Below are 144,179 nucleotides of genomic sequence, written 5' to 3'. Positions count from 1 at the left end.
AGGACATCTGATTAGAGGTCTTCGATGTTCTCTCCATTTTTTCCCCCTCTTATTGTTGTGGTTTTCTTGAAACCCATTCTCTCATAGATTTGAACCACTTATTTATCATCATAAAGACCAAACATAGGTTGATAGATCATAGGAGTACTTACAAAGTATGCCCAAGGAAAGCTAGCCAACTTTTTTTTTTTTTTTTGAAAAAGTGTGGGTTTGGTATTGCTTAAAGAAGTGCTTTTGTGGCTTTTAGAAGTAAGAAAAAGCCTTTTCCCAAAGGAATGTGTCTAGTAATATCATCTCAGAGTGCTTTTACAAGAACAAAGTGTCATAAAAGAGCTTCTAGGAGAAGCTAGAAAACTGAGCTTCTAGCTTCTCAGCTTTTTCTAAAGCTGCAGAAATACCAAACATTCCCTAAAAGGTTGTGTGGACCATGATCTGGCAATGTCATGGCACTATGGCATATCCAATGTATCACATAGATCTCTTGTTACAGTTTGTAATAAGAAAATGACAATGCATATAACATGGTTGCTTTTGCTAATACGAATCATCCTACTTCTTAAGTTTGTTTAATTGAAAAGCACAAGCACCATTAGTATTTTATATAAGAAATAGAATTGGGTTTGTTTGATGAAGGATCCATACTAATTAAATATTTTAATACACAACAATGGCATTTGTAGGGGTGTATGATGGCATCCTGTATTGAAGAAACAGTCGAAAAGGTCAAATTGCAGAGTCCATCTCATGGAGCAGGTTTTCCATTAATCTCCAAGCATGGATTAGATTTGCGGCATCAAGGTGACATTCTACCTTTATCTCTCATCCACAAGACAATAAGTTAAAGAGTCATATACTTCCATATTGATCTTAATTGCTTGCTTGCTAATTGGAAATCCTTTGACTAAGATTTCTTTGGTAAAGACAAGAAACTTTGTCAAGTCCCATAATGGATTCACACAATCAATGGTTTTTCTCCTCTTTCACTTGTTTTCATGAAAGCAAAAGTCTAATGCTTTGTGTTATCAATACATTAGGTTGTGCTGTCAGAGCTGTTGAATTTACAAGACATGTCACTTTTTTTTTTTTTTTGTTGCACAAGTTGTCATGTCCTTAAACATCATTCAGATCAGAACAAATTTAGCAATCAAATTTACTGGTCTTACGGAACCCGATGATCATTGCTCTTAGTTGTCTTACATTTAGATCACCACGCAAAAAAGTAAGTCCAGCATTTAAAGAGCGAGTTCTCACCCATGAAAATGACATCAATCTGATTCTGTTCTGATATTGAATCAAATTTAGCTTGATAATTGGTCTTCAGCTTCAAATTTCTTCACATACTTCCATTTGCAATTTGCCATCCCATAAAAATCATTCCTAAAGAACAAGATCAATCAAAACAACATAAAAACACAATTTTTTTCATTCAGAAACGATAGCCACGGAATTTCAACATTATTTAAAAAACAAAGAATATAAAGGAGTAAAAAGCATTTACCTGGAGAACTTGAACGAACGGTTGGCGTGCAGAATGCATGAGATGTCCTTCGAGCAACCTGACAAGGAGTAAGTTCGAATTCCTGTGACAAGGAATGAGTTTGTGTTTGCTAAATTCACTACAGCACTCCTCCAGTCATTGCATATTTTGAAAGTGGTTGCCTTCTGGATTCGCCCCCTTTTTTTGTCTCGTGCCACTGGACCCATTTGGTTTCTACCAAGCAGACTCACGAAGGGAGCAACAGAGCTCCTTGCCTTTCCTTTTCTCGGAGAAATCCTCTGCCTGCAGTGACCCTATCCAGGCCGGCTGAGAATAAATATATGCTTCCGTCTCAAGAATAATCTTGATGTTTTAACCAAAAATATATTTGTAAGTTGCAACCTGACCTAAATTATAATAGAATTATCCTCTTACCCTGTTTTTTCGCTTTTTCTTTTTGTCACTTTACCCCCCATCAGATACCATCAGAACGTGGAATGTTTTACTTCATTAGCGAATTAAATAATGATTTATTTTTACAAGTGAAGAAGAACCAAGGCTCGATGATAACGGCTATCATAAATTTGAATGATAGGTAGGATTGAATTCGAAGAAAAAGAGAGAAGGTTTAATATGGTTCAATTACCTTTTTGGCTCATATGAAACATGTAGCTGGATGAATTATTTTACGCATAGAAGAGAAAAGAACGTAGTAATTAAACTAGTTGGATTAAAATCCCAACAAATCAAACCGAACTTGTGAAAACCAATTCGGCAAATCGGCTAGCTTTTCCTTTGAAATAAGTGAGATTCTCAATCTGCGTCCAGGATTAGCCAAACGACCAACTCCATGTCTGCAAACATGGACCGGCTTGTAATTGATGCACGGCCCATTCAAGAGAAGCACTTGTGTCGAATTAGGAACAGCTGAATGGAAAAATATGTAAAGATGCTCTCATTTTATAATACACCAGCACCATATTTGTTGGGGTAAACTAATCAACCTTCAATTTTGGTCGTCACGACTCCGACTGTATATCGACTGAACACATAGTTCCGACTCTTCATCGACCGATTGAGCAAATCGCACCGATTTATGGTCGGCTGACTGACGAATGTTCGATTACTATCGATCAACAGCGGACGATTTGAATCATCGGTATAACTGAACTACTAGTCGACGATTGTTCATAGATTCTATCGACATATGGTCGATTCTACTAGCATATGATTGGTTAATCTGCTCAACATACCATAATAATTATGAACGGTTATTGACTACGTGTCACGGCTAATCAGGAGAATTAACGATCTACTAATTTCACATTTATGGTCTGATAATTCAACACTATAAAATGGGACCACGTGCTCGACAGTTACATCAGAATTATTTATAAAAAGGAGGGGTAAATGAATCAGAGAGTAAGACACTTTTGAGTCAGAGCTCTGCTATTTTTAACTTTCAAATCTACTGTTTATCAATTTCTTTTCTGACTTTAGCATCGAAGGGTCTCTGTCGGACACAACTCCGATCTATGAGGACGTTGTTTTTGCAGGTGCTCATCACCGACAACAGACGATAGGGAGTTGACCGTAATAATATTTATTAAAAATAATAGCATTTGCTTTGCAACACTACGATGCAGCTGCATTATTCTATGCATATTTAAACAATGGAGTTCATACAAAACGCTGGAAAACTCGACATCACCTGATAGAACTCTTGGAGCATTCCTTTTTATATTTTTTTTGGTAAAATGGATAAATTGGGAACATGTATCTTAGAATTCTACAATATTAGTCTTGTGTGATGGCCATATAAGATGCCATTCACCATTGGCTTCGGTGAAGCGTTCCCTCTTCACCACCCAACGATGAAGACCAAAACCTGAAGTAAGGGGCTTTCTGATTAACTATTGGTAAAGCCTCTGTCTCGCGTACTCCGCATAATCGAAGCCAATTCTATTCACACGTTCCTGCAGATAAAAGGCCGATAAAGTATTTACATGGCCGGCCCAGATGTTGAGCACAAGTGATGGAAAAGGCGAGCAGAAAAGTAACACCACAGACATAGCCATACATTTTCGGACCGGCCACGTGACATAGCCATACATTTTCTATGGCAAGATAGGAAAAAAATACGCCGGCCTACAACTTGAACACACAACCTCAACGTTATTGGATATCGACGATCCTCACAAGATAAAATAATTCACTATTACCAAGTAGTAAAAGTTGTGTAATTACAAATATTAGTTATTAGACCGATGATACAACTATTTATTCACCAGTGATCTTGAACCATAGTCAAATACCAAACATCCTGCAACTCCAAAAAAAAAAAAAAAAAAAAAAAATACTGTGGTGTAAGCTAATAGGTCAAAAAAGATCCTCCTCCATACAAACCAACAAAAATGACTGATAGATAGAAAAAAAAAGAAAACAACCAATATCGAGATAGATACAAATATGATGAAATTATATATCAAAATCAAATAAATCGATATACATATATATACATCATATATCATTGAACAATATTTCTATGTAAAATGATATATATCATATATTATCAAATAAGATTTACTATTCAATAGTGATTTCAAAAATCTTATCTTTCATTTTTCATTAACATGATCCAGAGTCAATAATTAACTTTTTAATTTTAGACTAATAACATGATGCCCTCGTCCATGGCTAACAAATGATGCTAGTCATGCATCAATCAGTAGAGGCAATTCATAATACCTATGTGTCAATTCGTGGTAGCCATCCGTAATACTCTCATGTCAGCCCGTGCAACTGTCCATATAACGAGGTCAGTCTAAATTCCTCTTACGTAACCATCTGGTTAATCAATTTTATTCTTGCTGGACAAAACATAATCTATTCTTTTCCAAATGTCGAAGAAACCAGTAATATATTCCATGTAATCAAAATTATCAATGCATATATACATAAAGAAAGGATTATCACATTCTACACAAAACCAAAATTATCAATACATTATAAAGAAATATTTAAACATACATGCACAAACATATATACATATATATGTATGAATACATAGATGATTGTATACAGGAACTCTTAGCTCCACGAGGAGCAAAAATCTGGATACAATGTTTATCAGTTCACATGTACTTCTAGTATGTTCGATTAAATTAACATGAATATAAAACCGATTGCCCTTGATCAACTACCAACAATATTAATTAATTAAATATTTGGTAGTTTTCTAATTTGAAATTTTAATGTTTCCCAATCATCCTTAACTGTAAATTTTTTTATCCCACAGTAATGCAAGATTAAAATAAATAAAGGATTAGAGTTTTGCCTCAAATTAAGGACTAGAGTGTAAAATTCTTTGATGAACTTCTCCTTGTCCAAATGACTGCACCACTGCAAAAAATTAAAGCATACCATTAGAAGAGATTTGCATGGGAAATAACGGCAACAGTAGAAGATATAGAAAAAGAGTGGAAGAAGGATAAGATTCATCGGATGGCGGCATTCAACGGCTTTATTATGGTGGTTATCATAAATATCTCGAATCAGCACGATAATCATAGGACATCTCAGATCTTCAAGCTATCATCAGGACTGCTTGCTTAAGAGCAGAGCCATATACAGTGCAGAACTACTTACGTCTGATCTGCTGCGTGGTCTGTTTGGCACACTCTATTGCCTCGACGGATCAATACCTTAGCATGTGGGTTGATTCTGTTATCATAGTCGACTCATTCCATGATATGCATGAGAACTGTCCACCTCGAATGGATGGACTCAAGCATAACTGACTCTCCTAATTTCGTGGGAGCGATTGAAGGTTGAATTATCTCACCTGTAGTGATATGTTTAACGGTCCTGCAATCTTGAGATCGCACGATCTTACAACTATTCGACCAGTTATTCGACAGTCTTTTATATAAGCAACTAAAGCTCCGAAGACAAAGATAAGTCAATCAATCTCTCTCAGAAAATTGGTTACTGTTCTTATTGTTCTCTCAATCTGACTTGAGTGTTGGAAGATCTTCATCGGAGTAAAAATCTCCGATTTGAATTTATTTTGTAGGATACTCCAGCACCATTATCTCTACGTGAGGCTCAATCATCTTCTCTCCAATCTCAACCAAATCGAACAACAACAGGTCTGAATCAATCATTACAGTATAATCCAATTTGTTCGATCCAAAAACAGGCATCCAAGCAGGGGACGGGTAACACTTCAGGGGTTGTTAATAATGGGGTCTACGGATCGCAATGAAGGCCGGTTGAAAGCCAGCACAATGGACGATCACAACAGTGTTGGCCCGCAACTGGGATTGACCTGAGATCCATGGAGAGAAGAGTTGGGACCCTTTTGTTGAGCCCCACAAACATGTAGAGAAAGAACGAGAGAGGAAGAGCAAGAGTGTGTATAAGAGAGAGAAATAGACAAAGGGAAAGTTGGAGAAGAGGGGTGACAGAACTTTTATCCATTTATTTTTAATGAATATCAGTTACATATAAAAAGATAAGCAAAACTTTTAATTTTTTAATGTATGCTAGACATGTGAATCTTTAAGATACACCAACTCAAGAATGGAACTCATCTTGATCGACAGTTCAGTTAGCAATCATATCAGTTACCCATCAATACAATACAGAAAACAGGGTCAAATTATCTTGATGATACAAGTTAATCTATCACAAGTATTGACATTGGTCGAGATTTTATCATTATTTTATTAGACTAACAAAGTGACGATAGTGAAGAAGATTAGAGATCTCCAGTTACATTCCAAGTAAATGGGATGATAGTGAAGAGGCTAGGGTAGGTTCCCTCTATTTTCTCTCTCCTCTTTGATCATTGGATAAGGTTACTTCTCTTATACCTTCGGTTGCCTTCTTCCCCTCTTCTGTCATCGTAAACGAATTCCCTTAATTATAACACAAGTGTCTTTATTAAAGGGTAAGATCGATGAATTTAGAATCAGCTTTTATTTTTTATTTTATTGTCTGATATTGTGAGATATAAGAAGTATAAATTGATCGAGATACCATATACCCCAACGGTTTTAAAATATTTTCACCTCACGGCCAACTATGATTCAGATGATATTAGCCCTCGCTGCAAATCGAGAGGAAAAGATGACAATTTTGGGTGGTGGCGAGGCGACTCTCACTATTTTTGAACCCCATTATTCCTTTCCTCGATAAATATTCCTGGTTCGACCAGCTTGACTCGGTCTGCTCGCAAAACTACTTCCCATGTTCAAGTTGGATGGAATGAGTTAAGAGTGGGGTGCATTGAGGGGTTGGGGCAGGGTGATCGGACCATCCTCTATCTAAAGAACAAAGAAAGACAGACAAACAATAAATAAAATTTGTTGCACTTTTTTCCAAGCATTTTTCATCGCGGTGGAGATAAACTGACACCTTGATTCATCTCAATATCAGCAACCTACCCAGATGAACAAGATATCAACATCAAGAACTTTCGACACAAATGGAACCATGGAATCCCCTCTCCCGTGACGTGCACGGCCCATATTTGCTTGGCACCGTCTCAAGATTTCGGTCTACCCTTTGGCCATGTAAGCATTTCAGGCCACCTCCATCAAATCAACAAGTTCCCTACGCAACTGAGAGCTTATGGCACCAACTACAGACCCAGACTGAGGTCCGATTCCCCTTTCACCATGGGCGACAGCGCCAGTTGCTCCCCTTGCGTCTGAATTCAGCCTCTGGAAACAACGACAACAAATTAGTCATCACTGTCAGCAGAGAATAATAAGACGTCATCCCTGGGCTGCCAAAAAAGATGCTACAGCCACCAAGGTCTCCCTCCAATTGTATGTATACCCTCTAAAAGAGATGCCTCCCCTAATGATTTCTGATGATGCGCACAACGGCATCATTTGCAATCTCTTTCTATTCTATTAAAAGCTCCAACCATAGTCAATTTGGAACCTCCAATATTTAGCCAAGTGGCTTTGGCCACTAAAATTCTTCTAGCACTAGTTGCCACGTGTCGGGTCAGAAGCTACGTGTCAAAATCTCACAGCCACCAAAGTGACGAATTGCAGGGTTTCCAAAAGTGTATTACGATATTTTGCGGACTGAAACATGGCAATGAAACGATAGCAACCGTGTGAAACTAAACATTAACACTCCAGAGGAAGTAATTATAACTGCCAGTGCTATGAACTTACCTAAGGCGGCTTCGTTACCCTTCAACGGGGTCGCTATTAGTTTATAGAGTAGAGCCTCGTCAACCTAATCATTGCTTATAAGAGACGGCAAAATGTCGCACCTTCTAATTACACATGTTAAAAGTAAATGTCGAAAGACAAACAATAGTAGGCCCCGCTAAAGAGCTATCCTGCAAGCTCCCTTAAGAAAGTTAAAATTCCGTGCAGAATACTATCTTGAACAGGCAGCGGCTATGCATTAGATAGGTTCGGTAGCAATTCTTCATACGCAACATATCAGCATTTAAATTGAGTCTAATAGAAAAACCTAGCTGTGGCTGTGGATATAGTGCCTAAAGTTGAGAATCCACATATATATATATATAACAGCAAATGAGAACAAAAACGGGGCATTAAGATTTCCTACCGTGCGGAACAAGCATGCCGGGGACTAATTTCAGACTGTGTTGATGATATCAATGACTCCATAACAAACATAATTCAAATCCACAATCTCATAAGATTTTTGCTAACGCAACCCTGAAAAATATTCATTTTCCCCACATTGAAAATAGACTGTCAAGATGTTTCTGTTCAACCTTCAATAAATCCAAAATTCTTAAAAATCAGAACATTCACGCTTCAGTCTACCAGTCATGCCTTGATGGTAATAAGTTCCTCCAAATTAATAAAAGTTATCAAGTCCCTAATACCTACAGCATCCTCATTGCCGCATGAAGATCAAAACCAAATATGAACTGCAACCTTTATCCATGATTTATCGATCTTCAGGATTCTCAATAAACAACGAAAACAAATTCATTTTGGTCTACCGACAAAACCTTCTGCGTTGATGTTAAAGATCCAAAACAAAAGCCTAAGCGATCAGATTTAAGGATCCACCTCTGTATTATAAAAAACCTGCAAAATTCTCTGCTCCACCTACTTCTATTTTTAATTGGTGGGTTTGGGGTGGAGGGGTCTCAGTTCACCATAGTCTAATAAGTGGTTCAAGAGAAAGGATTCCCCATGGAAGAAAATATCTTTGCAAGTTTTGATACCAATGAAGCCTTCTAAAATATCTTTACAAGTTTTGGCACCAATGGAGCCTTCTTTTTGATTGAATGGTTACAGTAACTAAAGAAAGATTTGGAAACCTTCCCTTACAATATCTCAGGAAGATATAAGTTTTTTCCAAAGAAAAAGATAAAATCAAATAAAAATATCGAAAGCCGCCTTAGCAGGTGATACAAATTGCACGACAAGGCATTATGATTTAAAGCATTTATGAGACATACTACATTTCCACAAACAGAAACTGAAAATTCAAATATTCATAACATATATAAGTTACAAAGATAGTTCAAAAACTTATCACAAAAGACCATGTATTGCATGGCTGGTTTGCTTTGAATCCAATCAGTACACCCATGTGAGGTGTTTTGGAAATGTCTTTGTGTTTGCAAGGTCCAACTGAAGTATGATAAAGTAATCACTCATTCCATATCCATCTCATAGAAAAGTGGAGAACAACACAAGTGTCTGTTTTCCATGAAAATGTGCAGATAAAATATGTTGTCATAACCAATGTGCATGGTGATTGCAGATAATATGTGGCAAGCCACATAATATTCATTGCTACAGTATCCAACAATCAGGCCCATTAACCTTTTCTTCTTCTTAAGGGGAAGAAAAAATATTGAGGCTTTAATAGAATTAAGACTATTTAAAGAGATGTTTGACATTCTTAGCTACCTAAACAACTTCTTGCTCAAGGATTTCTTTCTTGGAACCCCTATTCAATTAGTATGTATTTTTTCCGACATTTCGAACCATGCATCGGATTGCTCTTTCATATCTTTTCTTTAGCAAATGATGGTACTAAGTGTCAAAGCACACAAAGATCCAGTATCTAAAAACAACCCTAAGTCACTTACCCATGAGATAAGACTTTCCAATCCATGTAGGCAGCAACAGTGTACACTTATAAAACACAACATTGCATGCCTAATCTTTTCCTATGAAAACATACTGTAATGCAATTGCTCGCACATCCAATTCTAATGATTATTACCAGGTAAGGCCGCCAGGATGCATGACACTCCTTGAAGTTTTCTCCTTTTTCTCCGCATATGCATTAGGGTTTTAACATGACTCACATCCTGGTTTTACCATTGGACTTCTCTCATATGGATAAGCATTTTATGTTACCTAACAGGTTGCTTTTCCTGGATTGGATTCCTGTCTTCTGTTTGGTTCTGGTTGTTTCATCTGAGTTGCCTTTTTCATCTGATAATTTTGTGTTCTTCCTCTTCTTAGATCGATTCTACGTGATTATGGAAGGGAAAAATGTTCAATTGTAACCTACAAAACATATGCATCCACACAACCAAATCCTCAAGACCATGGCATAAGCAGGAACACCTAAAGATATATATGGCCAAGTTGAGTACATATAGCTTTAAATTATGTAACCAAAAGCTCCCAATCCAACTCCTAGATAGAACCCTACTATACAAACCCCAGCGACAAATGGAATCAACTAGAGAGAGGACCTAAACATTTATTCTCCAGAGATATCACCATAATTTTTCCAGGGACATACCGATGTTCCACATCCGGGTGCTCTCCCGTCAGATCTTCTCGACCTTGTCGGCCTTCACAACCGGGTTCGCCTTAGCAATCGCATCCTGCCCAGCTCCCCTGTAATCAAAGGCGCAGTCGTGCTTATCAGAGTATCGGTGAACCGAGCAGAACACCTCCCCACAGCGGCACTTGAACCCCATCAACCCGACCTTCTTGTTGCAGAAGCTGCACCGATTCGGGGGCTTCTTCACCGGAGCTCCTCCCGACGGAGCCCCCTCCTCAGTAAAGCTCCCATCTTTGGCCTCTCCATCGCCTCCCGCGGACTTCTTCTCGACCTTCTTGGCCTCCACCGGCGGCGGAACCAGCAAGGTCTCGATCGAAGCCTTGGACTTGCTCAGGAAGTAGTCTTTGTAGCATTTGGAGCAGAGATTGTTGGTCGCCGGGCTTCCAAAGAAGCCGCAGTTGTTGGCGCAGAGGGTTGGGATGTTGGGGGTTTGGAACTCGGTCTCCTCAGCCTCCCTCTTCTGGCTTTCCTGCTCCATCTCCGGCGAAGAAATCCTAGCTCGGGAGAGATCGATCGATCAATCGGCGCTCTTCCAATCAATTCCTGCTCAGGAATCAATCATCAGAGTCAAAACCTAGTCGATTCGAATCGAACAACCGGCAGCCGGAGCCGATCATTTCGAGACGTCAATCCAATCGAGAATCCTCGTTCTCGCACAGATCGGAATAGAAATCGAGAAAGTTCCAGGAAGAGCTAACCGATCGGGATGGCCCGATAGAATTCGGGAAACCCTAGGGTTCGAGAAGAGGGGGAGAGGCGAGAGGGGGCTCGGAGTGGAGAGATCTCCCTGGGCTGGGAGAAAGAGAGAAGATTTAATCGACCCTTATCGTGGGATTCTTTTATATATTTTTTGTTGGGAGGAAAGGCTTTGGCATCGGACGGTAGGCAATGGTTGAAAGATCGATATCGGACGGCAGGAATCGTAGAGATGGATGATGACGCTCTGGATTGCGTCTTCTCGTGGTCCCGGTCAGCAGCCCACTGCCCGGCGCCAGTGGAAGCTTTCTTCACCGTGCGGTGGTTAGAGACCGTCACGCAAGGCGGCGGAAAGTATTGGAAACGGTCGGTGCGTGTCGACCCTGGGACCGTAAGGAACTATTCAGCCGCCAGTCGCCACTTTACCATACGATAACATTATTCTTTTAAATATATCTAATAACATTTATGTGATATCATTTTTATTAATAGTATCCTCTTATAATCAAAATTTAAAGTATTATTTTTATTCTTCCCCCTTAAACATGCATCGTGCATGAAAGTATATCCATATATATCACTTTCCTATCCCGTTATACTCTAATTTCCATTGTGCAATGTAATTAGATTAACTACAATTTACTTGGGTTAAAACATAAACCCATCCTACAAAATTACCACCATGTCCCACTCTGGAGTTGGTAACTATGCAATTCATGACAGACCCTGTGCAGATGCAGAAGGGTATCATATGCTTTCGCACATGAAAAGTCTTTTTCTTTTTTTTTTAATGAAAATAGAAGAAGCCTCTGGCTTCCATCAGAATTTATTATGAATTTAACTAATTACAAAAGAAGCAGGGTGTCTACGAAAGCAAGTTCAGAACCCCCAACTCAATTTGTATAATCAAAAATATAGAAACATAAAATAATATTTCTGTTTACAATTAAGAGAGAGAAAAAAAGTGTTCTACTTAGTTCCAAATGATCTTCTTCATAAGTTCACCTATATAGAACCTTGATATTCTGTAACGAAATTGAAACATTTCTTATATTATCTTAAATCTTTTCAAAAAGACGTAGTAGTTTATGATTACATAAGATAGACTATTCATTGAACAAAGTGAGTCCTTTCGTAGCAGCGGAGTAGATCGAAGAATTTTTGTTAAAAAAAATCCTTTGGTTCTTTTCATTCCAGCTAACCCAAATAAAGGCAGAGTAGAGTATCAAAATATATAATTGGCTGCAAAGATATTGAAAAGGTCCTTCTTCTCCATGAAAGACATACATCCTCAAAGGTAGACTGTGGGTGAAGTATCCCAAACAAAGAATAAGTAGCTTTCCAGATTGATGAGAAGAAAATATAGATTGAGAATAAATGATCAACTGACTATTCTCCATGGCCACAAAATATACAACCACCCAGATTTTTTTCAGCTTGAGTATTTAACTTTTTCTTCTAGTACAGCTAAAGAAAGCACTTAACTTTTATTGGCGCACAAACATCCCAAAAGGGATTAGCAAACTTACATTTGATGCCTCTTGTATTAATGAAGTTATATAAAGAAGCAATAGTGAAGGATCCTTTTGATTCCAACTTCCATACCATTTCATCTCTGCATTGAAGAGTCGAAATTTGAGCAAGTATTCAATGTGAGTTGTCAAATTCCTCTAGAGCATCTTGATTCCTAGCTCTTGACCTTTCAATTCTCTATATTGAAGAATTTGAGTTATGAAATTCAGCAACAGTCGCATTCTTTCTCCGACTTCTTACATAGAGTAAGGGGAAGATTATTTGTAGTAGTACATCACAGATCTAATTCTTCTTCCAAAAAAGAGTATTTCGACCATCACCTAACTGAATTTTAATTTTGTTCCAAAAATTCAGCAGTGAATTAACAATATCCTTCTACAACTTTTAGCACCTTCTATTTGGCTTCATAATGTTTACTAATATAAGATCAACCAAAAAGGCATACATGTTGAAAAATACAATTGACGAAAATATACATATGCAAATTGTAATTCCTGAATTTAGGAAAGAATAGGTATCCAAAAACATGTTTGAAAATGTATGTATATGCAAAAGATTCTCTCCCTTTTCAACCCTTCAATCCAAAGCAACCATGCTTAAATCCTTCAAGTTCCTTTATACTTTTCTTTGTCTCCCTTTACCAGCTCCACATGTATTCCTATATCCACCAGAGAATTATAGATTATTGAGAACATGATGCACGTTTGAAGCAATTCCATGGTTCCTCGCAAAATCAGGATTCACTTCAAGGTGTGGTAAAACTAAATTTAGATAAGTTTCTAAGTTTATGCAACCCAACCGCATCTAGGTTCCTTCCTCGAATTTTTCTTCCTCATCAAGTCAAAGAGCTTCCTAGATTACTTTATCTTATCCATTCTACCACAGATATTTGCCAATCCAAAGCAGCTCCCGGCGTCATATGGCTCCAATGTCAAGAGCTCTTCTTCAACAGCTCCTCCCTTAGCAGCATCACCATGCATCAAACATGCATTAAGAAGAGCATCCGATGCAACAACGTTAGCTGCAATAGGCTTGCCACGAAGCAAATTATGAGCTTCTTGTAGCCTACCAGCTCTTCCATGCATATTGACAACCCGAATGTAATGATGTAAGCTTGAGTCAGTGCCATATTTGTTGCTCATGGAGTGGAAATAATCCAAGCCTTCATTTACTAGACCACCGTGGCCGCAACTACTCGGCGTACCAATGAATATATTGTGATTGAAATTCTATGAATCGAAAGCTTTCCCTGCTATCCTCAAAGCTTTTTCTTTGGCATCTCATTGAACACCTGCTTCAATTCTGGGGCTGTCCACAACTCGCGTCCATGGTAATCAAGCAGTTGCAAACTACATGTTGCACTGATAAAGGCCAATCTTTACCGTAATTGCATGTGCTGTCCTCCAATACAAGCATTGTTCAAGTAGCAGAAGCACTTAGAAATGATCGCGAATGTAGATCAGCTGGGCTCCATGCTTTGTTCCAATCCAAAAAGGGAATGAGCCTTGGAGCCTTCTCTCCTCTATGGCTTTCCCATAAACATGACATCACTATGTTCCATGACGGCGTATCCTTCTATTTCATAGAGCAAAGATCTCGAGAGCTTTGTCGATCGATCAGCAAATTGCTGGGTATACTTGTCCATCATTGCATTCCATCATCCCAAATCCTTCCATTTCATTCCATTAAAACTCTCTTCGGCATTGACCAGGTTGCGCAATTTGGCATTCACATGAACCAAAGAGTTCTGAACAAAGATAGAATCTTCATCCAAAAGTTTTACTACCAAAGACTGTATTTGATGCCACCACAAGTGATTGGGTGCAACCGCAGCACTCATGCAAAGCACTCGGAAACTATGAAAATTCGGTTACACTTTTAGCTTGGAGAGATGACGACAGAGGCCCGAGAAAAGCTGTAGGGCCTGAAGAGGCTCATTGTTTTGTGCGCAAAAAGACACCATCGGAGTCCCCGAGAACACATTCTGCTCCATAGAGGAAACGGAATAAAAAGAAGAGCTGGTGTGATTTAGACCAAAGCCGACCTCGAGAGGCTAGCAATCAACGATGTGTAAGATGTTGAGTTCTTTTTGGACGGTGGAGTCCACGTGACCAGAGTCGATGAGTGCAGATAGCATCGAGTTCCAAGGAAGTTGGTTCTTTGGGGGCATTTGCTCGAATAACTCCACGGCCTTGTCCACCTCTCCACTCCTCCCGCACTCCATGATAACCTTCGTGTGGGATATGCGTCCTTCTGAAGCTATGGAGTTGAAATCCCGCGCAAAAATGGGCCTGCGAGCCTATTTGAGAATGGGCCGGGCTGAGAGAACGAAGCCTGGATTAGTCCGGTGTTTTATGGGTCCACTTTTTTTAAACGTAAACCAGGCATAGGCCTTAGTGATTTGGCAGTTGATGATCGATCCGGTTGTATTTTTCAGAAAGTAGTGTGCAATTAAGTGGTGATCATCTTTTTCTGCAAAAAAAAAAAGGGGTGGGGGCATGCATGGTCGTATTGGCCCTTGTGAAGGATATAGTGTGCATATGATCTAAGTTACTCTATTGTGATTTGATGGTCACGAGTTCAAAATTCCAAAAAAATAGCCATGCGGAGATAAGATTGCATAAATTTGATACCTTTTCACACTGTCCAACATCCTTGTTTACTAGGCCATCTTTTTTCTCTATAAGATAGCAAGTCCTCAAATGCCAGAGAATCATTACCTAGATATACATGAATTGATCAGGTTCTTACATGACAAATGACATGGAGTTTTTGGTAATATCCTTGTTCACTAGGCCATCTTTTTTCTCTATAAGATAGCAAGTCCTCAAATGCCAAAGAATCATTACCTAGATATACATGGATTGATCAGGCTCTTACATGACAAATGACATGGAGTTTTTGGTAATATCCTTGTTTACTAGGCCATCTTTTTTCTCTATAAGATAGCAAGTCCTCACATGCCAAAAAATCATTACCTAGATATACATGGATTGATCAGGCTCTTACATGGCAAATGACATGGAGTTTTTGGTAATATCCTTGTTTACTAGGCCATCTTTTTTTCTCCATAAGATAGCAAGTCCTCAAATGCCAAAGAATCATTACCTAAATATACATGGATTTATCAGGCTCTTACATGACAAATGACATGGAGTTTTTCGTATTTTATTGAAATTAAATATGACACCTTATCAGACCACTATTTATAAATCAATCTAGTGACCATTAATTTTGCACGGAACGCCCTGGATTGTGTTTAAGCAATGCCATCGTGGCCCATCTCATGGACATCCCTGACACACCATTGGCTTTATGGCTTTCTGGATCTTGCCACTTACCGTAGGTGCTCATCAACGTGCCACCTACACTATGGTAGCGGAGGACGAAGAGGATAGGAAAGGGAAGAAGACAGAAGGTTCCAAGGAGAATGACGGCATTCTCCATTCTCTGAATTTAAGTTCACATTCTACATGCAATTTCCTTGGAGGCCTAACTATGTGAGGGATTTATTTCTTATATTTCACTATTTTTCACTAAGTTCCATATTTTTTGAATTTATGAGTTATTATCAAAAAAAAGTATAGGTTTTGGTGTTGATCCATGTTGTTCTTTTTGAACTGAGAGAAATACATTGGTTTCTTCTTCTTGATGGATCATTATTTTCAGCCATTTATAGATTTTCTTAATTTTAGTAAAGTCTGTGGACTCAAAATGCATGTAGTTCATATGACTCAAAGGAGTAGTTCTGATTTTTTTTTTTTAATAGTATTTTTTTTTTTTTTATCCTTTTTCTTCGACCTGTCCCTTTTTTTTTTTTTTTTTTCAAAGGTTGTAGAGATGAATTTGGTTTAAAAAGTAAGCAGTCATAGGCTACAATGGAGTTTCCATCTACATATCTAATGGTATTTTCCGGGAGTCTTTATTTTAGGAACCATGATGAAGTTGAGATCAGAAAGCCTCATTAATCACAGGGGTCTTTTTATGGCCGGATAGAGATTATAACCTTCACGCAAAAATTCACCTTCCTTTGTACGAATCCGCACCATTAGAACACCACTATATAGATCTCAACATGCTCCGAGATCATTTTCATCGATCTGCATGGACCTCAAAGCGACCAACGAGTCATCCATCCAGCGGTGGACTCATGCAAGAAAGGTGAATCCTTCTTTTGCACGGTTTCTAAAAAAATTATAGAGGAAGCCTCCTATCTGTTTTAATAAAAAAGAGAGTAAAAAAATTTTTCTCATAAAAAATTACTTCTCATATTTTATAGGAAGTAAAAATCGATATATAGAAAAGATAGATTTTGGTACTTCTTATGGGATGGAAAATGATAGTATTTTTTTTTTCAAAATACACGACTAAAGATTTTAAAAAATATCAATGGATGGTTACAATAAAATACTGAATAGTGATATAATATTATATTAATATCTTAATATATATATATATTTTTATGAATATGAATATAAATATCAATATTATAATATTTATTATATTTTAATATTATTTTAGTATTTATCTTAATATAATATTTTATTAATATTTATATTAATATAGTATTATATTTATATTAAATAAATATAATATTAATATTTATATAAAATTTAAGAGCAAAAAGGTATGGCCTTATATCTACTAAGGACATGTTGCGGTCAATCCCCTATTGCGCCCGTTACAGAAGAAGAGCACCTGCAAAAGAAGTCCGCACTGACCGGAGTTATGTCCGACGGAGACCCTTCGATACTTAAGTCAGTGGGGAGTGGTGAACAGCGGATGAAATTTTTAGAAAGATAGAGTATCAGCCCAGAAGTGTTTTACCCATGCTGCTCATTTATTTTTCTTTTTATAGGTGATTCTGATGTAATCTCGAGCACGTGGTTCTACTTTTTATGACACTAAATTATCGAGCCATAATTATGGAGTTAGTGGGTCGTTTATTCTCATTAATGATCATAACACGTAGTTGATAACCGTTCATAATAGTTAGGGTATGCTGAGTAGACTGGCCAACTATATGTCGGTAATACTGATAAGTCGGTAGTAGATCCGAATGAGCATCGACTGGTAACTTTGATATACCGATTGTCTTCGATCTGGAGTTAACCAAATTGTTAGTTGATGGTTGATAGTAGCCAACTATCGATCAGTCAATCGATTGTGAGTCAGCGTAATGTGTTCATGCGGTCGATGTAGAGTCAAAGTCGGGGATCAATTGACTTGTCCCAATAGTTGCCCCTCACTCTCAAGTCCAAAGTGGTCTGACGTATATATTATTATGTGGTTTATTACATTGGACCAAGGGAGTCGTCACGTGCTGCCTCGAACCCCGATATGACTACTAGTCGAGAGTTTTCTGGCTATTTTATCGTTTCGGTAGCTGCAAAATCATTATTGGGCTCTCATTTTCATCATGATAACTGAATTTTTGTCATGATGATTGGATTTTCTGTCCCTATCTGGTGCGCCAATCTGTTGCGGCCAATTTTCTGTTGCGTCCGTTGCTAGAGAAGAGCACCTGCAAAAGAAGTCCGCACTGACCTGAGTTGCGTCTGGTGGGAACCCTTCGATGCTTAAGTCAGTAGAGAGTGGTGAATAACAGATAAATTTTTAAAAAGACAAAATATCAGTTCAGAAGTGTCTTACCCGTGCTGCTCATTTTTCTCTCTTTTTATAAATGATTCTGATGTAACCGTCGAGCATGTGGTTCCGTTTTTTATGGCGCTAAATTATCGAGCCATAATCATGAAGTTAGTGGACCGTTTATTTTCATTAATGGCCGTAACACGTAGTCGATAACCGTTCGTAATGGTTAGGATATGTTGAACAGACAGACCGACTATATGTCGGTAATACTGATAAGTCGGTAATAAATCCGAATGAGCATCGGCTGGTAACTCTGATATGCCGATGATTTTTGATCGGGAGTTAATCAAATTGTTAGTTGATGGTTGATAGTAGCCGACTATCGGTCGGTCAATCGATCATGAGTCAGCGTAATGTATTCATGCGGCCGATGTGGAGTCAGAGTCGGAGGTCGGTTGACTTATCCCAACAGAATATAATAGATATTTTACATAATTTTCTCAAAAAAATGAATGCTTAATCAAATATAAGCTATTCTGCAGTTGATCATTTTTTTTATAAAATATATTAAAATTTTATTTTAAAAAAATAATTTTTTTAAAAATAATTTATTAGAAAAAAAGTTTCTCACGAAACAAAAAAAATTCTTTATGCCAAGGGTGTTGTTAAGGATCTTGAGGTGCCTTGCACTTTGGCGTCTCTTGCTTAGGAAGGAGAGGACGAAAAGGTGGTAGCATGGCTCTCCTTGACAATGGCACACATTCTTGTGCATCGTGCCGGATGTGAAGAAGGTAGCTGGTGATGGTTGAGACAGATGTTGGTGATGTGATACTTGGAGCTATCGAAAAATGCTTATGGAAGGGGAGTTCAGGATCCCACTAGCTAGCCATTAGCATGGTGAGTAACCTGGGAAGGCGGCACCAACAACAATAGCGAGGGCAATCGGGTGGAAAGGTGATGGTAAACCCTTGATTCTTGCATAAAAAACGGGAAGGTTTTAATGTTTGTGGACCTCGGGTGGAGAATAACCAAAGGTACATATGATCATCATTTATTATTCCCTGTCAACTTAGCCCGAGATTGTGGTGGACATGGTTTGTATTTATCTTTTGCGTGAAAGAAGAATCACCTTCCGGCACACCGATCCAACGGTGGATTCGCGCCAAGGAAAGTGATCCTTCTTTCCCACGAAGGATACAACCCCGTCCCGACTGTGGTTCCTTGAAACCATGGGCATCTAATACAAGAGCCTATTTGCAATTTAGATACATATTTTATAAATTATTTATATAATAATAAAATAAGTTATTATATGTAATTTCGGTGAGATGATATTGAGTGGACCTCATCATTATTTTATTTTTTATTCTTAACCTCTTCCCGTTAGACGGAACCTGCGATAGCAAACGTGGACAGGTCAGATTCCTCCCTGCCCAAAGAGTGATGCCATGCATACGTAAGGCTTACGTGATACTAGAGTATGAGTCTTGTACATCGAGAAACTTTGTGATGACCATAATCCCACGATTTCAGATAACAGGGTTGTTTTGTAGGTTATCTCTGACCGCGGCCGGAAAAGTGATGGCGTTTGGAAGCAAATCAGTTCCTAATTACATGCATCAACGAGGACCAGCTAGGATTTTCCGTTTACATGGTTTTAGGAGACAGAGTCCTATCAGCTCTTCTCATGCAGTCATCACCGTCTATTGCAGTGAAGGTACATCAACAAATAACAGAGAAATATTTGCTTTATATATGGGATTTGTTTCGAGAAAATTAAAAATAAACAAGATATTTTTAATACTCATCTAGACAACTAGCTATGGGCTAGCTCAACTATTAATCTCTTATGGGAAATTAGTAAAACAGTATTATGGCCAACTTAATTAGTTGAGGATAAAAATTGAAAATGCCCGCTCATGCTACCAATGTATAAACAAAACTCAATTTGGATGGCAATGTGCCTAAGCGAGTTCATACCTCCCGGTCTTCCAACTAAGTCAGCCACATTTGATTATACATCATTTGATATCTGTTCTCGAGTCAAGTGGCGAATTTATTTTAGAATATAAACCCAAAATAAAAGTCAAAGATCAATTTTTCATGGTCACACAAACAATATTTTATTTGGTTAGATTTTTGGCACTCTTCTTCTCAATCCATGCACAGGGAGAAGATATTCGGAGTTTGCAATAAAATAGCGGCATTGCCACCATTTGTGGGGGAAAAAAAATTTTCATTAATGGAGTTGATACATGTTAAAAATTCATCTCATATTGCTAATTTTTTCTATTAATTATAAGAATATATAATGATTTATGTCTCATTAGGGTGTTTCTATCTTCTTTGAATCTCTAACCCTAGCGCACTTGGTGGTTGCCCTATCTTATAAGTGCCTCTACAAATTAAGGAATGGCTAATCTATATTGATTTTAGCGTCATTTTATTATATGGACTGATGGCTAAAACTTTTCAGTTATTCTAAACTTCTTTTAATCAGAGGAATGCTACAAAGTTCTATTATGTACCTATGCGCAATTCAATTCTCTTGCCACGTGGCAAAATGGATTTGTTGTGAGGGACAATTTGTTATCAAAGACGGATTGGTTAGCCATGGACCTGCTCTTTTTGTGTTGTTTTTTTTTTAATAAAGGGATGGAGATCGCCATCCTAATGTATTCAACTTAATGAGAAATAGGACAATACAAAATTAAGTTGAGACTTTACTGTTTTTAAAAAGTTACTAGAGTTGTACAGGGTAAATCTATTAGCAGTTCCAGTATTAGAAGGTATCTGATCAAAGAACAACTGAACACAATGGTACAAGACTGTTATTGGGCTTTGATCTGCGACCAAAAAAAGAAAAAGAAAAAGGAAAAAACACACAATTGTCTCTCTTCCCAAATCATTCACTAGAAGGCAATGACCAAATAATGATCAGATAATCTAATCTAATTATGGGACTGTAAAATTAGTAATTGTAAATTTGATGAACTTTTCATGTACACATTGCAGGCAGACACCTCTCGAAGTATTTTATTTTTGTAACACTCGGAACATAACGAACAACGTACCTGTCATAGCTGTCATCCTTCTGCGGACTGGCTGGAGCTTCGGAAGGAGTGAATCAACTCATGCACACGTGCCGTGAGCTTGCACACGTGTGCATGGTGGTAGGTCGAGGGGGGAAGGGCCGGTGAAGATCCGGAGGGAGGGAGGTCGGTGGATAATTTGAGAGTGGAAAGGTGAAGGGCTTTTTGGCACTTCTGATGAGGGGAGTCAACACGCGCGCCCAGTCAAAATGATGTCCATCAGTGCCGACCGTGATGGGGGAGTAAGATTTCCACCCAAGATACTCTCCATCATTGCTTGGAGCTCAAAGGCAGCCCTAGTAACATGTACAGGCTCCCTCCTTTTCATATCATGTACAGTACCCTTCTGGAATTTTTTAAATCATTAAAAATGGATAATCATTCGGTGTGACTGCATGGTTACAATAATATATATCTATTCGCAATAAGCATGGCATTATGATTGTAATCATAATAATATCAATTGTATATTAGTGATGGTTTTCATCTTGTTTGAGATATTAATTAGATGCGCCAGTTATACAACATATATAAATACAATATCCTAACTTTTAATATCTCGATCAAAGCAATTTGATATCTTTTGAGATATGTTAGAGTTGATCAATATATGAAATCAATGTTTGGAAGTAGTTATAATTAGTTATTGTTTTACATCATTACTTGAGTTTTCAAGATATGGTCTTATTATTTCAACCATCTCCGATCAGTTTCCCTAATCTAATCTGTCTTGGAAATGATGAAACTAGATCTCAATTCATCGACATTAGGAACACCAATCAAGACAACCAATATCTCACTTAATAAAAGCCTGGACTGTAGCTCCCTCATGTGATCCACTTTGTTTGTTCATTTTTGTTTTTCGCATGAAACATTATTCTCAGAAAAATACTAAACTGAAATAGTAAGTTAGAGTACCTGTTTTAAATTTTAACTACTGATCTATTTGACCTAAATGTTGAGGAGAATAACTTAAAAGTAGAACTTTAAGAACGAAAGATGTTTTTGATAATATATTTGTGTATTTTTTTTTTTGGCACAAACGGACGATCATACTAGTCTAGGATGAATACAATCCATAAAATCAGAATAAAAAAATATTATGAACTGCCCGTGAGCGGTCGTCATCTTGACGCCAAATCCAATCATCAATGTACTCGAAGACAAAGGATGCTATTCAATCTACGGTCCTATTCGCTTTTCGAAAGATGTACTGAACAGATGTCACGGTAGGGATACGAAGAGATCTCCAAATATCATACTTGTGTGGTTCTTTAAAAGCATCCCTCTATGTATCTCTTTTATCAAAGGGTACACACTTGTACCAAACAAAAAAAATAATAAAAAAGATTAAAAAGGCTCAGATGCATCTTTTTTTAATAAAATAACTAGTACATTTCAAAAAAAATATCAAAAAAATATATTTCTTTTGGACATCCCAAAATAAAATCAATATAAAATATAAAATACAAAATTTCGAACATAATAAAATAAAAAAAATTAGAAATTTAAATATAAAAATAGATAATAAGAAAAATAGAACAAGCGAGGCTATGATTGTGGAAATAGTTGTGCCATAAGCTATTCCTACTCTGCCTGGCTATAATTAGTAGATTATGTTTTGAATGAGTTTTTCACAAAAGTAAGGAGCTTCGCATGATGATTACTTTATGCCAAGAATAACTCAAGGCAGCTTTCCCAAGCTCTACTCCCATAATCAAATATAAATCATCCATTTACTTGAGCTGTAATTTCCTAAAGGTCTGGATGTTCGATTTCTTTTACCATAGCATGAGTTGTTGAGTGTTTTATGAATTGAATTTAGACAAACTATGCGCAAGAAAAAAAAAAAAAAACTAAAATTATGGTGATCTACCTTATAGTTACATGCAAAGTTTCAATCATGTAATCGATGATGTAGTGCTTTCCTATTTATTTATGTACCTTTTCCTATTCCTCAACCAGCTATCTAGCTAAATTTTATAGCATATGTTTCCTTCTTACCAACAACTATAATAACTAGGAATATTACATCAACTCACAAATAGTTGATATTGATCGATATAGTATCTTAAAAATCTACCCGATCATTTCACGCTGTCCTCTCTGACTCTGAGTTGGGCTAGCTCTACAGGACACCCCACTTCGAAAAGAGAGGGGATGATCCGAATCCAGATCAGTGATTATTAGCGTTGGTAAAGCTGAACCGTGTCCAAGAGCTAAAGTGGGACTCTCATTTTAATCCTTTACCTGTCTGGGGAATGCCAAATATAATATGTTAAAGTGATGGAGGCATCATAACATGATCACAGTCCAAGAGTTTCACAGAAGATACTAACGCTGTCATTCTTCGAATTGGTAGAGGACAGTTTGGCCATTAAACTGAGTGTGGGTGGGAGCATTAGGCTTCCTGTACATGTCCTCTTTTATTGAAAGTTCTCTACCACATTCCCTACAGAAGAAAAACTGGAAGAGGGTGGAAAAAAGGGAGATGTTTCCTTCCAAAGTCAGTGCTGTCCTCAACCAAGGGTTGGTGGAGGATCACATGAGCTTTGCTCAGATCTCACTTCTCTCTAATCCAAGCTTTCCTCCACATGGGATTCAGCAAGCTACTGGAGGCCCAGACATGGGTAGAGGATTGTCCTCTCACTTAAGGGAAGGCCTTCCTTCCATGCTACCCGGATATAGGGCTGCTCCCTCTGATGATGATGGTTTAGGTCAATTTGGAGCTTCTTCAGAGCAAAGATCAAGGAATAATTTATGGTAAGAACCCCTATAGCATCCCAAAACAAAATAAGGTGAAAGAGGATATCTATAATCCTTAACTCCTACGCGATCTACTTCATCAGTTATTCCACAAAATCTTTCTTGAATAAATCTTTAGGTTGCTGTCTCTTCTCCATGCTGCAACTTCCTTTCTGAGGGTTCCAAGATTGTTTGTTGTTCTTCTCAGAATGACTACTGTTTGAGAATTTCATCAGAAACCTCTCCCCTATTTTCAATCTAACAAACCTTTGCATCGAAACAATTCTCTCTCTCTCTCTCTCTCTCTCTCTTTCTCTCATGAGTTTTGTTTGTTTATGTGGTTTCCAGGTCATGGAGTGAACAGGAGGGGGATCTAGGTAACAAGAGATCATCAGCCCGAGAGGATTATCACAACAAGAAAAATTCTAACGGTAGTAGTAATAATAACATCCATAGACTATCAGTTGGTAATATAACAATGAAGAAGGTGAAGACGAGGAAGAACGTGAGGGAGCCAAGATTTTGCTTCAAAACCTTGAGCGAAGTGGATGTGTTGGATGATGGCTACAAGTGGCGTAAGTACGGCCAGAAGGTTGTAAAGAACACTCAACACCCGAGGTAGACCTTAAAACAAAGGCCAGACTGCACTCTCTTCGGGCTGGCCTTTTCCTCTTTCCTTTTTCTATATATTTTAATCCTTCTACTTAATGGTCTGCATGGTAACGGTGGTAGGTGCATGACTGGATTTACCGTGCATTGTCCATGAATTATTTTGCTTTGGAGAGGCCACTTCCCGTCCTCAGTTTCTAGGTCTTCTCAAAGACAAACAAGGATCCCATGCAGGCATAAAAAGCTTTCGTAGCACACTTTGAGTAGCCGCATGCATGCATCGATTTTAACAATCTTGACATTAGAAATGATCTTCTTTATACATATTTCTGTGATTCTTGGTGGATTACATATGTTATGCTTTATTGATTTGCGAGTCTTGACATGACCTTCACTTTGCAAATGAAACAACCGAAACAAACAAAACATACTGCGGCTATATATCTTTTTTAAAGGAAAATAGGTTTCTGTATCTTAAACTTTGCATTAGACCCTTTTGATTAAGCTATGATACAAATATGCATCCCAATAAGGCACATATTAGCTCAAGAAACCATGTTAAATCAAGGAGATCTATATATAGGAAGGGTATGACATCTTTTCGCCACGAGATTGTCATAAATATAACATGAATTGTTTGTGTTTAGCTTTTGACTTGGATAGAACAAGTCCTCTTGAAGTCAAAGAAATATATTTGTTGATAGATCAGAAGACTGCTACTATATTTATATCCAATTTTGAGAGTATATATATCATACTTAATAGGAGAATTAGATGCATAATTACCATTATACAATTGATATTATGTTTGATGCTGCATGAGGATTTGGGTTCTAAAACATAAATCTTTTAGCAAACATTGCTTTATGGTCAAATTTTCCATTTTTCCCATCTAAAAATACTTTGTTTTATGAAGTTTAGTGTTAGCATTCATCATTTACATCCATTAATCTATTTGTTTGAATTTCAGTAAAATAAGAAAATATTATGGACTCGTCTCCGTGAATAAGATTTAATGCCTACATTTACTGTCATTATCTAGGCTTACAACTAAATGGTCACATACACAGAAGAACTGCTGCATAAATCATGATATGTCTCAGGACATTCATCAGAGGCTAATGTCTTAAACTAATGTTTATAAGATCATTTGTATCAACTGTTTAAAACTGTGAATAGCTGCAGCATAAAGACACGAGCAAATTTTTATCAGGCTCGCAGTTTCGTTTATGCTGCTTTCAATAAAATCCAAACCAATTATGTTACAAGAAAATCCAAATGAATGAGAGGAAAATGCAGAAATCAATAAAACAATAGCTGTAAAACAAAAAACTATTTCAGCCTTCTCCGTTTTCATATATAGTCATAATGAACTGGTGGAAGGCTTCCCATCTCTTCTCGTAACCATTTAACTATATATATATAATAAAATCTTCACCTTCTAGATCTTCTCCTAATGTAACAACCTAGGACCACATCTAAAAAGACTAACCAAAGATATTATTTGGGTTATTTGATCCTGTATATATATTCCAGATCTTTCTAGCAAATAATCAATGTGAGATTAAATATACATCCGCACGGTCCTCACATACTTCCTTCATTTAAGCCTTAATAACCTTGCTCGACTAAATATCCAAATTCATATACCCATTCATAAACACCACAATTGGCCCATAGTTAGCTCCATTGAACCCATACAGCAATATTCTCTGGTCTACATAGACTATGAGTTAGATCGATTTTGATACTATTTATAATAATCCAGGACTTCATCTGAAAAAGTTAATTAGAAAGTATTATTTAGATTCCTTAGTCCTATATAAATATTCAAAATCTTTCTAATAAATAATCAATGTGAAACTAAATACATGTCCGCATGAATCCTCACACCTAATTATGCTCAAATTTCAAAGTGAGATTGAACTCCTAGATAGCCTTTTCCATGAAACATATGTATGTTTCTTGAATACTCATAGCTAGGGATAACTTTTTGAGAAATGACCTTTGACTCAAGAAAAAACTCATTTCAAGAGGAACTGCTGCTTGCAGCTGAATTATGTTTAGCAGCTTACAGCAGGCGTTTGACATAATAGTTATTATGTCAAACCACACCATGTGAATGATCCCAGTTCTTAAGTCTGATATTCTTTGGGGAGGAAAGACATCTGAATTATAGAAAAACAGCATCTGCTTCATATTTCTAATTTTATAACGTGAGATCGAGGAGGGTAATGCAGCACACTCTTGCTTTTTTCCTCTTTTTTTTTTTTTTTCTTTTTGGTGTGTTTTACGGTGGCTTTTTGAGCTTATATGGTACTCTGAAGCTAGTGTTTTTACCTCTTTGATATGAAAACCGGAATTAACAATTATGATTTGTCCGTTACAAAATCATGCTGCCATTATTCTACTACCAGTATGTCTGTATTGAATATTGGGATTTGATAATCTCAAGAAAAATATAATTCAAGGAAGAACAACCTATCATGCAAAGAAAGAATTGGTACTCTCTTCCAGGCTCCCCAACCATGAAAGAACTGTTTTATTTTGGTCCAATAATCTATATCAATATGCATAAGGAGCTATAAAATGGTTTATCTGCAACTAATTTACATGTTGTTAGTCTTGGTCAGCATTTGGATTATCATTTTCTTTGTGCAATAGGAAAATCTTGAATTAGATGATGATCGCAACAAAATAGCTACTTTGGAGAATAATGTTTTTTAAAGCAGCCTTCACTTTGATATATTATTTGATACATATCTTATCCCTACAGAATAAGGAAGAGGTAGAAAAGAAAGTAAATATTTTTATCTTTGCTAACTCATGCAGAAAAGAGTACATGGACAAAGCCTCTCATTCGAAACCTCCCTCGTTCTACTTCATGGCCCATCATTCTTCTATTGAGTTGCAGATCCTATCTAACCATGAGCAATGATGATCTATACTTTGAGATACCACATATTTAAAAGTCAAAAAAAAAAAAAAAAAAAAAGAAGCTCAATCCGATCTCACCTGTCTCAGCTTCACATTTTTTTTTCTTTGACAAATTCTCAGCTCTCAAATTTGGAAATCTTCATTATATTTTCTGTGTTTAAACTACCCTAATTCATGAAGACAAATATAATAACAAGATGCCTTATCAATGCCGAAATCATCACTGCTAGGGCAACGCATAGGCCTCCTTTCATGTCAAGTGGCGTGTCACTGTACACTCTTTGCCCCGGCTGGCCATTATGCTACTCATTGTGGCATGAACATAACGTGGCATTGGATCCCAACAGGATCGCGTGGTTTTAGCCATGATGGCAGCTCATCACCCAACGTCCGAATGTGGTATGTCCTGTTCAGCGATCTGTGTGTTCATGTTTCCCTTGTGGCGTTGGGGCTCACCACAGGAGTGAAAACACTGATGGGAATGGCACGTATGCTTGAGATATTGGTGGGCCATCCGATTGTCATTTGAAAATAAATATGTCCATCTCCAAGCGTGGAAACTGGCCTGTTTGATGAGGTGATAATTCGTCAAATTGTTGACAGGAAACACAATTTAACATCCCATAACCATATTCCATGTGACTCTCATTACTACTATCATCGTCATTATTACTATTCTGTCAACTTCTTTCATCAATAGTAACTTTTAAAGAAATGATGCAGTACTCTTCGAGTATATACTTTAACTACTAGTTATGAATATTACTGACAACTCAGATTATTCACAAAGCATTCCATAAAATCAACTTCATGAATCTTTAATGAATTCAGGCTTGGCTCATTTTCTCTCAAGAATAAAGTACTCCATGAACCATTTATGGCTTCTTGACGTAGGGAACTAATAGCAAACATTAATGTTGTTAAACAGATATAATAAATTTTATGCTCCTTTATTTTGAGAAGGGGGTTGTATCTTTTGCAGTACCTTCTGTTTTCTTTTTTCTTAGTATTGCATCAATGTCTTCTCTCTGATTAATGCTGACTGTGGTAAAAGCTTATGCTGCTGTCTGAAGATGACTACATTGTGAATAGGAGCTACTATCGATGCACAGGTGACAACTGTCGAGTGAAGAAGAAGGTTGAGAGATTGGCAGAGGATCCACGGATGGTCATCACAACTTATGAGGGTAGACACACACATTCTCCTTCACATGACGAGGATGACTCGCGGGCTTCAGATCATATCAACTTCTGGTAGTCTCTTTAGATTGCAATGCGGCCTTCGTGAGTTCCCTTTCGGTCTTATGGGATTGTTAGGTGTAATGATGACTTCATTCAAATGATAACTATTACATGTGCTTGTTTTGTGGATATATGTGAAGTACTTCCCCAGTTATACTTAATTTCTAACTAGTAGAACTACTGAAATTGGGTTGGACCCGGTCGGAAGTCAGAGGGATCCATGCACGATTCATTTTGGAAATGAGTCCTCTAAAATTGATGTGCAATTTTTATTTTGGTTGGTTGTGGTGCATATGAGTTGAACCTGTCCATCGCTCCAAGAAACTGAACCGGTGTTTGGTCATGGATTTGGAAACTTATTTTACTTCTACAGTTACATGTAGAGTTAATATGATTGCTATGATGAACATATGCCTCTCTTTTTTTTTTGGTAGAAGGGCATTACTTTATTTACAGATAGAAGAAGCATACAAACTAAAAGCAAAAGTAGGATGCCATTTAAACATAATTGCAGCCCATTACAGAAAAGAAAACTGAAGAACTTCCAATAGTACACACTATGGATATAAACCAGAACATCTGGAAGTGAGCAGCTTTAAAAACTTACAAGAAACTAGCAGCAGGAGTAGACAAGAACACAGCAAAAGTGCTCCTCCAAAATTTTACTATTGAAAATTACCAATAAATACCAAGTACACATGCATTCTCAATCGAAGCACTGAACTGCAAATTAAATATCACTTTGTAACACGAGGGGAGACCTAGAATAAAAGGAAAATTATTGATTTGACTTGAATGTGCTATCCTTCATCATTTGCTTGTAAATAACTTGGGATAATATATAAATTGATAGCGATATAGATGGATGATGTTGAGGAGTTTTCAACTTACAGCATCTGGACAAAGTATGTTCAAGTTGAGCCATTTTTCCACCCCAGCTAATTAGAGGAAAACGAAGTAAGTTGCATTTGAAATGGCATATTGGAGAGGCTGCTAAGTGGTCTTCATCATGAGTGATTATGTTGATTCGCACCTAAAATTAGATAAAAAGCAATGCGAAAAAGGTACAAAGTCCAGAAGATCCTTTTACCAAAAAAAAAAAAAAAAAGTCCAGAAGATCCCAACTCATGAAAGGAAGGAAAGAGAGATTCTGAAGGCAAACAAGATTGTATTCCAACAACATTGTAACCAGAACCAAACCATGACACAAAGCGCTTGAACAAGCTCTGAGAATTTTATTGTTTTGGACTCATTTTACCAACTTATGTTTGTATCACTGGTAGCTATAAAGATTTATATAAAGATATATAAATACTAGTTATGACGCACGCATATAAGCATGTGCATCTAGTAACTGAATCTATATTCTTTTTTTTTCTTTTGAAATTAAGGAAGGCTAGAAAACAGCCACCCAATTTTTATTAGAAGAAAAAATATGTACAGATGATAACAATTTCAGAAAGAAGCCATCAAAGAACAAATAAATACAGCTATTTAGTGCTACAGAAAGGAGTCAAAGCATATTTAGAAACCAGAAGTAAGAAAGAAGATGTCAACTACAAACAAATTGAACATCATACCAGAAAAGTTCTATAAGGAACAAAAGACTTCAAGCACCAAATTAAGATTGAGCTATCCGTTGAAGAGCTGCACAGAAATAAGGACAAAATAGTATCTTCACTTAGAGAGCTGCCCAGCTCAAGCCAAATTGAAGCAGTCTTATGAATGATGAGCCAAGGAATAAAGCCGCTACTACAAGGATTCATGGCACAGTCGAGTCTTGGATGAGCAATGGATGTGATCCCAATTCTGAAATGATTGTAGAATTTTTTGAACCACAACATACAAGAGGCTGAATATTTTTAGAAAAATTTTTGAATTATGCTCTCGCCAAATTTCCCAACAAATTGTTGTCATCAGCTGATCCACCGCAAGCCTAACTGAAGAATCAAATTTTTCCTTTTTAAATGCAGTCCATATATCATACAAGTTCCTAGGCCATCCAGTGATCTGCAACTGTATTTTCAAGGTCTTCCAAATACTGCAAGCAAATGGACAAGAAATAAATAAGTGTCCCATCGATTCATTATTTCCCCCGCGAAGATCACACCCCAAGCTGACATTCCACCCTTGCTTGGCAAGATTCTTCCCAATATGGATTTTATTTCTAAGAACAAACACTACAGCAGGATATTAATAATATAAAAAATTTATCATTAATAATTTATTTTTATCGATAATAATTATTAGGGATGAAATTATCGCCGTTAATATTTAGTCGTAAATAATGACGTCGTTGATGACTTTTTACGATGAAAAGAAAATTTTATCATCAATAATCGATATTAATGATAAAAAAATTTTATCGTTAAAAATTTTTTTTTTGAAACTTATTCGTGATGAAAAATTTTTATCGTAAAAAATTATAATTTATGACAAATAATTACATCACTAATAAAAAAATTATTTATGATGAAATACTTTCGTCGCTATTAATTTAATTAAAATTTTTATAAAATTTAGATTTATAAAAAAATATTAGCGACGTAAAATTTTTGTTGCAAATATGATAATTTTAGATGAAAATTTTCGTCGCTACTAAATTAGCAATTATTTACGATGAAAATATTTTCGTCATTAATAATTTAATATAAAATTTTAATATTTTTAAATTTATTTAAAAAATTATTTATGATCAATTATTTTCATCGCTAATAGATTTTTTGGTGATCAATATTTTATAGGAAATAATTCCGTCGCTAAAAATTTTCACAAATTTTTTTAAATAATTATGAATATATATTTTTAATTTATATTTATAATATTTTTTATTTATAATCTATAAAATTAAAATAAAAATTAACACAATAAATTTATAAATAAATTTTATTATTTTATTATATAAATTAAAATTACAAGAGATCTGAAATAAAAATAAAAAGTAACATAAATAGGCCGTCAAGTGTCGACATCTGTAGAAGGAGAACGGGCTAGAGAAGGGGAGCACTCGGAAGAGTTTGGACCGGCCTGCTGCTGCCTCATCAGCTACATCATCTGCTCCATCATCTGGATCTGAAGCAGCTGGTACTCGTCGATGCGTGCAGTCAATTCATCAGCTCACAGTCGATCCTCAACAGTCTGCCTATGCATCTCCGTCAGTCGAGCATCGCAGGCAGTATGGATGTCAACCTTGGATGAGCGTGAGGATGAGAGAGTAGTATCCCATGTCACGCCCCAAATCCGGGATATAACACGGCCATGCTACCGAGGGATGGAGCCCACGATAACACAAAGCCAATCCATCATAATCATCTAAAAGCCATCAAATAAAAAGATTCAATTCTATTATTCATCAAATAATCGAACCAATATTGGTTCAGAGCATCTAAATCCAAAAGCAAGTACTAACTCGAATCTCAACATTCATAAATAACTACAAATCCATGATTATAAAATAAATTAAACTTTTGCTTCTAAATTTTCAAGCTTGCTATGCCGATCTTCATGCTTGGATTCTTTTTGCCGATTCTAACCTTATTTCTCTGTTTAAATAAAAAAAAATAAAAAGAATATGAGCTACATTAGCCCAGTAAGTAGAACTTGCGCTTACTTATAGGATCAAGCATAAGTTTTTCATGATAATGCAATATTTAGAAAATAACAAGTAATACAAAATAAAGCATTTCATAGAGCATATAACAAAACAAGTTATAAATTCATTATGCATGCATAAATCATGTATATTTCACAATCATGAATCGTAAATTATTTTCATCATGTATTCATGTCATGTTTCAAAATATTGCTCACAGATATTCATACTAAGGTCACTATTATACCCGTGACAGGGCCATATTTCTTAATCGACAGAGTTCTTAATTCATGTGCCAACTTTATACCCGTTGGCAGGGCCATGTTTCGTGTGGATGCTAGCTCCGGATGTCGACCTTCCCGAATGGATTCATTCATAGCCATCTGAGAGCCTTTGAAATCATTATATCTTTTTCGTAAAGCATACATATACATAGATGGAAAAACAATGAAATTCATGCTTCATAATCATGCTATTTTCATAAGACATATTCATGAAATCAATGCTCATAATAAAATATGCTTTTTCATATCACATATGCCGATCCTTATTTTATGAAAAATCATGATTTCATCAATAGTAATTTTTTGCATAAAAATATGATCATTTAAAAATAAATAAGGAGCATAAGATCTACTTACCTCATTCATCTTAGATCTTCAGACTTCGTTAGAAGAATCAGCTAATCTTATTTAAAATATCAAATCATCATCAATTTCTATTCCATAAATATAATAAGATTAAATCATAAGAAAAGAGGACTGTTGATCGGATGTGTCGGACCATCCAGATATTAGGGTAATTCAGGATCTCTGATCTGAGGGTCAGATTCAAGTGACTTGATCAAGAAATTGTGAAGCACAGATTAGATCAAGATCAATCAATAGAGTTCATTAATAATGAATTTGAAAGATCCTTGATATGATCAAATGAGGTTGACATACAGCACGGATATCAAAGCAACTTTGGATCATCTTGTTAGAGTCAATATGAGCCTCTAAAAGATGAAGGCATGACTCGATACAGGATTCATAGATCTTCTTAAAGAGAGAAAGTCAATCATGAGAGAGAAAGTAGAGAGAGAATCTTCGTATCCTTCAAAAGTGGCAATCATGATTGAGATTATCAGAGGTTATATCAGGATGACTTAATATGGATTAACTATGATTGTTGTTATCAATTTCGAATAGGATCGGATAGAGATCCGATCTACTGCACGAATTTCGAAGCAGTCTCAAATTATCATATTTTCATCTCAAATTTATCCTAGAGTCTGTGATACAATCAGAGAGAGAGAATGACCCTAGAGAGACAAAATCCATAATGAGAGAGAAAGGTCTAGAGAGAGAAAATAGAGAGAATCTAGAGAGAGAAAATATAGAGAGAAGATAGAGAGAGAAAGTCCAATTCTAGAGAGAGAAAGATTTAAGAGAGAGATGAGAGAAACTTTCTCTCACATATATATTTTATTATTATTATATTTTTTTTCCTTTTTCTTTTTTTTTCTTTTTTTTCTCTTTATTATTATTATTATTATTATCATTATTATATATATATTTTTTTTCTTTTTCTTTTTTTTCCTTTTTCTTTTCTTTTTCTTTTTTCTTTTTTTTTTCTTTTTCTTTTTCTTTTCTTTTCCTTCTTCTTTTTTTTTCCTTTTCTTTTCTTTTTCCCGTGGCCTTCTTTGGCCGAAACAGGGGACCCAGAGGTCCCCGTGCCTTGACCGGCCGATCATGGCCATTCCCCGCCCGACGGTGGCCGGCGGCAAGGGACGACCCTCCTGTGCTCGGAGGCCGAAGCCGGCGGTCGGCGGTGACCGTCGGTGCCATAAAAAATCGAAAAAAGGAAGAGAAGAACAGGGCTTTCTTCTCCGACGAAATCCGACGGCTCCTGTCGCCGGCGGTCGTGTCCACAGGCATGGGAAAGAAGGGAGAGAAGAGAGGAAGAGGAAGAAGGACTTACCACGGCCTCCGATGACCCCCGCCGGCGTGAAATCGCGACGAGCATGAGTCGAGGGGCCGCGGCTTCAATCGAAAAAATCGAAGAAGAACTCCGACGATCGTCGGTGATTGATGTGTCTACCCTTAGAGAAGAGGAGGGGGGTTCTTATAGAGCTCGTCCTAGGATCTTTTAATGGCCCTAGGACTTCGATTCCTGATCGAAACCGGGGAAGAAGAAGACTCCGATCGGGAGTCTTCCTCCCTGTTTTTTTTTTTTTTAATGGGCTTAGTGGCTTTTGGCCCATCGGGCTGGGTTATCACATCTCATGCCCTAGATCTCTAACATAATAGGGTCTCATACCAAGCATTTGATCACAGATCTCATCATCTGTGGGTGTGGTCGAGCCCTCAAAGATAGGTTGGGATCTAATGCCTATCATACGATCTTAAAAATTAAAGTTATAGCTATTTTAATTTTGTACTAAAAAATAAACTGCGAATGAAAAAAATAATTAAAAAAACTTACAAAAAGCTCATGGCTCCCCATCGTCCACTTTTCTGACCGTCGCTGGTAGGTCCGTTGGTAAATATCGATCCTATCAGGAAGCTCGCCACTCTCTGCATCTTTCTGTAATTTAAGAATAATTAATTAAAAAAAATTTAAATAGTTAGAGTTAAAATATACTAATTAGAAATTACTTACCATCTGCTCCAAATGACGAGTGAACGATCTCGAACCCCCACAATATAGTTTGTCTTGCTCGATTCTTGATGTTCTGGGCACATCGTCTCTATACAGTCAGCAATCAAATTAATAGGTAATAAACTGAATTTAAGAATAAATGATTCAATTATTAAACTCTAAAAAAAATAAGTTTGGATGTGTAACCTAATATGCCGGATCTTTGTAATGTCGATATACGAGAGCCCAATCATCCATAGTGATACTGTCATATGGCTGCTGCCGTGCTACCTCCACCCCATGGTCCTGCATCACAGGTACCATTGCTGATGAATGTGGTGGTGATACTTCTTGAAATGCAAGCATAAATGAACGTCCATAGCTCACCACATACGATCCTCTTCAAAATCAACTATATTAAATACACCCTGTCAATAACAAATATTAGAAGAATACCATGCTAATTAAATATTCACAGTATAATTTATTTTATCTATAACTGGATGTAGAAAATCTCTCTCTGAGCCCGTATAACGTGATGCCAATCGAAAAATATCACGGAAGTATAGCTGTGGCATATGAAGCCAAGCTCGATCTGCCACGACTCGTACCATCTCCTAATGGGCCTGGTGTAGTCGGGTGGTATCTCAATATGGAGATGCTATCCCGACTGCTCGCGTCTCCAATGCTCTAGAGCGAGGTTCTTCGATGGACCTCGCCCTCAACTCACCATCGATGGAGACTGACCTGAAGCAACAATAAATAAATCATTAGTATGATAGCTATCCAAATAAAAAATTAAATTTTATTATATAACAAGTATAATAATACCACTCGAATCTGTTTCATTCGGACCTGCCTCACTGGGACCTATCAGTGCGGGACCTTCTAGCGACTCTGCTGGTGCGACAATGGAAATGGATGAAGGCTCCTCAGCCTTAAGGGTAAGCTGCGAATGCGAACGTCGTCGTCTATCTCCTGGTACTATACCTGCAATTCTTGATATATAAATGAATATAATATTAAACAATAATAGTAAAAAATAAATTACATTCTAATGAATAGAATTATATCACATACCATTATTGCAAGAGAAGATTCAACAAAGAATATAGATCTAGTCATCAATATTCATATCTTCCTCGATGTATAGGTCATCTTCCAAATCATAATAATCGACTAATGTATCATCTTCTATCTCATCGTCATTTATGAACTGATCATCGCCCTTTGTCTCATCAAGATTAAATACAAAATCAGCTTCAACTTCGTTGGACGGCAGATTAGCTCCATTCAAAGGAGCTGCTACAAGTTTTTCATCAACAAGAAACTCGGTTAATGTTTGTTCTTCCTCTTGAAAAGCTTTCTCTTCATGTAAATCTGAATTTTCATTCATCTCTAGTCAGGTTGGTATGTTATATATGCCTCTAAGTGTTATTCTTTGTACAACATACTAATTACATCGATACTTTAAATTCTTCAAATATATTACTTGTTTCGCTTGAGTTGCTAATATATATGGCTCATTCTGGTACCATGTTCATGCAAAGTTTGCACTGATAAAATATGAATCGATATGAATACCGATCTTTTTATTGCTAATATCCCGCCATTCATATTAAAATAAGAATATAGAATTACTGGATCCATACTTCAGTTCTATGATATCTATCAGTATACTATAATATTCAATTTCTTCTACTCCTTTATATCCTATCATAGCAATCCTACTATTCTGGATCCGTTGTTGTATCTCAAACTTCCTTGTGTGAAATCTCATTCCTCCAATGATACAGGATGCGAAGTGGTTAGCCCTTCGATCGGAGCTACATGCTAAATCGTACAACTCATCGGTCGCACCCTCTTCTTTATTGAAATACTTATATTTCATCTACATCATAACATAAAAAATTATGTTGGTTCAAATAATTATTTCTATAATTATTAAAAATAATGTATTACTAGTATAACTTACAAGGTCTCCAAACTACTTTACAAATTTTCTTCTATGTCGATCATCAGCATCTATATTATTCTCTCGGAATAATATACTCTTGTGCTCAGTGCAACAAGTCATGATTTTTACATTTACATCGACATAAAAAAAATTGCTTAGAACATTAAACAGTATGCTAAGATGGTACTTACTCAAAGAAATCTTTAATTTCTTCACAATTATTTAGAACATAAAAGTATACCTTGGATAATTTATTCACGTCCATAAATTTATATCTTCTTCCACTAATGGGTCGAACCATTTGTTTAAATATAGACAGTGTCGAGTGTCGATCAGTTCATTATCACTCCATTCACGATCTGCGTTACGATCTGTACGATTGAATCTTATTTTGATATCGTTAAGATACATCGAGTAGAACGTGATACACTCCGTAGCTACGCATACTTCCACTATAGACCTTTCAGATCATATAATTTTTTAAGATACATAAAATTTTATAAATAAAAATAAATTTAAATTTTAAAAATATATTTATATTTTATAAATAAAATTTATATAATTTTTTTATCTTTCAGTGCGAGATGATACGCCGAACCGAACAAAAAAAAAAAAAAAACTTCTTTTGCGAGATGACTGCGAAGGTTTCTAGTTGCCCTGCCACCGCCTTGCACTCTCGGACTTTAATTCCTTTTCTCCTTCATCCGGTGCTCGATCTCAATATATCTATCTACCCCGATCTCTTGATCCCTATTGCCTCTCTTCGCGGCCCTGCATTTGTGTCTCCGCGAATCCAAAGATTTGTTTCTTTCTTTTATTCCCTTTTAAAGAATTCAAGATCGCTCCAATAGACCCTAGATTTGGTGTTCTTTTGATTCTTTTCAAACAATGGGCATCTCTACTCTCTATTCTTGTTCGATCGGATCGAAAGATGGGATTTTACGGTCACACCTTCATCAAGGGCATTGGCAGGCGTTTCGCCAACATCGTCTGCAAGAACGCCGATGTTGATATGAATAAAATGTTTCTTTTTTTTACTCTCTCTCTCTCTCTATATATATATATACTTTTTGATTAACTTTTGGTTTCTTGAAACCATCTATGCTCTGATTTAATCTTGCATCATCACGTCACCATACTTTCTTTGTAAAACTTCGTTATATGCGCATTGGGATCGTTTGATTTATAGGTTTGTTTAAATTGATAATCTCTTAGAAAGCCTCTGGGTTTTTTTTTTTCTGCTTCTGATTTACATATAAAAGACTCTTTTATGTCGTAAATTTGGTAGCATTAATTAATTTAAAAATCTACAACTGTTTTTTAGCGGTGAACTTGTTCAGGATTATGGTCAAGATTATGCTTCATCTGTGATGCATTTTAAGTAAACTTTGTAATGGAATTATGGTGTGGAATTGTCGGTGCTGGTGAGCTTTCTGCTGAAGAACTGGAGAATCTAATCGTGGTCGTAGTGAACCCGAGGCTATTCAACATCCCAGACCGGTTCTTAAACAGGAAGAAGGACGGGAGGTATTCTCCAGTCGTTCCAAATGCTCTCGACATGAAGCTGAGAGATGACTTAGAGATATTGAAAAGGGCCAGGTACCGGATCATTCTTTTTTTTCATTAATGCTATGTTGTCTGCTATTTTTGTTTTGCCTAGCTTCTGTGTTAAAAACTTGGTTTTGAGCAAGATTTGAAATAAATTTTTTAAGACTTATAAGGAGGGGCAGATTTGGTGGTCAAGAACTACAAAGAGGAAAAAGGTGGTGGTTCTGAAGAAATAGAAGGTTATTCTTTGGTTTGTAAAAGAGAAAAAAATAATAGGACGGAGGCAACTAAAAGGAGATTTAATTTAGTAATCAAAGAGAAGCGAATTGTAAGATGAAAAAGCGACACCAACTTTGAAAACCCTACAACGTTAATTTCCTTACTTTCAAATCATATATCCATGGACTGTAGGGTCTATCCAACAAGCTTAGAGGAAAGTTTAGGTCATAATTTTCAACCAAAATTTAAATATGCAAACAGTTCATAACGGGCTTTGATTAGATTGTGTTACAGGACAGCCTTTGGTTTCTACTGGATCAAGCAAACAGAGTTATTCTGTCTGATGGCATCATATACTGAAAGCTTGCATTCTGCATCTCGCTACTCCAACACCATGATTTGAATACTTTGCCTTGGAAGATATCATTTAGTTAGAAGACCAAAATTTCATGGATTATCAAACTTGAGCGTTGTGTCAGATTTTGGTCATTAGTTTTTGGTATCACTTTTGCATTTTAGGTACGCTCCTAATGGATGCATTAGTTAATAGGGTTGTAGTTATCTTTTCGGTTCTTTAGGTAACCTATGGTCATCATGATGAATTATTAGGTTTTCTGATATATATATAAACACTGCCAAGAGAAGGTTTTTGTTAACTTTGATAAAGAATAATTGATGGGAGTACGTTTTTTGGAGATGAGGGATGTAATCTTAAATATTACCAATGGCTCATTATCTCATTCCCGGTATCAAGAACGTGAATGAAACTTCTTCCCTTCTATCAAGCTAAAGGATAACGGACACATGATTCTGTGGTTTGACGTTTCATTATAGTCACCCAACAGCAGTAGCCTTAATGGATGTGAGGATTAATTAAATCTGTAGCTTTCTGTAAGGTTAATTTGAATCTACAAATTTTGAATTTTCTGGTGAACTCTCTCTCTATATATCTCATGCGTCCATCTTTGTGTGTGCTTGCAAGTTAGTAATAAGTATTTGCTTGGATGTGTTAGGAGTGAAACACGAGTTTTTACATGCTTCTTATGGTTGGACTGAGTTCATAGATTGCTGGACTTTTTCAGCAGACTTGTATTCAGGTTGACATGAACTGTGAGTGGCTTAACACTATGAAATCTCAGTTCTAGAGACAAGAGTCCGAGGATCTAAAGTGAGATCAAGTTTCCCAGTGTTCTGCTAAAGGTTTTCAGAGAAACATGCTAATTACCATGCTTCCAACTTTAAAGAATTTTGTCCTTCTTCGGTATCCTCTTATAATTCTCCATTCAAGAAAATGTTAGCATGTTTTCTTTGCCCTCCGTCATGTTTTCGCTGCTAAGAAACACGCCCTTCCCTTATTAATCAATGATCATATCATGCAACTTTATCTAATTATTTGCTATAGCGCGAAAGTAGATTTGGCATATGCTGTTTCAAGAAATTAAACATACTTCAAGGCTGCCGTAAAGTCTACCACATCAGAAGCTGTTCCCTTCATTTTTGATGCATTCAGAGCTTGCTCTATGCATTTGCTCGTACAACAATCTGCATTTCTACTAGAAACTAGAACAGCACCGTCTCAGGTTTGACATCTGAACATATAATTTTTACTCAAAAAAAGGACATATGAACATATCACTGTGTCGACAGATGATGTTCTTCACTGCTGCTTCTCCTTATGCAAACATCAGCAATCCATAATATCGACACCACTGCTTGAGATCTTGTGAGTGGTTCTATTGCATAACTAGTATGGTTTATTTACTTTAAAAAAGGGAGAAGAAAAAAGGAATAGGCATGGTCTGCGCCTGCATGATGGTTCAACAACTATTTTCTAGGACTATATGTTCAAAAGATTGCTGTTTACGTAAACAAAATATCCATTTGCTGTCATTTCCATAAAAAATATTTAGTATCCTTTTGTTTAAGTTGCTCTCTAATTGTCACAACAAGTTCTTTTGATTTCATCAAGCGTTCCTTGATTCACCTTTGAAAGAATTCCAAAATCAAATGGTTTTGAGTTTTATTATTTAGTTTGAGTGAGCTTAAAAGAGCTAGTACAACTAAGAACAGAGAATCTGCTCGAGAGATCAGCCTAAATACGGGCACACGATCCAGCCATCACCAGACATCTTCAACTGACGCCTATTCTGAAGGAATAAGTTTTACTCCACCTCAACCGGAGAGTCAAACAAATACTCTACACCAACATTGGATCAAACTATTTTAAAGAAAGCTTCAACATTCTCAATGTTATCTCCACATCTATGGTTAGCCTTCTTCGTTTCAACGCGCATCCACTGTGGCAGCTTTGTTCAATTATTTGATTCTTGTACGTGGACTGGAGAGTGGTATTTGTCACAAAATCTTTTCGACGAGGATTCGAGCAGTAAATAGTGAGCTCTTGTACAGTCATCGGCACTTCCATCCATTTTCCCTTTGTTGGTTTTGGGTTGGGGAGACTTGTTTCGCTGTTAATGAACAGACAAGCGTCCCATGGAATCAAAAAGAAATAATCATTAGGATGGATATTCTCTTGGATCTAAGTAATGAGTAATGAGAAAGCCTCACCTTTTTCTATTACTTAGCATTTAAAACCGATCAGTTTTACCCGAGGGCCGCCCATCGGAACATCTGTGGGATGGGAAGCATTGAATTCTTGTTGTGAAAAGGCTATCCCGGCCAGAGAGAGAGAGAGAGAGAGACGTTCCCCCATGGTAGCATATTTGTGCTTGGTGATGTAACGTAACAGTGAGCAGCTTGTGATTATTTTAGCCGCTGGATGGTAGACTTTTGGGCACTGAACATACGGAAGATTCGGTATCGCAGAGAGGACCTTTTGTCAGGCAAGCATCTTCTGCTAATCTGATCTCTGTTCTTCCGTTAATTAATATATTTTGTTGCCTCTCTCCTCACGTGAGGTACGACGACAGACGCCCCAGTTACACCGCAATTTACCTATCAGTTGTAGTGTCCCAGTAAGAATGCAGGCACTAGTTCAGTGCAAAAATTAAATCAAATCAACATTTACATGTGACTTTGGCCAAGACTGGCAAGCAATTTAGGCTTGCACAAAAATGTCTTTCATTCTGATCATTTCTTAGATTGACGAAAGTCCTACCTTTATAGCCAACAGGAGCTCAAAATTTCATTGACAGAACATTGTGATGGCATGTCTTCTTGAGACAGGAAGTCTCTCCCTTTTTTTTTCTTTTTTCTTTTTTTTTTGTTAAAAACTGAAAGTCTATTTTGAAACACAATAATTAAATTGGGATAATAAATTTGGGAAGATGCGAAAAAGATTTACATGTCCTTTAACGAAACAATGGCATGCCAACTCTCTCTCTCTCCCAGAGATGGAAAAATTCTGTTCTGAGCTATAGAGGCTCATTCGAGTGCTTTATTGTCCGATCCTTCAGCTTCCTATTGATCTACTCCATCTGTGAAATTATATGTCCGGATAAGATCAGTCATCGAGTCTTTTTTTAAGTAATATAAAAAAAATTTAATTATAAAAATAATTTAATTTTAACTTATTTATCAATTTGATGTAAAAATGATAAAATGTCATTCAAAATTATGTTTTATCTTCCACGTCACCCACCTCCCATTTTTCACGTAGACCATGCGAAAAAAAAAATTTAAAAATATCATTTGGTATGATATTTTTAAAAACGCCATTCCAAACGGCATTTTTAAAAACACCATATCATTTCGTACTTTTAAATATTCTCAAAAAAAATAAAAAAAATGATCAAAAAATAAAAATTATAATTTTAAATTTTTAAAAAATAAAAATTATAATTTTGATAAAAATAAAAATTATCTTTTTATTTTAAATTATCTTTTTATTTCAATTATCTTTTAAAATTATCTTTTTAAAAAAATATATGAAAAAAATTATTGTAAAAAAAAATTGAAAATATCATAAAAAAAGAATTGAAAAGAAATAAAAATTATAATTCAAAATTTTAAGAAAATAAAAATTTTTAATTTAATTCAAATAAAAATCATCATTTCATATTACAATCTCCTTTTCGAATTAATTTAAAAAAAAAAATCATAAAAGAAGAAAAAATTAAAAAAATTAAAAAATTTTAAAAAATATGTAAAAAAATAAAAAATAAAAAATAGCATAAAAAAGTAAAATATTTTAAAAAATAGAAAAAATAAAAATTATAATTTTAAATTTAAAAAAATTAATTTTTTAATTTTAATTAAATTAAAAAATACCATTTCAAATTACTTTCTCCATTTTAAATTATTTTTTTAAAAAAAACATTCCAAACAAAAAAGTAAAAAATGAGAAAAAAATGAGAAAAAATATAAATTTAAAATTTAAAAAATAAAAATTTTATATTTAATTCAAATAAAAAAATAATATTAAATTATTTTCTCCATTTAAAATTAAATTTTTTAAAAAATATTTTAAAAAATTTTAAAAAATTTAAAAAAATATATACCATAAAAAAAGATAAGATGAGAAAGAAATGAGAGAAAAATATAAGTTATAATTTTAAATTTTTTAAAAAAAATAAAAATTTTAATTTTAATTCAAATAAAAAATATCATTTCAAATTACTTTCTCCATTTAAAATTAAATTAAAAAAATTAAAAAAATTAAAAATAAAAAATAAAAAGTACCATAAAGGAGCAAAAAAATTAAAAAAATAGAAAAAAAATAAAAATTATAAATTTAAATTTAGAAAAAATTAAATTTTTAATTTTAATTAAAATAAAAAATATCATTTCAAATTATTTTCTCCATTTCAAATTATTTTTTTAAAAATATTCCAAACAAAGAAGAAAAAAATGAGAAAAAATAAAAAGTATAAATTTAAATTTTGAAAAATAAAAATTCTACTTTTAATTCAAATAAAAAAATAATTTTAAAATATTTTTTCATTTAAAATTAAATATATCATTAAATTAAAAAATTAAAAAAGATAATTATTTTTAAGAAATATCCCAAAAAAATCTTAAAAAATTAAAAAAATAAAATCTATCATAAAAAAAAAAGATAAGAAAGAAATGAGAAAAAAATATAATTCAAATAAGAAACATCATTTCAAATTACTTTCTCTATTTTAAATTAATTAATTTTTTTTCATACCGCACCATATGTAACTGTTCGTATCCGTACCAAATCGAGATATACCAGTACGGTCCGACTCATCTCATAATTAAATTATTCGATATATGATAAATATTTAGGTTATAATTTCTATAGCCCTTTTAGCATTACTTTTTCTCTCCTAATGTTCTGAGACACATTCGAGGATGTGTATCCATATCCACAAAGCATAATATCCGATCACTTAAAATTAAATAATATAAAATAAAATTAATATTTAATAATATTAAATAGAAAAAATATCAAACGTACAAAAAATAATATAATAAATATTACAAAAATATTAAGTACAAATCTAAAAAAGGCTAAGTTCCACAAGGACGTTGTGGTGCCCGTGGTCGCTTGGACCTTCTCAGGAAAGTCCAAGCCGGCTGCTCCTGCTCTTGTTGTGACGGCTCCTCCCCTATATTAGTGGAGGAGGTCTGCTTGTCATGCTGCTCAGGAATAACTGATACTGTCGGATCATCTACAGACTGAACGACCCGCTCAACCCTCTCATCTGGATACACGGATGGGCCTGAAAAGAAAGTATTATACTCATGTGGCTAACTGGTACCCGGTGATATCATCTGAGGGATGTAGGAAGAAGAAGGCGCTGTCATCTATGGATCAAAAGGTGGTGGCATCTGTGCAGCATCTAATGATGACATTTGCGGAATATGCGGAGATGGCATATGTGGAACATATGGTGACAGCGTATATCTCATATCTGGTGTATCGGCTGCTCTATACCAAGGCGCACAGCTATATGGATCAACACCAATCACCACCAATATTTCGGAACTTGCTCTCTCTATTTCATGCAGTATCCGAATCCATTCATCCTCATCAGTCGTAGATAAAGCACGACGAGTGTCCAACACAATATCCGACATAGAATCAATCTACAAAATAAAAATAAAACAGTCAATATACTATAAAATATAAAATAAAAATATAACACAAACAACATAAAAAAAATCATCGATATACTGAAAAGACGCACAGCAAAACTCTCGCCCTCGTATCCGAAAACTGCATACCGAGATTGTCCAATGACTCGTACTGTAATACTAAAAAATCAAGTCCTGTAGTCATCGGTATATGAACGGCCTCTCAAAATAGGATCACCATGAACAATGTGATCTTGACATGCATCCCAAATATCGATATACTCTGCATTTCTGATACGTCAGTCAATACGAGCTCTCCCTCGTCGATCAATACGATGAAGCGCCTGGCTGGTATCAAACTGCTCTGGGATGCCCTGAATCTGACCAGCACTAACACAACCACCATCATCTATATTTATATAGTTAAAAAATTATGGAGGTTCGTGCAAACGAGGTTGAGGCTTTCCTATATTAATATTAGCCTGAACATCTTCATAATCATTCTCATCTTCACCATCATCATTATTACTGCTACTGTCCTCATCCATCCAACAATCTTCATCTCCACTTTCATCCGACTCAAAGCCTCGACTATCAGAATTTATTCCACCGACTACCCAATCATCATTCCCTGTATGAGTATCGTCTCCCGCACTTACCACTACTTCTACCAAAGGAGAAGTCACCATAGCAGAAGACACAGAAGAAGTCACCATAGGACTCTGAATAATTGGACAACTAGGGCCCGTAGTAGTGGAATATTGTTCTGCAAATACGACCTCAACATTATCGGTTTGCACCATAGAAGTTACGAAAGGTGAGGAAGGCCCAATATTATTGTCCGCTTGAGTTAAAAGCCGACTATAGTATCCAAAGCTCGGTACATCTTCTTTTTCAATATATAACTCTAAAAATCGATATTCTGAATATTTCAAAGGAAAGATCAGCATTTCTTCGACATCTTCATCATCATCAATTGAAACTAAGATATAACTGCTCTGTATTAACTGTCCCGACAGATTAGGAGATTTTCATTTCAATTTTATTTCATATTTTTTTTGTCTACAGGAATCATGCTGTATAAATGGTTCAATAATTCTTGACGTGATAATGATGAAGATACTCTAATCATTCGATTTGCAGGATGACTGTATTGCACACCAGTTTCATCATTCTGTATTATGTCATCATAATACAATAGTACACGAACTCAAGTACTGGCCATTTTCTCAGAGAAACCTATGACAAAATCAAAATTAAAATATTTAGTATTACGAATTATTTAATCATTTCAAAAGATTTACATGATAAATGCATCATATCATCAACAAATAGGTACAGATATATTCTATCCCATTCGAAAATTACATTAATTCTATAGGTTAATTACATTAATCAAATGATATGCAAAAAGGACCGAAAGAAATTTCGACAGCATTTCTCCTTAGTTCTCCCTACACGACTCAAAATGTGTGAGGAGAACTAAAGAAAAATACTGTCCGAAATCTCTCTCGAATCCTATGCATATCGTTCGAATAATGTAATTACCTATAGAATTAAATATAATTCTCAAACTGTCCAAACTGGAGAATCAATTGACCAATGTATATACTTTACGGGATCCATATAAAAATATATAATCAAATATATATTTTATACGGATATCATAGAATATTCTATATTGATCAACTGACGGGTCTACGTTTTCATCAAATGCAATATATTTTATAATTTTTAAATTATGACTGAATTAAATTTTAAAATAAATCTAAATCTAATGAGATAAAAATAAAAAATAAAAAAATTGAAATAGACGGTCCGCCGTCGGGGCCCGATGGGGCCCGCTGCCGTCGGGGGGCCGCCGCAGGGGCCCACCACGGCCCATCGCCAGGGGCCCACCGTATCCCACCGCCAAGGCCCGCCGTCAGGGCCCATCGCCTGGGAAGGGGAGGGTCAGGGCCCACCGCGGGGGCCGCCGCCGGGGCCCGGTGGGGACCGCCGTCGTCGCGGCCCCCTGGCGGGGCCCACCGCAGTCGATCACTGGGGGCCCGCCGTATCCCATCGCGGGGGCCCGTCGTGGGAAGGGGACGGTCAGGGCCCGCCGCCGGCGAGCGTGGGCCACCGCCGGCAGTCGCCGGCGGCCAAGGAAAAAGAGGGAGATAGAGAGAGAGGGAGAGAGAGAGAGAGGAAGAGGGAGAGGAGGGGGCCGGCCAAGGGAATGGGAGGGCCACCGCCAGGGGGCCGCCGTCAGGGCGCGTGGACCGCCGCCGGCCGTCTGTCGCCGGCGGCCAAGGAAAAAGAGGGAGAGAGAGGAAGAGAGAGAGGAAGAGGGAGAGGAGGAGACCGGCCAAGGGAAGGGGAGGGCCACCACCACGGGGGGACACCGCCGGGGCTGCTGCCGGGGCGTGTGGGCTGCCGCCGGCCGTCTGTCGCCGGCAGCCAAGGAAAAAGAGGGAGAGAGAGAGGAAGAGAGAGAGAGAGAAAGAGGGAGAGGAGGGGGCCGGCCAAGGGAAGGGGAGGGCCACCGACGTGGGGGGCCACCGTCGGGGCGCACGGCCCACCGCCGGTCCTCTGACGCCGGCAGCCAAGGAAAAAGAGGGAGAGAGAGAGAGGAAGAGGGAGAGAAGATGGAGAGAGAGAGGAAGAGGGAGAGAGAGAAGAGGTAGCTCACCACCGTCGGGAGCTCGCCGTCGTGCCGCCGGAGAGAAAAAAACGTCGAAGATCATCGGAGAAGAGGGAGAAGGGTTTTTTTTTGGATTATATCTTTGAAAAATGCCAAGGGGGGATGGCGTTTTCAAAAATATCATTTCCTTTGGTATTTTTTTATTTTTTTTCTTTTCTGCTTATTTTTAATAGTTTTTTTAAATTTTTTCAATTTCTTTAGTTATTTTTATGTAATTTTTTAATAAATAAAAATAATTTTAAATAACAATAGTAATTTGAATGATAATTTTTTATTTAAATTAAGTTAATATTTTTTATTTATATTTATAATTATATTTTTTTACCATTTTTTTCTTTTATTCACTTCTTTTATGGCATTTTTTTTAATTTTTTAGAATTCAAATTAAAATTTTTATAATTTAAAAATATAATTTTAATTTTCTCCCATTTTTATTTTTTTGGCATTTTTTTAAGTATTTTTTCCTTTGTTTAGAATATTTTTTAAAAATTTAAATTTAAATTAATTTAGTTATTTGAAATGATATTTCTAATTTGAATTATAATTAGAATTTTTATTTCTTAAAATTTAAAATTTTATTTTTGAATTAGAATTACAATTCCTATTTTTTTCAATTCTATTCTTTTCCCTTTTTTCTTTTTTTATGGTGCTTTTTATTTTTTTTACATCCATTTTTTTCTTTCCTTCAGATTTTTTTAAAAAATAATTTAAAATGGTAAAAAATTTTATTTTTTAAATTAAAAAATAATTAAAAAATTTTTAATTAAAGTTAAATTTTTTATTTTTATTAATTTTTAATTTTTAATTTTAATTTTTTCTCTCATTTTTCCCCTTTTTCCACTTTTTTTATGGCATTTTTTTCTTTTATCAAAATTTAATTCAAATTAAAATTTTAATTTTTTTTCTATAATTTAAAATTATAATTATAATTTTTTTCCATTTTCACCATTTATTTCTATTTTTATGAAATTTTTTTAGGATATTTTTTTCATTTGTTTGGAATGTTTTTTAAAATAAAAATTGAAATGAAGAAAGTAATTTGAAATGATATTTTTTATTTTAATTAAAATTAAAAAATTAATTTTTTAAATTTAAAATTATAATTTTTATTTTTTTCTATTTTTAAAATATTTTACTTTTTTATGCTATTTTTTATTTTTTTATATATTTTTTTAAAAAAATTAATTTGAAATCAGGAAAGTAATTTTAAATGATGGTTTTTATTTGAATTAAAATTAAAATTTTATTTATTTTTATTCAAAATTATAATTTTTATTTTTTTTCATTTCTTTCTCATTTTTTGGGTATTTTTTATTTTTTAAATTTTTTAAAAAAGATTTTTTTTAGATATTTTTTTTAGTTTACATATTTTTTTAAAAAAATTAAATTTGAATGAAGAAAATAATTTAAAATTATTTTTTTATTTTAATTAAAATTTGAAATTTAATTTTTAAAAATTCATTCCAAATTATAATTTTTGATTTCTTTTTATTTTTTTTCAATTTTTTTCTTCTTTTATGATATTTTTTTAAAAAAAATAATTCGAAAAGAAGATTGTAATATGAAATGATGATTTTTATTTGAATTAAATTTAAAATTTTTATTTTATTAAAATTTTAAATTATAATTTTTATTTCTTTTCAATCCATTTTTTATGATATTTTTAATTTTTTTTTACAATAATTTTTTTCATATATTTTTTTGAAAAGATAATTTGAAAAGATAATTTGAAATAAAAAGATAATTTTTATTTTTATCAAAATTATAATTTTTATTTTTTAAAAAATTTAAAATTGTAATTTTTATTTTTTGATCATTTTTTATTTTTTTCTTTTTTTTTAGGAATATTTAAAAGCGCCAAATGATATGGCGTTTTTTTTTTTTTCGCATGGTCTACGTGGAAAATGGGGGATGGGTGATGTGAAAGATAAAACATCATTTTGAATGACGTTTTATCATTTTTGCATCAAATCGATAAATAAGTTAAAGATTGAATTATTTTTATAATTAAATTTTTTTATATTATTTAGAAAAAAGATCCATCATTCACCCCTGAAACTTAACCTTCAGTGTCTGGGTGAAGGCACTCACCAACTCACTTGCTCAATTGATTTTTGTTTCCAAAAGAAGGATGAGGACATCTTCAATCAATATTCGTCGTCTCTTTTAAGATTCATTTAGTTATATTTTTTAATTTTTTTTTAAAAAAATATTTTTTATTTTTTTTATTTTTATTATTAAATAAAAATTAATAAAAAATAAAAAATATGTTCGATAACTATGTTGCTATAAAGTAAAAAATAATATTTGGAGATGATAAATGAAGAGCTCGACGAGAAAAAAAATTTCAGAAAGAAAGAAAAAAAAAAAAAAAAAAAAAAAAGGAGATGGGGGAGGTGAAGAGTTCGGAGAGAGAAAAAGATCCGAGCTCTTTTTTTTTTTATTTAACATTTTAGACATGCAAAAGTTAAAAAAATAGAAAAATAAATTTTAGAAGGTTAAAAATATTTTGCTTTGCATATAAAATAATAATTTTAATTTTTATTTTTTTTTAATTTTTAATTTTTTATAATATTATTGGATATTATTTTTTGATTTTTATTTTTTAAAAATTAAAAAATAAAAAATATTTTTTAAATATTTTTTTAATAACTAACAAAACGCACCCTTAAGAAATTCACTTCGAATCAGCCGCTACAACAGGCATCAGAGATGTTATTTAAGGATTCAGTCCTTGTGGAAGCAGAGAGCCATAGCACACACGACAAATGCTAGCACAAGAATCAAGCCATATAGGATACATCAAAGTATTCTCTATAATCGCGCGTACAGCACATTGACCGATTCAACATCCAGCTGCAAGTTCCCAAGGCATGCAACTTCCTCAGCAGCTTAATTTAGACATCACGGATTCCTTCTTAAGCATTCACAGATGAGCATTTACCCCAAACAAACCATAGGTGCACGCTGAGCAGCTCGCCTCTGGGGTTGTCAGTGGTTGTCGTTCCATGTACAGCATCTCATGCAAGACACGTTAATCTTTCTTTTAATTCTTTTTTGTTCGTTTGGGTAGCTACATGGCTGTCTATTAGCCTCTACACAAATTGTAGGATTAAACTGTATTGAGAGGGACGCAGACTTATGTTAACGTACTAATTGTCTGTTGAGTTGAATGCAGTGAGATTTCAAGGAAGCCGCAATATTGATCCCTTGAGTTGGGTCAACCAAAGGGATTTTATTATGGATAGTAAACGAAGTGCTAATAAAACCCAAAGCAGTTTAGCTGAATATTTGAAAAGGCCAAAGCAAGAATCATGCCACTAGACTATAGAATATTCGAAAGGAAAAAAAGCAAGCAGTTGTTCTCCCCTCAAAACGAAAAATCTGTGGGAGAGGTTCCTCCATATATAGATACATTGCCTTCTTCTCCTGTTTGTAGAATGATTTTTTTTTTTTTTGATAAAATAAAATATTCATATAAGTCGAATATCAATATAATCAAAAAAATAAAAAAAATCTCAAAATGGCTGCGATACATCAACCATCTTAGTCCAAATAACTCCTCCAATATATTCTACTATAAAAGAGGCCTTCCAATCTATCGTACTATTGATCTCATGATATACGTGCCTATTGTCGATCAAGAAACAGCCTCCGGATAGAACAAAAATTTTTTTTTCAATTTTTGTGCAGCATCATATGTTAGGATTTGACGTCTCAAGATTCGATCCACATTGAATCCACAACGAGGATCGCGAAGAAAAACGAAATCCAACGAGATCAAGATCACCTCAAACGAAGCTCGAACGGAGAAGATACGTACTTTTGAAGTTGGCACGCAATCCGAGATGGCGGAGGACCACCGGCGGCAGCGGGACGCCGCCTAGTGCGCAGCAGCGCGTGGCCCGATGCAGAGCGCGTGGCCCAGGTGCGAGCGTGCGGCCCGGCCCAGGCGCGAGGTGCGCGGCCCGGCCCAGGCGCACAGCCCGGGCCCAGGCACCCAGTGCAGGCGCGGCCCAGGCCCGCGTGCGCGGGCTGGCCCAGGCCCAGGCACCGCGCCTGGGGCCTGTACCCCGGTCTACCGTGGACCAAATGATCCACGATTGGGTCTGTGGACCGCGTGGGCGTTTCCCACTATTTCGTACGGTCCACGGCACTGTTCCATGGACCGATGCGTGATCGGAGGGTGTGGGTAGCCTGCAATCTTGATCCAACGACTTGGGAGTTATTTGGTTGATCTTAGGACTCCTAATCGTGATCTAATCGGGGTTTTAGCCTATAAATAGGCCTGATGCTCAACAGAGAAGTGATTGTGGTGGTCTTTTGGCTTCGTACGGCCATGAAAAATCCAGAGAATACTTGTGAAGGAGAGAGATAGCTGTCGTACACTGGGAGACAAGGAGCAGGGCTCCTGAACAGTGGACAGCAGTTGCTTCAAGAGTTCAGAGGGGTCTTCCAAGAGAGAGAGCTTTTGTAAGGGGAAACTTTTTATGAGAGAGAAATTAGGTGTACAAGGGTTGAGGATGAGATCTTCTCTTGTAAAATTTCTTTTTCATAGTGAAATTTGCATATCCCATGGAGACGAGCCCTCTTGTGGCTGATCCACGTATTTTGATTGTTTTCTGTTTTATTTCTTTTTCCTTCCTGCTGCATCGTATGGTACCAAAAAGATCTTGAAAAGTGGTGTCCTGACCAGACATCCACCCAACAAGTGGCATCAGAGCAAGGTGGTACAAGGATGCAGATTGCATCGATGGTGAGCAAAATTGAAGATAGAAAAGACAGGAACAATCAAGATGGAGATCAACAAGTTTAATGAAAAGAGCAATTTTTTCTTGTGGCAGGCAAGGGTAAAAGACGTGCTCATCCAACAGGAGTTGATCGATACTCTATTGTGCGAGGAGAAGCCAACCACCATGGAGGTGTAGGATTGAAAATGGCTACAGATACAGATGGTGAGTACCATCCGCATGTACCTAGTAGATGAGGTGGTGATCCATGTGTTGAGCGAGACTTCTTCGATGGTGCTGTGGTCAAAGCTCGAGGAGTTGTATATGGCAAAGTCTATCACCAACACTCTTTTCCTCTGGAGGCAGTTTTACCAACTGCGGATGGCTGAGGGACAGAGCGTGCAGGAGCATCTCAGCCACTTTCAAAAAATCCTCACCGATCTCCTCAGCATTGGCGAGAATGTTGAGGAGAAGACTAGGATGCGGGTTTTGCTGGCATCGCTTTCCCCTTCGTACGAATCCTTGGTGACTGCTCTTCTAGTGGAGAAGAGCACTATCAAGATGGATGAGATCACCGCGGCGATACTCCAGAACGAGTTTTCATGAGGGAGAATCCAGCTTCAAGCTCAGGTGGCGGTAGCTCAGTTTTGGTGGTTTCTGGAGGAGCAGGAGGTGGTAGACGGAGCGACAGGAGATCGCGACGAGAGCGGTCTAAGTCCAGGAGAGACTTTAGCAAAGCCAAGTGTTACCGGTGTGAGGAGTTGGGGCATCTTGCCAAAGATTGCCCTCAATCCAAAAATCGGATGGTTGTAGCGACGGCCGGCAGCGATTCAGATAGAGATATTCTGAAGATATCTGACGAGGTATTTACTTCTTCCCAGCAGTGGATATTAAATTCTGCATACCCCTATCATGTATGTTGCTGAGAGGAGCAATTTGACTCCCTGGAGAACAGTGAGGAAACTGTATATCTGCCGGATGGATCGAGCTGTGCGACCAGAGGCATCGGGACGGTCAGCTGGAGGACACATGATGGTGTAGTGAGAAGATTGGGGGAGGTCCGATACATACCCAATTTCAGGCGAAGTCTTATCTCACTTAGCAGACTGGACTTGAGAGGCTACAGGATGATAACTAGTGGAGGAATCCTGAGGGTGCTACGCGGCGATAGGATTGTGCTGGAAAGGAAAAAGAAGAGCAAAGGATATTATTACTTGGTGGGAAGCCCAATGCGAGGTGGAGCTTCGGGAGTCAGGTAGAGCCTAGAGCGAGATGGAGCTCCAAGTGGAGGCGGATTGGGCACGAGACAGAAGACTCATGAGGATGAGAGGCGACATCGCAAGGTGAGATTCCTATTGCCACAGGATGATGCCCTGAGTAGGTCTCAGGTCAGGAGGAGCACAACATACGACGGAGATGAGATCGAGCGGTCTGGCTCGACTCCCATGTTTGCCCATCCATGATCAGCAGGCGATTGTCTCAGGGCATGAGAGCGAGGAGATCCAGAAGCTCTAGGAGTTAGAGGAGTTGGAGGAGGTCGAATATCGAGTCGAGATGAAGATTGTTAAAATTTGATACCTCGAGATTCGGTCCACATTGAACCCACATCGAGGTTTCCGACGAAAAATGAAGTCCAACGAGATCAAGATCACCTCAAACGGAGCTCGAACGGAGAAGATACGTGCTTTTGAAGTCGGCATGCAACCCGAAGCGGCGGAGGACCACCGGCGGAGCGATGGCAGCACGGCCGCAGGCGGCGGGACGCCGCCCAGCGCACGACAGTGCGTGGGCTAGGCGCACAGGGCACGGCCCGGCGCGGGGCGCACGGCCAGGCCCAGGCGCGGGGCGCGCAGCCCACCCGCGTGTGCGGACCGGCCTAGGCCCAGGCACCGCGCCTTGGGCCTGTACCCCGGTCCACCGTGGATCGGGCGGTCCACGATCGGGTTTGTGGACCGCGTGGGTATTTTTCATGTATTTATGCGGTCCACGGCACTGTTCTGTGGACCGGTGTGCGATCGGAGGGCGTGGGTAGCCTGCGGTCTTGATCCAACGGCTTGGGAGTTATTTGGTTGATCTTATGACTCTTAATCGTGATCTAATCGGGTTTTTAGCCTATAAATAGGCCTGGTGCTCAACAGAGAGGTGATTGTGGTGGTCTTTAGGTTTCATACGGCCGCGGAAAATCCAGAGAACACCTATGAAGGAGAGAGAAAAAACTACCGTATGCTGGGAAATAAGGAGCAAGACTCCTGACAGCGAACAGTGGTCGCTTCAGGGATTCAAGAAGGTCTTCCAAGAGAGAGAGTTTTTGTGAGAGAAAACTTTCTGTGAGAGAAAAATTGGGTATACGAGGGTTGAGGGTAAGATCTCCTCTTATAATTTTTTTTTTATGGTTGATCTGCGTATTTTGATTGTTTTCTGTTTTATTTCTTCTTTCTTCCTGCTGCATCGTGTGGTATCAAAAAAATTTTGAAAGATGGTATCCTGATCAGACATCCATCCAGCACCATAAACACGCAAAATGCATTACACGAAAAAATTGAACGTAATAGCTAGTAGGAAGCAATTATTTGTAACCAAAAGGATTGAGAATAGATTCAAGAATGCCCGGAAGCAGTCTTCTAGTCGAAGAAGACGCTGGAGGAAAGGCGGGGGGCAAACCTTACCATCAAGAGGCCAAGTGCCGCCCCCACTGGGGACCCCGAAAGCTATGGATGGGTGTACGCTGACCATGCGGCGAGTAGATTGATGCAGTCATGCATCTTTCTGCATCTTGTCTTCCTATTCAAATTTAATAGTCAAAAGGAACAATCCTATATTAGTACCGCGACTATAACAAAATATCTAGTAGTTTGTCAAGATTGATTGCTTGTTCATTCAACTTGCTCTTGTTTGGCCCCCACTCGGCAAATAATTTCTTGGTGCTTGCGTCCAATATCTGCCACCGAGACTTTGAGGCTTGCAAATAATTTGATCCTTCTCCTATGCATTTTCTTGGGCTAAAGCCAAAATACAACCATGTATAAGTTCAAACAAGAACAGTAACAGACTTTGAATGTTCTATTTATTTTCTCTTGATCTTAGTAGGTGTAGACTCTAGAGACCAAAACGAAGGGAAGCTAAATCCTTACTCCAACATCAACCCGGTCACTAGGTGCAATCTCGATGGGACCACATAATTTGTTCCAGGCCATCATTTACGAATTACCCACGTGCTTCCCTAAATTTAATTGCTATCTTCCAGAGTGGGCCCTTCAACTGCCCAAGCCATCATGCCTTTCCAGCCCAGTATGAAGCAATGGGTTTAAGCGCCTCGGTTAAAAGAGAAGGGAATGTGACAATTTATCACAAGGAGCTTATCATGGTTAAGTAGATTTGTCATCATAAGGAACTCATCAATTATGGTAAGGGAAACAGCCAATTATAACGAACTACAATATATCGGCATTGCTATCAGTATACAACTATGTTGTGCATGAGCAGGTGAAATATGGCCAACTTTGATTAGAAAACTGTGCATATAGTGCTCTGGAATCACGTTACGGATGAGAAATTTGATCAGATGACAAAAGCAATGAGAGAGCCTTTGACCAGTCAAAGGGCTAAAGAAAGATGAGTGGGAGCAGATTAGATGTTCAGCAGTGCAAACGCTCGAAGCTATGCATCCCCACCTGGTGACCAAGATGTATGATGGAAGGCCCTGATTGGACCTCGCCAGTTTCGCTGTTGGTGTCCCTACGGAGTCCTGAAACGCATCATCCTTTAATGGTTCCTGGGATTGGAATTGAAGTCTTATAGAGTTCAGACAAAAGCTGGCAGCTTGTTTTCGGATGGAAAGGGTACACGGGTGGAGTAATCAAATGGCAGGAGGAGCTCTGCAAAGGGATGGTCAGCAAAGCACTCATTGCCACGGCAAAAGTTTCAGATGACGAAGTCCAACTACTGCATAAACCATAGAACTTGTAAGCAACTTTGGAGCACAAACAGTGTGTTTGGGTCATCTTCCTCATTGCAAGCGTTATGTAAATCAAATTAAGTTTATCAGAACTAGATGTGCTTTTTTAAACAAGAAAAGGGAAAACAAATAACGAGAGAGGCCATTCGATCAGAAACATAGGTACGCTAGGTGCCCAATCCAATCCACGTAGAGGTATGCGTCGGAACATACATGCAAGGAGAATTCGAAAAATTTGATCGAAAGGGATACTAAATGTGGAATTGGAAGGAAAATCACTTTATCTGTACAACACAGCATACCCATTAGCGATGTATGAAATACAAAAACATGGGTTTTGCGGTTGATATGATACATTCACCGATGAAGCTACAGGAAAAATTCTCTCATACCCACCGAAATGGTGAGGACGGATGGCTGAAAGAAAGTTGTAAGAGGCTTCATTGATTCTATCGCGCGCCTCCCTTCCTCTAAAAAGAATTCTGCCGTAGTTATTTCTCCCGCTCTTTAATCCTTCTCCTCTTTGCCTTCCTTCAGGCTCATATCAACCACCCCGAAACTCCCATCAACGGAGGGTAGAGGGGCAGAGGCTGTGGAATCCACCGTCGAACCTGCTTGAATCTCCTTGAACATTGCCATCACCTTTAACATGGTGGGGCGCCGCAATGGCCTGTCATCCAGGCAAGCACAAGCAATTTTAAGGTGCTCTAATAGCTCCAACTCTAGAATAGGACCCTCCTTCAATAGCTCTGGATCAAACACATCGCTGATTCGGAGCTTCGTGTGCTGCTTCACCCACCCGACCAAGTTATTATCCCCAAAATCTGACGAGTCTGTGGGCTGCCTCCCTGTGAGCAGCTCAAGCAAGACCACACCGTAGCTATATACATCCCCTTTGGTGGTGCACCGGAAGCTCTGGTAGTACTCTGGTGGGACATAGCCTGGTGTGCCTGCAAGAGTGGATACGCTCAAATGTGTGTCCGTCGCGCTCATAAGTCTGGCCATTCCAAAATCCGAGACCCTGGCTTCCAAGCTCTCGTCGAGAAGGACGTTGCTGGACTTCATATCCCTGTGAATTATGTGGGGAATGCAGTTGTGGTGGAGGAATGCCAGACCTCTGGCTGCCCCGACTGCGATCTTTCTTCTTGCTGCCCAATTTAGCTTGATCCCGGCTTTCTTCCGGTCGTGCAGGACATCCTCTAGACTTCCATACTTCATGTATTCATAGACCAAGAGCCGCTCTTCTCCAACTTTGCAGTAGCCCAATAAAGAAACCAGGTTGCGGTGCTTGATCTTTCCTATGGTCTCCATCTCCGCCATGAACTCCCGCTCGCCCTGTCCACTAACATGTATCAGTTTCTTGACGGCGACAACGCTACCATCCTTGAGCTGGGCTCTGTAGACATCGCCAAACCCACCGGAGCCAACGAGGCTGTCGTTGTGGAAGCCATTGGTTGCCTCAAGGAGATCGGCGAACGTGAGTTTCCGAGGAGCCTTCTCGAATGTGGCGAGGTTGATGCTCAAGGCTTCCTTCGTGGCCGTCAGCTTCCAGTTGGAGTTGGCGGTGCCGGAGTGAGATCGACTGTTATCGACATAGAAATCTCGTGAGTTGTTGTTATTGCTTTCTTTCTTCCGCCTCTTCCGCTTTCTGGTCTCCACGGCAACAATGATGAGACCAATACAGAAGAGGGAGAAGATCAATCCCATCGCCACACTCCCTGCGAGGGAGGCTTGCCGGCGGCGAGACTTTTGATGCTGGCCGCTCGAGTTGGCATTTGCACTCTCTTCACAAGATGGGAGAGGGAACCCACAGAGGCCGGAATTGTTCTCATACCGGGACCGCGGGAACGTGGCCAACTGCCCCAACACAGGGATCGTCCCGTTGAGCCCGTTGTTTGAGAGATCGATATCGGAAAGCATGGAGAGGCCAGAGAAGGACGACGGGATCGGCCCTTGGAGAGCATTATGAGAAAGATCCAACACACCAACATCGTGCAAGTTCCCCAGGTCCGACGGGATCGGTCCAGAGAGCATATTGTGGCCCAGGTTCAAGATCATGAGGTAGTACATGCTGCCGAGCTCCCTGGGGATCTCGCCGACCAGGTGGTTGTAAGAGAGATCGAGGAAGATCATCGAGCCATTGTTGTTGAAAGTGTACTTGGTGCTCCCCATGTACACCCAGGTGAAGTTGCAGAACCGCCGGCTCGGCAGCCGGTTCAGATCCTCCTGCCGTATCCCGGCGAACTCCAGAAGGCTCCCGGATCCCCGGCACTCGCTGCTCCCGTCGTTCCTCAGGTACACAAACCGCTTCCCGGTGACCAAGCCGACGCCGATGTTGCCCGACTGCCTGGCGAGGGCCGGCGGGATGGTCCCGTTCAGGTGGTTGTTGTTCAGGTCCAGCCAGATCAAGCTCTTGCATTCCCCGAGCTCCGGCGGGATCGGACCGGAGAAAGAGTTGTTTCCCAGCTTAAGAATGGCGAGGTTGCCGAGCCGGCCGATCCAGGAGGGGATCGGGCCGCTCAAGTGGTTGCTCGACAGCGAGATCCAGTTCAAATTACTGCAGTTGCTGAGGCCGGCCGGGATGGATCCCGTCAGCCCATTGTTGTCGAGGATGAGGTTTTGGAGGCTCCGGATGTGGGACAGCTGGGCCGGGATCTCCCCCTGGAGCAAATTCTGCCACATGATGAGGTCGCGGAGGGAAGATAGGGAGCCCAGGGTGGCGGGAATGGCCCCGGTGAGGTAATTGAAGCTGAGATCGAGCGACACCAATTTGGAGCAGTTGCTGAGGGACTCCGGAACGCGACCGGTGAAGTGGTTGTTCTGAAGGTAGAGCTCTTCCAAGTTAGTTTCATAGCTTTGGCAAAGTGCCGAGGGGATCGACCCCGAGAAGCCATTGGAGCTGAGATCGAGCAGCTCCAGCATCGGGAGCTTCGAGACCGAGTTCCGAAGGGGCCCGGAGAAGTTGTTGAACGAAAGGTCAAGAATCTCGAGATTCGGCAGGGAAGAGGATAGGGTCTCGAAGGGGAACTCGCCGGAGAAGTTGTTGTTGGAGAGAGAAAGGGAGGTCAGGGCGGAGCAAGAAGAGAGGTCCGCGGGAAGAGCACCGGTGAAGTGGTTGGCAGAGAGGTTCAGATAGCTCAAACTCCGGCACCCGCCCAAGACTCCGACCATGATATCGCCGGTGAACTTGTTTGCGGAGAGGTCCAGGTGTTGAAGGCCGGAGCAGTTGCTAATCGACGGGATCCCGCCGGTGAGCTGGTTTCCGGTCAAGTCCAGTCGCCGGAGGAGGCCGAGGCTCGAGAGCAACAGTTGGATGTCGGCCTCGCCGGAGATCTTGTTAAACGAGACATCGAGGGTCTCCAGCGAGAACAACCCACCGCCGCTGGAGGGGTTTTTCCTGGTGGGAGGGATCCCGATGGAGTTGCCGGAGAGGTTGAGCGACCTCAACCCCGTGCAGGCGGCGGCGAGATTATAGACATCAGCGGTCGACCCTCTGAGGGCATTATCGGCGAGGTCCAGCACAGCGAGATGGCCGCCGCACCGGGACCCTGCCGCCGAGAGACTTCCGGAGAGGTTAACGGAGCGGAGGGAGAGCAACTCGAGACTCCCAAGGCTCAACAGAGAAGAGGAGACGGAGCGGAAGTCGGCGCTGAGGGCGAGGCTCTGAAGGGAAACGCCGGCGACGCGGCCGGCCTTGCAGCTGACGCCGGCGAAGGAGCAAGGGCTCTGGCTCGCGTCCCAGCTCCGGAGGACCTGGGACTGGGCAGAGAGCTCTTGAAGGAGATCAGAAGCTCCAAGTCCCCGGACTCGCTCGATCCAAGACCTAGGAAGAGTAGCAGTAGCAGAAGGAGAAGAGGGAGGATGTCCATGGAGGGGCCGTCGAGGTCTCGGTCTCTTCCACTCATGGCAGCGGCCAGGGCTCCTAGGGTTTGGGTTCCGCCATTAGAGACGGAGGTGGAAGGTGGTTGCGGTGGGGGTTGGAGGAAGGGGGGGGGGGGGGGGTCGAAAGGTTGGGAGCGATGAAGAGGACGAGTTATTTATCGGGCAATGGAGGAGGAGAGACGGGGCGGAGGGAGTTGCTGTGGCCCCAGCATCCATGTGCGCAGGTAATTTCCGCTTTCCAAATTTAATTAATTAACTATCAGGATAATTTAATTTTATCCACAGTTCAAATTACCAGCGAACGGCAGGGATGGAGCGCGATCCGGGCCAGATTCGCGACGTGGAGAGCGCTCTGCTCGAGGTGGAGTCACGTGGTTCCGGTCCTCTCGTCTACGTAGCCGTGTATCCAAAATGCCCCTAAATATTGGGGTAATTTTATATTTTTATAATTTACGGGAAGCTAAGAGCTATACAGACAATGGAGGGTCTTTTCGTAATTTTATGAGGGACAGGTATGGCCGCAGGGTCCAAGCGTGGGGAGTTTGGAGAGCGTCTTCGTTACTTGGGAAAGGGCTCTGGCTTCTTCACGTAAGGTCCGGAACACAGCCTGACCGCCTGTGGTCGAGATCTGCCGCGATTTCGAGTTTAGATTATAATTATGCCCTCAATCCCTTATGGCAACTACGAATTAGTCACCCTTGCTTTCGTCTACAAGCTTGGAGGTATTTCCTCGAGTGGAGGGCGTTTTGGTCATCTAGAGTAAGTGGAGGGTAAAAAGTTAAGGTAAAATTGTATTATTTTTTTATTTTACCCTGGATTAATGTAACGTAAAGGTGACGACTCGGTCAGGCTAGGACTTAGAATGAAATGTCAACATCGTACGAGATCTCGGGAGTTGGTGGAGCATCGATCTCGGCCGTCTATTTCCTTGACAATCAGAGCCGTTCGATTTTCTAAGTTGTCGAAAATGGAAGGTTGGATATGGGCGACGGGACTGCCGAGTCCACCAGAAGCGCAAAAAGGGTAAGCGAAGAGGGGGCGGGAAAAGGTGGCAAGGAAGAGGATTAAAAAATATCCGAAAAATTATCCATAGCGTGAAAAGGGTAAAAGGTCCAAAGCACAGAGTAAAGAAAATTATATTGCCCCGATGTATTACCCAAATAAGTGTATAATTTTTTTTTTTTTTTGGTGATCCCTGCAAAACAAGTGGATTTTTTTTTTTTTTTTTTTTTTTTAAGATAAGAAAGTAGAAATCTCTTTGCTCCTAAGACCGAACGGGGGAGACAGCATTGTACAACAGAGTTATGGCCACACACGCCCGTGCATTCAATATAGCTGCAGCCCAAGATGACGTGGCCTCGAATCTAAGCCCTCCGGTGGCCGCCGCTCCTAGTCTACACTCACAAACAGGAGAGACCCAAAATTTGGACCACTAGAATAATTCCAAGCCACGGATAAAAATGGAGGAGTACGAAATCCAGCAAGTGGGGCTATATTTCAGGTGCCCGAACGAAGTCTTTTTAATACTTGAACGGGGCACTGAAAACCTGAAGTGAGATAAAGAAAGATGAGAGGAGGAGGGAGAAAGGTAGGACCCACAGCCGGGACGGACACGTGCGGCTGTCCGCGGGCCGTGACGTGGCACACATAGAGTGGACCCCACATCGGAGCCATCCCGGATTTGACCAAGCGAGCACCGACAGGTTCCCATCAGCGCTGATCCGGGCCGTTCGATCCGTGATGAGGGATAAGGGGATGAAAGTTGAGGTGCGGACCCACCGATCTAAGGGCGAGCAATGGGAGAGACACTAGCCGCGGAAGGGGTCAAGAAGGGCCGTTAGATTGATGGCGCAGCCAACTTTAGGTGTATCCGCTCCTTTTCGGCTGTGGAGGGGTGGATGGGGGCGGGGCACCGCACGTGCGAGGCGGATGATAGGCAATAATTGGGAGGAGAAGACAAAATAGGGAGTGGAGGGGAAAGGGACCCACGCTTTTGAATGATGGCGTGGCGAGGTGGGTTGTCTAATGCCGCCGCTCGTAACGGAACAGGAGCAGAAAGGAGGGATAAAGAGCCGGGGATTGCAAACTTGAGTGTCTTCTGTTTGTTGGTTGGAGGATGTGAGGATTTCTCTTTTCATGCTTATCATGTTCAAATGATGGTGTAGATGAGCGGTGCAAGGGTAACACGCAAAGTTTGGAACAAAAATAATTGCACACGCGAATCTTTCATTAAATGGATGCATTCCTTATAATTAATACCTATCGTAGCATAGCTTATCTTAATTAGCTTAAAAGTTATGGATAGTTTTGTTTGTAAACGAATACATTACCACATTTAATAATTAAAGTTGTCCATGAAAGACATACCCATTCTTTTCTTTTCTTTTTTTTCAAACCTTATTGGCTTTATTTATTAGACAATAAGGGCATGATGGGCCTCGAAGTTGATAACATTGATGATTGCCATGCATAACTGATGATATAATCTTCATCCTGAAAAATATTTCATGAATTACACTTAAAGATGGACTTAGGGTATTTGGTTTGTGATCAGAATCGAAGTCTGAATGAAAATTGGAATAGATTGGAATCAGAATCGAAATAATTTACTCTCCGGAAGCATTTGGTTTGTAATCGGAATTGAAATCAGAATGGATATTCTATTATTGTTATTTGGTTCATATAAAGATAGGAATCAGAGTCAACTCAAAATTTTATTTTTATTTTTAATTAAAATTTTTAAAAATTAATTATTTTAAAAATTAATATTAAATAAAAATTAAATATAATAATATTATTTTATTTTTTAAAAAATTATCATAAAAAAAATAGAGATAGCAACCAAAACAAAATTAAATCAGCCCATCCCATAATCCTCGGGTCCCCTTCTTCTCTTTCGTCTCATAATCCTCGGATCCCATGCATGAGGGAGGAGGCGGTCACGCGACCACTAGGGCTGGATCTGGTGGTGCTGGAGACGTTCCCAAAGCTTAGATTTCGATGAATTCCTCCACCATGAGGAGCGATCATCCCTTAAGCATCTATATCATCGTTCGGATGGCGACCGATGGCATCTAAATTGATATTGAAGGAGGAGGAGAGGGGAGGCGATGGCTGGGTCCTCCACCGCTGCCACAGCAGGCGAAAGAGTGGGAGAGACGCGAGCAGCTCGGAAGGCGACCTTACGTAGCACCAGAGGATAGCGGGCAGCAAAAGCACAGCATGCAAGTAGAGGTGGCACACTCGACAGCGATGTGGGTGCAACGGCTTTTCGTCGTCTTAGGGGGAGGGAGAGGAGGAAGGGGCGGAGGAAGGCAGCCAAAGGTCTGATGCGGCACCGACGATGAAGGAGACCGTGGCATCAGCGAACCAGGTGATGATTACGTGGACAGGAGTGGTAGAAAGCGAGAGGAGAAGGAGGAGCAAAGCTAAAGAGGATCGGGAGCAAGAAGCGGGTGATGCGTCAAGGTCGGGCAGACAGCTGTGAGGTGGGGTAGATGGATGGACAATTTTTTTTTCTTTAATCTCATTCCACTGGAATGAGATTTTGACTCCATTGGGATAAGTCCGGATTCGATTTCTCAAGGAATGGATAATTTTCATTCCTCTCTAGAATGGAAATCGAATGGACTCCCCCCATCCAAGCAATTGGAATGAAAGTCATCCATTCTGATTTTCATTCTAGACCTTAATTACTCAATCAAACACCCTCTTAATATTGATGATCCATCAAAAGGATAAACCGATGTTATGCAAATCTAATTATCTTCCATTACATTCTTGAGAAGGGTCAAGTTGAATGCTTAATTAATAGGATGAAGCTTATTAGGAAGCTTCTCATCAAGCTTGATCTAGCTTGAGCAATAAAAAAGTTAGCCGTTCCATAATCACCATAAAAGGCTCTGTTTCCAGTTTCCTTACATTGTTTCGTTTTCCGACCTTCATGCCTAGGACTGCCTTGCTATTGTTCTCTGCAACCGTATGAACCTGCATTCAGAGTTCTAATCGAGTGAAGCATGCAGGTCTGGCTCCTTGAGCTGCTGATTATGGCCTGGGGGCGCCAGTGCGAGCTGGACCTCACATCACATGGTGCTAATGGCACAGCAGTCGCCAGCGAAGTATAGATCTGCTGTTTTTTGGTTGGTGTCTCGTAGTGAGACGAGACCTTGAGAGAAATCAGGAGTGGCCCCTGAAAGGACTGTCAAACTGTCTTTGGTCCAGGCGCAAGGTGTGCTGGCCCTCTTATGAACAGCTTTTCAATTGTAGAACATGGCCTAGCACCCAACTCTTTCCTTGCGTTCTCTGCTCCTCCAATTAGCTAAAAGACTGGTCCATTCTGGGTGGAAAAAATTGCTTCCCCAGTGGTCCCTTGCCTCTGTGGGATTAGAGACTTCTCCAAGGCTCTTGGTTGGTTAATGTCACAGCCAGGGCTCCCATCGGTCACAATAGGAGTGCACTTCACACTGCGCTCAAGACCAGCATCCTCTCAAGCTGTCACCGGGCTGTTCGAGTGAAAACTAAGAGCTGCTCATCGCTATCTTTGTTCATTAGTGAAATGAGGGTGCACTTCTAACCGCGCGCAGAACCAGCAAACTCTTAAAGTTGTCTCCGGGCTGTTCAGGTGAAAACAAAGAGAAGTAGGTGATGAGAATGAGCAGCCTGCGCAGTTGGCCTAGTTTATGGTATTCTCGGCATCAACGATCTAAACAACCCAGACTCATGGTGCTTCACACTGTTCCTCAAAAAAGACTGACAGGCATTTTGCATGCAACAACCCAAAGCCGAAGAGAGAAACGACATACACACCATAAGAGAAGCACAGAGTCAAAAATGGCAGACGTGCTCCCAATCTGACCCACGTTACAGACCATTTCATCAGTTGTTGAAGTCATGGCCCCAATTAAACATACTCTGGCCAATGTGGATTTAAGTATTCACCTCCCACCACCTTCGCTAGACCATGGAAGATACAAATGCAACCAGACAAGCAATTTTGTACTCCATACAAACTCTGAAGGTCTGTTAAAATTGCAACATTCCTATTCTAGTACCAGTGAAAACAGTCGGTCAAAATGACTAAAGAAATACTAATATGATGTATAAGAGGATTCCAACATATACTTTGTTTATGTAAAAATAATTAAGAGAGTTCCATAAGATGTGCACAGACAACTATATTGACTACAAGTTCAGGATAAAAAGACATGAAAATATGAAACCTAAGCAGTACAACATAAAAAAGGACCAAAGAGTAATATCCTTGGGATCAGCATATGACTAAAGTTCTTGCAGCTTAGAGAACAAGGCGGAACGAGGCTATTGAACTAGATACAACAATGCAATGTTGAATGGCGCAGCCCTGGTAACAACCAGTCATCAGAAAGATGCATGAGCAGGACTATCAGAATGCATATCCATCAATGAGTCAATTGAGCTGGGACAATGAGGCCCCTGGTTTTGACTGAGAGAGTTCACTTCATGGTTCCTAGCTCCAGTTCCAGTGGGCAGATAACTAGTTGCATGATAATCACTTCCCTGAGCCAGATGATAGGGCTGACCCCTGCGAAAAGGGCTGGAAAGAGCATTCGAGAAGACTGAATTTTTCGCCTGATCAGAGTGACTAGGCCGGGAAGCAAGTCCAACTGGAGCCTGCCCAAAAAACCCAGACGGCTGTTGGACACTCAAGTTTGTAAAATGCAATGTAGATTGGAGATGTGGATGTTGGTGTTGGAACTGCAATCTTGGAGACACTATTGCATCCTCTCCTCCATAATCCAACTCATTCTGCAAAAATCAACTTAAAGTTCTCTAGTAGATGCCATTTATAATTTTACCGTCACCAAAAAGACTTGTTTAGCACATAACTGAGAGAGAGAGAGAGAGAGAGAGAGAGAGAGATTGTTGTTGACATGATAACCAGAAGGCTTAATTTAAGGTGGGGCGAGTCAATATATGATACAGAACAAATGTTGCAAGAAAACAAAGAATGTGCTCAGTTACATAGTTTTTTGGCAGCGAGTTGCATATGCATTATTAGCACCTTCAAACTTGAGATTAATTACAAAAGAAATAACAAATCATATATTTAAACAAATGAAGCCCCAAAGAGCACAGGATGATTGAAGTTAGAAATGTGGCAGCTTGACATGGCCTGATGTAGCCGAGAGAATTTGCAACAAGGTTACTAGGTTTATATTAATCGTGCTTGATTTTTCAGATTGTAGGTACTGCCTTAGTTGATGAATTTCTGATGCATCCAAGTAAAAGGAGAAAAAAGGGGGAAAAAGATATCATGAGTGCCATTTTGTTGGAAAACTAGATATGCATCTAAGCAAAAGGCATAACCCAAAAGATTAACCAATAAAAAGCATCATTTTCTAGAACTGAATGCACAGGAGGGAAGGATTGAGTGTTGGAGAAGGAGCACTATTCACTAGCTTGAATCGCATGCTTTGCATCCATGAAGCAAAGACGCATTCTAAAGATGAAACTTAGAAAAACAGAAAGCGACTAAACAAAAGATACATAGCCAGAAGAAATGACAAAGCTAAAATAACAGTAACTGTGATAAAACCTGGATATAGGTAAGTATATCATCTACATTCACCCTTGACCCTTCCTCATGTTGTCTCAAGATCCACTGGTAAACCTTCTCCTGCATAAATCCAAAACCAAAAACAAACTTGGTAAGCACAAAAGCAGATAGGTTACACAAATTGCATTGTTTAATGTTAAACTGTTCAACTTTGGACCACTCGATGAACAAGATAGGAGTCTGCAAATCACATGATTTTTTTTATTTCTAAGCAGTTTAGAGGTAATAGATCCCATCTAATGGCTTGGATCATCGATGTGAGAGTCCCATCATCCAATTCAAAAAAGGTGTAATTCTATAGGAGTCACACCATGTATAACTTGAATTTAACCATATATATACATATACAAACATATCTGTGTGTGTGTGTGTGTGTTTTCATTTATATGCCCTTCGATTTCAAAACCTATGGTATATGAAATTTTGTTCTATAACTTAATAGGGTAGAAAGGACAAAAACAACAACATATTAGAATATGTTTGGATGTTTGTACTTGACTTGAGATTGTGTATCATCACAATTTTTAGTCAATCATTGTTATATGATTAATTATCAAGTGTTTGTTGTTTGTAATTTAACTTCAGAGGGATGTTTCGGTGATAAGCTTGAGGAAGAACCTTCATAAATGAGGTGACATGCACCAATGTAAGCATCAGTAATGAAAGCCAAGGAGATAAAGGGAATAGAAAGTTATAATCTCAAAAGAAAGTGAATTAAGTAAGATCGTTAAATGTAGGAGAGAGAAGAGAACCATAAATTTGTAGGGTAGATATTCATATATGTTGTATAATCAACACAGATATACCATGACCATCAAGCCTTTTCCCAACAATTTGTGGTCAGCTATAATCAACATAGACATGATCTATGTAAATGCACTCATACATCTTTATACATATGCAACTAGAATCCTAACAGAAGGCTTTGGCCATTTAGGTTGAACCCTTTTAGTGCAAACCCTTTTAATTTGAATATCCATACTATTGAATGAAGAAAAAAAATGCCCATGCAAATGCATATGTATTGAGTGATTGCAAAACAAAACAATTTCAATGACAAGATGCAAGGTTTTAATTCAAAACACAGTTTAGAAGCATCCACACCCAATAACAATTGGTTTTTATGTGCTTTAAGTAGTAGAAATTGTGATCACTGATCAATGAGTTAGCCACCCAAATTTTGTGCCACCTAACATTCTAACACATCAGCTCCATTGGTGTCATTCATTTTGTTTTGTTTTGCTTTTTTTTTTTTTTTTTTTGGGGTACAAATGAGGTTTTTTTGTTTGGAGACTGTTTTAGTTCGTGATCAACAGTTGGTTTGTTAATATACACGAGCCATCATTAATTTTACACAAATATATGGTTTCAAAGTCTATCAATGAGCACTTTTTTAAACAATGGATTATGCAGCCACCTAAGTTCTTGTCTTAGGCATGGCTGTCACCTAGTTGTCTCATGTAGCACTTGGCAGCCCATCCGAGAAGCGAAGAACCTTGGTTAGCTTAGAAGCAACTGTTAGGCCTAAAACAAGTGCATTTGTTAATCTATCAAGCATCTTAAAAGAAAGGGTTTTTTACATGTATATCCTCTCAAGCATTCAAATTTGCATAAATATACCCTTTCAAAATTAATATCTACACCCCCATAAAATACTTTTTTGTGCATATATATCCATATCATCTAACACCGTTAAAAATTAACGGTTTAAAATTAACATGACTAAAATATCCTTATAGATAGATGTACAAAAGAAAAATTATAAGGATATATATGCAAATAGCAATTTTATGAGGGTATCCACGCAAATTTGAATATTTAGAAAGGTATACACACAAAAAACTCTTAACATAAATACACTTTTCATGGTTTGTTAATTCTTTCTTTTTTCTAATAGAGAAAAATTAACATATACAACTAAAACAATAAATTTATTTTATTTATTAATTTACATAGATAAAATAATCTTTTTATCAAATGATAGATTAAAATTATTTTATCTAGAAAATAAGTAGATCATAACCATCCATGTTTTCTCTAATATATAATAATATACTTCCAAGAAAAGTATCTAAATCTGATATTAGATGAATAGCTTGTACATTTGCATAGAATGAATATAGTTGTGAATTTGAGCATTATGTAACAATAAGAATTTGTAAACTTATTATATTTTATTTTAAAAAATTTTATCAAAATATCTTTATGAAGCATATAAAATATATCATGTTGTTATAGGATGGACATAATCGTCCCATCTTGCATAAAAATAAAATATAATATAATATTCTAATATATAAAATATTATATAATATCATTATCGTGTTGTTATATGATATAATATGTCACTATATTGTACAGTAAGAGGGTCTGAATCCATCTAGATGAAATACATAAAAATTAAATTAAAATTTTTTGTATGTATATCCTTCTAAACATTCAAATTTGTATAATATCCTCATGAAATTACTATTTATATATATACCCTTATAATTATTTTTTTTTGCACATCTACCTATAAGGATATTTTAGTTATTTAAATTTTAAACCATTCATCTTTTAACGGTGTTAAATGATGTAGGTACATATGCAAAAAAAAAAAAAAAAAAATATACATGCAAAATAAGTATTTTATGAGGATATACATACAAATATCAATTTTGAAACGATATTCATGCAAATTTGAATGTTTAAGAGGACATACACACAAAAAATCCTAAAAGAAAAACTTTGTCAGCATCCCTTGAGCTCAAATAGAAAGCATGTTTTTTTTTCCTGTTTCCATCGGCATTTCTTGAGGTTGAATAGCATAAGAGCGAGCAGCAATCGTTGTCGAACCAACCTAAACCAGGTAGTTAAATCCATATTGAATTGAATCGATAACAAACCAGAACAATTCAGTGGGTTGGGTTGTTTTAGTTATAAAACCCCTCCCCACCTCTTGGTTCAATTACAAAACCACCTCCCTTAGACCCAGCTCACAATGGCGTTCCAGAGCACCTGCCCCCACTCGCAATGGTTTGAGTGAACCTCCCGATCAGATGCTGCTCAATCCTCCCTCATCCATCACCTATAAGCCTCCCCTCCCCTCTCTCTCCTTACTAGGGTTAAAGTTTAGCTCTTGGTTCTCCCCCCTTCTCCCTCTCCCTCCCTCTCTCTCTTGCACCTCTAGGGCAGATTGGCGTTTAGCCCTTATCCCTCCCCCTTCCTCCCCCTAGCTCTCTCTCTGCCTCTCTCCTTTTCTCTAGGGGTGGCAAAATATGATCCGACCCACGTTCGACCCGCCATAAGTAGATTTGGATTTGGATTAAACGGATTTGGATCGTAAACGAATCGATTTGTTTAACCCATTTATTAAACGGATCGGATTTAGGTTTAAAGTTTTCAACCCACTCAATCTGTTTAATCTGTTTATATTTTTTATTTAAAATATTTAAATTTTGATAAAATTTGGGTGGCCCGTTTCAATTTTGATCCTTTTTCGAAAAATTTGAGCGACCCAGCGACGGAAGTCACAAAACACACCCCGCTTTCCCTTTTTCCTCTTCTTCCTCCCCAAAAAGCCCTAAATATTTCTTATCGCCTCACCCTCCGTTGCCTCCCTCTTCAATGTCGGCGCGCGAGTTCCTCCATGCCGTTGCCCCCGCAACCACCTGCGCCGCCCCTGCAGCTGCTCGCTTCGCCGCTCGCACTGGTGACGACAGTCGTGATGTCCCCTTCCTTCCCTCTCTCCTTATCGGCGAAAGCCCGCAATGGTGATGGCCCCCCATTCCTACATTCTATTGGTCGTTTTCTGCACCTCTTCATCGCCGCCTTGCTCCTCCACCGTGACAATGCCGCTCCTCCCTTTCTCCTCATCCTCTTGTTCGTCCTCCTCCGATTACGAGAGCCGGATCTGGAGCTCGAGGAGATCGGCCACGGCCTCGTCATCGTCGGCCATCAGGAGCTTATCTTCAGACGTGAGTTAGAGGGGCTTAGCTTGAGCTTTAAGGGCGGTCGACAGCACAGTAGTCGGGCGGAGATGGAGGCGGGGGACAGTGCGGTGGTCGGGTGGAGGCGGGAGGAGGGCGGTCGAGCGGAGATCCGACAGGGCAGAGCTCTCAAGATTTTTTTTTATTATTTTTCTTTTAAACGGGTTGCCAGATTGGTCCGATTGATTTTTTTTTAATGGATTATTATAAACGGATAGTAAACAGGTCGGATCGGATAATCCGTTTATTAAGTAGGTCGGATTTTAGTTTTAAAATCTGACATGTTTATTTAAACAGATCGGGTTCGGATTCGCAGTTTTTTGAGTCAACCTATTTCTGATCCGATCCGTTTTATATCTGATCCGATTCGATTGCCACCCCTACTTTTCTCCCTCTCTCAATTTTCAATATGCCTCAGAATAGTACTGTATGGACAGTATTGCACCAAACCAAACATTGGCCATTACAACCTCCAGTATTGGGGGGGACGGGTGGATCCAGGGCCTAGAAACAGTTTTTCTTGGGAAATGACAACGTCCAATGCACATAAGTTGTCCATGTCGCCTTCACCACATACAGAGGTTGCTACTTCTATTTGCTGCCACCAACTTGGAGAGAGTTTTGCGGTATTTTACACTCGGAACTCTAGATGTCCATCTCGTGCCAAGGAGCAGCCTGGCACATCCAAGGCTATCCATCATCACTTGGAAACATTGAAAATATTGCCTTTATATTAAATAATCTCTCTCTCAACCTCTTCATGTACATTTCTATGCATGTCCAAGTGACATGATTGAATACATTTCAGGTCCGATCCTCTTCTTCTCCCATCTCCACTCTTCTTCCTCCTCAAACTCCCAATCTCATTAAATTTATCACAAAGTAGAAGAATTTCTTTATTCAATAATTCTATTCTCTAGATCTGGCTCATCTTATTTTCATCTCTCTTCTCATTTATCTCATTAATAAAAACCAGGAGGCATTTGGAGGCGCCATCTAGGGTTCCAAGGTGCCCTTCTCTTTTCTTGTTCGTGGAATCACATGCCTTCTTCATTCAATTGCAGTCTTCTTGCACCATTCTCACATCAGATCCCTCCATCTACCATGCACAATGTCATGCAAAGCCTTCCTAGACATCCCCAATGGGTTTTGTTGGGATATACCGACCAACCCCTCTACGCCAACTTACCCTCGGACCTGTCCGACCGACGACCGACTCTACCGACCGGCCCGACCGACGGCTCCGACAATGACCGCCGACAATGGCTCTCGACGATATCCGACCGAAGATATGTCGGCCGAACAGATTCATACTGTTTTCCGACCGGCCAAGCGGTCGAGCCCAAATCACCGACCCGCTGTCGGGGGTAACAGCCGACGTCCGACTTCCGCAAGGCACCAGACCAGCCGATAGTGTCCCTGGGACATCATCCGACGTCTCGGCAGCCGAATACTGACATATAGTCGGCCGGGCCATCCAAACGTCGTACGACCGTTATGGCAGCTGTCCTGTCAAGGACATGCGGCATGGCCGCTCTGGGGCATTGTCCTGCCAAGGACACAGATTTATCCCAGTAACTTGACAGCCCGCGGCAATTTGACAGCCCGCGGCGAGTTGACAGCCTCCGACGATTTGACAACTCCTCAGTCGTCTGCACCATTAATGATGGGACCATACCGCATTCTACTATAAAATGGGGTAAGGCAACAGTATTGGGGAGGTCCCAGATCCTAAGTCCCGAGGGCTGAGTCTCGAGAAGCGCCTCTTAGCTCTTGAGCACTCTCTCTCTCTCCCGCTGAGCCCCTGATTTTCCACTGTTGCCTAGTCTCCTCTCTAACTTGACCGTCGGAGGGTCCCCACCGGAGGCATCTCCGGTCTGTGAGGACTTTTCTTACAGGTGCGCGACACCGACGATCGGACGACGGGGGGATTGGCCGCAACAGATTTTGGTGCGCCAGGAAGGGGGGTATTCGACAGAGGTAAGCCAGTGAGCTCCACAGAGCTTGAAAAGCCTCTCGAAATGATGAAAACCAGAGCTCAACGATCGAGAGCTACTGGATCGGCGAGGCGCTTTTCCCGTCGGGAAGAGGCCCCTCCTTCGTCGTCCATGGCGGAGCCCAGCTCTCCGCATCCGGTGATAACTACGGAGGCGCAGATCGCAACGATCGTGCGGCAGATAACCGTTCTGACAGACGCGGTCAAAAACCTCCAACAGCAACCGACTCAGTTGCCGCAACCGCCGGTGGAACAACCAGCGGCGCACCCTCTGCCGTCCAGAAGCAGCCGCCGACGTCCGCGTCAACTTCCGTCTCCTTCTCAAGAGCAGCCGCCTCTGCACTCCCACCGAGAAGGGGCGAGGCGGCCGCGGTGCGACACCCATCGATCTTGACGTCCTTCTCCTTCCCAGCTGGAGCGGTCGAGGAAGGAGAAGCGGCCGCGGACACCGTCCGCCTCACTCTCAAGTTCGTCGGGAGGTTCGACTCCCAAGATTTCTCAACACCGACGGTTGGACGACTACGAACGTAAGTTCGAAGAGATCGACCATCGGCTCTCCCAACTCCAAGTGGATGGTCAGAAGTCTTCGAACGACGTCGACTTCCAAACCACCCAACCTCTCTCCCGATTTGTCCTCGACGAATCGATCCCTAGTCGGTTCAAGATGCCTCATGTAGAGCCCTACGACGGCTCCACCGATCCTGTTGACCATCTGGAGAGCTACAAAGCTCTCATGACAATTCAGGGGGCAACCGATGCCCTCTTTTGCATCGGCTTCCCCGTCACGCTCCGTAAGGCTGCCAGGGCCTGGTACTCCGACCTCCGCTCAGGGAGTATCCACTCCTTCGGACAGCTCGAGCATTCTTTCGTGGCTCACTTCAGCACCAGTCGGAAGCCGCCGCGAACCTCAGACAGTCTTTTCTCCCTCAAACAGGGGAAAAACGAGACGCTCCGACACTTTGTGGCCCGATTCAATGCGGCCACACTTGAGGTCTGGGACCTCAATGAAGACATGGCCATCTCAGCCATGAAGAGGGGGCTAAGGGGGTTCCGGTTCACATATTCCTTGGACAAGACCCTCCCCCGGACGTATGCTGAATTGCTGGAGCGCGCATACAAATACATGCGCGGATGAAGGAGCTTCCGACCGGTGCCTGACCAAAGACGCGAGCCAAAAGGAGAAGCGGAAGAAAAGTCGGGCTGCTGCTGACCCAACAGGCCCCTGACCGATAAGCTGGTCTCGCTCCGACGACGGAGCCCGAGATCGTCCCGACGTCGGAGTCCGAGACCGACGCATCACAGGTATGACTCCTACACTCCTCTCTCTGCTCCTCGTGCGCAGATCCTAATGGAGATAGAAGGAGCAGAATATCTACAATGACCCCCGCCTCTGAAGGCAAAGGGCCTCGATCGGAGAAGATACTGTCGGTTCCATCGAGGCCACGGTCACACCACCGAGCAATGCATCCAACTCAAGGATGAAATAGAGGCCCTCATACGACGAGAGTATCTCGGAAAGTATCGAAGGGACCCCCCGGCTCGGCCCACTTCCGACCAACGACCCCAGCCAACTGAAGGGGCGGTGAATAACCAGCCTACCGCTGGAGTCATCAACATGATCTCCAGACGACTGGATCAGGGGACGACTGCTGGAGAGGAATCGACGAAGAGGCCGCGCCAGGATAATGTAATCATCTTCACAGATGAGGATGCTCGAAAAATCCAAACTCTCCATGATGACGCTGTTATTGTCTCGACGACGATAGCGAACTATGATGTAAAAAGAATTCTTGTTGATAATGAAAGCTCCACTAATGTTTTGTTTTACTCGATTTTTTTTCGAATGCAACTGTCGACCGACCGACTCAGGAGAGTCTCTACGCCCCTGGTGGGTTTCGCCAGGGAAGCCGTCGCGGTGGAAGGAGAAATTACTCTTCCCGTGACAGCTGGGACCAAACCGAGACAAAGCACTGTCCATATGACGTTCATGATCGTCCAAGTACCTTCGGCCTACAACACCATACTTGGAAGATCCGGACTAAACGCCCTCAGGACGATAGTCTCGACATACCACTTGCTGGTCCGATTTTCGACTAAAAATGGAGCCGAAAAAATGCGCGGGGATCAACAACTCACCCGGCAGTGCTTCCAAATTTTTACTCAAAGTAATGAATCAAAGAACTCCCTGACGGTCGACAAGCTGGACCAACGGAAGAGGAGCAGAGAGAACTGGCTGAACAGCTGATTTCCATCCCGATGATCGAGAATCCTGAACAGGTCGTCTGGGTCGGGTCGCAGTTGTCCGACCCGGAGCGACGGCAGCTAGTAGAGCTGTTGAAAGCTAACGCCGACGTATTCGCTTGGTCGACAGCGGATATGTCCGGCATACCTCCGGAAACAATGACTCACCGGTTCAACATCGCCCCTGATGCGAAGCTGATGAGATAAAAGAAACGGGCTTCACCTCAAAGCAGAAGCATCGACGAAAGGAAAGCTATCGAGGGCTTCATCAGAGAAACCACTATCCCGACTAGCTCGCAAATATCATCATGGTGAAGAAAGTCAACGAAAAGTGGAGGATCTGCATCGACTACACCGACTTAAATCGAGCCTGCTCGAAGGATAGCTTTCCCCTACCGAAGATCGACCAACTGGTGGATACGACGTCCGATTATCGACTGCTCAGCTTCATGGATGCCTTCTTCGGATATAACCAGATCCGAATGGCGCCCGAGGACGAAGAGAATACGGCCTTCGTGACCGCCAAGAGCCTCTACTGCTACAAAGTGATGCCCTTCGGTCTGAAGAATGCCGGGGCCACCTACCAACGCCTCGTCAATAAGATCTTCAAAGACTAAATCGGGCGCAACATGGAGGTGTATGTGGATGACATGCTGGTGAAGAGCGCGCAGGCTTCAGATCACGTCCAGGACCTGGAAGAGACCTTCCGCACTCTCCGACGACATCGGATGAAGCTAAATTCGACTAAGTGTGCCTTCAGGGTAGCTTCGGAGAGGTTCCTCGGGTTCCTCATTTCCCAGCGTGGAATCGAGGCCAACCCCAAAAAGATAAATGCGATCATCGACATGCGGCACCCGAACACCAAAAAAGAGGTGCAGCAGCTCAACGGAAAGGTCATCGCGCTCAGCCGATTTATCTCTCGATCGGCTGAGAGGTGCCTCCCATTCTTCAAAACCCTGAGGCAGACGAAAGACATTTCTTGGCCGAATGAGTGCCGGCAAGCCTTTGAAGATTTGAAGAAGTACCTGGCCTCTCCGCCCCTGCTTGCAAAGTCGGAGGTCGGAGAAACATTGTACCTTTATTTGGCCACCACTCCAGAGGCTGTTACTTCGGTACTCGTCCGGAAGAACGAGAGCCGAATTCACCAGCCCATATACTATACCAACAAAGTGCTCCACGAGACCGAAACTCGGTACTCGAGGGTGGAGAAGATGATATTTGCCCTGCTCATATCTGCGCAACGACTCCGTCCGTATTTCCAAGCACACGCCATCGTGGTCCTCACCGACCAGCCCCTGAGGGCGATCCTCCACCGCCCCGACACATCAGGACGACTGGCAAAATAGACGGTAAGGTTGAGCGAGTTCGACATCCAGTACCAACTGCGACCTGCTTTAAAAGCCTAAGTCTTGGCCGACTTTATTGCGGAATGCCCGACAGCCGACCAAATATCGGAAGACGGGAGCTCCAAGGAAGCTGCGACTTCTGAATTTGACCCTGGGTCAACCTGGGTGTTACACATAGATGGAGCTTCCAATGCCCAAGGGAGCGGGGTCGGGTTCCTGCTCACCAACTTGGAGGGAGTGGTTACCGAGTACGCCCTCCGATTCGACTTCAAAGCTTCCAACAATCAAGCCGAGTACGAAGCGCTTCTCGCTGGCTTGAGAGTGGTGAAGGAGCTCGGGATCGACAGCCTCAGAGTCTTCTCCGACTCCTAGCTGATTGTGGGGCAAGTCAAAGGCGAATTCGAAGCGCGAGACCCGACCATGGCGAAATATCTCCGAAAAGTGAGAGATCTCATGGCACACCTCAATTATTTCGAGATCTCCCACATTCTCAGGTCGGAGAATGCTCGGGCCGACGCACTCTCCAGGCTCGCGACATCTGCCTCCGGCACTTTGGGCCGGACGCTGTGGAGAGTCTCGAGCAACCGAGCATCGACAGGGCTGAGGAGGTACTACAACTGATGACCGAGCCAAGCTGGATGGACCCGATCGTTCAGTACCTGACTGACGGAACCAGCTCCGAAGATCTCGTGGAAGCCAAGCGACTCCGGTGGGCAGCCTCCCAGTATGTAATGATGGACGGACGACTCTACAAAAGGTCATTCTCCCTTCCCTTGCTACGATGTCTGGGGCCGACGGATGCGGACTACGCACTCAGGGAGGTGCATGAAGGGATCTGCGGGAGTCACTTGGAGGACAAATCCTTGGCCTACAAAGTCCTTCGGCAAGGTTACTACTGACCCACCATGAAGAAAGATGCGCTGACTTGGTTCGGAGGTGTGAGCCATGTCAGAAGTATGCTAACTTACAACACGGTCCGCCAACCAACTGACTCCCATTGTCGCCCCATGGCCCTTCGCCCAATGGAGGATCGACATACTCGGCCCTTTCCCTCCGACATCTGATCAAAGAAAGTTTATAGTTGTTGCGATCGACTACTTCACTAAGTGGGTGGAGGCCGAACCTCTGGCGCAGATTACCGAGCGTAAGATGGAAGACTTTGTCCAGAAGTCCATCATCTTTAGGTTCGGACTGCCGCACACCATCATCACCGACAATGGACGACAATTCGACAACAATGACTTCAGAAAGTTTTGTGTGAGATTTCATATCACGCACAGACTGACCTCGGTCGGCCATCCACAGTCCAACGGAGAAGTCGAAGTAACCAACCGAACCATTCTGCATGGGTTGAAGACTCGACTGAATGAAGCCAGAGGCCTCTGAGTCGAAGAGTTGCATTTGGTCCTGTGGACATACCGAACGACACCCCGGGCCCCGACTGGGGAATCTCCTTTCAGCCTGGCATACGGGACGGAGGCCATGATCCCACTAGAGATTGGGCTACCATCGACTAGAGTTGAGCAATACTGTGAACCGGGCAATTTCGAGTGTCGGAGAGCTGATTTGGACCTCTTGTCCGAGCTCCGACGCGAGGCTCAACTCCGCATGACTTCCTACCGACAAAGAATGGCCCGATACTATAACGCTAAAGTCAAGCCAAAATCTTTCAGACCTGGAGACCTGGTCTTGAGGAAGGCGGAAGTCTCGAAGCCTCAGGATCAAGAAAAACTGTCTCCAAACTGGGAAGGACCCTACAAGATTGCAGACACCTGCAGGCCGGACGCCTACCGACTTGAAACCCTGGAAGGGACGGCCATTCCCCGGACCTGGAATGCTGACAACCTGAAATTGTATTACCAATGAACTCTGTATGCTCTTCTTGCTCGGAATACAATACAATTTCATAACTCCAGAGTCTACAAAGTTTGGCTCCCCGCCGAAGGTCGGCCCGTGTCGAAATACGGGCCTCGACATCCCGACTTGGTCCCAACGTCTCGCTGGGAATCTACGACTCGATCGCCAAATCTACGACTTTACACCAAATCTACGACGCCGAGTCACCGAATCTACGACTCGATCGCCGAATCTACACCGAGCCTATGGCTCAATCGCCGAACCGACGTCCTTCGCCTTTAAAGGCAAAGGGCTTCGACTAACGCGGCTGGCTAACTTGCCCACTTAGTTTTAACTGGGAAGGGCAAAATGCCAAGACAACCGCGACGTACCCGCCCGACCAAAGTCTGAGCAACGGGTATTCGACTTACGACATACCGACTTGGTTATGACCGATCGAAGGATATTCGGCTTGCCATCGTTTATCATACGCCGCGACGTACCCGTCTGACCAAGATCTAGGCAACGGGTATTCGACCTACAACATACCGACTTGGTTACGATCGGTCGAATGATATTCGGCTTGCCACCGTTTATCATGCACCGCGACGTACCCACCCGACCAAGGTCTGGGCAGTGAGTATTCGACTTACCACAAACTGACTTGGTCACGACCGATCGGAAGATATTCAGTTTGCCACCGTTTATCATGCGTCCCGACGTGCACGTCCGACCAAGGGCCGGACAACGGATATTCGACTCTTCATCATTATCCTATCCGAATACGTCGGGCACTACTCGACTACCTGACTCTACGGAATGATCGTGCCAACGGGCTACATTCGCTAATCGATCGACACTCGGCCTGACGTACGCGCTCGACCAAGGTTCGGGCGGCGGACGCTAGACCCTACCGAACGTTCTAGTGAGATATGTCGGAGCTATGACCTATGCACTCGGAGATGGTTTGGACGATCAAACGCATTCAACCGCATGCGAAAAAAGGTGTGAAAGGTCTTTGATTTTACTAAGTCAAAATTGGGCCGAAGCCCGATTACAAAGTGGAACGAAGTCCGATTACAAATATCAAAGACTAAACAGTAAAAAGAAATACAAAGATAACGGGCAGATATCCCGACTATTCGTCGGAGTCGACTTCTTGCATCGGGTGGAGTTCGGGAGCAACCGACGTGCCCGCTCGGGTCGGGGAGGGATCGGGGGTTGGAGCCGCCTCATCCTCGGCAACTCGTTCTGTCGGCAATGGGTCGGCCTCTCCCGCTGCGGCTTGATCCTCCGACCATGGAGGGACGATGCCGCTCAAGTCAAGCTCCGGGTGCAGACTCTGAATCGCGTCCTGGGCATCCTCGTACCCCACCCGATAGGAGACGAAGCCGCTCTCGAGGAGCTCCTCCCGGTACTCATTCGAGTCACGAAAGTCCTCCACCGCCCGACTCAGTGCCTCCTTGGCCGACTTCGCCTCCGCCTTCGCTATGTCGGCGTCGGCTTGGGTGGAGGATAAGTTCTCCTCAGCCTTGGCCAGGTTCTCCAGGATAACGCGAAGCTGTTCGTGCTCGACCTCGAGCTCCCTGACGCAGCCGTCCCGCTCCCGCCGCAATCGGTGAACGGAGCGGGTCTTGCGCTGGATCTGCTCATGAGCCGACTGAAGCTCGACCTCCGAGGTGGCTAGGTCGTTACCAAGTCGGGAGATCTCCTCCTCGAGCCTAGCCTCACGGTCGACCGACAACGGTCGACCGACAACTTCAGCTGGTCGACCAGCGTCGCCTTCTCAGCCTCGGCGATCTCGGTCCTTTTCTTCCAGACCGTCCGGAAGTCGCCGAACCTCCGATACCCAGCCTCCAGCTCGGACATATTGTAGATCAGCTGCAGGCAGAAGGCCGGTTGTCAAAAAACCGAACCGATAGAAAACAGTAATGAAGGAGAAAAAGGAAGAAGAGGAGCACACCTGGATCATAGTCGGATAAAAAGAAGAAAGCATGTCGGTCACCAATCGACTCTTCATGATCTCCCGGTCGGTCGGGAGGATGGTCGCCTGGCACAACCTCCTGGCCAAATCATGGTTGGCCAGGGCCGACGCTCCTTCGAGAAGCTGAACGCCATATGACGTGGCACGGTCCGCCGACCTTGTGTCGTCGCCCGACGCCATCGGAGCCTTCCCTCGTTCGGCCGCCCAGGCCTAGAAATCAGAAAGAGACGGGAAGCTCGAGCTCGACTGGGTCCCACCCGAGGCCGCGACGCCCGCCGCCGCAGGTTGTTCGGGCTCACGTGCTTCGGCCCGAATCTCTTCCGTGAGCGGGGGAGCCGACGCTCCTTCGGCTACCCCCTCGGCCGCCCCTTCCTTGGACGGCGCCTCAGGTGGCACCGCCGGCGCTGACAGAGCGATGACCGGCTCGTGGCCCGACACACGTTCGGCGTCGGGCTGTGCTGCCGCCGTCGCAAGATCAGTCGGCGATGCTATCTGAGGCCTCTTGGGAGGCCGCAAAGGTCCGGCCCCGAACGCCGGTCTCTTCCTCGTCGCATGTTGCCGAATATCGACGTCGGTCAGCCTCATTCTCGGCGGCATCCCTGCAATTTCAACAAAGGGTCAACACAAGTCCAAAGACGGACAGAAAAGACAAAGGACGACCGACAGACCGAGATGTACCTAAACGGAGAACCGAACTTAAGCCGACGTCGTACAGAGCTTGCTCGGTGACGAGCTCCCTCTACTTCGGCATCGACACATCCTTCAGCCGGTGAAAGTTCTCTCGATCTCCATCCTCCATCCGGCTGTTTTCGTTTGGCTGAGTCCGAGGGTCGCCCCAGCGGGAAGGGAACCCCCAAGGTCGCGAAGAGGAAGCAAAGAAAAACTGGTTCCACCCGTGGATCGACGAGGGAAGACCGGTGATGAACGACAGACCCTTCCGAAGATTGAAGAACCACCACCCTCGGGCTTTCGGGTGGGGTCGGAGGACGAAGAACGTCCGGAAGAAAGAAATACGAGGAAAGATCGGCAAAAGCTGACACAGTAATGCAAAATTGATTATCAACCGGACTGAGTTCGGCGCCAGTTGCGCCGAACAAAGTCCGTAGTAATCTAAGACGTTCCGGACGAACTCCGGAATCGAAAAGCGAAGGCCTGTCTGAAGGTCCTCGACATAGAAGGCCACCTAATCTGGAGACGGGTTTTTAACCCGATCCTCGGCCCCAGGGGCGAAGAGTTCGAACTGCTCTGGGATACCGTACTGCTCCCTGAGCCGTTCGACGTTCTACCCCGAAAGTGAAGAAGCCTCCACCTCGGGGTCGACCGAGAATCGTCGGTCGGGTTCCCCGACTGACTTCCTCGAGGAGAGGTCCTAGCCATAACGCTAGCCCCAGAAAGAAGAACAAAGAGAAAAATGGCGAAGAAGAAAGGAGGCAACGAAACAGGCACAGAAAGGAAAACTTCGAAAGAAGCCTTCAAAAGAAGAGCACGAAGACAACTACTTGGGACTGGGGGACAACTCGACAAAACCTCAGTGCCAGGAGCAGATTTGCAGCGAAAGTGGAGTTTCGGATGTAAGTGGCCGCATATATATAAGACCCTTCAACGGTCGAGATGAAAGCACGACGAACGAGGGCTTCCCGGATGCCGACGCATGGCAGCACCTGGGCCCTTCCTCAGTCTGACGGTCCGACTCACCTGCCCCCAGATCGAGCCACGTCGCCTCCATCCGCGCAAGCGGTTCCGGCCCAATGGCCCCCTGACACGTGGCAGGAAAAAAGCATCTCGAAATTCGTTAACCGACGGCGGTCCCTATTCCCAAGGAGACGGCCGTTCGCGTTCCCAATGGAACGTCTGACACCGGATCGTTCATTCATACGATCGCCAGAGTCGGAGCATGACGTGATGGATAACTACTCCTTTCGCCTGAAGCCGTCGCCCACGTGGAAGTACTGGCCAATACGCCGTCCGACTCAGGAGTGGAGGGGGCAACTGTTGGGATATACCGACCGATCCCTTTACGCCGACTTACCCTCGGATCTGTCCGACCAACGACCGACTCTATCGACCGGCCCGACTGACGGCTCCGACAATGACCGCCGACAATGGCTCTCGACGATATCCGACTGAAGGTATGTCGGTCGAACAGACTCATACTGTTTTCCGACCGACCAAGTGGCCGAGCCCAAATCACCGACCCGCTGTCGGGGATAACAGCCAACGTCCGACTTTCGCAAGGCACCAGACCAGCCGATAGTGTCCCTGGGACATCACCCGACTCTCGACAGTTGAATACCGATATATAGTCGGTCGGGCCACCCAAATGCCGTACGACCGCTATGGACAGCTGTCCTATCAAGGACATGCGGCATGGCCGCTCTGGGGCATTGTTCTGTCAAGGACACAGACTGATCCCAGTAACTTGACAGCCCGCAGTGATTTGACAGCTCGCGGCGAGTTGACAGCTCCCGGTGATTTGACAACTCCTCAGTTGTCTGCACCATTAATGATGGGATCATACCATATTCTACTATAAAAGGGGGTAAGGCAACAGTATTGGAGAGATCTCAGGTCCTAAGTCCCGAGGGCTAAGTCTCATAAAGCACCTCTTAGCTCTTGAGCTCTCTCTCTCTCTCCCACTGAGCCCCTGATTTTTCACTGTTGCCTAGTCTCCTCTCTGTCTTGACCATCGGAGGGTCCCCGTTGGAGGTATCTCCGGTCTGTGAAGGCTTTTCTTGCAGGTGCGTGACACCGGCGATCGGGCGATGGGGGGATTGGCCGCAACAAGTTTAAAAGTGAGGGTCTGAAATTGTTACATCAGAATTTGACTCAGAATCTTCCCATTTCTCTTTGAGGTCTTTTACATCACTCGATAATTCGGATGAAGTAAAAGAACCGCTAACAAGAGGAAGAAAGCAACATAATACACCAAAAGCTACTCGCTCGACCGCTTAAGAACAGAACGAAATAGAAGAAGATCGCTCAATCAGCCGGAAAGAACGGCAAAAAAGCTTACCTTGGAATGGAATCACAAAAGCACCAAACAAACTCAAAATATGCATATCCGTTAAAAAAATAAAAAAAAAAAGAAAAGAAACTGCACTCCATCGAGGACCAAAAATATGAACAGCGACAGAAGCAAACCAAAAAAAAAAAAAAAATCCGAAACAGAAAAAAAGAAAGAAGGAAAGAAGAAATTTTACAAAGATTCCATGAAAGAAGAGCCAACATAAGTTTAATCCATCAAGCAAGAACCATTAACGATCTAGAGGAACCATAAGGCAACAACCTTTCAATCATCAATCAGCATAACGGCCTAGAAGAAATAAATATTCAGGAAAGATGAACCTGGGAACGATCGATCGAGGAGAATGTGAAAGAGAGACGAACCAGGGCATGGCGCTCGCCGGCCTGGAAGGAGAGCTTCTGCTGGTTCATGGCCTGGGTGTAAAGCTGAGAGAACGAGTTGGCCGCGCTGCAGAAGGTGGAATAGAGCGTCCGATCCACCTCGTCAAGGCGCGTCGCGTCCGATTTCCGCTTCCTCGCCATGGATTCGATTCCGAGGAGAAGAAAGAGAAACAATCGCCAACGATCGAGTAATGGAGGAGGAGGAGGAGGAATTTAGAAGAAGTGCTCCTCTCTCTCCTTTCTAAATCCCCAATCCGCTAGGGAAAGGCCAGTGCCAAAAGAAAGTCGAGATTCTACCAGAAGAAAAAGAAAGTCGAGGAGAGGGCAAGGCGAAAGGGAACGCTTTTTTTTTTTCTTTTTTTTCTGGACCGATGAGATATTATTGGTTGGACCTGATCCAAGGTGGTCCATAGATATTTTGGTATTTAAAACGAGAGAAACGGGGATTAACGGTAATTTGTGTTGTTAAGGAGAAAAAAAGTATTAAATACGCAAGAAGACGTATGGTAAGAAAAAAATAGAGACAAATGAATTGAATTAAATAATATATGGTTTACTGTCGACCAGGTCCAATCAATTATTGATCCTTGCCGATTCAGGAAAGGGAGCCGTCTTTTCCGCGCGGGAGGTGCGTGGACTCGTGCCGTCGTGGACAATTAGTTTTCTTCCATGCAGGTGTGCGACTTGCTATTTGAAATTTGTGATTGGATGGAAGATTTGGCATCTCACCTGGAATTTATGCGGGGGAATTTGTACGGAGTGATTAGTCACCTCCATATGCACCGTGTGTTTATTTAATGTTTATAATATTATTTTTTTATTTAAATTTTAAATAATAAAAATATTTTTTTAAAAAAAATTATAATATTCTGTGATCATATTAGGAGGAATGACTTCTTCATAGTAGAAAATCATAATTTTTTTAAAAAAATTATAAAAAATATTTTCATCATTATAAATTTATAAATTTTTTAATAATAAAAACATCACTCCCTTTCTATGAATTCTGTGATCAAATTATGTTTGTTGTTAGTATGAAGTCATAATTTGACAGTAGAATGCTATAATATGACTATAGATTTATAATTTTTTTTAAAAAAAATATTTTTATCATTTAAAATTTTAAATAAAAAAAAACCAGACATTAAATAGGTATGGAAAAGCAATGGCTACGTGGCCCAATCAAATGAGATGGTATATTTTACTGTAGTATATATGATATATAAAAATTTTCTCCACTCCATATTGTGTACACCAATTATGCCGACGAGCACGTCTCCTTCCAGTAGACCAGCATGCCCACATTTTCATGAGGTTACCTTTTATCTCTATAAAGAAATTATTCTCTGCATTACATGCATCATCTCGAAACAGTAATCGTAATGGCTTATTCTCGTTGAGGTTTATTCATCAAACATACATCTTGATGCATTGTTATAGAAATAAATGGCTGTAATTGGTCACATGATGTATGCAATATAAGAATAATTTATCCTCTTGGTGCACCATTGGAGCAACTTTTGTGGCTTGGATGGGCTCTCTCTCACACGCCACTCTGGTTACTTCCAGGGTTTGATGGGTTTTCTCTCGATCTTGAGTATCATCAGATTAGTTAAAAATCATAAAAAAAAATTCAAAAAATTATGATAAATTCATAAAAAATCTGTAAAAATAAAATAGATAAAAATAAATTTTATATTTGCTATTTTACAATAACTATGCAATTATAAAATTATTGCAGGTTGGTTTCTTGTCTGGATTAACCAAATCTAAAGCCAGTGCAAAAAGTGGATCATAATTTTATTAATGACAAGTGCTTGGCTGAGAAGTAAACCATTACTCGTGAACTTCAATCTTCGTGTTTAGTTTCCAGGAGCCAAAAATACACTAAACAGCTTACTTTGCTGCAAATTAGTATTATGCTGTAATGGGAGGAATATTAACATGGACTAAAGGGTTAACTGCAAGTATACAGATTATATATTTCTGTCTTATCCTCGGTGCAGGCTTTCCAAGCCCAGGCACGCCAGCTGCCATAGTCATGCGACCTTATGAGTTGAATACGAGGAGGTAATTTCTCGTGTAAAATAGATGAATGCGTGTGTGTATTAGCTCTAAAGAAGAATGGCCAAAACAAAAATTTTAAAAAATACAAAACAAATGCGCACATACAAAGAATCGATTAAACCAGGCAGACATAGCTCCAGTGATGGATTAATATTTAAAAATTTGACTCTCATATCTATCGGACTAGAACATGCTCGAAGCGAGTAAATCTGTTAATTTGGAAAGGGACAACCATAATTCATTTGGAAGTTTATCATGAAAATATACCATGATTAGACCAAACAGGATTTATCCAATCATGGACTTCCTAGCTTTTATAGTTTCTAACATGAGACAATTTTTTTTTTCTTATCCAAAAAAAATAAAAAGATTCATATAAAATATTTTTCTTTTTACATAGGGCATGACATATAGGATTTTATTATGATGCTCTTTTATAATATTTTATTATAAATTTTTTTTTAAATATTATATATTATCATTATTTATATATAATTTTTTAAAAATAATATTTTATTTTTTTTCTCCTTCTTCTTCTTTTGTGCGTGGCTTCACCATGCCCCCCTCCCCTGGATGGCATCCATGGCTCTTCGCACCCACCCCAGCCGCTCGATTGCGGCTCCTCTACCCTCATCTCTGGCCCCTCTGACGCTAGCAGCTCCTCTTCTCCATCCCCCGACCCCCCACAAAACCCGCACCTACACTCCTCTACATACCCCCCTCCTATCTCCTCCTCCAACGATCGTTGCCTGCCCCCCCTCCCCATGCAAATGATGTGTGGCTTCTCCATGCTGCTGTCTCCTTGATGCCACCCTCATTCCCACTCATCCCCTTCCGTCGGTGGCCGATGGCTGCTCCGTGTCACCGTCCTTCCGACGTACACTCATAGCTCCCACTTGCCCCCTCCTCCCTAGGGCTCTATGCCACCATCCTTCCACCCTCCTCGGAATCTACGGCTGCTCCGCACCAACACCCCTCCCAATGTGCACCCATAGCTCCCCCCTACCTTTGATGGTTCACGAAAAAGTATTTAAAAAATAATTTAATATGATATGAAATTTACTACATCAATCACGTATATTGAGACTTAATCAGTTGAAATCGAAATAATTTATATTTAATTTGATGATTAAAAATAAATAAATAATAAAAAAATTAAGATATTGTTTGACGCACCGTAGCAGAACTTTGACATGTATAATTATGTAACTAATATCAGCAAATAGTTTTCCCAAATTCCCTTAAATAATTTGTTTCTTACATGTAACCTCTTACAGAGCATCATCTAAAAAGCATGTGATGATTATGTACTAATACATAATATTCGAACTTCAAGGAGTTGGATGTGAAATTATTTACAGCCAATGTCGCCAAAATAATGCGCTGAATTACATCAAACTTGCCCCTCAAAAAAGTTAACTTACCGTTTGCATTTTTTTTTTTTCCCATATAACTTCTTTCCAACAACCATATTATTTTTTTCTACTTTCAAAGCATCTGAAATCTTACTCCAAAGGGACTCGACCACTGACGAAAGATATCTGATCATGTACTAGATATCCGAACCATTCGTTTGTCTTGTTCATTGGTGCATGTATTTTCAAATCTTCCATGATTATGCTCATGAATAATATAGTGAATGATAGAAATCCTATTTCTAAGACTACAATTATATTCCTTAAAATCTTATATAGTTATTTATGGTTGATAGACTTGGACGTTACTTTGCCGGATATTATCTTTCGTCTTGATTTGACGTCTCTTCTATCTCCCCTCCACCAAAGTCATATTTCTAAATCTAAATTCCTACAATACATACTTCATTTATAATATGCAAGTTTTGTTTAACCAACCAACTTTCGGCGATTATTGGGTAGATATTTTTAAATATGACCCTCCATACAACATGACCATTGCTAACTCCGCGACGTCCTCTAATAATATTGAGAAATTATGGGGGTTATCCATAATATTTGTTCGAGTAACAACATCGGCAACCAAGTTGCCGACGATATGGACGCTTTTTACGCACACCCCCATAAAGCTCCGTTGCAAGTGATCCAATTCCTCTCCGAGCCCTGCCCCTCCTTTCCTTATCTTTGCGTTCCTAATCTGGGATTCGGACGCCGAGATCTCAAATCACTGACAACCTCGATTTCTTCGGCGGATATATCGTCGCCCGCCAAATCTCCGCAGTCAATCTCGTCGGATCTGGAGATCTCCTCCTGGTGTAATGCCTCTTCCAATTTTTCTCCATTTTTCTTCAATAATTTTTTATGGGTACAATTTTGGTGTAGAAATGGTTGGCAGAAGCCTTAGATCGGGGTTTTAAGTGGGGGAAAAAAAAAAGGCAACGGATTTAGTTTTTCCGATCAGTTGAATGTGCTTTTATTGAACATTTTGATCGCCGCTTTCTTTCTTCACCTTTTTTTTTATACTTAAGAGTGGCCCAGTTCAGTTCAGTTTCCTGTTGCATGTTTTCAAGAAAACAGAAACCAAATTGTTTCAGTTTAGTTCAAAAGGATTTCTTTTCTCCTCTTTTGGTCGAAGCGGCGATCACATTTGACCTTTGTTTTAATCCTCGGATTTTAATTTTACTCATCGTTCGAAGATTTGAGAAATGTCGTCAAAATTATTCTTTTGAAACCGATTCATGATCAGATAAAAAAATTGTATCCGTTAAATAATGATATTGTAGTTCTAGTTCAGATTCCATTTCATTAACAAAGGATCCCTTTGTTAAAATGTAATGTTTGTTCTTTTTAATTTTTAAGTTATGTAATTTTTAGTTTAGTTGTATGTTGGGTTCATAGATAGGCTCATATATAGTTGGGCTTATATTATCATAGTGATTTATGTATTGATGTATGAAATTTTGTAGGATGTGGCAGTCTCACATATAAGAGGCTTTATGTACTAAGAAAAAATAGAAAGAACCCTAGATCTACATTCTCTTTCAATTTTTCATCTTATTCTCCACTACAATCTCCTTCCAAATCTCATCAAGTTGGTAAACAAAGTCAACAAAAATGGTATCAGAGCAAGGAAGATCAACAAGATTTGAATTTAAAGACAACAAGTGAGAAAGAGAGCATCATTCAAGAAGATCTCCATGACAAATTCAAGCAACATGGATATGAACATCAATCAACTCTCTATTCTTATTTTTGATGGAGAAAACTATAATTATTGGAGCATCAAGATGAATACCCCTTCATTTCACAAGAGATTTGAGATTTAGTGGAGAGTGGGTATGAAAAACCATCCACTCCAACTAACCAACAAAGGGAGCAAATAAATGACTACAAAAAGAAGGATGCCAAAGCCCTCTTCTTCATCCAACAAGCGGTGTCCGACAAGATTTTTTCAAGAATCATTAGAGCCACCAAATCAAAGGAGGCATGGGATATCTTACAAGAGGAATTTCAAGAGAATACCAAGGTAAGAACTATCAAACTTCAAACTCTAAGAAGAGAGTTAGATAATTTGAGAATGCAAGAAAATGAGAAGTTGAAGGATTACTTCTCCAAAATCATGAAAATTGTTAATCAAATGAAGAGCTATGGTGAAATCATTATCGAGCAAAAAATATGTGAAAAAATTTTGGCTAGTTTGCCTCCAAAGTTTAATACCATAGTTATCATTGTTGAAGAATCTAAAGATCTTTCTACTTTAAGTGTTCATGAGTTGATGGGATCTCTTGAAGCTCATGAGCAAAAATTGTTTAGGCACAAAGAATCATCATTAGAAAGTGCTTTTCAATCTAAGCTCAAAGTGTTTGATAAAAGTCCTCAATGAGAACCGTCTAGTCATGTACAAGTTAAAGGGGAGTCATCTAAAGGTGGAAACCAAAATAGAGGAAAAAAAAGAAATATGAGAGGAAGAGGAAGAGGAAGAAATAACTTTCTAAGAAGTCAAAATAATGAGAGTACTCAACCTAGGTGCAATATATATATAAGGTCTTCTAATGTTGAAAAAGATTGTTGGTTTAGGGGTAAACCCCAATGTTATAATTGCAAAAAGTTTGACCATATTCAAAAAGATTGTAGGTACCAAATAAGTGAACAACATACTTCTCCAAAGAAAATGAAGACGGCCAAAACACATTCCATGCATGCTAAATTGCGGAGGAGCAAAGAAATGATGTATGGTACTTTGATAGTGGATGTAGCAACTATATGACCGGTGACAAGTCCATCTTTGTTAACATTGATAGTTCTTCAATCTCACATGTCAAGATGGAAAATGGTGCACTAGTCCAAGCAAGAGGCAAAGGGGCAAAGGGACAATTGCAATTGACACAAGAAAGAAAGTTCATCCATGATGTTTTACTTGTTCCGGACTTGACATAAAATCTTCTAAGTGTTGGACAATTGATTGAGCATGGGCACATGGTGCACTTTGAAAATAATAGATGCAAGATATATGACAAAGGAGAGAAAAAGCAACTTATGACAAATATCAACATGGAAAAAAATAGAAGCTTTCCTCTTATTTTGCACTATGCGAAGATTGTTGCATGGAAGATTGAGGTAAATGATGAGTCATGACTATGGTACAAAAGGTATGGGCACTTGAACTTTCAAAGCTTGAGAAGTCTACATTAAAAGAATATGGTGTATGGTCTACCTGCAATACAAGAAAAAAATTGTGAAGGATGTGCACTTAGAAAATAACACCAAGAGGCATTTTCAAAAAAGTATGTATGGAGAGCCAAAGCACTATTGGAGCTTGTTCATACCTACATATGTGGATCTATGAAAACTCCTCATATCGGTAACATCTATTTCATTACTTTCATTAATGACTACTCAAGAATGACATGGGTGTACTTTATGAGGCATAAGTTCGAGGCATTCACCATCTTCAAGAAATTCGAAAATTTTGTGGAAAGACAAAGTGAGCACTACATCAAGGTGCTAAGTGATAGAGGTGGTAAATATAACTCAAATGAATTTGAAAAATTTTATAAAGATATTGATTTGCAAAGATAATTGACCGTTGGCTACACACCGGAATAAAATGGAGTTGTCGAAAGAAAGAATCGTACTATTTTTGAGATGGCTAGATCTATGCTCAAAGACAAAGGCCTTCCAAATTCTTTTTGGGCGGAAGCGGTGTACACGGCGGTGTACTTGATGAATAGATGTCCAACAAAAGTTCTCCAAAACAAGACACCATTTGAAGCTTGGTCTGGTAGAAAGCCTTCGGTGAAGCATTTTAAAGTCTCTGGATGTGTATGCTATGCACATGTTCTAAAGGAGAAGAGGCACAAACTTGATGAAGTAAGTGAAAAATACATCTTTGTTGGCTATAGTTCTAAATCAAAAAGCTATAAACTTTTTAGCTTGAAACACAACAAGATGATTATAAAAAGAGATCATTTTCAATGAGAAGGCTATTTGGGATTGAAAGGATAAGAAAGTTGAAGAAAATGTTGTTACTCTTGATGAAGAAATTCATGATGCCCAAAATGAAGAAAATGAGGATGAAGTTCACCACAAACTTCTCCAAATGTAAGTCCATCACCAACTTCAAGCTCAAGCTCATCTCCAAATTTCACTCCCACAAGAATGAGAAGCCTAATGACATTTATGCCACTTATAACTTTTGCATGATTGAGCCTAAAACTTATAAAGAAACTATACATGAAGAAGTATGGAACAAGACAATGCAAGAAGAAATTGATGTGATTGAGAAGACCAAAACTTGAAAGCTAGTGGAGAAATCAAACGATAAGGAAGTCATTGGCTTGAAGTGGATCTACAAAATAAAACACAATCCAGATGGGTCCATTCAAAGATACAAAGCAAGATTGGTAGCAAAAGGGTACTTTCAACTATCTGAGATTGATTATCAAGAAATTTTTGCACTGGTTGCTCGACATGACACAATTAGAACTCTCATTTCTATGGCAGACACAAAGGTTGGAAACTACACCAACTTGATGTAAAGTTGGCATTCTTGAATGGGATATTGGAGGAAAAAATTTATGTAGAACAACCTCAAGGCTTTATCATCAAAGGTCAAGAAAGCAAAGTGTATAAGTTGAAAAAAATATTGTATGGGTTGAAGCAAGCACTCTGAGTATGGTATTCTCAAAATGATGCCTACTTCAATGGAAAAAATTTTCAAAGAAGCCTAAGTGAACCAACACTTTATGTGAAAAAGTAAGGTAATGACATTCTCATTGTCTCTCTTTATGTTGATGATTTGATCATTACCGATAATAATGAGAATATGATTTTAGCTTTCAAAAGTGATATGATGAGAAGATATGAAATGAATGATATAGATTTGCTCCATTACTTTTTGGAAATTAAAATCAAGCCAAGAGAAGATGGCATTTTTTATTGTCAAAAGAAGTATGTAAAAAGCATTCTCAAGAAGTTCAAAATGGAGAATTGCAATGTTGTGGCAACACCTTTGGTGATAAATGAGAAGTTCATGAAAGAAGATGAAAGTGATGAAGCCAATGCACCACTATATAGAAGCATTGTTGGAAGCTTATTATATCTCACAATTACAAGACCGGATATAATGTTTGCATCAAGTTTACTTTCTAGATTCATGCAAAAGCCAAGCAAAATTTATTTTGGGGTGGCAAAAAGAGTCTTAAGATACATCAAAAGTATCAAAGATTATGACATCATATATGAAAGGAGCATAAATGATAATGTGAAGTTATTTGGATTTTGTGATAGTGATTGGGCTGAAAGTATTGATGATATGAAGAGCATATCGGGCTATGCATTTTCTTTTGGATCCGGTGTTATATCTTGGGCATTTAAGAAGCAAGACATTGTGGCATTGTCATCTGCGGAAACCGAATATATCTCAACTATTTTGGCGACACAACAAATAATTTGGTTGAGAAGAATACTAGAAGATGTGGGTGAGAAGCAAGAAGAAGCCACTACACTACTTTGTAATAATAAGTCTACCATCTCTGTGACAAAGAATCCTATCTATCATAGCCGCACGAAGCATATCAAAATCAAGTACCATTTCATAAGAAATGCGATAGAAGAAAAAGAAGTTCAAGTAAAACATGTGAGGACTCAAGACCAAGTGGCGGACATTTTCACCAAGGCATTATCTAAAGAGAAATTCATCTACTTTAGAGATCTCATGGGCATTCAAGAACAACCATTAAAGGGGAGTGTTAAAATTAATGTTTGTTCTTTTTAATTTTCAAGTTATATAATTTTTGGTTTAGTTGTATGTTGGGTTCATAGATGGGCTCATATATAGTTAGGTTCATATTGTCATAGTAGTTTATGTATTGATGTATGAATTTTTATAGGATGTGGTAGCTTCACACATAAGAGGCCTTATGTACTAAGAAAAAAAGAGAAAGAACCCTAGATCTACATTCTCCCCCAATTTTTCATCTCATTCTCTACTACAATCTCCTCCCAAATCTCATCAAGTTGGTAAACAAAGCCAACACCCTTTGCTCTGAGAAAAATAAATAAATAAGTAACCTTTCTATTTCCACTTTTTAATAAATTTTCTAATAAATGTCAAAGGAGGAGAGTCAATTACAAGCCTTTACATAGTCATTTTACTAATTTAAGATTCATTGGATTTATTAGAAATATGGAAGATCTTTTTCTCCTCTTTCAACTACCAGTGCTATGAGAGAGAGAACCTTGAATTTCTGGTCCATTGAAATATAGTCTAATATCCTTTATAAACCATAGTTGGTGGAGCTTGTCTTAATTACTCAGATATTCATTCAGTGACGTTTGTATAATAAATTCTTCTGGATGTTTGCAATTAGTATGCATGTCCATATATTACCTTGAAGCAAATTATTTGTATCGATGCTATATATATATATGTGTGTCAACAAAATTTTGACTCGCAACTTAAGGTTTTGATATCAAGCTACCTTTATTGAACTTAAAGTGGTGGAAGTGAAGGTGTTGAATTTGCAGGAAGATTTTAAGCATCAATTTTCCGGTGTAAAATATCTAAGCAAAGAGTAGTAGAAGGACTGCTATCAGGGATCTATACTACTAACCAACATCACTAACGTTGGCTTCTTAATTTCATGCTGAGTTCAAACCCCATTGCTTATAGATTGGTTTTTTAGCTTCAATATCATCCTATCTGGGATCAATTGGTTATCATCATCAATTTGTTGACAATCTCACTTCTAACAATTACGATGCTATATTGAACATTTTGAGGAATAAAAAGTTGAATATTATTTAGATGGGAAACCTGATGTTCTCAACCATATACATTATATAAAAGATTGATAGAAGCGTTATTAATTTTGTTTTCTGTGTGAGCTTACATGCAGTGTGGTTTATTGATGGATAAAAGGAAGAGTTGCTACTTGGGGAGCTAGAAGAAACTTGGTTTATGCAGTCCGGATGAGAAGTGGAAATGCTATTGGCTGTGGAAGGAGGAGGATTTTTTTCTTCTTCAGCATCAGGGTATAGCAAAGGCCTTGCCCTTCTGTTCCTTGGCCGGAGTTATGAAGAAAGGCCAATGAGAGTTTCACCGTGGACTCAGTATCAACTGGTCGAGCAGGAAGTTGAGACAGAATTTCAGCTGGCTTCAAGGAAGAAACAATCTTCTTGTGGATGTGCTTCCTTCATCTGCTTTGGTTGTGCACCTGCAGGAATTGATGGTCCATCTCCTCCTAAAGTGGGTCCTGCACATCAGCCTGAAGTCTTATCAGATTCTTCTTCTTCTTCTTCTTCTTCAGATAAGGGCAAGTTAGCAATTAATGATCCTGTTAATGGGAATGGAAGAAACACTTGTCTCAAGAGTAATCTAAAAAGGCCCTCCACAGACTGTTCTGCAGTGGTTACTGAGGCTGATGATGCACAAGCATCTGTGGAAGAGATGCCAAATAATACATCTTGCTGTGTTGAAAGGAGGAAAGTTCAGTGGACTGATGCATGTGGAAAAGAGCTTGCTGAGATAAGGGAGTTTGAAGTCAGGTATGTTTGGCTCCTAAATATCGGTAGATAATTTCAAAGAGATTTTTTAATATTTCACATTGCTTGTAAATTTTTTATGTGTTATATATTGATCCCCAAAAATTTTCCGTTTTTGTCCATTCAAGGAGACAATCCATGTATGACTTGTTTATATCATTTTTCTTTTTTTTTTTTTTTTTTTTTGAACTTTGCTAAATGAATTATTTTACTCATCCTTTTGGAAACTAATATAGTCTACAAAAATGTAAATCCTAGTCCATAGTTGTGCCTATAACTCTTAATGTGGATTTGGTTGTACATCATGCATTTATATGCGTAAGCTGTGTTTGATCCCATGTTGACAAAATCAAAAGTTTTCTTTTGATTTGCAATCATATCCATATGTGTAAACTTTATGTCTGTATATATGTGCATCATTTTATATGTCTGTCCACATATGTATTTGTGTTTTTCATGTATGCCTATATATATAATATGTATTTATTTAATATGTAGCAACACATAATCGTTTATTCTTACAAATGTTATTGTGCACATATGAATCTGTATACATACATAATTACATGTGTGTTTACGTCCATATATATGTATTATGTTTTTATGCATGTGTATTATGTACATAGACATGCATAGATACATGCATGCATGCATATGTACATCTATGATGGTCTAGACAAGGGTTCACCAAGTGTTCTGAGGGATATCAATTGCCCAGGCAACAACTCTTCATGTCACTAGGCAAGATATCCAGAAGCAGAAAAGACACAATAAGAGGGGATAAAACTGATGGGAATCTAGATATCCAGTTGAGATATTCTGGTAATGTGACCTGGGATTCAGCAGTTCCACTACTTAGATTTCATACATGGGCAAATGTTTCTAAAAGAGTAACATCTATGACATTCTGAATAGAAATGTTGAGTGGTACTCTGGTGATGAGTGTGACCAATCACCTTGATCAGCAATAATGCCCGTGTCCCTATGTACAGGCTTATACTAGTCAGATAAAGTGTAGATGAAGGATAACAAATGACAAATGAAAAGTGTAAGCAAGTTTCTGGTGCTGCTTTGTAGGCTATGGATCTTCTAGTAGGGTTATGTACAGCATGTCTTAGATATGATCTATGAGGTGTCATATAACTCTAGATCTCTACTGTTATATGGTTTTAGCTTTTCAAATGTTAGGATATTTCAGCCTTAGCTGTAAGATTGTCATCCTTATTATATTTTCATTCTATGAGTGATGGTAATACTGAGATGGGAAACCAATGTAATGGTCTGCACATGCAACTGAAGCATGATTGCTTCCCCTTTAGGAGGTAGAGGTATTGGATCAACATATCAAAAGAGGAGAGGACAGTTAAGAATTGGTCATTTATAGGCTGTTGCCAATAAATGACATGCTGGTTGAAGTCCATTTGGACTATGAGTTCATTCCTGGTTATACTCCCATGCATATGCTTAGCTCCAAGGAGTTGCTGCCTGGACCTTTTGCTCATTATCTGTCAGTGTTGGGAATTGGTGTGTCATTCAGGTATCGACTTCTCATGACATTGAAAGCCTCTATATGGAGACACTCCCATAGTCATACAGCAATTATTATAACACAGATGACAAAGTTGTATTGTTATATTAGCTTGCATGGCATACTATAGTTTAAGTCATTAATTTATTTTCTGATGCATCTGTTCTAATTTCTTTATTAAATCCAATTCTTATGCTGCAATATGAAATTTTAAATTCTGCAGTGAGACGGTTCATCAGATGAAGAATTTGAACACCAAGGTATTAGAAGATGTGAATGTGTGATTCAATAGATTTTATCATCTATAAACCTGGATCAATGGACAGAAGCAGGCAGGCATAATTCTCTTCTATGGCAACTAGACAACTGTGTCATGTGATCAGGCAGATGCTCACAAAGCTCTACAACTTTCCACGGTGAAGTTGCCTGTTGTTTGCCTTGATCATCTACAGAGATATTCTTTGAACTGATTGCTCACAGGGAGGAGATCAAAACATGGGCAGCAATTTTGAGATTATGGCTCCATTGTCTGCTTCCTTTGTTGTAGCCCATGTTTGAGATATCCTGCATCTGTTTTTCAGGATTTCAAATTTTAACCTGTATGTTGTTCGTCTTTAATTTTAACCTTTTTTACACAATGTTTTATTTGCTCACTGGCTCTACTTTATGTTAGTGTGTTGGCCACTCATTCTGTTGGCCACTGGCTCTTGTTTTCACTTACTTGAATGCCTGTGACCTCATGTTTGTTTGAATCAGGGATTTGTTGGCCAAACTTGAGTCGTCTAAGTTTGAGGAGAAAGGAAAAACAAGCTCAAGAACTCCCCAGAAAGAATCAGTGAATACAGAGCTTTACACAAAAATTAAGAACCATTATTAGCTGTTAGATCTTTATAAAGATAGGAGAAAATAAGATGTTGGATTCAGATTTCATGCTTAAAATTGGATCAAATGGTTAGCAGAAGACACCAAGGAAAAAATGCAGGTAGATTTATTCTTTCTGGCCAACGTTGGTGGGAAAATGAGTTCTTTCTTATGCAAGGTGTTTCTTGTGCGAGAAAAGAGTATAACCTTACCGTGTTTAGAAAATAATGATTCTCTTGTTCAGGTCCTGCAGCAATTTGTTCCGATTACTAACCTTTCAAATTAAGAGCAGAGTTAAATAAAGATCTCCAGAGGTTGCTTCCGCCTAATTGCACACTGGTAGAGGGAAGTGATTATTTTCAGGTCATGAGGAAGTGAATGACATGAATCACCCAAAAGGATGCTTCCGAAGCTACTTTATGTTGATCGTAATGCAAAGTAGAGGTCAGGTGCTAAAACCTCTATTCTGCATTGGGATCATGAGACCATACATTTATTCGGCCCTGACATTCTCTGGGTTGATTTGGATCAGAAGACTATACATTTATTTGGGTTGATTTGGACTGGATCTGGGCACGACCATGTTGCTGTCAGGTTTTAGAGGTAATTCGGTCCCATTTGATGCCACTCGTTAAGTAACTTCAATTAAACTCGAAATTGGGTCTCCGAGAGTCGCAAAGGTTGGAATCGGTCAATGTTGGATCCTGTGGAGTACAGCGAGCCATGGTTAGCGTGGCCAGGTTTGGTGGTATAAATCCATTCACATCATTTTGTGTCCCGTTCGCGTGCGAGGTGCGAGCAAAATAGCAAGCAGACCTGAACCGAACGACGCCACCCAAATCTCAGAGCTCACCGCGGAAAACTTGGCTATATCATATCCACACCTTCTGGATTCAAACTTTTTTCTTTGATCTTTCTTTTTTTTTTTTCCCATCCCTTTCTCCGTTCTCCCCCCCCACCCCTCTTATTCCCAGAGAAAAGCCAGAACCGGAGAAACAGAGAGAAGAGGAAGAAGATATGTCTGCAGCTCCTTCCATCACTCCCATAAAGATTCAAATCTCTCCTCCACCTCATCGATGTAAGTTCTCTTTAAAACCATCCACCATTGTTAGGAGCTCGAAAGCTGAGGGCCCTCTGAGGAGGCCTGCAGCTCCTCCTCTTCCATCCCTCTCCCCAACTCCTCCCGTGAAACCAGCCACCCCATCCCAGTCTCCTCGCAGGCGACCCGAAGCGGCGGTGGCGATGGAGGAGGTGGTGACTTTGGAGTACCAGAGGAAGGTGGCCAAGGAGCTGCAGGAGTACTTTAAGCAGAAGAAGATAGAGGAGGCAGATCAGGGCCCCTTCTTTGGCTTTATGGGCAAAAATGAGATCACAAATGGCAGGTAATTGTGTGCTCGAGTCCAAACACAATAAATTACGTAGAAAAATGATTCCTTTTAATAACTTTAGCGTTTGTTTTCGGGTACTCTTTTGCGTTTTTGTTTTGTGAGTAGGATTTGATGGCAGGCGATTGGATGTCGGGGTTTCTCTTCTGCTATTGTTTGGTTTTCTATATATTCTTGGATTTTTTTAAGTAATATGTTATTTAAGGAAGCTGAGGACTTATGGTGATTATAAACTTTGAACTGGTTTTTTATGCTTCACTATCTTTTTTACGTAAAGAAATGCTTGTTTATTCGTCTAGACACAATCTGAGATGGTAGCAATTCACTGATGATCAGATGAGTTAAACTTAAAATTATATCTATTTAGAACTATGTAAGCTATTTTTGGGATCTCCTCTAGATAGAACTTGGCAATTTATTGATGGTAGGAAAAGTGCGGCGGTGAGAATGATCTGTCTATTGGGTTCCAATAGCATCTATGTCTCTTAGTTTGACCATAGTTTTGTTTTGGTTTCTTTTGTTTTGGGTTTTGAAATTTTGGGTTTTGAATGCAATATCAATGGGACTACAATCATCAGAGTAAAAAATTAAAAAAAAAAAAAAGAAATAAGGTGACTTTTCTTTTCCTGATTTCAGAAATGAAAAACAAAAATTCTGTTTCATTTTTGAGATTTTTAAAAATAAGTATATTTGATATAGATAACTATTTTTGAAAAAATTATAAATATGGTGGTAGCAACAATGGTGGTCATGATAACTAAAACAACTACAATGGCAGTGGTGTTGGGTTTGGTGTGTGGTGGGCCGATGGTAGTGTGATGAAGGTGGTAGGGATAGTGGCAATAAAGATAATGATGTGTCAAAAGTGATAAAGATAGAAAATCATAGTGATAATATTTTGGCAAAAATGATGGTGGTGGTGATGGGAGTGAGTGGAGTAGTAATGATTGTGGTGATGGGATCAGCAATATTAACAATGGTGATAAAAATATTTTTTTATTTTAAAATATTGAAATAAAAATTTCTTATCTAGAATTAATAAAGATATTTTGTTGAAAAAAATATTACTAATAATACTAACTATATCCTTTATCTTGATTTTTATATTTTTTTAAAAAAGGAAGTAAGAAATAAAAGCGATGCCAAATAGCCCTTAGCATCATCTTCCACGGTTAACAATTGTGGTCTGGGACTGGTTTGAATTTTGATATTACTTTTTGTATTCTAACAAAGAGCCATTTGCATGGTTGGATGTCTGTTTGATGATGGCAGATGGGCGATGTTTGGGTTTGCTGTTGGATTGCTAACAGAATATGCAACGGCCTCAGATTTTGTTCAGCAGATGAAGATCCTTCTCTCCAATTTTGGGATTGTGGACTTGGAATGATGCTTCTTCAACATCAAATTGTATACAAGTCGAATCAGTCCAATTCAACTTATCGCAATTGATTATTTTGAATTCGATCGATTCTTGTTAAATGGATCATTTGGACTGTCATATATCACATTTTCACTCTCTTTGAATTATAACAATGTGAAGTTTCATTGCTCTTTCTTTCTTCATGCAGAGAATGCTTAGAGTTGCTTTTTAACATCCAGAGCCCAGTGAATTTTTTTCTAATACCTGCATTTGTCACAGTAAAGTTGCATTTACTTCTCTACTAAGATTAGATGGTCTTTTAAAAAACTACTATCAGATAGTTTCCTGTTTCATTGGATTTGTTAGAATTGGACTAACTCTATATACTTCCAGCCGGGGGGGGGGGAATCCCCAAGTCTATATTTCCTTCATTGAAAAGCAAGGATCATAATGAGCCGGATACCTAGAACAAAGGCCAGTCAGTTGTCTATAATTTCATCATTGTTAATGCGTACCTAACACCATTGAACTAATCATGTTCCGGAGAAATGTATTTTTGTAAAGATTGTATTGCAAAATTTTTCATACAGGTGGGATGGGAGTCCTTATTCTTGATCAGTAATGAGTTCGTAGATTCATTCAAGGACCCGGTGCATTGCAAATAACAAACCATCCAAATATAACAGGGTTGTTCTGTGCTTGTTCTTTATCCCATTATCTTATGTAATGATGAACTGAAATGTTACCAAAAGAAGTAAATGGTGCAATGCTTTCGAAGAAGCACCGATCCAGCGTAGTGCATATATGCTTGGAAAAAAGCAGATTTTTTGCAAGGATGAACTTATTTTAGTCTTGATAGTGTGGGGATTTATTTAATCTAGAGGAGATCGAAATGTGGATAAATGTGATGGAGTTTTGTGTATGTTTCCATCGAAAGAAACAGTAAAGAGGATGGTATGCAGAAATGTCTTGATGAATAACACTTGATTGTTGGCAACTGTCATCACAAGCATGAAAAATTCTATACTTATTTCTCAGAAACATCAACATGCAGTAGATGCCAGATCGAAAGTTGATTCAGCCAGGTACAGAGAAAAAGCTAATGAAATGCCAAACCAAATTTTGAGCTATGGTAATAATCATACCAAAAACAAACCGTGCTTGTGGACTTGACTGAGTAGCATGCAGAGAGTTAATAGTTAATGAGAAAGCAATTGAATGCATATGATTTTTATGTAAATTTAGGAGCTCCCATAGTTGAAGGAGGGCTTGTTGCCATGACCCAGGTCTTTTCTTTGCTTAAAGGAATTATGATCCAGATTGTGTTATTCACCTAGGTCCAATATTAGATTGAAACTTTATGTAAGGGGAAAATTTTATGTGAGGTGAACACCACCTATCTTTTGCTTACTTGATGGGCGCTCTTCTTGATACGGAATAGATCTACGAATCAAAATTTTATCGTGGCATCACCATCATGTTATTATGTATGGTTGATCAAAAATGGGTATTTAACATCATAAATATTATTACTACTTATGTGAATTGACTATGTAATTATGGGGACCATGAAGCTAAGAAAAAGAAATGAAGTTGCAAGAGAGTAATTATGCCATAAAACAGTATATGTTCACAGCCCATAGCAACAACTTATCATCTGCTGTTTTCCAATATTTTTTCCTTTTCTTTTAGTCCAAAACGGTAACAAGAGTTCTCAAATATTAATCCATCTCAAATATATTTTTGTTTGACAGAGTCATGGATAGCTCATGATTAATTTCTGCTCATAATTGTTGACAACGGCTGCCATCAGGTTGGACCCAGCTTACCATGCGCTGCAAAAATTAGTCGAAGGATTGTTCCATCTGGCAGACGCTATGCCGGTTCTCATACGTCCTTTGAAGTCAGAGACTCCGTATTTGAAATTGGTACGTAGTTACTTACTAGACGTGTAGTTTAAATATGTTGCAACACCACCAATTTAATAATGTGCACCGTACATCTTAAGTTTGTTTGTCTGGATTGGAATGAGAGCAATGAATAGCACGTTAGTAACGAAAAATTCTCGGATAAACTTAATCTATCATATGTACTGTAATCAAAGTCAACAAAAAAAATATCACATTAATATTTTGAATTTAAAAATTTTATAACCACTATGAGACATCGTTATTTAATTTTGTAGTCACCTCAACACAACTATTTAACCACTCAACACATTGTTGTATACTGTTGTAGCATTTTTTTTTTTTTTTTTTGACCTTGTCTACAGTATATGTGGTAGACTAAGTCCGCTCAAAAATTTCTCGTTAAGAACTTGAGATATCATGCCAAAAATTGAAGCTGCTTCCATCGGATAAGGATTTATTTGTTTATCAATTCCCAACCGTAGGACGCACGTTCAAAGACCAATACACGCCAGGATACGAACCACTAGGTCGACAAAATTAAAAATCAGATCAATGTTATTTCGAGGAAAGAAAAGGTCAGTGATCAATACGTGAATAATTGATGCCCTATAAATATATACCCCATCTCGAGTCATCCGTACTCAGATACCGGTGCACACTCTGAGCTCTTCTCGTCTTTCTGTAGGCCTTAGCCCCCAGATATCCGCATAATCTCTTCGTGAACTACTTCTTCTTGGTATTCCTGCTGGCTTTTAGACAAATTGGGTTCGATCATGAAGGTCCATGCTTTCCTCCTAGCATACGTCCTTCTCGCGGTGCTCTTGCATCCTTGCCTTTGCCAAGGCATGGCAACATTGACAACAGCAAATGCTGGGACGATCGACGGTGAGTAAATTGTTGGGTGGATGTCTGGCCAGGACACCACCTCCCAAGATCCTTTCAGTACCACGCGATGCAGCAGGAAGAAAGAAGAAACAAAACAAAAGGAAAAACAATCAAAATACGTGGATCAGCCACAAAAGGGCTCGCCTCCACGGGGCATGCAAACTTCACTATGAAAAGAAAATTTTACAAGAGGAGACCTCACCCTCAACCCTTGTACACCCAATTCTCTCTCACATAAAGTTTCCCTCACAAAAGCTCTCTCTCTCTTGGAGACCCCCCTGAACCCCTGAAGAGCCTGGCGACCGCTGTCCAGGAGCCTCCTGCTCCTTCTCTCACAGCGCCCTCGCCTCTCTCTCTCTCTCCACGGTTCGTACGGCGGCGAGAAACCAAAACCATCGTTCTCTGCTGTGTCTCAGGCCTTTTAAAGCCTTAAACATAGGTTAGAGGGTGATTAGGAATCCTTAATCAAGCCAAATCACGTCCCAAGCCGTCCGATCAACACCGGGAGCTCTCTGGACCCTTAGATCGCGCTCCGGTCCACGGAATAGGGCCGTGGACCGCGAGAATCGAGTGGGAAACGTCCACGCGGTCCACAGGCCGCGCCGTGGACCACCCGGTCCACGGTGGACCGGGGCAAGGGCCAGCAGGCCGCTGGGTCGCGCGTCCCGCGCGGGCCTGGGCCTGGGTCGCGCGTCCCGCGCGGGCCTGGGCCTGGGACGCGCGTCCCGCGCGGGCCTGGGTCCCGCGTCCCGCCCGGGCCTGGGTCCCGCGTCCCACGCGGGCCAGCGGGCCTGGGACGCGCGTCCCGCGCGCCGCCGCCTGCGGCCGCGCCGCTGCCGCCCGCCGCCGGTCGCCGGCGGTCCTCCGCCGCCTCGGTTTTCGTGCTATCTTCGAAAGCTCGTATCTTCTCCATCCGAGCTCCGATTCAGGTGATCTTGGTCTCGTTGGACTCCGTTTTTCGCCGCGAACCTCACTGTGGGCTCAATGTGGGCTGAATCTTGAGGCGTCAAATCCTAACAATCTCCACCTCGACTCGATATTCAGCCTCCTCCAAACTCTGAGAGCTTCTGGATCTCCTCGCCCCCATGCCCTGGGGCAATCGCCTGCTGATCATGGATGGGCAAACATGGGAGTCGAGCCAGGCTGCTCGATCCCATCTCCGTCGTATGCTGTGCTCCTCCTGACCTGAGACCTGCTCGGGGCATCATCCTGCGGCAATAGGAATCTTACCTTGCGACGTCGCCTCTCGTCCTCCCGAGTCTCCTGTCTCGTGCCCGATCCGCCTCCTGGAGCTCCACCTCGCTCTGAGCTCCACCTGGCTCCCGATGCTCCACCTCGCACTGGGCTCCCTGCCAGGTAATAATGTCCTCTGCTCCCCTTCTTCCCCTCCAGCACAATCCTATCGCCGCGTAGCACCCTCAGGATTCCTCCACCAGCTACCGTCCTGTAGCCTCTCGAATCCAGTCTGCTAAGTGAGATAAGATTCCGCCTGAAATTGGGTATGTATCGGACCTCCCCCAATCTCCTCATTGCACCGTCATGTGTCCTCCAGCTGACCGTCCCAATGCCTCTGATCGCACAGCTCGATCCATTTGGCAGATATACAGTGCTCTCACTGTTCTCCAGGGAGTCAAACTGCTCCTCTCTGCAACACACATGATAGGGGCATGCAGAATCTAATATCCACTGCTGGGAAGAAGTAGATACCTCGTCAGATATCTCTAGGACATCTCCATCTGAATCACTGCCGGCCGTCGCTACAGCAGCCACCGTCCGATTTTTCAGTTGAGGGCAATCTCTAGCTAGATGCCCCAACTCCTCACACCGGTAACACCTGGTTTTGCTCAAGTCCCTCCTGGACTTAGACCGCCCTCGATGCGATCTCCTGTCGCTCCGTCTACCGCCTCCTGCACCTCCAGAAGCCACCAAAGCTGAGCTATCGCCACCTGAGCTCGAAGCTGGGTTCTCCCTCCTGAGAACCTCGTTCTGGAGTATCGCCGCGGTGACCTCGTCCATCTTGATAGTGCTCTTCCCCACTAGAAGAGCAGTCACCAAGGACTCGTACGAAGAAGGAAGCGATGCCAGCAAAACCAGCGCCCTGGTCTTCTCCTCAACGTTCTCGCCAACGCTGAGAAGGTCGGTGAGGATCTTCTGGAAGTGGCTCAGATGCTCCTGCACGCTCTGTCTCTCAGTCATCCGCAGTTGGTAAAACTGCCTCCAGAGGAAAAGAGTGTTGGTGAGAGACTTCGCCATGTACAACTCCTCGAGCTTCGACCACAGCACCGTCGGGGAAGTCTCGCTCAGCACATGGATCACCACCTCATCCGCCAGGTACATGCGGATGGTACTCACCGCCTGCATCTGTAGCCGTTTCCAATCCCGCACCTCCATGGTGGTCGGTTTCTCATCGCACAAGAGAGCTTCGATCAACCCCTGTTGGATGAGCACGTCCTTCACCCTTGCCTGCCACAAGGAGAAATTGCTCTTACCATCAAACTTGTTGATCTCCATCCTGATTGTTCCTGTTTTCTCCATCTTCAGTCTTGCTCACCACCACTGCAATCTGCGTCCTTGTACCGCCTTGCTCTGATACCACTTGTTGGGTGGATGTCTGGCCAGGACACCACCTCCCAAGATCCTTTCAGTACCACGCGATGCAGCAGGAAGAAAGAAGAAACAAAACAAAAGGAAAAACAATCAAAATACGTGGATCAGCCACAAAAGGGCTCGCCTCCACGGGGCATGCAAACTTCACTATGAAAAGAAAATTTTACAAGAGGAGACCTCACCCTCAACCCTTGTACACCCAATTCTCTCTCACATAAAGTTTCCCTCACAAAAGCTCTCTCTCTCTTGGAGACCCCCCTGAACCCCTGAAGAGCCTGGCGACCGCTGTCCAGGAGCCTCCTGCTCCTTCTCTCACAGCGCCCTCGCCTCTCTCTCTCTCTCCACGGTTCGTACGGCGGCGAGAAACCAAAACCATCGTTCTCTGCTGTGTCTCAGGCCTTTTAAAGCCTTAAACATAGGTTAGAGGGTGATTAGGAATCCTTAATCAAGCCAAATCACGTCCCAAGCCGTCCGATCAACACCGGGAGCTCTCTGGACCCTTAGATCGCGCTCCGGTCCACGGAATAGGGCCGTGGACCGCGAGAATCGAGTGGGAAACGTCCACGCGGTCCACAGGCCGCGCCGTGGACCACCCGGTCCACGGTGGACCGGGGCAAGGGCCAGCAGGCCGCTGGGTCGCGCGTCCCGCGCGGGCCTGGGCCTGGGTCGCGCGTCCCGCGCGGGCCTGGGCCTGGGACGCGCGTCCCGCGCGGGCCTGGGTCCCGCGTCCCGCCCGGGCCTGGGTCCCGCGTCCCACGCGGGCCAGCGGGCCTGGGACGCGCGTCCCGCGCGCCGCCGCCTGCGGCCGCGCCGCTGCCGCCCGCCGCCGGTCGCCGGCGGTCCTCCGCCGCCTCGGTTTTCGTGCTATCTTCGAAAGCTCGTATCTTCTCCATCCGAGCTCCGATTCAGGTGATCTTGGTCTCGTTGGACTCCGTTTTTCGCCGCGAACCTCACTGTGGGCTCAATGTGGGCTGAATCTTGAGGCGTCAAATCCTAACATAAATAACTCTTTATATTAACTTAAAATCTTCAAGTGTTTAGAAGATGATTGACTCGAACTAATTTAATGTTTTTTTTACGAAGATGATAAGAGCACCATCAATCAAAATCATTCATGTAAAGTGCTTGAGTTTTTTTTTTTTTTTGGTTTTCTTGGTGGAGAGAAAAATCTAAGAGTTCCTTGGATAAAAGCTTTTCAAGTTTCAAACACAGAATACGCTCTTGAATGGGTGTTGGGTAGGTATATTTGGTTAAAAAAAAGGGGGAAAAAGATGAAAATAATATATATATATATATATATATATATATATATATATATATATATAATTTTTAAAGAATTCTAAGATAATAGTGATAGATTTTCTATATTTCTTCTTTTTCAAGATAAACAAACTTTCATGCAGATTTTCTTACAACGAAACATCCATTGAGAGAAAAATACACAGCAGCATTAAGGCTTTTTGTTTTCTTTAATATTAGAGTAGTAAAACTGTTGGCTTCTTTCATGCAGGAAAGGCAATTGATCAGGGGATTGCTTATGTGCTGATGCTTGTGGCCCTCCTCGTTACATACCTTGTCCATTGATGTTGCCTTCGTCCATCCATAAATGGGTTGAGCTTTTCTTTTTGATGTAATTGGAAGTTGTTGCATACTATTCTTGCTATTTACAACCGCTGCTTGAAACTCTAGTCATTTATGCTCCATTTGTAAGCTGTGAAAATGTAAAATTAAGCATAATAAGATCTGAAAGATCCTCCTTGAGTCATTGATCAACTTTCGCTTGTATCCCTCGATAAGTTTTATAACCTGTCATTGGAAAAAAAGGAGAAAAATTATATTTTCTAATATTACTAATTCATCTCAAGATGCAGAGTATGTCGGTTGTGACTTGTAAATTAATTGCATCAGAAATTGGTGAGCTTAGAATTTGTCTCTTCAGCAATTTTAAAGGCTGCATGTCATAAAAGACTGGTAGAAAGTCAGCTCTAGGACCCCAGGCCTTTGATCGGGTCCTTCTTGACTGCTGGTTGACCAGTGCTTTGGATGCCAATCCATCACACGATAAGTTTCTGGGTCTCAAATGATGCTATTTACACAATTTATGATGCAGCGATAATAAACTAAAATATTCCAAACATGATATGATAGAAGAATGTTAGTTTAGATTTGTGAATCATTATGGCTAAGATGAGATCGATGGAGGTATTAAGTGTGCTTTGTGGGTCTCAGATCATATTTTCTTCGTCCGGCCGGAAGAAGTGTCATGATGGTAAAAATCCAAGAGTTTGAATCATGGACAAAGGTGAGCTCAATATAGGCTGACAAAATTTTTTTGAGAAAAATAATATCACCCAAGACTTGGAGCCCTCACAAAACAAATAGTTGGTGTAACGGGCAACCATTGAATTACGCTTAGGTTGCATGAGAAATGCCTTCTGATTTTGAGGAATAACAATGGGGTCGCCATTTTTTTTAGGCGATCTACAAAGCGCTCTATAACATAAAAAATATGATATAAATAGTTTTGCTGGGTTATTGAGTTATACCGGTTGATATATTGGGCAAGCATGAAGCTAGTGATGATGCTTCAAAAACAAATTTTGCTACGGTAATAAGTTAAATTGATTGAGATGCACTCCGAGAGTTTGTTTAATAAGAAAGCAATCAAATGCACTTTATTTTATTGAAATTCAGTAGCTCAGGTAGTTGAAGGATGGCACCACCCTACTTGTTGCTATCACCCAGACTTTTTCTTCTTTAGATGCGGATTCTAATTTGACATTCGACATTAGACCAAAACTTAATGTAAAGGGAAAAGTTCAGGATGAACGCGGACTAACTTTTGCTTAGTTGCTGAGCACTCTTTCTAGTTTGGAAGAGATCCAAGATTCAAATTTGGATGGCTGCGCCCCCATCATTATTCGTTTTGGTCGATCAATTGCAAATAATATAAATATTTATCTGAATGGACTAAATTGGGATGAGATTTTTCATATCCAAGTTTGTTTAGGGAGAACCAAGAGAATTCCCTTCAAAGTGGATACATAACACCATAATTGCAAACAAAGTAAGTTTTCCTATAGCCCTTTCAGATTGCTGCATGGCTCCTCCATCATCAGATTTCAATGTGCCATTATTACATGATAGAGATGGAAACATATAAACATTGAAGTCCACTGTGAAAGTCAATTAATTATGCATAACTAACTTCAGTCATCCCCTCTAAAAGTCATCTCATTTAGACCAATAACTGTCGATCAGTTGAGCAACATCTGCTCTCGAGAAAAATTCAAAACCCAAGTTTGAGTTTTTCTTAAGGAGCCTATGGGAAAACTTGCGTTCTTCTACCTAACTATGAAAGCTAGTGGAAAATTTTATTCGTTGGTCTCGCGAGCAATCGTCCGAGTCCTACCCGGCCATTAATTGAGTCGCTAACGAACTTCCCCGTGATATACGGTCGCTACGCGTCCACGTCAACCCCATTTGGAAAAAAGACGCGCGATGCCCCACTTTATGTCGACAAAGACCATTTCGATGCCACGCGTCACTACCCAACGGTGATCCATTTCTCGATGTCAGCAGCTATAATGGTTGGTAGATACCGGCCCATTTAACGCATCTTATAGTTACTCTCGTACGGTGTACCCTTAGGGCCCTTACGATGCTCCGCGTCCTTGTCAGCCAGTCAATCGAGTTGAACTCGGCATTCCTTTCGGAAAAGCCGGTGGGAATAGTTTAAGCTCGCGAGTAACCGCGAGTTAGCGGAACATAACTCGAGTTATATATATTATATGACCATTGCGAACAAGTTACTCAGACGCTCTATAGCTCCCAAGGGCATTGTCGTTGTTCATATCCACTTCATCTTTTAGTTGTCTTCTCCAACAGAAGATTTAAGATTGGAAGATGAGTTCGATGAAAGTGCCCATCCTTGTTCTTGCTTATGTCCTCGCTTCAGCACTCTTGCACCCATGCCTTTGCCAAGATAGGATAGTAGCCCTGAACGCTCCCAAAATTGATGGTAATTATGCTGCTTATATGACTTTTTTTTTCTTTTTGGGATCCAGAAAAAGCATGTATGTTAAATTAAACTCTGATATTATTACTTTTTTTTTTTTTTTGATGCAGCTAAGATGGTCGATCAAGGGGTTGCTTATGTGCTTATGCTTGCTGCCCTCATTGTTACATATCTCATCCACTGATGTCTGGCTTGGATTTTTTTTTTTTTTGAGAATATCCAGTTTGTAACCGGAGAAATAGCATGATTGACAGTACTGAACGCTTAGTGTAATAATATTCTGGACTAAGATTGCCTAAAAATGATGCTTTGAGTAAGAATTTACTTTTGCCTACCTTTACCTGAAATCGACGATGCAATACTCGGTAGATTAAATTGCCCAAATTACGTGCCATAGATAATAATTCTATTCCTGAAATATCGTTGATCTTCTGCATGGCCGTATTTATGGACTCTCTCCTGCAGTGTGGTTCCATGTTTATCATTAAACAAAGATTCTCGGGTAACACGCTGTGACTGTGAGGGGACCGTTGTGTCCGAAAACTGGGGAAAACTTTGACTCATGATGAAGGCATGTCACCACAGCTATGCAGCTCATCTGATAAGGGTGAGATTGGACGCCGCTGCTTGATCACCCCATTCGACGACTTGAAGCCCGCAATCATACGGATGAACGGCATAGTTCGGAGTGCTTTCAAATCCATGCAGCGGGTGATCCAATGGCGAATACACGCCCAGGAAGGTGAGTCTTTCTTTTGGCAGCATGAAAGGTATAATCCTTTTCCCCTTCGTATAACGTATTGCGACCCGCATCACCTGCACCTCGAAGTATCCCTCCATTTTTTTTTTTTAAGGCTCGTTCTTTACGGGATAAACATTTAAAAATTTATATTTTTTTAAATAAATATTTTTAAATAATATTTAAAAATACTTTATGAATGAAATAAAAATATTATTTTTCAAACTAATGAAAAATTGACCTACCGACCCTCCGAGTGAACAAGACTTTCTTAATATTTTATGAATAAATACTACTTATGGAACAATAACTTATCCACCTATAAAAATATAAGTATATGGATAGTTAATTAATACAAAAATAGACCAAAATATTTGCCCACTAAAAAAAGACCCCAGAAAGAAAAGAAATACCCCCTTTTTTTTTTTTTTTGTTGCCTACATTCTATGCATGTTGTAGTGGCTACTTGTTTTGTACTCTCTAAAATGGAGTGCACCAGCATTTTTACGGTTTATGGTTTATATGTTGGTGCTTTCAAATATGGGCCAAGGGTGACTTTTGTCGATGTTTACAGCAATAATTTCTCTTCTAACATATCATTAAAATTTAAAAATAACTCATGATAATTCTCTTATAATCCTTCATGATATTATTTGTGCATGTCAGTTTAATTAATCTGTTTCAAATTTTTGAGTGTCATACATCGATGTCAATAGTAGATAAAGAGTTTTGTTAAGTTTTAAGCTACAATTTGAAGTAGCTAGGAAATATAATTTAAAATGTAATTATATTATAATCTGGTTTATTTGTACTCAAAAAGAAATCGATACAGTAAACTGACTTATTGATAAAATACTTCCTGCCCTGCTTTTGTTTTTGTTTATATAACAGCCTTCATTATTGTCACATATTTTGCAAGAGGCACTCTCCTTATTTATACTTTCATAACAATTTTAGAAAACTCTCGATAATTCAAACAAAGCATCCGCTTTGTTGGCTTCATTTCTAAATCAGTCAAAATAATTTTGGGTGTCATTACTAACTTCATTTGCAAAAATTAGCTTTATTTATTAAAAAACTAATACCTCGCATGCGATGTGTCTGTCCTCCCGCTCGATCGCCCATATTCGCTTATTCCATCGATTGTGACGTAAAAACCTTGACAGCGCGTCCTTTGCTTCGAGATAAAATTTCTTAATGGTTGTACTGAAGGCTCGGGTTTGGTTCCCACCTTCGCTAGATTGTGGAATCAAGAGGAAGGTGTAGGATCAGCTCTCTACTCCCCCGACTCCCCTCCTCTCCCTCGTATCTCTTGCCCATCACATTCATACTTCTCTCTGTTCTTTCTTTTCTTTTCTTTTTTTTTTTAAAAACATCCACCTATTGTATTGTATTTGTTGTAAAATAATATTTTTCATCATGTATAAAGCAAACGTTGTCTTGCATGATAAATGATGACCTTATGAGTATGCTATGAGTACAAATAACAAGTGATTGCACCGTGCTCATTGGAAAATGAGAAAATCTAGTTCAAGGGTTGGTTCCATTCACCCACATAATGAGATGAAAGGCTCAACATAATTCCAATCCGTGTGCATCTTTAGTCCATGATAGAATCCCAAAAATTTCTAAACTTTTCGCTGATAGAATTCTAGAGATTCTTTCAGCTTTCTATATTTACCTATATAATCTGCCATGATTACTTGTACAATCTGAAAAGCTTCATCATGAATTGATTTATAGAATTTGATAAAAATTTTGAAGATTTTTCAAATTTTTCATATTTATCAGAATATTTTTCATATTTATTTGATCAAGTTAAGTAGTTTTATCATGGATAAATCTACAGGATTTGATAGAATCCCAAAGATAGATATATGAGATTTGTATAAATTAATTTTGTAAACATGCTGAATTTATACAAGTGATGTATATATATACCTCATTGATATGCTTAATAAAATCAGATCATTCTATTCTATCTTTTCTTTGGTCCATGGCTAGGTATATCAATAAGCCTAGTAAAACCAATAATTAAATGGCTCAAATTAGAATCTCTTCACGGCGCTAGTGCTCAAACTCAGATTAAATTGGACAAAATGTGTTAAAGTTTGATTTGTTTATTGGTAGAGCAATATTATTCAGCTGAGTTGAGCCTCTGTATATTTATTTTCTGTCAACAAATGTGTCCAATCAAACTTGGCTCATGTACAAGGTAGTTACCGAACTGAGCCTAAGCTATCCATAGACGTCTCTCTATTTATCTGTAAGAATGGTGGTAGGACCTGGCATGCTTTCTATGGCATGCCGTCCTGCAGATACGACTATCAGTCCACGAGCCTCACAATATCACTCAGTTTTCAGAAATTGATCACTTGGAGTTTCACAGGAGAACAAAAATTATAGGGTGGACACTATAGGCCATCGTATAGCGCGGATCTAGTTTCAGGCTATATTCTTTTTTTTTTTGCATCTCAAAGAGAAAAATTAAAAATCAAATAAAAATTAGATTTCTCTTGCTAGCTGAATCTGTTAGTTCCATAACTATGACAAAAAAAAATAAAAAAAACAAAATACATAATTAAAATAGATCCTTCATGATCATTCATACTTTCTTTCTTCCTCATGAAGTCTCTCATCCTTTATCTTCCTTTTCAAGCCACTGCTCCCATCCATAAGGTCTTCCTTTTAAGTCTCTTTCTCCTCTTTCAAACTCTATACACCATCTCTCCCATTTATGAGATCTTCCTCAAGTTTCTTTCTTCTTTTTCAAATATCTCTTCTTTTTTAAAATCTTTGTATTTAAAAGTTCACAAAAATTATATATTATTTTTATCAAGAGGTGTATATTGAAACATAGGATGAATATTTTGCTAGATGTGTAACAATTGATCATATATTATATACTGGTGGATACTAAGTTCGATAAATTATGTATTAATTTACCTGTAGGTGTATATTGAATTATTGTTGGATATGTATCAAAAAAATTTACAGTATATATCATTAAGCCATCTAGTATATATTATTTGCTCATATGCTGTGTACTGATAAGTGCTATATTTTGAAAACTGTATATTGCTTTATCTAAATGTGTGTATTAGGACGTCGAATGAATATTTTACTAGATATATATTAATTAGTTATATACTATATACTGGTGAATATTAAATTCAGTAAACTATGTATCAATTTAACTGCAGATGTATATTAAATAATTGTTGGATGTGAATCAAAAAAATATATAATATATATCATCTACCTATATATTTAGTGTGTATCATACGATCATATAGTATATATCGCTAAAAAGAAAAACGTTAATCATGGGACTAATAATTTCATCAGTACAAAATATTTTTAATTAAACTTATTCTTTAAAATTGATATTAATAGAAATGTGATGTACTATGAAGCCCATCCGATATGATATTTTATAGTATCCGCTTCATATGGTTTTTGTTATTCATAGGAGAACATAAGGAGCCAGCCTCTCCAACCCCCAGAACCTGATCACCACCCTTTAGGGAGAAAGGGAGAGAGCACCAACTCTTTCAAGGCCCGATGAGAGCCTAGAGACACCAATAAGCCCTCTCTTGTGAACAAACAATGGCAAAGGACAAGGAGAAAGTCACCATGGATTGGAGTGGCAGTGAGGCAGAGATCAAGTACGCTTGGCATCAGCAACTGGTCTAGGTTCAACTAGAGGATCAGTGAGAGTAGCTTCAGGGATGGGTATTGTCAGCTGTAAAACACAACAGCCCAATGGACAAGAAATGGCGGCGTCTATGGTGGAGGATTGTGAAAAAGAAAATAGGATCTTTCATACTGATGCTCTGATGCGGAAACATTGTCTCATGATACCTATGCCTCTTTACAGAATTCGGATCAAGGTTCCATGCGCCTTGAACGATTAGAACCTCCTATCTGATAAAACAAGCAACAACGCATATCATTATAGTATTATGTCTGAACCAGAACCCGACTCACAGCACACAAGCCTAAACCTAAACTCTGATCTATTCGGGTCATGGATTGAGTCAATCCAATTGTAGTCCCTCTATTTAGGCCCATCTATAACCAATTGTAATACGATAGGGGTCTATTTTGCTTTAAGATATGCGTGGTCACTAGAATAGACCTATTTATCAGGCGGGCTGGGCTCAGCCTAAGGGATTGGAACTATTTTTCAGGCTTGAGCTTGGCTCAGCCCAGCCTTCAGGCCACCTTTCCAAACCTGAGCCTGCTTCATGCCAGGCTTCAAGCTTCCAGGCTAGGCCTCAGGCTAACCTGGATGAAAAGAAAATGGGAAGGTGGGGAGGCGGTGAGCCGGTGACGTTAACAAGGAGGCGAAGAGAAGAAGGTGGAGAGGCAGTGAGCTAGTTAACAGGAGAAGAAGGTGGGGAGGCGGCAAGCCGGCAAGAAAGTTGTCAGGGCTTGAGAGATGGGGATGAAGTGACTCGCAAGAAGGAAGTGGGAGGATGGGTTGATGCAAAGAGGTGACGAGAGGAAAGTGTGGGGAGATGGGGAGGGGCTGGGGCTTGGGTTCGCGAGGAGGAAGATGGAGATGGAACGATGCAACCAAGGGGCAACGACAAGGAAAAAGAGAAGGAAGCCAGAGGAAGGGAACGTCGAGATGAAGGGGAGCACGTCGAAAACGGGATCTGAAGCTTGGAAGAGTCAGAAAGATATGAAGTGGAAGGGGGTTTTAAGGATTCAAAGAATGAGAATATGAAATATGAGTTCGGACTGGATCAAGATAAACTCAAGCTCGACCTGTTTTAAATTTTGGACTTAGGTTTTGGGCCCGGCCCAACCCATCATGCTGAAAATAAGAAAAATTCTTTGTGCACTGCAAGCAGTGTAGAAAATCCGACATGGAGCGCACCGCCTCATCCGATTGGTCCATATAGCCACCGCTTTCCAACATATATTTAATGCTTACAGCTTTATTTTTTTCGTTTAAAATTTTGAATAACGAAAATATCCCTATTGTTTAAAAAAATTATGACATCCTGTGTCTATATTATAACGTCTTGCATTCAGAAATCGTAATTTTTGTTTACAGAATATCATAATATGCACAGGATGTCATAATTTTTTTCAAAAAATAAGGACATTTTTATCATTCAAATTTTTTTTAAAAAAAAAGTAAAGCTGCAGGTATTAAATGCACGTTGAAAAGTAGTTGGACAAAAATATCTCTTCCATATTATGATATCTTGGACCATATTATGATATCTTAGGTTATATTATGATGTTCTGCATGTAGAAAATTATAATTTGATGTAGGATATCATAATATGCATAGAATTTCATAATTTTCTAAACCATATTATGACATCCTGCATATAGAAAATCATAATATGACACGGAATGTCATAATTTTTTCGAAAAGATAAGGGTATTTTTATTATACAAATTTTTTAAATGAAAAAGTGAAATTGCAGGCATTAAATATGCGTTGGAAAGTGATAGTTACGTAGATCAACCATATAAAGCTTTGCACTCCACATCGGATTTTCTACACCACTTGCGGTGCACAAAGAATTTCTCTTAAAAATAATAGTACAAACCCGATTAATGCGGGCTAAGCGGCCCGTGCACTATATGATTTGGTCTATATTAGAACATATGATTAGGTCTACACTAGAACATGTTTTACCCACCCGCTATATGATCAGGTCTATTCTAGAACATATGATCAAATCTACACTAAAACATGTTTTGCCGGCCTGCTATATGATCAGGTCATGTTTTGACCACTATATGCTCAGGTCTACACTAGAAGATATTTTGATTCTTTTAAAAGTATTTAAATTTTTATTTGTACATCATATATATATATATATATATATATATATATATATATATATATATATATATATATATATATATATATATATATATATATATTCTATGGAGGAGTATTGTAGTATTGTCAATTCAGAAAGTCAAAATCCTCCCAACGTGCTATGTGTCAAGCTCCGACTTCTTCATAAATATTTTTTTTTTCTCACGAAGCTTCCCGACCCCTCCCAACTTTTTTTCCCATCTCCTCTCCGCTCTCTTCGCCACCACCTCTCACCATTCTCCACCATCACCTTTCTCTCCATTGTCATCGACGTCGGCCCGCTTTTTCAATCTCTCTGAGGCACTGTTACCTTCCTCCCTTCCAATTTTTTTCTTCAAAGATTCTCGAGCCCTCTGAACACCCATCTTCTTCTCCTATCAATCGAATTCTATCGGATTCCTCCATCCATGTCCATCAAATTCGACGGGCGGAATGTGTCCTTCGACTTTCTTGCCAGCGATGATGGCAGCCTCTCCTTCTGATCGGCCTCCGATCCCTTCCTCTCAAATGATGCTGAGGACGGCTGCTCGACCTGTAAGAAGCAAAAATCTAAGGCATTGAAAAAAAGAAAGTTAGCCGAGAGAGCGGCGATGGCCGGGCATCCAGACCTTTTGGGGAACAGGAGGGGACGGCGATGGAGTGAGGTCGCGGAGGGAAGGGGAGGGGGGTTGGTGGCATCGGAGCCGAGGGAGGGGAGGAGAGGAAGTTTGGTGATCATGCAGAGTCAGATGCGATGCGGATGGTGATGGGGTGGAGTCAGGTTGGTGGTGCTGGAGCCGGAGGAGGGAAGGGGCGGTCGTTGGTGCTCACGTGGAGCCGCAGGGGCTTGGATTCGTCGGGGCCGAGAGAGGGAACAGGAGGGGACGGTGATGGAACGGGGTTGCAGAGAGGAGGTGAGGGGAATTGGTGGCGCCGGAGCTGGGGGACGCGATGGGGGTGGGGGGTTGGGGGGAGACGACGGGAGGAAGGGAAGGGGGATAAAAGAAAAAAAAAGAAAAATATTTAGAGAGGGAAGGAAAAAAGAAAAAAAATATTATTATTTTATTATTAATAATAATTTAAAATATTATTTTTCTAGGATATTAATTTTAAAAAAAAATTGGGGAGGGGGAGGGTGGGGGGAAGAAAAGGGAAGGAGGAAAAAGAAAAAAGAAAAGAAAGAAAAAAAGAAAATATATAGGGATGGAGAGAAAAAAGAAAAAAATATTATTATTTTATTATCAATAATAATATAAAATATTATTTTTTTAGGGTATTAATTTTAAAAAAATATTTAGAGAAAAGAGGAAAAAAGAAAAAAGTAAAAAAATATTATTATTTTATTATTAATAATATTTTGAATCAGAAAGAAAAATATTAATTTTAAAATAATAATAAAAATATTATTTTTTTAAAATATTATTTTAAAAATACTATTAATAATAATAACATATTATTTTTAAAATATATATTTTAAAAAATTAATAATAAAATATTATTTTAAAAAATATTATTTTTTAAATAATAATAAATATATTATTTTTAAAATATTAATTTATTATTAATAATAATTCAAATAATAACAAAAATATAGTAATATCAAAAAAATTATTTTCATACATCCGATACGGACGACGGTGGGGCGAGGCTGTGGCAAAGGCAGCGTGGACGGTTGTGAGTTGGATCTCACGCTATGCGGGTGAGGGCGACGGAATGAAGGAAGAAAAAAAATATTTAAAGAGAGGAAGAAAAAAAATATTATTATTTTATTATTAAAAATAATTTATAATAAAAAATATTAATTTTAAAATAATAATAAAAATATTATTTTAAAAAATAATATTTTTATTATTAATGTAAAAATACTATTTGTATACTAACATATTATTTTTAAAAAAATAATTTTAAAAATTAATAATAAAATATTATTTTAAAAAATATTTTTTAAAATAATAAAAATATTTTTAAAAAATATTAATTTATTATTAATATAATTCGAATAATAATAAGAATAAAGTAATATTTGAAAAATAGGACAACAACATCTGAAAATTTATTTTCGTGCATCCAATCCCACACAATGCATTGGTCTTCGACTAGTTATTATGTATTCATACAGTCAAACCAGAGTATCCCGTTCATGAGATAGGTATACTGACAGGCAACTTAGTTTGCCCTAGACAACTAGAGGTGGGCATCCCGACACAAACTAGGTCATGCCTAACAAGGCCCTCCAAGTACTATAGCGGGCCATGCTAAGGCGCGGCTCAATACTAAGGGTTGGGCCTAGTTGAGGGTTTGGTGGCCTGCGGCCCAGGCCCGGCACGACCCTTTAGGGCCTGGGCTGGCACGGCTCATCGTACCAGGCACGACACGACATGTGTCCAGGCCCAACACGTACCTTGATACGGCCCATTTGGCATCGGATATTTTTAAAATTTTTATTTAAAAAAATAATTTTTATAAAATAAAACAGATTGGGGACTTGGGGGATAAATGAAAAAAATAGTAGATATTGAATTTTTTTTTTTGTAAAAGTAAAACCACCTTATAATAGTGGAGGGTTTGGCATGGACTCCTATCAGTTTATTAATATAAATCAAAATTATACAAAAGAGGGAGAGGGGCTAGGCCTGACCTCCAGAATATAATAAGGGGGAGAGAGAAGAAAATAGAGGTAACTCACCTCAATAAATAAAAAATAAAAATATATAATTTTAAAAAATTAAGAATTGAAAATAAATCTTATTAATTGTCTGTGCCATTTGTGTCGTCCTAATCATCAGATCCAATATCATGTCTTCCTTGTCCTGAAGTCTTACCTCCACATCCCATCAATCTTTGAAGCAGAGCAGTATATCAACTATCTCACCCATCATCCTACTCCTCTTTTCATCTAGAATATGTTGACCTGCACTAAAAGATGATTTCGATGCTACTGTAAACATCGGTATAGCTAAAATATCATGTGTAATTGTAGACATAATATGGTATTAATTTTTACACTCTTCTATTGGGTTAACATATCAAGATTTTCTATTTGATTTTCATCTAATACAGAAGAGATTTTATGTCATAAATAAAATTCTAATTCATTACTTAAAGATGAAGAAGATATATGTGAATATCTTCTATGTGCAAGAAATGAGAAAACATATGATGAACGAGAGGTATTAGATGTGGATTGTGAAGATGATATGAACTATCTAGATTCACGAATCTTTTCATCATCTAATGCAAAAATATCATAAAATAGCTGAGTTACCTCAGTTTTAGATGTTTCGAAATCCTGATTCATATATTTATCAATTTTATTAAGTAAAATATGTATGCCACTTAATTTGATTCATAGATCAAATACAGCAGCTAAGTTATGAATGGGACACACCACTTCTCAATACTGATTCCATTTAGTTTCCATTTCATGAATAATAGGCATAAAAACATCATCATATCTATATTGTGCAAATTGACCACAAATTATATATGTTTGTTGTAAAAATGCACAAGAGGTTGGAAAATAAACACCGAAAAGAGCATTCGTAGTATTATAAAAATTAACTAAAACATCTTTCAAATTTTTTTTTCTCCCAATCAGTTTCAGTTAAAATAAAGCCTAATCCATGATCATTTATATATGCACTTAACAGATTTTTATATGGATATGCATCATAAATCATTATATATTTAGAATTCCAATGGGTAACTACATCAAGTTTAAATTTTTTGAAACATTTACCATGGTCTAGATATAATTATTTAAATTATCATAATCATGCTCTTGAAGATTGAATAAAAGATACTGCATTCCTAATTCTTACAATTATATCTTGAATAATACCCATTCTAGTTTGAACAAAAAGATTCAAAATATCACATACACATATAATATGAAATAAATTCTCATTAAGAATGGGATGAAAATAGTTCTTCAATAATTAAACATCTATATTATTATTAGATGTATTATCAAATATAACAGACATAATTTTAGTACTAATACCATATGTAGCTGTAGTTTGATAAATAGTATTGAATATTTGTCGGCCAGAATGGCGATAATCAAAGAAACGAAAAGCAAGAAAATACTTATTTAATTACCAATCATTGTCTATATAATGAGCAGTGACAGAAATAAAAGACATACTACCTACAGATGCAGTTTATATATCAGAAGTTAATGATATATTTGTATTTAAGACAAAAAGAGTTCCAATCAAATTATCCTTCATTGCTAAGTAATTCATCATAACTACTCTTCTAAATATACGTCTATTGATTCTTCTGTAAGCAAATTGTAAAGCTAATTGAACATATTCTTCAAAATTAAAAAATTTATATAGGCTAAAAGATAATTCATCCATAACTATCCATTTTACAAGTACTTTTCTTTGATTTTCATGATTGTAAGCAAGAGTTCCTACAAGGGCATTCTTTTGTGTATTAAGGGTGTTTTGAAGATGAGAATCACTTACCCTATAAGACTTTTGATGTCTCTTCAAATGGTAATTTCTCAAGAACTGGCATAACTATATAATTAGGCAAATTTTTTACATTTTGCCTTATAGACTCCATCAACTAAAACTCTATCAAAATCATTCCATACAGTACTGGTCCTCTTACGGAAAAAGGATCCAACTTCAACAGAAGAGGCTTCAGAGGGAGTAGAGAGAGTTTCTTCTTTCTCAGAAATAGAGGAAAAGTCAGATTGCACGTCGGCAATACTCTCGTCATCGTAATTTGCCATCTAAACCGAGTAAATGCAAAAAAAAAAACTAATCCATAACCAGCAAAAGAAAATTGAATAGAGCCGAAGAGGAAGAAGAGGTAGAGCAGAGAGTTGGAGAGTTGGAAGAAAAAAGCCGGACCGAAAAAGGAGAGCTGAAGAGAGTAGAGTCGATAGAGTAGAGCTGGAAGACCTGTCTTTTGAACTTCGACCTCCAAAAAGAGATGCTTCCTCCTCTTGTATAACTCTTAAATTGCTAAACTATAATTGCCACTTGCTAAATATTGAATGAAAGGGAGCAGAATTGCTAGAAGAGAAAATAAATAGGACTAGAGAGATTAGAGAGGGACAGAATTGGTTTGATGAATTGGTGTGGTGAGAATGAAAGAAGAGGATCCTATTTATAGAAACTCAAAAACTTTCATTTTTCCACAATACCGTTCAATCTAACAGTTTTTTGGTTGTTAGAGGGGTCAAAATGATCATTTTCTCAAATATAACTGTTATAACCCAAAAAAAATAAAAAAAAATTTTAGTCGTTATGGGCCGGGCCTGATCCGTAACGGTCTCAAACGGACCGTGCCAAGCATGGCCCATAACAGCCTCAAACAGGCTGTTCCTAATACGGCTCGTAACGAGCTCAAACGGATCGTGTCCGACATGATCGTTTGGACTGATTTTTTTAAAAAAATAAAAAAAAATAAAAAAAATAGATCATTAGGCCCGCGTGCCACCGATCAAGCTTGCAGGCCTGACAGTTCACGAGCCATGTGTGACACAGCCCCCAGACCTCGAGCCTAGGACGGTGTTTGGATATACTGATGTAATTGGACTGTGCCCGGTATAATTCATTGGATCCATGCCCCGATGGACCTGGGCCGAGCCGTGACAGGCATGGCCCAGTGCCTAAGTCAGGGCAACGCTGCCAAACCCTGTAGCTTAGAGAACCTTTCTGGAGCCGGTTTTTGTGTTACTTTTCGGGGCATGATGCCAATTCTGCCCTTTCGTCATTGCCAGAAAACCGCGGGCTCGAAGGGAAACATAAAACATAGCCGCGAAACGTTCGTATAGATGCAGCACCGCGTCGTTTTCTTCATGTTCCATACTTCCAGCCCTAAATTCCTCTGGCCCTCGACCTCGAGTACCCCTCACCCCAAAAGAAGACCTATCCCTTCTCCTGCTTTCTCGAGGCTTCATCTTCTTCCAGAACGTTTTCTAGGGTTTTTGCATTGGTTTCGTTGCAGGAGGAGGTCGTGAGCGTCGGAAACTTCGTCCCGATTTGGAATTTGGTGCTCGGGGATCGGATGGAGAGCTCGCGAACGAGGAAGCGGCCTCGGCTCGCGTGGGACGTCGCGCCTCCCGAACAACGAGAGGTCCATCCGTGTCCAGATGCTAGGGTTAGGGGTTGGGATTGCGAGAAGGTAGAGGAGGGGGAGTCTAGGGTTAGGGTTTTACTGTATGTTGGATTCTGAGCCGGTCTGGAAATCGTTCTTGATGGATTCTGTGTAGGATGCTGTCCGAGATGAGGCGGTGCCGGGCACGAGGGGTGCAGCATCGCCTCCGTGGAGGGATGACGATCGGGAGGGGCACTATGTCTTCGATCTTGGGGAAAATCTCACTCCGCGATGTAAGATTTCTTCTTCTTCTGTTTATATTTTTCCTGCTTCCCGTATCTTTTGATTCGAATCGGGAGACCTGAAAAGAAAATGGATGTGTTTTTTTCCTTTAAAAAATGAAGAAAGTATTCTTAGATTCTGGAGATCTAATCTCATGAGTGATTTCTTTCTCTCTTTGTGCGAGTCTTGGTGTATTTAGCCTCTGCAAGAACCATCCCTGAATCATGATATTGAATGAATGAATTCATCCAATGGACATGCATAACAGGATGCTTCATGTAAATTTCTAAAGTCTGATAGCACGGCAAGTGAGTGCATATTATTATTTTTTTTGACTTGCGTAGTGGGGACTCGGTCTTGTATTCGTTTTAATCTCATTAAAAGATTTAATGGGCTTATTAAAAGATTGAATGGTTTTAAGGCAGAGTGAGATATTGCTTATTTGCAATGTGGCTCTTCGTATCTAATTAATTTTCACTGAAATACATTGTGATATCTTAATTTATAAGTGACACAATAGATGAATATATTCTGTTAAGCATTATAGGAAAAAGATCAGGCATCACTCCAAAGTGCAGCTGATTGAATGATGGTTCTTTCGATAGGATGCTAACGTAAGCCTGCCCTAAAAAATCATTTCTGTCAAGTACAAGACTGTTACATATTACATTTTGGAGGCATTCGGAACAGATTACAATATTTCTTCATAGACTATAGGGAAATGGAAGGGTTTAATTTCTGAACCATGGAGCTGTGCATTATGATCTGGGAACTTATGAAAAATATGTTGTTAAAACTGTTCTGAGTGCTGTACTGTCCTCCCTAAGTTTTAGAGGTTTGATTGGAATTATCATGGGATAAGTCATAAGTTGCCTTCCTTGTCCAACCTGGTTAGCAGCGTGATCTTGAATGTAGAATTGCCCATTAAAATGCTTTTGTAATCACAAGAATTTGAAAGGTGATAGTAATAGTCCTTTAATTGCTAAGGGAACATTCCATTTACTAGGACCAAACTGGGGAAAGTGACGTGGTTTGTGGATGTCAATGTGAGGTCCTCACCTGGTTTTCATTATCTGACATGTTTTCCCTCTCCAGTATATGCTGAGCTCTGGTAACACTGCAAGATCTTGAACTTAAAATTGCTGCATCTAGAATTGCTATCTATGTTTATATGACATGGTCCAACATGACATTTTTAGTCTTTGTTGCAATGTAAAAACACGTGGCAAGTTTAAGGAAAAGAGAGCAATGGACAATTAATGTTCCTTTGTGATTTTAATGGCTTTTGATACCATGAAGACATCTTGAAACACATATAAAAACAAGTATCTTGTATTCAAAAATCAAGAAGTGCAAAAATATTGAAATATGTGTTTATACAAATCAGTATAATATATATGTATGTATGTATTTTAAATGTCATGAAGAATGGTAGTTGTCAAGATCACTATTTGTAGAGGTACATCTAAACACATCTTTATATTTTGCTTTATCAGGTTATTGCGATTTAGTATTTCATCAAGATACGACCTTAATACATGTTTTAAGAATTGTTACTGTCATAGAAGGGGAAGAACCCTTTTAAACTTTTACTCAATATTGTTTAAATCATTCATTGTTTACCACCATAACCATGATGCTGTCGGAAGCTTAAATTTTTCTTACATCCTACTAATATTGATGTTTTAATTCTCTCATCATCATGTATGAACTCTGCATCATATTCTATCATATTATATCATCATGTATGGACTCTGCATATTCTATCACTCCTCACATCTTGCTTAAATGCATTGGAAGCTCTGATTTCAATATTTTGGTTCTGAGATCTGCTTTTTTTTTTTTTTTTGGTTTCTAAAATTGATTCATTTTTTTAAAAACTAGAGATCATTTACTTTTTTCCATTCAATCATGCAGATAAAATACTTAGCAAGATGGGTGAAGGTGTGCTGTCTAAACTTAACTTTCTTCCTTGATATTGTCATTTTTTCTTGGTTAGCAAGACATTGGTACTGCAGGCACTTTTGGACGTGTTTTGGAATGTTGGGATCGTGAAGCACGTGAATTTGTGGCAATCAAGGTGGTTCGTAGCATACGCAAATATCGTAATGCTGCAATGGTTGAAATAGATGTCCTTAATCATCTTGCTAACAATGATAAAGATGGAACAAAATGGTAGGTGGCTGACTTTGTAGTTTTAAGTTGCTTGTTGATGATATCAAGCTTCAGTTCTTTTTATTCAGACTTTCTTCTCTCAGTTGTGTCCAGATACGAAGGTGGTTTGACTACCGAAATCACATATGCATTGTAAGTACAGCTCTAGGCTTTATTGTTGTTATTTACTTATACTATTTCATTTAGCCTTTATGACTACTCTATGTGAAATCTTCTATCACCCAGAACATGACTTGTTCGGTATCATCTTGATGCTGCTATTTTTCCTTTGTAAAAGATAATCAGGCTAGTGCAGTTTAAGGGCTGCCTTAGTCTAGTCACACACTGAGATTGCCGATGACTATATCACTCCTTGACATACCTCCAGCTGCTCCTCATTGATTGGTTTCCCCCTCTTACTGGGTCATTAAACATTTCATGGCTTGTACAAGCAATTTCCGATTCATGAATATTGAGGATTAGGAAGAGAATTTTTCTCTAGAAAATGCTGGTATTTGTTTGGTGGTGCATTCTTTATCGGCAGACTTCCTGTTGAAGATTCAGTAGCTGGAGTGTAGAATTCCTGCATAAATAAATTGTTACCTGATATTGCTGAATGGAGCTCTAGAAGAGTTGATAGGGTTAATTAAATTTTAATTCTTCTTGGAGATTGGAAAACTGATGGTTGTAAATTCTTGATATATTATGTTCTTTTAAGGTTTGTTTATGGTACCGGAAAACTAAAATCAGATATTTTCTTTGAATGAACTTTGATGATGTTATCAGGTTTGTGAGAAGCTTGGGCCGAGCTTATATGATTTCCTAAAGAGAAATAAATATTGTCCATTTCCTGTGGAACTTGTGCGGGAGTTTGGACGTCAGCTTTTGGAATCTGTAGCATGTCTGTTGATTATTCTTAGCTTCTTTTATTTTTCATTGTCTGGATTTTCATTCCTAACCACTCTTATGGATCTACTTGTCCTTCTTTTTTTTTTTTTGCACTGTGAAGTGGCAGGATTAACCTTTTTATTTTTCTTTTTTTTTTGAAAACATAGATATGCATGATTTACGCCTTATTCACACTGATCTGAAGCCAGAAAACATTCTTCTTGTGTCTTCTGAATATGTAAAGGTTCCAAGCTATAAGGTATTTTGACTTATGCAATTTTTAGAAGTCATATGATATTTTGTTATCAGGTATATGGACTCAGCAGTTTTGAATGAATGCTTGGGATGAAACAGAAGAATTCACAAGATGGAACAAACTTCAGGTGCTTGCCAAAGTCAAGTGCCATTAAGCTGATTGATTTTGGTAGTACTGCTTTTGAGAATCAGGACCATAGCTCCATTGTTTCAACAAGACATTACAGGGCACCTGAAATCATATTAGGTAAATTAGCTCTTTATGATCAAACTGTTGGCTTCACAATCTCGTCTGAGATGCAGGATTTCCCAAGTGAAGTTCTTAATTGGTTTTCCATTGTGATTTTAAAGGGACAAACTTTTCATGGCTATAAAGCTGCAGCCATCAGAGATCTCTGGAGGCTAGATTTCAAATTTATTCCAAATTTTTTAGTTAAATCTCTTTCTAGAAGTTTGAGCTACGTTTTCTGTATGCTTATAATCAATTCTGAGTTAGACATGTGCATAGCGATTGGGAGATAAAACTTTTGTTGCTGTAGTCTCCTTGTTCCTTTAGACAAATTTAGCTTTCCCAGATTCCTAGTTTCTCAATGCTCTTCAGTAAGTCTCACCCCCTTCCTTGTTTGAATAAACTATATTGTCTTAAACTATGATCCTGAGCAAAGGTTGGCACCATCTTTTCAAGTCTTTTTTTAAATAATTTATCCGTCTTTACCATAGTAAGGAAACTTTGATATCCCTCATTCACCATTTTTCGCTTGATTCCATCAGCTGTCACTGACGTGATAATAATTTGGTTTCTCTGATCTTGGGTAATTGTTGCAGTGCCCCATGGCTGTTGTTAATTTATGCTCTCTGTTTTCCTCTCCCATGATAGAACCCTACTGCCTGATGTGTTATTATCTTTAATTTGAATTAATTAAGCAGAATTTATATGTGCGCATGCACATGTGGGTTCCTTCATGCATCCGTGTAGGTATAGCAGATATTGTGAAGAAGGTAGATAACTCGATATTATTTGTAGGGATGCGTGTAATAGCATTGCTACCTACACATTTAGCATGGCCGCTGTGTGTCTATTGCCATGCCAATGTATTCATCTGTGCCATAGGGTATGGCGCTTTAATGCCAATAATCTGACATGGATACACTTCGTGCAAAAGAAATAAATGTAATTGTAAATTTATCAATCTTTGTTAACTACGAGACTGTTGCAGTGCCATGCATTTTGTTAGAAAAATCTACGTCTATTGCACTGAAAGAAAATCGGTAGAAAGGTATGACATTTCTGTTGAATTAGGTGTACACATTAGATTATAATGTCTGTCACTTGAAATTGTAGAGAATAAAAGCATTCTTGTACAAAATGCATCTGTTGACTAGTTGCACACTATTTTTTATGATGGTAAGGGTATCATTCCATGTTCAGCCATGTCTTAATAAGTGCTAGCACTCCAAAAACCATAGAACTAAAGCATCCAAGGGACATTATATGAGTGGCCATATGTTATATGAGACATAAGTTGGGGAGCATGTATTTTCCTTCATTACAAATTTCCTTGGGTAGCATATGTATGATATGGCAACTTATACGGTTGAATTCATGTTGATTACTGGAAGTTGCTTCAGTTATTAGATCTTCAAGTACCCTGGGTTCCTTTCATCTTTTCTTCTTGATTTGCAAAATTTTGTTATGGTTTTTTTTTGTCATGAGTCAGCATCTTTTTTTTTTAAAAAAATTTTAAATTCCTATCCTCATATTATCATCATTGAACAATTCTTATATCAGGTTTGGGATGGAATTATCCTTGTGATATTTGGAGCGTTGGTTGCATCCTTGTTGAGCTATGTTCGGTCAGTCTGCCAACCTGTCGCAGATTTAATATTAGAGAGGATGAGTGGTTTGCCTCGCGTCCTTAATGGATATACTTCAATTCTAAACATGTTTCAGGGTGAAGCATTGTTTCAGACACATGAAAATTTGGAGCATTTGGCCATGATGGAGAGGGTTTTGGGACCATTGCCAGAACATATGATACAGAAAGCTAGGTAAGGTTTCCCAATGTGTTGTATGTGGAAGATTGCACATTTTAATGATGAAAAATTATATGCTTGTATATAGGTTTGCCTGCAATCTGCATGCTTCAGGTGTTATTAATTGCCTTTAGACTGTCAAGGAACTCTTTTGTTTGAGGTTGTGTTGTTTGCAGTGTTGTTTTCTGGTGTAATTGACATTTTGTGATAATTTCTTAGTTGAAAATAGAGAGTTTGGATTAGACATACAACAATGTACGCCTCTAGTCTTAATGTTGAAGGAATTTGCAGTTATTGGTTTCTAAACAATCCCAACATTTAGGGATTTCCGGACAGTGGGCATGCCACTCATATATGGCATCGGGGAGAATTTATTGACATGTAGAGTCGTATTATTCACGTGGTTGGACTATGCCTGTTAAACCATATATGAGTTCACTGCACTGGGATTGATTATGATTATGATTTGTGATGCTCCAAAACTGTAGGAGTCAGTGGATCTCCAATCTGTATGATCTGTCTTATTTTGTTCATTATTTATTCCCCATTTAATCTATGTCTAACATGCCGGAGCATTCAGACTTTCCTGAAGTGATTCAGATATCAGTTGGTTTACCCTTTTGTATACTTGTTTGTGATTTATCGTGATAGCATTGCATTCTGAACTGCCCAGATTCCTGGAGGATGACCGTCTTTAAGAGACATTCATTTTAGGTCAAACATCTGAAAGGATGTCGCACCACACAGCACTAGTGCCAGTTGGTACCTTCTTTCCTTTCTTGTGATGCAGATGTGTTGAACTAGCCAATTTTTTAGTAAACATGAGAACCAATGATGCATCAATGAGGAAGCAAACACTTGTGATCAAGATATGACAACTGTAGGAACTTTTTCCAAGATCAGCTAGCTGATGGTCCACCTGACCATGAGTTCTCATGCACGTCTTATAGTTTATTATCAGGGTATGATATCTGTCAATACAGTACACTGCCAAAAATCAATTGGACTATTTTTTGAACTCGACAGACAATTATCTGGAACCTACTTTTTTTTGGTGTTTTGAGGCAAGAGAGTTTATCATGTTACTGATGCTATTGCTTTTCATATGCCATAATATAAAGTCATTGTTTTCATGTTTACATTACTGCCATGCTTGATATCAAAAATTTGTTGCACCAAGGAACTGTTCTTTTCAATTTTTGTTGCATATACTTCACTATTTTGGCTTAGTTTTTATGGAATTATTTGTTTGCATCATATACCTCCTTTCTGGCATTTGCAGTCCCTCAGCATCAAAATATTTTAGGCGAGGGATTCGGTTGAATTGGCCTGAAGGTGCTGTATCAAGAGAAAGTATCAGGGCTGTAAGGAAGCTTGACCGTCTGAAGGTATGCATTCTTTCTGCTGTATTACAATAATTTACTGAGATCAAAGCATCCACTGGATTAGATCATTATCATTTTCTGCATCTATATTGAAAGGCGGGTGGTCCATTATAGCATGCATTTGGATGATTTTTTTAAAAAAATTCAGATTAATGTTCTTTTTGCTTGTCATTGATTAGGAAACAATGGAGATTTCAAGTTGAAATTATACATGAAGGCTAATCTTGGCTTAGAGAATCAGGTTATGAAAGCAATTTTTTTAAAACCCTTCTAGGATGTAGGTTGCCATAGCACAACATTTTCTTATGACCAGGAAATGGAAGCACGTGCTATGCATGATACATTTGGTGGGTTTATAATTGAAGAAACTGGTGATGTAAAATTTATGAAAATTCTGGATTTGGTGAAATAAGGGTATAATAATTCATTCTTGTTCGAAAAATCATTTTACTTACAACTAGTTGATGATCACAAAAAAAATTAATGCTAATTCTTCTTGTATCAAATGAAACATATTATTATTATTATTTTAACTTCTGGACACTATGTTTTGGTCCATTAACCAATTATAATGATTTAGACACGTTAGAAAGATGCATCAGTCATCATGATATCAACAATTTTACATGGGAATTTGTTGGTGATCATTTAGGGCAAGCTAAGCAGCAATGGACAAATCAAGTAATGGAAATCATATAAGAGATCAAACAGAAGCCTAGTTGTTATCGCAGTTAGTAAATAAATTATAATCTTGTTATTGTCAGTCATGCTATGTTTTGTGAATCAGGTCGTCTGCAATAGTTTGGTGAGCCTAATTTGCAATCGGATAAATGCAAAATGTATGATACCAACCATTATAGCATGCCATTTACACAAAACTGAGGCCATAATGATATAATACTCTATGTGAAGTGTCATGTTTCATAATAACGATTCATCGTGCATCATTCATAGTTTTTTAAGCAATCAAACTGGATCAAGAATTCTATATACTGATAACTATTGCAGTAATCCATCCTGATGATGTGGGGTGGTGAGGTGGTGCTGGGGTAGGAAGCTATGAGAGAGGGGGAGGGGGAAGGAGGGAGAGAGGTAGGGGTGGCAAAAATTGACCCAACCCGCGTTAAACATATTTGGGTTTGGATTAAACAGAATTTGGGTTGTAAATGGGTTGATCTGTTTAATCTGTTTAATAAGCATGTCGGGTCAAGTTTTAGGTAGCTGATCCGTGTAATCTGTTTAATAAATGGGTTAGAACAAGTTGGATCAAATCGGATTGTAACTTATAAATCCGCAATACTATGGCTAGGCTAAAGCATTAAACGGTTTAAATTGACCGCTGTCGTTGATCCTTCGCCCTTTGGTCTCATCTTGAGCATAAAAGGCTTTTTTCTCTCTTTTCTCCTCCTGTCCGATTTCTAGATCTAGGATTTTTGGGTTTCCTGCTTCGATCCTCCACTCATCCTTTGGTGGCTGGTGCTTCTAGCTTCCCATTTCCTAATGGCAGCTGGGGGTCCTCCACTCCTTTGGTGGCCGGTGCTTCTAGCTTCCCAACGGCGGCTGGACAAACTGCGAAGCCAACTGTCCCTCGGTTACCTTCGGTCCTCCTTCATCGTTAGTCTTTGAAAGGAGGTGGCCGTATTCGTCGGCACTCGACCGTCGCTGAGGGAGTTCGGATCTACATCATTTTCTTTATCCTTTTCCTCCCCAACGACCGTTGCTGAGGGGGCTTGTGCCGCTTGGCGCCCTGGCCATTTGAGATCTAGAGTTTTTCACCTTTTTTCTCTTTCTGTAGCCAGTGCTTTCTTCCCCAACGGCTGTCACTGAGGAGGGTTGGCCGTTCGAGATCTAGGATTTGGTAAAGAACCAATTTTCTTAAACAAACAGGTTAAACAGATCAGGTCGGGTTGGGTTTGGTAAACAGATTAAACGGATGGGTTGGATCGGTTAAATAGGTTATTTACTTAATAAACAAATTAACAGGTCGGGTCGGATGATCTATTTATTAAACAGGTCAGGTTCAAGTTTGAAAATCTGACCTATTGAATAAATAGGTCGAGTTCAGATTTGATACTTTTTGATCCGACTCGTATATGATCTGACTCGTTTATGATCCGATCCGACCCAATTACCACCTTTAGAAAGAGAGAGAGAGGGGATCCTTTATGTTTGGGGTGAGTAGGTGCTCAGGGATGTGGTTAGGGGGGGAGGGGGGAGGAGGCGACGTGGGCGGGAGCGGGGGGAGAGAGTGGAGTCGTCCATGGTGAGACTGGATGAAAATTGGTTAAGTTTCATTTCCCTGGATATGCAGTAATAATCAATGGTCAGGATAAGTCTCCATCTTTGGACCAAAAAAAAAAAACATTAAAAAGCACCATGGCACTTCCCTTGCTTTATGTTGAATCATGAGGCAGCTGTAATGAATAAAGATATGTTATGCGCTGTAACATTTAACAAGCATATATCGTCCCATGTTTGTAAGGTATAGATATCTACACACCTAATGAGCACAAGATCAAATTTATTTTTTAATTGTTGTATTGGTGCACCAATAATATAGGATGTCAATAAAGCATTGCATACATCTAAAATTTGTTTGATTAGTCTCTATTTGGTTTTGCTGTAGGTAGTAGGTAGTGGAGCTTTTGTTTGTAGAGCTTTCACTGGTAGAGCGCTTTAATATAAAATTATTTATTGTTAGCTAAGTACATATCTGAAGTACCGTGGAATTTTAACATTTGCTTAGTAAAATAAATTTAGAAGATGCTTTTAGTACAAAGGACTAATGACAAAAGATTTTATACGGTACTTTAAATTATATTTGTTTGTACTATCAAAACTATTATTATAAAGTATTATTAATTTATATATTATTAGTTTAATATTTAACCTAAATAATATGATAAACAATAAGTTTTTAAATTTATTATATAATATAGTAATATTTTTATCATATTATTGAATTATACTAATATTAATATAATATATTAAAAAAAAAATTTAGCATAGAATATTGGTATTATATTATAATATTATAGTATATTAATATCATACATTATATATGACTATTATAATAGAATGATGGTGAAGATAATCGTATCCAATTTTATTATGTTTAAATTAATTTTAAAAAATTCCATTGCCGATACTTGAATAGGTTCTTTCAAGAAAAAAAAAAAAGCTTTGTGACACGGCTTTAATGGAGCTTTTTCTCTAGTGAACCATTTTTCAGGTTTTGGCTATTTCGAAAGTTTATCAAAAATCTCAAAGTCATAAAAAAAAAAAAAAGAAAATCTTCTGGCACTACTAAAGCAATGCCAAATGGGGTCTTAGTCTTAATATGCAATGCAGCCAAAAATTAGTCGAATGCTGATGGGTTTGTCATTTTCGCTGCCTTTTCTCCAGGACTTGGTTTCCCAGCATGTGGAGTACTCTAGGACTCCATTGACTGATTTATTATATGGCCTCTTGAAGTTTGAACCATCAGAGCGGCTCACGGCACGGGAAGCGCTCTACCATCCCTTCTTCAGAAGCCCAACATGAAAAGCTGTTGAAGGAACAAGCGGCTAACCTGGGATATAATTTAGGGTTTTGATGCCTGTATGGGGGGAAGACAACTGGAAAAGGAGAGGAGTTACCAGTTGTATCTGTATCAGTTTTTGTAGGCTGAGACCACTGTGTATGTCCTCCTGGTGTCTGCCTGCATGAATATGTTTCTGCTGTTGTAATAGCATGTGGCCTTTAGAAGACCTGGTGCTATCAGTTGCATTTGTATTAAGTTTTTTTTTCCTTTTTATCTTTATCGTTATCTTGAAGTTTAAGATGGTAGCTTGAACGTGGAGTGATACTGTTGCTCGTTTTTCTCCGTTTATTGTTGGTTAAAGCCTCCAGCCACTTGTCTGATTTTTGATCTTCAGTTGTGCTCGTCATAACTAAATCGAATAGGTTTGCGTTGTTGAGTGATTGTATCTTGTGTTGTTAATTTTAAGCCGAATGTCTCCTGTCAGATCCTGTCAATGCTGGCGGATGCCTTTCCGAACCAATAATAAACATGTTTTGAAGCACATTTACCGTAACTGCTGGTGGATGCTGGGCGGGAGCTTCTCTGTTTCTCGAGATAAAAGCGGCTGGGCTGTTGGGTAATGAAGGGTAATGAAATAATCTTCAGCTGGTCGTTTTAGTGAGTGGATTTCATTGGAAAAATATGCTCAAATGTTGATTTTAGGAGTGACTGTTTGAATAGTGATTGTTGCGGATCCGTTCTATCTGTGCGTCAAGATTTGTGCTCATTACCATTCCATTTTGATTGTCGCCGGCTGGCTTCTGTTTCGAGGGCGTCGATGTTGGTGCAGTTGGGGACTCGTTCTGGGACCACATTGGTGGGGGAGAAGCCAGATGGTAGTTAGAAGCGGATGGTGCAAGGGTGTATTGTTTGGGTGTCATTGGAACTGTTGCCGATGGAGATGGAGGAGCTTATCAGATGGTTCTCGGAGATGATCAAGTTTTCGAAGATGGTCATAAGGGAGGAAACAGAGGTCTGGGTGGCTTCGGTGGTCGTGGTGTGAAGTCTTAGTCGAAGAGTGGCACCAAAGATGATGGCTTCGGATTTTTGATCTCGGGTGGGGATGAAAAGGGAAGTATTGGCCTATGGCTTGGAGATAGGCTGTTTCCTTTTTCAGTTTGAGGTTGGGGGGAGAGAGTTGGTTCTTGGCGAGCCATGTGTTGTGGCCAGCCAGGCGTTTTTTCAGTTTGAGGTTGGGGGGAGAGAGTTGGTTCTTGGCGAGCCATGTGTTGTGGCCAGCCAGGCGTTAATTGTGGAGTCGTGGCGGCTCGGCTTTTTCCCAATGGAGGGGGCTGTCCAGTCGGTGCTAGTATGGGTTTGGTTGCCGCAGCTCTTAGTGGAGGCATTGCGGAAGATCCTAAGCTTGGTTGGGGAGATGGTGGCGGTGGACGAGTGGACGACAGAGTAGAGGCGACTGTGGTTTGCCTGTGTGAGTGTCAAGATTGACCTTTTCCGGCCACTACGACCAGAGGTGATGATTGAGGAGCCGAAGGGTCCTTTTTGGTAGATGTTCATCTACAAGAACCTCGATTGGGTGTGCCTTCGCTGTGGGTGGCTCTATGGTCCGACGTCGACCTATTTGGCAATGGGGAGAGGTGGCGTGTTGGGCTCGGAGAACGTAAACCAAGATGGAGGGAAGGAGATGGGAGTTGTGGATGGTGATTCAGATCTGGGGCCTTAGCTTGTGGCTATTCGCTAGCAGCTTTCTGGGCCAGAGGCATCAGTCGGGCAGGGGAAGATGATGCTCGAGTTGACTCGGCATGTTGAGTTGGTTTCCGTGTCGAGTGAACGTAGGAAGGAACCCATTCGGGCGGATCCAGGCCGAGTTGACTCACCAGGGGGATCAAATGGCTGGATGAAGCTAGCCAAGATCGCACGGCAGCGATCGCCCCCTCGCTCCACATTAAGATCAACGACTGGATCGATGGGTGATTGTGCGGAGATTTGTGCAGTGGAGGAGCCGAGCTTGTGCCTTGGCACAAACCAGCTCGCTAACAGGTTCAATCCATTAGAGGTGGGTTAGGAAGCATGCATTGGCCCATCTACGGGCGTGGAGGCGGGCGGACCACCCGAGCTTGGCTCAGGTCCAGTAGGGAATTCTGGGTCGGGCTCAGCCCAGCCCAAATGCACTCGGCCCCTTAAATTTGACGTGGGTTGGGTGCTTGAAAGGCCCAGCTCATGGAAAGTTGGCCCTGATGGTTCCAAAAAGGATCCAGAAAAGAAGAATAAGGCTAAAGGTAAGGCTCCAGTCCTATTGGAGACTCGAACGAAGGTGACTGCCAGCTCCAAGGGCTTCGAGGTGTTCTTTTTCACAGCGAGTCCCCTAGGGAAGGGGGAGATGGCTCCACCTCAGCCCGAGGAGCCAGGAAACGACTCTGCTGCATCAGTCTATGTAGAGCATTTTGAGCAGAGGCCAGTGCCTCGGATGGCGTAGGACCTCAGGGGTGTGGGTTCATTGGATTTGTGAGCTTCGGTGGGGAGACATGCCTGAAACCATGATGAGGCTATGGCACAGCTGAGGCAGACTATCCAGGGAGTAGGAGAAGGTCCATCAGCCATGGACTCATCAATTACAAGGACGGAGGTAGACCTTCAGGTTAAGGTGATTCTAGTACACATCCCCTTTTCCATCAACTGTCATCATGAGGGTACTAATTTGGAACACCCGAACGGTGGGGAAGCCCTCATATCGGTCGATGCTGGGCAGGATTATTCAGCAACACTGTCCTAACATCTGTATCCGCCTTGAAACCCAACTTTCGGGAGTGAGTCTTGCCCATGCTAAGCGACGGATCTCGACAGCATGGAGTTCCTATGTGATAGAGTCCAGGGGTCTGTCGGGAGGGATCCTTGTGATGTGGAGATGCGGCTCGATTAGGATAGACGCATTCCATAGATGCGAGTAGCAAATGGCCATTGTTATTTCAAAGGAGACAAGAGGCTCATGGCTTCTATCTGACATATATGCAAGCACCAACTATAGGGAGTGGATGGTACTCTGATCCGAGATTTTCAGGCTGGTGTCGTAGGGTTTGTCGTCCCTTGTCGCTGGAGACTTCAATTGCATTATGGAGCCTAATGAGAAGATGGGAGGTAGACAGCATGTGGATAGTACTGAGTCTAGAAATTTCAGGCAGTTCATTGGTGATGTAGGCCTAATTGACTTGGGTTACTTTGGACTTAGATTTATTTAGTACAAAAACCGTTAAGGGGTGGCTAGAATTTGGGAGAGGATTGATCATGTTCTTGCCATTGCTGATTGGTTCCAATATTTTTTGAGGCACCAGGTTCAGCATTTGCCGAGGATTGCTTCTGACCATTGCCCACTTTTGGTCACCACTAACGCCCATGTGTGCCTAGGGCTCCTTTCAGATTTGAGAGTTTTTGGATCTTCTATCCTATGACGTGGGAGATGATCAGTGAGGTGTGGAGGTTGCCGATCTATGGGGATGCGAGGTATCGAATGACTTAGAGGCTGGAGCTGGTTAGGCACAGGCTCCTATAGTGGAATCATCTCGAGATCAATGATCTGCTTAGGTGGATTGAGAGGGTGGAGGTGGACATTGTAGACTTTCAGATGCTAGAGGATTAGGAGAGCGATCTTCAAGAGTCTGACTTGAGGCAGCTTCATCGCATGCTATCGGTGCATCATTCTTTGTTGAGATAGTAGAAGATGATGTAGAGGTAGAAATTCAGGACTCAGTAGATCAAGGAGGGTGACTAAAATACCAGATTATTCCATCAGTCGACGATGATTCAAAGATCTACCAACCGCATCAGACAATTGTGGGGGAGTAATGGCGCTGTGGTGGATGACAGTGAGAATGTCAAGGGACTGATCTTCCAGTTCTTTAGATCATGCTAGACGGCAACACTTGGTGGGGACTTTCCACTTTTGGAGGCCCAGCCTGTGACCTACATCTCTAACCAGGAGAATGAGGCTCTGACTCGTCCGATGTCTGCGAGGAGGTGCGGGGTACCCTCTGATCTCTAGGGAGGATAAGGTCTCGAGGCTAGATGAATTTTTGTCCTTTTTCTTTCATCATTATTGGCCCATTATTGGAGGTGAGGTAGAGGTTATTCAGAAGATTTTTTACTCCAGAGGCATCTTGGAGGAGTGGAAGAAGATGCTGATCATCCTCATCCTAAAAAAGCCTGATATATCTGTCTTGGAGTATTTCGGACCGATGAACCTCTACACCATCCTCTACAAGGCATGTGCTAGGGTCTTGATCGATTGTGTCTCGGCTGATTGTTCTGAGCATGGTGCCTTCATTTGTGACCATAGCATCATCGATAATGTCCTACTTACTCAAGAGTTCATGCATGATCGACGATGGGGTCCTACTTGCCCCAACCTGATGGCGATCAAATTGGACATGGAGCAAGCCTATAATCGGATGAGTTGGTGCTTTCTACAGTGGACAATGTAGGAGCTCGATTTTTGGGATAGATGGATCGATGGATCATAGATTGCATGGAGACTCTGAGCTTTACGATTCTGATCAACGAAGCCCCAATGAATTTTTTTCACTCGACGATCAGGCTTCGATAAGGTTGCCCTCTCTCCTCCTATTTATTTATCTTATGTGCTGACGCTTTGTCTCAAGCATTGAAAGTAGCGGCCTAGGGGTCAGTGCTGGGGCCTTATTGGCCTACCCCTGGGATCAAGCCACTCTTACACTTGCTTTTTGCTGATGACTGTCTTCTTATTGGCCATGCTTGCATCTGGAATGTGATATGTTTTGCTGCCATTGTTGAGGCCAATTGCCAGACATCTGACCAACTTATAAACTTGTAGAAGTCCACAATCATCTTCAATCCTAAGACAAAGGTCTAGGCGAAACAAGCTATTCGGGATAGGCTGGGGATCTAGAAGAAGACAGGGACCCCGACCTATCTTGGGGTTTCCATCATAGGATGGCATCTTCGATGGGTTGACTTTTCAAACACATGGAGCAGCGGATCCAGGATCGCCTGGATGGCTGGCAAGCCAATGCCCTCTTTATGATAGACAGGATGATACTCGTCAGATCAATCCTGAGTTCTATTTCGATCTACCTCCTGACGAATATGGTGGTTTTGATTTCTAGCCTCTGGAGGTTGGAGCAACTCTTCCACAACTTCTTGTGGGATTCTAGACACGATGGGTGAGGGGTCCATCTAGTAACTTGGGAGTTGGTCTTCGGTCCTTGAGAGACGGGGGCCTTGAGATTTAGTCGTTGTTGGACAGGAGGAAGGCTATGATTGTCAGATATGCTGTCAAATTTCTTCTCTAGCATGACTACTTGTGGAGTAGGATGATGAGGGCTCGATATAAGGCGGGAGTCAGGGGTCTCAAATTTGTGTTACTCGTGGATGCTTTTTCATCTAGAGGGAGATTTGCGCCCATGCACCTGCGGTGCTTGTCCAGATTAGATGGTTAATTGGACATAGGGCATTGGTTGATGTGAGTCAGAATATCTGGATCTCTAGTCCTCCTCTATCTAGATGACTGACATATATCAGCATGGAGGTGGATAACCATCTGCGAGTCTGCGATCTACTTACTATTGATGGTGGGGCTTAGAGAGTTTAGGATGTTACCCATCTCTTTGGCAATCCGTTTGCTGATTGGATTCTTGCCATTCTAGTATTTATCCATTGGACCCAGGATCTAAGGGTGTGTGGCTGTTCGTGCTACCTCAATTTCCCTATGAGGGGTCTATCCGTGACATACATGGTAGCACCGAATAGGAGGATCGAAGCTGCTTGGATCTGAAGGATGACTGCTCATCTCAAAGTGAGGCTTTTTTATTTGGAAGGTTGCTTGGGATCAGTTTCTGATCCGCATGTTGCTTAAAGATAGGGGTATAGACCTCACGACTGACTGTTTGATCTGTAGTTTGGAGGAGTCGATAGAGCATGCTATCCTACATTGTCTGGGAGTGAGATTAATTTGGAGGGTGGGGGCTTAACCTTGGGAGGTGATCGGAGGCTCCTGGATGGGCCTCTTTCTGGATATGATTTGCAGGAGCAGACCAGAGGGCCGACTTGGACCTTGGGGGGGGGGGGAAGATGGTGTATGTCGTTTATCAGATCTAGCTCTTCAAGAATAATCTAGTCTTCGATGCCAAGATGGTGCCTGTACATCAGGTGCTATAGAGAGCTATGAGCTTAGCCAAGGAGTACTATCGTTTCGACACCCTCGACTTATCCTGTGACACCCTCGAGTCCTGGGACTCCCATGCTACTCTTACAACGAATCAGAGAGTTATATTCATTTTCTGGGAGCCTCCATCCTCGAGGTTTGTCAAGATCAATTTCGATACTAGCGTTAGAGATTGCAGGAACGGTGCTGGCTTTATCATTCGAGGACCAGATGCTAGGTTGCTGGCGGTGGGAGGTTCATACCTGTTTGAGTGCTCGGTGCAAGGTGCGAAGCTTTGGACTGTTTGGATGGGCATTATCTATGCTAGATGAGAACTGCAAAGAAGAGGATATGCATTGAGGATGATTCGGCGACTGTCATTGGCTAGATCTAAAATGACACAAGCCACCTGGAGGCTCATCTGCTTCTCCATGTCATATGGATTTCTCTTCGATAGTTTACTGAAGTGTCGGTCTGTCATGTTTTTCGAGAGACGAACAATCAGCAAACTGGATCACTTTTTTTGTCACTAAGTACATCAGAGATTGGACTTAGTGACATTGCCAGAGGTGCCCTTGGACCCTACAAGATCTTTTGTACTATGATCTTTTCTAAATTATGTCTTTTTTTCTTCCCTGCACTCAGTTTTGGATTAATCTAATATCAAGTTCAGGTCATTGCAATTGTAAATTTATAATGTTCAAAATAAGTTGAAGAAAAGATGATTTTTGGACTCCAGATTGGATTCACACAATGCACAATCAAAACTGAAATTCTAGCCTTTTTGAGCAATGTACAATCATAATTATGCATTAGGTCTGAAAATTATTTTTTCTGAAATGATAAAAAATAATATATTAGTAATTTCAAATCTGATATATTAGCAGACTAATTTCAAATGTACAAAAATTAGTTTCAAATATATATGAGTAAATTGTTTTGAGATGCTATGTTTTATAAACGAATATAAGAAATGTTAGGATTTGACGCCTCGAGATTCAGCCCACATTGAGCCCACAGCGAGGTTCGCGGCGAAAAACGGAGTCCAACGAGACCAAGATCACCTGAATCGGAGCTCGGATGGAGGAGATACGAGCTTTTGAAGTCGGCACGAGAATCGAGGCGGCGGAGGACCGCCGGCGACCGGCGGCGGGCGGCAGCGGCGCGGCCGCAGGCGGCGGCGCGCGGGACGCGCGTCCAGGCCTGCGTGGGATGCGGGACCCAGGCCCGCGTGGGACGCGGGACCCAGGCCCGCGCGGGACGCGCGACCCAGGCCCAGGCCCGCGCGGGACGCGCGTCCCAGGCCAAGCCCGCGCGGGACGCGCGACCCAGCGGCCTGCTGGCCATCCCCGGTCCACCGTGGACCGGGTGGTCCACGGCGCGGTCTGCGGACCGCGTGGGCGTTTCCCACGCGATTCTCGCGGTCCACGGCCCTATTTCGTGGACCGGAGCGCGATCGGAGGGCTCAGGTGATTCCGGTCTTGATCCGACGGTCAGGAGGGTTTCTTGGCTTTGTTAAGGAGTCCTAATCCTTCTCTAATCAAATTTAAACCAGGTTTAAGCCTTTAAAAAGGCCTGAGACGAACAGAGAAGCATGGGTTCGGTTTCTCGCCGCCGTACGAACCGTGGAGAGAGAGAGAGGGGCGAGGGCGCTGTGAGAGAAGGAGCAGGAGGCTCCTGGACAGCGGTCGCCAGGCTCTTCAGGGGTTCAGGGGGGTCTCCAAGAGAGAGAGAGCTTTTGTGAGGGAAATTTCATGTGAGAGAGAATTGGGTGTACAAGGGTTGAGGGTGAGGTCTCCTCTTGTAAAATTTTCTTTTCATAGTGAAGTTTGCATGCCCCGTGGAGGCGAGCCCTTTTGTGGCTGATCCACGTATTTTGATTGTTTTTCCTTTTGTTTTGTTTCTTCTTTCTTCCTGCTGCATCGCGTGGTACTGAAAGGATCTTGGGAGTGGTCTGCCAGACATCCACCAACAAGAAATCTCAATTAACAATCTTATACAACAGCAAGATGACTTGTTTCCCAATTTAATGTTTTCTGTATTACTATGCCGGACCTCTGAGTAGCCTAGGAAAGGATTAAACTGGGTGCAACCCCATTGTGCAGCCATAGGGCAGAACGATACCGTGCAATGCATTTTGATCAATATCCTTGCCCTTCCAACTCCTGCTGCATTCTTTGTAAGCAGCTGTGCTCTTAAAGCAATATTCTCGATGCATCCACTATAAAAAAATTCACATACTCGCCGCTTTGGCCTGTTGTGAGGTGGATATTTTTTTCCCTTTTTTTTTTTTTTTCTGTGCGTGAATGTGGGTGTGATGGGAGTTACGAAGTTGACTTTAAAAGTCAATGAGCTAACACGTGGGCTTTATTTTTTTTAAAAAAATAATTTTTTATTATATATATATTATTTTAAATATTATAATGTAACATCCGGTCCATTTGGACCCTGGACCAAGTCCAAAAGCCCAAAGCCCATATATATAAAAAAAAATGGAACGAAGAAGACTTCCGCTGGAAGTCTTCTTCCACCCAAATCACTGGAGGAGAAGTCGAATCTGAGGGGGATTCGACCTCCCCTCCACTTTATAAGACCCCCTCTCCCCCTCCTCAACAACCCATGATGATTACCGGTCTCTCTCTCTCTCCTTTCTCCTTATTTTTCTCTAATTGAAGTCGAGGCCTCCCATACCCATGCTCACCGAAAATCGGAGCCGAGGACGCTACTGAAGCTTGAGGTAAACCCTTCTTCTCCTTCCTCTCTTCCTTCCTCTCCTTTTCATGGCTTCGTGCACCCTCGCTGGCCTTCGAGATCACCGGAAAACCATAAAAAGGGTGAATTCTGTTTTGCTCTGTTTCGACCGGATCCTTTTCTCTTTTTTTCGACCTGCGCCGTCGGTTGCGGCGTCTCATCCCTAGGATAGGATCCTTATCCCTTTATCTCTCTTCCCTGAAGGTATTGGCCGTCGGTGACCGGCCAATGACCGAAAAAAAAAAAAAAAAATAGCGATCCCCTGTTTTTTTCGATCTCTTCTTGATTTCTCGCCAGCCGAACCTTGCTGCAGGCCATCCCTTGCTCCACCGCCGCCTCCACCTGCTGTCGGACCTCCGACGAAACCATCGCCCTCGTCGGAGCCAAGCTGGAGCCCCCTCGTCCGTCTCCTGTTTCGGCCCAAGGGAGGCCGTGGGAAGAAAAGGAAAAAAAAAGAAAGAAGAAGAAAGAAGAAAAAGAAAAGAAAAAGAGAAAAAGAAAAAGAGAAAGAAAAAAATAAAAATAAAATAAAAAAAAGAAGAAGAGAGAAAAATTTTCTCTCTCTTCTCTCCCTCCTTTCTCTCTCTTTTCTCTCTGCTCTCTCTACATTCTCTCTATATTTTCTCTCTCTAGATTCTCTCTCTAGACCTTTCTCTCTTTTTATGGATTTTATCTCTTTAGTGTCTTTCTCTCTCTGATTTCATCACGAATCTTAGGATAAAATTGATATGAAAATATGATGACTTGAGATTGCTCCGAAATTAATGCAGTAGATTAGATTCCGATCTGATCTTTATTCGAAATTGATAACATCAATCATGGTTAATCCATATTGAGTCACCCTGATATGACCTCTGATGATCTCGACCATGATTGCCTCATCGAAAGGATACGAAGATTCTCTCTCCACTTTCTCTCTTTACTTTTTTTCTCTAAAATTTTCTCTCTCTTCATGAATTTTCTCTCTCTAGAAGTCTTATGGATCAATGGAGGATCCAGATACTTAGACAAATCTTAATTTTGATTAATCCTGAGAGAGGTTCTAGATTTGTGTTATTAGGATTGATTATCGGATAATTTTCTTCATATATGATTTTTATATTTGATTGGGATCATGAAGAGATAATTTTCTGCATATGATATCGAGTGGAATATTTTATTAAAAAAATTCATAAATCAAAGAAGAACATTGATTTCTGTGCTTGGATCAGTCACCGATAAAGGTAAGAATCGCTATACATGATCATCATTATATATGTTATTTTACCATTGGTTTTATCTCATTGATTTTGCATCGTTGGATTTGAGATCGATGAATTTGTTATATTTGAGATACTGTTATTTATTTATGTGATTTTGAGCATGAGTATGTTATATCAATACATATGTATCAGCGATTGATGGCATGATTATATGGGTATGACATATTTATTACACTGTAAAATTTGAATTGATTAATGAAGTCAAATATTATAATTTCATGAAAATGAAAAGAAAGAGAAATATGGTTTGGACTGGCCTTGTCATGTGGAATAGCCTGCCAGGAGCTTATGCCTGGGACAGCCCCCACAGGCTTATGTGTGGAAGAATCTGATCCGAGAAAAATCATGAATGATTTGATCCGAGAAAGATCATGACTATTTTGATCCGAGAAAGATCATGAATATTTTGATCCAAGAAAGATCACAGAAATCGATCCGAATAAAAGATCGTCGCATGATCCTGGTAGTCCAAAGCCAAAGCCAAAAAGAAAAGGATTAAAGACGATGTGATAATAGAAGAAAATAGAAAGATAAGACATGAAACAATCGTTGAATAAAATTGTTTCACTTATTAACATATGATAATGCATCTCTTTTGATAAAACAGATAATCTATAAATATTTGCAGTATTCTGGACAGTGAACATCGACTTTTATGTGTTATTGCTTATCTTTATTTTCAGATTATATTATTATATTGGTGTGATATGAAAATTCTTACTGGGCTGTAAAGCTCACACCCCTTCATCTTTTTTTTCTTTTCAGAGTTACAAGATGTCCATGGTTTGCTATGATATGGATTTGTGAGTGAGCAGATGTGTAGATAGAGTACCGTTAATAACTGATCGGAGGATTGAAGGAATGTTAATTGTAATTATGCAAGTTTTATAAATTATTATTGGAATTAAATATTATGGTTGATAAGGTTGTAATGATTTAATTTGGCCTTGCATATTCTTTAGGATTTGCTCTAAGGAGTATGCGGCCATCACGTATCCGATCCAGATATTGGGTTCGGGACGTAACATATAATTTATATAAATATTCTTCTAAAATTATATGTATGTCCTCATAAAATATTTATCTCGTATGCATAGCTTTTTTCTTTCTTTTTTTTTTTTACCTATATTCCTACGTTATCTAACATTATTAAGAAAGTAGTGATTTAAAATTAAAGTAAATAAAATATCTTTAATAAGTAGATATGCAACTTATTTTAGCATTTAAGTTAGTCTGGCACTTGCTCCTTGATGGTTTCCATGAAAATACTACTTAGGAAATAGATAGATTTGAAGATTAGATAACAAAATTAGTTATGGAAGTTCTCTCATTCACCATAAGATTGCAATAACCAAATTTCCTTAACGTTCTTATGCTCATGGATGGAAATAACATCAATCATCTCTGAGCAAAGCCATTAAATGAATTCAGAATGTTTTAAGCTTAGTAACAACCTGTGAAGCCCGGCCCAATTGGACTTGTTTTGGGCTAAAGTCGGCAAGTCTTGCTGACTTAAGTTCAAAAAAATTCAAAAAAAAAGGGTATATGATCAAAACAGTAGAAGCATGATCCCCCGTCTAATATCTCATTGTGGGAAGGGATAAGGCCACACAAATGGTTGGATTGGACATCACAGACTGTTGTGGAATGGCTGTTGGCCATTGGGGTGGGTTGCAATTGACGAATAGTTAGTCTTATCCATCATTAAGTCGAGTTAATCCCATCCAAATCTTTTCACTTGAAACCCCTCCTATGATCAAGCCACCACCAAAGCTTCTTTCCACAATCTCTCCTTCTCTTCTTTGTCTCCGATGGCCGTCATACCGTCTTAGCTGAGTTCCATATCCCAAAGACCCTCTTTCCCTCCCATATGTTCTATTTTTTGCCCTTGATTTATACTTTATTGCCCTTTTGCCGTCAAAATCTTTCACCATCGGTCGTGACCCACC

General features: G+C 40.0%; 7 protein-coding genes, 1 long non-coding RNA gene and 1 pseudogene across 16 annotated transcripts in view; 5 read left to right on the top strand and 4 right to left on the bottom strand.

The window, feature by feature from the left end:
• The window catches only part of LOC105047806 (putative disease resistance protein RGA3), a 5,158-nt gene extending 4,130 nt beyond the window's left edge, over positions 1 to 1,028 (top strand). The window contains 1 exon segment of the mRNA XM_010926888.4: positions 681 to 1,028. Coding sequence (XP_010925190.3) covers positions 681 to 706 — 26 coding nt within the window. The 3' untranslated portion in view covers positions 707 to 1,028.
• Positions 1 to 2,347, bottom strand: part of LOC140858396 (uncharacterized) — a 7,224-nt gene extending 4,877 nt beyond the window's left edge. For 3 of the 4 annotated variants that reach the window (XR_012141965.1, XR_012141963.1, XR_012141966.1), the window contains exons 1-2: positions 1,499 to 1,894; positions 1,252 to 1,377 (exon numbers count right to left, since the gene is read on the bottom strand). This is a non-coding gene — a long non-coding RNA (uncharacterized lncRNA). The other variant, XR_012141964.1, reaches the window with a different exon arrangement.
• A 7,717-nt stretch (positions 2,348 to 10,064) lies between these two features.
• LOC105047724 (zinc finger A20 and AN1 domain-containing stress-associated protein 6) lies at positions 10,065 to 11,134 on the bottom strand. Its single transcript, XM_010926776.4, has one exon. The coding sequence runs from the start codon at positions 10,779 to 10,781 to the stop codon at positions 10,287 to 10,289; it is 495 nt and encodes a 164-aa protein (XP_010925078.1). The 5' UTR covers positions 10,782 to 11,134; the 3' UTR covers positions 10,065 to 10,286.
• A 12,525-nt stretch (positions 11,135 to 23,659) lies between these two features.
• Positions 23,660 to 28,966, top strand: LOC105047725 (uncharacterized). Its single transcript, XM_010926778.3, has 3 exons — positions 23,660 to 23,979; positions 24,310 to 24,579; positions 28,600 to 28,966. Exons 1-3 carry the CDS (start codon positions 23,708 to 23,710, stop codon positions 28,763 to 28,765), a joined length of 708 nt encoding a protein of 235 aa, XP_010925080.1. The 5' UTR covers positions 23,660 to 23,707; the 3' UTR covers positions 28,766 to 28,966.
• Positions 28,967 to 56,357: 27,391 nt separating this feature from the next.
• Positions 56,358 to 60,071, bottom strand: LOC105047726 (systemin receptor SR160-like; annotated as a pseudogene).
• Positions 60,072 to 65,033: 4,962 nt separating this feature from the next.
• Positions 65,034 to 83,644, bottom strand: LOC105047727 (holocarboxylase synthetase). Its single transcript, XM_010926780.3, has 3 exons — positions 83,297 to 83,644; positions 66,515 to 66,595; positions 65,034 to 65,724 (listed from the first exon to the last, which is right to left on the bottom strand). Exons 1-3 carry the CDS (start codon positions 83,453 to 83,455, stop codon positions 65,317 to 65,319), a joined length of 648 nt encoding a protein of 215 aa, XP_010925082.1. The 5' UTR covers positions 83,456 to 83,644; the 3' UTR covers positions 65,034 to 65,316.
• Positions 83,645 to 87,422: 3,778 nt separating this feature from the next.
• On the top strand, positions 87,423 to 96,589 carry LOC105047728 (uncharacterized). Of its 3 annotated transcripts, XM_073258841.1 has the most exons (4): positions 87,423 to 87,611; positions 93,696 to 94,344; positions 95,586 to 95,590; positions 96,097 to 96,589. In XM_073258841.1, exons 2-4 carry the CDS (start codon positions 93,782 to 93,784, stop codon positions 96,159 to 96,161), a joined length of 633 nt encoding a protein of 210 aa, XP_073114942.1. In that variant the 5' UTR covers positions 87,423 to 87,611; positions 93,696 to 93,781; the 3' UTR covers positions 96,162 to 96,589. The 3 variants fall into 3 exon arrangements, with proteins under 3 accessions (XP_073114942.1, XP_073114940.1, XP_073114941.1); XM_073258839.1 differs by having other exon boundaries at positions 87,423 to 87,609; positions 93,696 to 96,589; XM_073258840.1 differs by lacking the exon at positions 87,423 to 87,611 and adding an exon at positions 87,648 to 88,822 and having other exon boundaries at positions 93,696 to 96,589.
• Positions 96,590 to 96,720: 131 nt separating this feature from the next.
• LOC105047729 (light-harvesting complex-like protein OHP2, chloroplastic) lies at positions 96,721 to 99,665 on the top strand. The gene is made up of 2 exons (XM_010926781.4): positions 96,721 to 98,112; positions 99,388 to 99,665. The coding sequence occupies exons 1-2, from the start codon at positions 97,748 to 97,750 to the stop codon at positions 99,500 to 99,502; spliced, it is 480 nt and encodes a 159-aa protein (XP_010925083.2). The 5' UTR covers positions 96,721 to 97,747; the 3' UTR covers positions 99,503 to 99,665.
• Positions 99,666 to 121,249: 21,584 nt separating this feature from the next.
• Positions 121,250 to 132,428, top strand: LOC105047730 (serine/threonine-protein kinase AFC3). 4 transcript variants are annotated; one of them, XM_010926783.4, is made up of 12 exons: positions 121,251 to 121,614; positions 121,703 to 121,820; positions 123,727 to 123,753; positions 123,828 to 123,984; positions 124,068 to 124,116; positions 124,750 to 124,864; positions 125,019 to 125,110; positions 125,206 to 125,353; positions 126,896 to 126,960; positions 127,058 to 127,155; positions 128,423 to 128,528; positions 131,931 to 132,428. In XM_010926783.4, exons 1-12 carry the CDS (start codon positions 121,498 to 121,500, stop codon positions 132,066 to 132,068), a joined length of 1,230 nt encoding a protein of 409 aa, XP_010925085.1. In that variant the 5' UTR covers positions 121,251 to 121,497; the 3' UTR covers positions 132,069 to 132,428. The 4 variants fall into 4 exon arrangements, with proteins under 4 accessions (XP_073114939.1, XP_010925085.1, XP_010925087.1 ...); XM_010926785.4 differs by having other exon boundaries at positions 121,252 to 121,566; XM_073258838.1 differs by lacking the exon at positions 123,727 to 123,753 and having other exon boundaries at positions 121,250 to 121,614; positions 123,813 to 123,984.
• Positions 132,429 to 144,179: the final 11,751 nt, after the last annotated feature.

Source organism: Elaeis guineensis, chromosome 6 (genome assembly GCF_000442705.2).
Source record: "Elaeis guineensis isolate ETL-2024a chromosome 6, EG11, whole genome shotgun sequence".
Lineage (NCBI taxonomy): Eukaryota > Viridiplantae > Streptophyta > Magnoliopsida > Arecales > Arecaceae > Elaeis > Elaeis guineensis.
Note: the sequence above shows the minus strand (reverse complement) of the source record. Positions and strands in the feature narration are given on the sequence as shown.

Bases quoted from the DNA above. Each gene is read 5' to 3' on its own strand.
- LOC105047729 (XM_010926781.4), top strand. From the start codon at position 97,748: ATGTCTGCAGCTCCTTCCATCACTCCCATAAAGATTCAAATCTCTCCT. The intron at 98,113-99,387 runs GTAATTGTGTGC...TGATGATGGCAG, and splicing joins AATGAGATCACAAATGGCAG to ATGGGCGATGTTTGGGTTTG.
- LOC105047725 (XM_010926778.3), top strand. From the start codon at position 23,708: ATGTTTCCTTCCAAAGTCAGTGCTGTCCTCAACCAAGGGTTGGTGGAG. The intron at 23,980-24,309 runs GTAAGAACCCCT...TGTGGTTTCCAG, and splicing joins AGATCAAGGAATAATTTATG to GTCATGGAGTGAACAGGAGG. The intron at 24,580-28,599 runs GTAGACCTTAAA...CATTGTGAATAG, and splicing joins AAGAACACTCAACACCCGAG to GAGCTACTATCGATGCACAG.
- LOC105047730 (XM_010926783.4), top strand. From the start codon at position 121,498: ATGGAGAGCTCGCGAACGAGGAAGCGGCCTCGGCTCGCGTGGGACGTC. The intron at 123,754-123,827 runs GTGTGCTGTCTA...TTGGTACTGCAG, and splicing joins ACTTAGCAAGATGGGTGAAG to GCACTTTTGGACGTGTTTTG. The intron at 126,961-127,057 runs GTCAGTCTGCCA...AACATGTTTCAG, and splicing joins TCCTTGTTGAGCTATGTTCG to GGTGAAGCATTGTTTCAGAC.
- LOC105047727 (XM_010926780.3), bottom strand. From the start codon at position 83,455: ATGGCGAGGAAGCGGAAATCGGACGCGACGCGCCTTGACGAGGTGGAT. The intron at 66,596-83,296 runs GTTCGTCTCTCT...GGATTTATGCAG, and splicing joins CCGGCGAGCGCCATGCCCTG to GAGAAGGTTTACCAGTGGAT. The intron at 65,725-66,514 runs GTTTTATCACAG...TGATTTTTGCAG, and splicing joins ATATACTTACCTATATCCAG to AATGAGTTGGATTATGGAGG.
- LOC105047728 (XM_073258841.1), top strand. From the start codon at position 93,782: ATGCTATTGGCTGTGGAAGGAGGAGGATTTTTTTCTTCTTCAGCATCA.
- LOC105047724 (XM_010926776.4), bottom strand. From the start codon at position 10,781: ATGGAGCAGGAAAGCCAGAAGAGGGAGGCTGAGGAGACCGAGTTCCAA.